Source organism: Erythrolamprus reginae, chromosome 7, assembly GCF_031021105.1.
Source record: "Erythrolamprus reginae isolate rEryReg1 chromosome 7, rEryReg1.hap1, whole genome shotgun sequence".
NCBI classification, from domain to species: Eukaryota; Metazoa; Chordata; class Lepidosauria; order Squamata; family Dipsadidae; genus Erythrolamprus; species Erythrolamprus reginae.
The window spans coordinates 16,076,282-16,220,460 of NC_091956.1; the positions used below are offsets into that span (position 1 = coordinate 16,076,282).

At 42.4% G+C, this 144,179-nt stretch overlaps 1 protein-coding gene across 1 annotated transcript; it reads right to left on the reverse strand.

The window, feature by feature from the left end:
- Nucleotides 1–237: 237 nt before the first annotated feature.
- On the reverse strand, nucleotides 238–69,835 carry NWD2 (NACHT and WD repeat domain containing 2). Its single transcript, XM_070756560.1, has 7 exons — nucleotides 69,685–69,835; nucleotides 46,822–46,910; nucleotides 35,823–35,939; nucleotides 27,126–27,329; nucleotides 11,166–11,310; nucleotides 6,170–6,759; nucleotides 238–4,170 (listed from the first exon to the last, which is right to left on the reverse strand). The coding sequence occupies exons 1-7, from the start codon at nucleotides 69,833–69,835 to the stop codon at nucleotides 238–240; spliced, it is 5,229 nt and encodes a 1,742-aa protein (XP_070612661.1).
- Between the last annotated feature and the right edge of the window lie 74,344 nt (nucleotides 69,836–144,179).

Here is a 144,179-nt window from a genome sequence, read left to right on the forward strand (position 1 = left end):
TCATTGCTGATTGAAAAGCTTTCTTCCCTACTCCATTTTTTAAAAAAACCGGCAGAATACATCAGATGATATTGCTGGAAAGACTGTTGATCAAGCCTCGCCTCCGAATATTTTCTCTTTGCCTTGTGAATTGTGTTAGTTTTCAAGTCGGCTCTTTTATAAGTGGGCTTTTAAATGTCCCCAGTACAAATGCGATATCCGCTGTGTGGAAGGGTAAGGGAACTCCACGTTCAATGTTCAGTGGCCAGCAGTGAACACTCTGCAGTCTATGGCGGAGCACACTTTGTCGTAGCAATAGTTGTGTTTTTTGGTGGGGGTGGCATCACTGGTCTCTGCATCCACCACAGTGATGGGACTGTCTCTCGCGAACACCTCCGTTGATTCTCTCCAGATGCAGTCTGCAATCGCCTTGAAGCTGTAATGGCGACACTTTGGCTTGATCACCTGAGTGGTGTTGTTGAAAAAATGCCGGCTGTTGGAAGTAGCGATTTTGATTTTCAGGGCGGCATCTACGCGATCCACCACGGTGTATGTGGCGATGCTTCCGTCGTCAAAGCCCACAATGATGTTCAGGTGCCTCTGGGAAAGAGTTAGGAAAGTGGGGGTTTTGTAGAGTGAGCAAGCCCCGATGTTTTTGCCGTCTGCCAACCTCATTACAATTAAAATAGACATGGCGCTGTTATCCTCGTCGTCTTCCCCGCTGCGGGAGCAAATGTACACTAGGTAGCGTCCGTCCTGAGACAGCTTCTGCCTCCAGATGATACCGGATGCATGGACCACTCGAAATTTGCCGCTGTGAAGATCCAGGATGTTGATGTTCTCATCCCCACAAGAGAGAATCCCCAGTTTTCCACTGGGCGATATTTCAAAATCCTCTAAAGTTTTCAAGAAACTATTAGGCAACTGCACACGTCTGGAAACAACTTCTTCAGTAAGACTGTAGATGTTCACTGTTTCAGCAGATGTTATAAAGACCACGATATCCGGGCAGTCTGGGATGAATTTGATATCCACAATGGCGATGCCATCGTCACAAGAAAACTTCTTGGTTATGCTACCAGTCCACAGGCTGACCACTAAGATTTTGTTCTTTGTCATCCCAACCACAAAAGTGTTTGCGGTGGTTATAAACGCGTTCTGCAAGGCCACAAGAATGTTGCACACACGGTGTCCGGTAGATAGCCTCCAAACCCTGGATGCATTTTGCTCACAGAGAGAGACCACAAACTGATCGTTGTGGGTTATCAACAATTGGCATATCCTTTGCCCGTTGATGCGGAAGAGATTTTCACCGGAACCCGTTTGCCACACATACTGGCTGCATTTGTCGTCAGAGGTAACCATCAATTTCCCGTTGGAAGTCAGGACACAGTTTTCAACCAGGCTTTCGTGCTTAAATATTGCTTCAATGAATCCCGTGCTGAAGTTCCATTTATGGATAGCTTCAGATCCATCCAGTGTGTATATCGCTTCCCCCTTAGAGGGCAAAACCAGTCTTTGGATCGGCTTGCCAGTTTTGTCAATGTTGGACATTGCAGTGATAATATCGATGTCCCATACCGAAAGGACCCCACTGATAGACAAAGAGAGCAGCATGTTGTGATGATTTGACTTCATCAACCGGACAATGTTTCCTGAGATTTCTTGTAAGGTCGCCATGCACTGCCCGGTATCTCTTCTCCAAACAAAAATGGCAGAGGTATTTTCAATAGACGCAACGATATAATCTCCATTTTTGGAGAATGCGGCCGAAACAAAGCGCTCGTTCCTTTTTGCTCTAAACTTTTCTCCCACTTTCCACATGCTCGTGTTCAGGAGATCGATCCCGAGAGACTTGCAGATTAAAATGGCGCTTTGGTCTTCAGCAAGTTCGAGGCTGACGAATTCGCCATCCCCCCGCCTGCAATCAAAGTCGTCCATTAATTGAGGGCAGGCAATTTCCTCCGTGTTCCAAATAGAAAGGGCCCCTTCGCTGTCCACCATGACCATCTCTTGAGCTGCATCTAAGACGAGAAGAAACTTGACAAACCCTCCTGAGAATTCAGAGGTCACTGTGGCTATCTTGTCGCCACTGCCCAAATGAAATATCGATGCCGTGTTCAGGTGTTGTCCACAGAAAGCGTACATCCCATCTCCTGAACACTGGACACAAGTGACTTCGTACCAACAGTGGAATTGATGAAGTGGCCATCCGTACAGTAAATCAATCACTGTGATGTCCTTACTAGCTTCCAACCATGACAGCGCATGGTTTACAGAAAGGGCAAATCCATTTATAAAACTTGAACTCACTCCAATCCCACTATGCTTTGATCCTTTAATTTCCACCTCGGAGAGAAGGCAAGAGTTTAGATTGTCATAAATCAAGAGTGTGTTCTTGGTGGTGGACACCACAAGGTATTTTTCATCGCTCGTCAGTTTCATGCCCAAAATAACTGACTGAGCAGTTGTAATTTGCCTTAAGAGTTGGCGAGTCTCGATTTCCCAAGTACTGATGGACCCATTTTCTAGAGCAACAATAACTACACTTGGATTGAAGGTAGGTAGGATTTCGGTCACTTGAGAACAGCTGGAGGACAGAGGTAGCCGTTCAGGACTATAAGTGACATCCATAGAAGAATGAAGTGGAACAATAGAGCAATACTTAGGGCCATCTTTGTCACACTCTAGAAGAAGCTGTCTCAGTTTGGGCAAGGAACTGACCACTGGGAGTAGCCTTTGTTGTAATTCAGCCGAGAGGGTACCTGGGTATTTTATCACTTTGTATTTAATGGCCCGTAGAGTGGTTGCTAGAAACTTCAGCTCTTTTTCCTGCGAGTAGTTGTAGGCCAGCTCCACATCCGAAAGGGCTTTGTCAAACTGTCCAATTTTGATCATGGTGTAAAGCCAGCTGAAGTTCATGATGACGCCATACAAAATGTCATCGGATTTCCCGCTCTTGGTCAGGTGGTGCAAAAGCTCCGTCATTTTCCGGTGGTTAATGAAAAAAATGTCGGGCTCCAAAGGGTTGCACTGGAAGACCCAAGGCTGATCAGGAGACTGCCTATCGAAATTCATGAGGTCCATCATGTGCCTCTCCTCATTGTTCATACTCCTGCTGTCACTGTCCAGATAGCTGTTCAGATATTGGGGTTCGCCGTAAAGAGATTTCCTTCGGCCTCCAGACCAAACCCCTAAAAAATACTCTGCAATGACACCGTGCATTTCATGCACATCTTCTTCATTGTGAAGATAAATCTTTTGGGCAATTAGTTGTAGGTGTCGATTAGCCCAAACTAAAAGGCTTACGTTTTTCACTTGCCTTTCTATTAGGTATCCCATTAACCCTTCTTTCAGCTTGGCTATGTAGATGTAAGGTACCCTCAATGGATTGAGGTTCCTGATGCATTGACTTAGTTCGAGCATGACGGTGTTATCGAGAGCTAAAATGTCTTCCAATTCCATTTCACTCAAACCGGTTTTGGACATTGTGACATAGCCAAGGGCCCGGGATAAAAGTTTCGGTCCACAGATGTTCTGCAGAGACCAGAACATCTGCTCTATGCCATCATGAACAGTGACGCAGAGGGAAGATTCGTCGACATCCTTGTGAGATCTCCAACTTCGAACTTCTCGGAAAGTTAAGTTTACAAACATCGGCAGAGTGCATTTAGAGAACGCTTCGTTGACGTAGATTTGTTGGCCTGACGTGACTTTCCTCTTCACTTGGAGCAACTGTTGCTTGAGGACTTGGCTGCACATCTTTCTGTCCCTTGCTGTCAACTCAATGTAGTTGTCTTCGTTGTGGATAAGGCTCTTCAGTTTTTGCAGGATGCCATGCTTGTTCGGCAGCGTGGACAAGATAATCCGCACGGAGCGAGGCAGGTGAACAGGAAGCCACCATAATTTCCTTGCATCCTCGTGATCAGCCAGCTGTTCCAGAGCATCAAAGATTAAAACCAAAGGTCGATGAAAGGAAGACTCATTCAAAAGGTTAATGAATAAATCTCGGAGATCGTGGGTCTTTTTTGGGTAGCTTTGCACCAGGCATCGATAGTTGATCACTAACTGTTCACAAATACTTTGAAGGAGAGCCCTCAGGTCGGTGCTCATCTCTGTAGATCCTATAAATCTTATAATCACCACAGGATCCGATTCCGGCCCCATCTCTTCCTTCAGCCAAGCATAAGCCTGCAAAGGTAGAAGTAGAAAGAGGTTAATTGTTCAAATTAGTAGACCTTATCCAGACACACAAGCAAGAAAAACAGTGTTCTGACCCAGCTGTCCAAACTCGACAAACCCTCTGAAGCGAATTTATTTATTTATTTTTATTTATTCTATTTTTATGCTGCTCTTCTCCTTAGACTCAGGGCGGCTTACAACATGTTAGCAATAGCATTTTTTAAACAGAACCAGCATATTGCCCCCACAATCCGGGTCCTCATTTTACCCGCCTCGGAAGGATGGAAGACTGAGTCAATCTTGAGCTGGTGATGAGATTTGAACAGCTGATCGACAGATCTACAGTCAGTTTCAGTGGCCTGCAGTACAGCACTCTACCTGCTGTGCCACCCCGGCTCATTTAAAAGATTGCTTTATAGGAGCGCTGACAGCCTTGGCAAAAAGTTTCTCTCTCAGGCTGACAAGTCCGTCTGGCAGGAAGATGAAGTCTCCCACACCTATTCATCTCTGCCCCCTGCCTTTTATCACCAGAGCTAGGGTGGGGCTTTGCTAGCAGTGGTGGCTCTTCCGTCCCAAGGATTGGCCCATAGGTTTCCACTGCTCTCCTCTCCTCTGCCTTTAGCACAGCTGCGCAACAGGCACTGGACCTCCTCTTCCTCATCAGCCACCTCCAGACCTGGAGGCTGTTGCCTCGCTATCTGAAGGCTGAAAATTATTATTATTATTATCATCACATTTATTTATTTATTTGTTTGTTTATTTGTTTGTTTGTTTGTTTATTTATTTATTTATTTGATTTGATTTGATTTGATTTGTATGCCGCCCCTCTCCGTAACTGCAACTGTTATAAATGTAAGTCAGTCATCAAGCATCCCGATGTAAATCACATCGCCATGGGAACTGTACAACGGTCATAAGTTTGAAACGTATTGTAACTTGGAATGGTCACTAAATGAACTGTCGTAAGTCAAGAAGCACCTGTAATTTTGTATATCATATGCTCATTTTGCACTTATTTTTCTACAAATGATTATGAAACACAATCTAAAAATGATTTAAAACATTTATCTTTCAGCCTATATAAAGAAGGTAATAAATGGGTCTGATTTGTCACCCATTAGTTTTCAAAAATGTAGACCTAAATCCATTCCTGCCATCAGTTCTGGAATGATGCATTGCAGCAAGCCAAGACTTTATCAAAATGGTCATTTGCAATCTGCTATAAAAAACATGCAAAGTTTGCATCGTAACACTGTGACACACCTTTTTTCACCTGTCCCAGACCAGATGACCAGACTGCTGAATCTGTGTTCTCTCTCTTTCTCTCTCTCTCTTTTTCTGTCTTTTCTTCTCTTTGTCTCTTTCTGTCTTTGTCCCTGTCTGTCTGTCTGTCTGTCTGTCTCTCTCTCTCTCTCTCATCTTTCTCTCTCTCTTACTCTCTCTCTGTTTCTACCTCTCTGTCTCTGTTTCTCTGTCGTTCTCTCTCTCTGTCCTTGCTGTCTTTCTCTGTATGTCTTTGTCTGTCTTTGTTTTTCTCTTTCTCTATTTCTTTTTCTCTCTGTCTCTATTTCTTTCTCTCTTTTTCTGTCTCTGTCTTTCTCTCCCACTCTCTCTCTGTTTCTCTTTCTCTCTGTTTCTCTTTCTCTCTCTCTTTATTTCTCTTTCTCTCTCTCCCTTTCTGTTTCGCTATCTATTTCTCCCTCTCTTTGTCTCTCTCTGTTTCCCTATCTGTTTCTCTCTCTTTCTCTCTCTCTCTCCATGTGTCAAAACTAATTCAAGAGATAGGCAAAAGTGCCTGTTTCAGCCTCTTTTTGCGAGCCTGAAATAAAGTTGTGCCTGTTTTAAGAGTCTCCACTTCAATGAGTCAAATGCCTTTTCTTTTCTCTAGCCATCTTCAAGAATAGGGCAACCAACAGGGGAAGCAATCTAGAGAAAGCTCTAATTACAGCTTGCCATGAATAGACAATAGATTTTTTTTAAAAAAAATCACAAGGGTGTTGGTTTTTACCTTCTTTGCCACCTCTGCTAATAAAAATGTTTTTCCGGTGCATGGCCCCCCATAGATGATAAGAGGATTAACGTGGCCCATTTTCTTAGGCAGGAGGTATTTACGCATGATAGTTCTGGCCTCACATCTATATTCATAGAAAGAAGCATAGGTTTTGCACAGAGAGCAATGTTGCAGGACTTCATCATAAAGCCAGTCCGTCTCTATGTCAAAATTCTGCTGGACTGTTGCTTGGATGATGTCTATCATATCTTCGTAGAACTGTTTGCCGAGACCTTCAATGTAATGGCTCTCCACTTCTTGGGTGTAACCATACTTGATGTCACAGTGGGTAACGGAAGTGTAGACCCTCAAATTCGAGGAAGCCACAATGGTAGGTACAAATTCGTCCCTGAGCCGGATTAATTTCTCAAGTGCTTCTGGATCCCTCGTGAACTTCCCACCTCCGCGAAGAACGTCCATGTATTTCTCCATCTCGGGAGATTTCACGAAACGTTCGATGTTGGCGATCTTCCGGATATAGCAAACACACTTCTTTAAAAAAGCCGGGGTTTGCTTTCCTAAGGCAAAATCGAATTCATCTTCGATAGCTGAGAGGAAGAGAGAGAGAGAGAAACATAAAATAAAATAAGAGAACATCAAGATGGTGGAGAATAAAGTGAAATCTGCTGTGTGGAATCCAAAATTACTAGGATGTAATAAAAGGTGTTTTCTTTCAAGAGGTAACTGGACTTTCTGGTTTTTGTTTGAAGATGTTTCACTTCTCATCCAAAAACTTCTTTAGCTCTGACCGGATAGTGGGGAATAGAGCAGAGTAGAGCAGAGCAGAACAGAACAGAATAGAATAGAATAAAGAATGAATAAAAATGAGAAGAAATGAATGGAAATGAATGGAATGGAATGGAATAGAATAGAAATGAACAGAAATGAATAGAATAGAATAAAGAATGAATAGAAATGGACAGAAATGAATACAATAGAATAGAACTAGAAATTATTACTTTTATAATTGGTTTGAAAGAAACAATAGAAAGAAGAGGATGTATAAATGAATATATTGATCCATAGTGAGAATATAGGATTTTATGAATACGATCGTAAAGGATATGTATATTTACTAATAGTTAAAAGTATGTATATGTAAGGATATGTAAAGATTTCTGATAGTATGTGTAAGGATATGTATATTTACTAATAGATACATGGATAAAAACTCTAAAGGAAATTTTACAATTTAACTTAATGACATATAAATGAAAATCTAATGTTATGACAACTTACTGTAGAATTGCTAAAGGGGTTTTTATGTATGCCGCCCCGAGTCTTCGGAGAGGGGTGGCATACAAATCTAATAAATTATTATAAATTATTATTATTATTTGTAAATATGTTGTTTTGTATCATTTATTTGTTTGTCCTTATTTTAATATTTATAATGTTTATCTTAAATAAAAATATTTTTTTTAAATAGAATAGAACAGAATTTTTATTGGCCAATTGTGATTGGACCCACAAAGAATTTGTCTCAGTGCATATGCTCTCAGTGTACATAAAAGAAAAGATACATTTGTCAAAAATCCTGAGGTAAAAGCACTTAATGATTGTCAATGAAGTTCCTGAGGTTGGATGGGGGAATTCTGGGAGTTGAAGTCCATTCAACGTAAAGCAGGGGTGGGCTGCTGGGTGTTTGCAGGGGTTCAGGAGAACCTCTAGCTAAAATTTTGTGTAGTTTGGAGAACCCCCAAATCCCACTCCTGGCTGGCCCCGCACCTCCCAGGACTCCCCATGTGGCCCATTTTGGGTGCAGGTAAGTGTAGGGCGTGCATGGAGGCTCAGTGACAGCAAAAAACAGGCCTACCGGAAGTTTGGGAAGGCCAGAAAAAATGGCCTCCAGAGCCTGGAGAAGCCATTTTTGCCCTCCTGGAGGCTCAAGGAAATCCTCTATGGTGCAGGAGGCGGATTAGACGACACCCATCACACCAGGAGGTGTTGTGGTTAGGTCTGACCCAGCTCCTGCCCCAAGGACTGTGGATGTGGGGGAGACATCCACATGCTGCAGGCCTGTTTTGCGCCCAGTGGAATCTGCTGATGAAGGCTCCTCTGACCAAGAAGACATGAGTGACAGGGAGGAGGAGAGTGTGGCAGACAGCTCAGAAGGAGATCAATTATCTAGCTCCTCCTTGGATTCAGAACAAGAATTAATAATACAGCCACGCATGCGGAGAGCGATGCATAGGCAACAACAACTGAGAGATTATTATCAAAGAAAATGAGGCCACCTGTGGTTGGGTGGGGCTGTGGTAATTTGTGAGGCTGCTATAAATAGCAGCCAGTGGGTTTGGCCATTGTGGAGGATTATCTGATCATTGTGTTTTGTGACTGCTTTATTGACTTTGACCTTTTGTGTGCTGATTTCCCCCCGCTTTGAAACTAAACCAGAGCAAAGTGTATTTCACTTTGTGAAAGAAGAAGGACTGTGAATTGCCTCACAGCTGCAAGCTAAGTATCACAGAACTGATAAGGGACTTGTACAAATTACCAGTTTGTTTGGAGACAAGTGCTCCTTGCTGTACCAAAAGAGGGCTTGGTTTAAGTGAATTTTCATTATAAAGAACATTGTTTTGAATTTTCAAATGTGTGTGTGTCTGAAATTTGTACCTGTGAATTTTTGGGAGGATTCTACCAGAGAGCCCGACAGAACAGGAGTGTATTGCTACTATCGCTGCTACCAGTGCACTGGGCGTGCAGCTTTGATTGTGTTGTATGCACATATAGCGCACATGTCCCCAGTGTGTTTTAGCTTCACTGCATGTGCAGAAAGCAAAAATGCGCTGAAATCTCATGAGGGGACTTGCACATGAGAGAGATTTCAGCAATTTTTTGCTTCTGCACATGGACGGAAGCAAAAAAAATCCCTAAAATCTCATGCGCGCATCTCGTGCAAGCAAAACTCACTTTAATCGAATGTCTGACTCGGACACCAAAAATTGAGGCTCTTATCAGAACCGAAGAAGCTTCTTGGGAGGAGAAGCGAAACGACTTCAAAGAAAACCCAGGGGGATGGCTTCTATTGTGGATGTAAGATGAGGACTACTTGTACAGGGCCTTTCCTAATCTTTTCATCGTTTCAGGAGTGGAGGGAAGAGACATGCTGTATTTTTCAGAGTATAAGATGCACCAGAGTATAAGACGCACCTTAGTTTTGGGGAAGGAAAATAGGGGGAAAAACCCTTAGTCTGGTCACTATTTTATCCCTTGGTTAGGACTGAAAAAAACCTTATTCAGAGGGAGTAGCAATGAGAAAAAGCCTTCAAAGACTTAGGTCTGGAAAAAACACATTCTTTGGAGAGAGTAGCAATGAAAAAGCCAGCAAGCTGTTAAGAGCTGGGAAGATTGTTAGCCCCTCATTAGGGATGGAAAAAAACCTTATTCTGAGCAAGGAGCAATGGAAAAAAACCTGCATTAGGGCTGGAGAAAACCTTATTTGGAGTGATTAGCAATGAAAATAAGCCTGAAAGCTGGTAAGAGCTGGGAAGATCATTAGCGTCTCATTAAGACTGAAAAAAAAAAGCTTTTTTTTTTTAAAAGCTACATTCAGAGTATAAGACGCCTCCAAATTTTCAGTCTCTTTTAGGCAGGAAAACGGTGAGTCTTATACTCTGAAAAATATGGTAATTTAGGAACAATAATGCCCGCGATGAAGAATTGCATACCACTCGTAGCTACGATCAGTGGAGGGATGCTCCTGGTTTAACAATTGGTTCGGTGATCGTCCATGCACAGTTTTACAAATACAGTGGTACCTCATCTTACGAACGCCTCTTCTAACGAACTTTTCAAGATACGAACCCGGTGTTTAAGATTTTTTTGCCTCTTCTTCCGAACTATTTTCACCTTACGAACCCAAGCCGCTGCTGCTGGGATGAAGGGGTTTCTTTCCCCCCCTTTTTTTGAAGAAATAAAAGGGAGGGGTGGCTTGGAGGGGGAAAGAGTTTGCAGAGAACAGCGTGCTTGCAGAGGCATTGAAAGGGTGTCTTTTGAAGAAAGAAAAGGGAGGGGCAGCTTGGAGAGGGAAAGAGTTTGCAGAGAACAGCGTGCTTGCAGAGGCACTGAAAGGGTGTGTTTTGAAGAAAGAAAAGGGAGGGGCGGCTTGGAGGGGGAAAGAGTTTGCAGAGAACAGCGTGCTTGCAGAGGCACTGAAAGGGTGTCTTTTGAAGAAAGAAAAGGGAGGGGCGGCTTGGAGGGAGAAAGACTGCAGAGAACAGCGTGATTGCAGAGGCACTGAAAGGGTGTCTTTTGAAGAAAGAAAAGGGAGGGGCGGCTTGGAGGGAGAAAGACTGCAGAGAACAGCGTGATTGCAGAGGCACTGAAAGGGTGTCTTTTGAAGAAAGAAAATAGAGAGGCGCCCCCCTTGCCTTTCTTCCTTCCCACTCACCCTTTAGCCTAGCCTTGCTTCTTCCACCCGCCCCCTTTAGCTGCTCCTCCCTGCCCTCTGTTCACCTCCCTTCTAAAGTTTGGGATTTTCCTGAAGGATTTGCATGCATTATTTGCTTTTACATTGATTCCTATGGGAAACATTGTTTCATCTTACGAACTTTTCACCTTACGAACCTCCTCCTGGAACCAATTAAGTTCGTATCATGAGGTACCACTGTACTAACCTTTTGTGTTACCACTTGGGAGTAACACAGCTGAGGCACAGCAATCCACTCTGCTGTGCCAATCAGCTAAGAAGATAAAGGTAAGTAAAGGTGGAGGGACGGGAGGCGGGCCAACCTGATAATTGGAGTGAACTGATTCGCTGATCATCAGAGCTACCAGTTTGCCCAAACTGGTCCGAACTGCTAGAATTCCACCCCTGGTTACGATTCAAATCAAATCTCTCTCTCTCTCTCTCTCTTTCTCTCTATTTTTTTGCACATACTTCCCTGATCAGGTGTAATCCTATCTCAGCATTTATCTGTCTACGCACTGTGTGCCTGGATTTCATGTTTACCAGAGGAAAGATATCCCTTTGCGTGACTGTGTTTCATTTTCCCCTTTTCATACAGTATCTTCACGGCCGTCTTAAACATCACCTTAATTTCTTCTGATATCTCCTGCCATTTGCTCTCACTGACAGGGTTGCAAGAGGCTTCCATCTTTATAGCAACAAAAAGACAAAAGAAAAAAAAGAAAGAAAAAAGAGTAAAGAAAGATCAGTGCCAGGGTTTAGACAATTGCAAAACGCAGGTTCAAAGGCACGCTAATAAAATTAACTTGGCAGGTTTATTATGTGTTTAATTTATTAAATGTTAAAACTCAGGAGAAGAGGATAAGCCTCTTCTTGACGCCAGAGTACGCAGAAATATCAAAAGGCATGAGTGGCTGAGCAGGAGGAGGTCTCTACATAAATAGATCTCTAGAGCATTTGGCCACGCCTTTTGGCTATATAAGGGTGAGCCTTGTGACACGTCAGTGCAGAAGTCAACTTTTGAATGTGCTAGATAGCTGAATGGAACGTTCTCTTGGATTATTTATATTTAATTACAGATTCAGATGTGGAATCTTTGTTTCCGGACTTCCTGCCAACTCAGAGTGAGTCATGTTAATTGAGAGATTTGTGATCAAAGAGAAATATTTGGGAAGTTTGATCTATTGCTTGAAACTCTAATGCAATGATTTTAAACCTTTTTTGAGCCACGGCACATTTTTTACATTTACAAAATCCTGGGGCACACCACCAACCAAAATGACACAAAATGACACTCTAACACAGTACATATTATACATATAGTTAATAATATACAGTGATCCCTCGGTTAGTGCGGGGGTTACATTCCAAGACCTCCCGCGCTAACCGATTTCCGCGTTATACTGGATGCGGAAGTAAAAATACCATCTGCGCATGCGCGCCCTTTGTTCCATGGCCGCACATGCGCAGAAGGTGGAGCGACGCAAGTTCGGAGGCTGGCAATGCAATGGTGATTTTTCCGGGCTCCTCGCCGCTACCCACAGGGCAGCGCTGGCGGCAATGGCAATGGCAACCCTCCCTCCTTCCCTCCTTCCCTTCTCTCCCTCCCTCCTTCCCTCCTTCCTTCCTCTCACCGGCTTTCTTGGGGCAGCGCTGGCGGCAATGGCAATGGCAACCCTCCCTCCTTCCCTTCTCTCCCTCCCTCCTTCCTTCCCTCCTTCCCTTCTCTCCCTCCCTCCTTCCCTCCCTCCTTCCCTCCTTCCCTTCTCTCCCTCCCTGGTCGAGATTTTGGCCAATCAGCAATCAGTATGACGTCATCGGGCGGGAAAAACCGTGGTGTAGGAAAAAAAACGCGGACTTATTTTTTAATTAATATTTTTTGAAAAACCGCGTTGCAGCGTTTCGCGCTAATCGAGAACGCGCAAATCGAGGGATCACTGTAGTTTCTAAATGTATTTAGACTCACTTAAAAATCGAGACCATGGGGAGGAGTAGCAGCTTCAACTACTCGCCGCGGCCACACAATGACAAGTGTGCAGCAGCCCGAGAGGGGACCTTCCTGAGGGTGGATGAGAGGCAGCCTGCTATTGGTTCATCACTAGTGGTTGGCATGAATCCTAGAAGGTGATTGGTAAGTGAGCGTTCCCTGTGCCTCCACTCTTCCTGTCGCTGATAGCTGGAGGGATTGTGAGGGGAATGTTTATGTTCGGATGGAGGCTGCTGGCGGTGGATAAATGGCCTCTGCTGGCCATATCTGGCACACGGGCCGTAGTTTGGGGAGCCAGGTTTAATTTTCCCACGGCACACCTGACCATGTCTCACGGCACACTAGTGTGCCGCGGCACACTGGTTGAAAAACACTGCTCTAATGAACAGCTGAGACGAACGGATTAATTTCTTGCTTTGCTGATGCCTTTTAAAAGATTTAAACTTCCTTGCTACTAAACTATTAGAATTACATACTTAAATCTTATCAAATCTGTCCGTGTGGACCTATTCCTTGGGGGGCTCATCGCTGGGACAGAACAACCTACTGCTTTCAGGGTGGAAATGAAATCTTTCAGGAACAATATGCACATCTCCGAAGGAAGGGACATTTAATTCAAGGGTGCATATAATTCAAGATAAGAGAGACTTTAAAGATAACTGCTCTCAAGATTGATCGATTAGAATAGAACTGGAAGGGACCTTGGAGGTCTTCTAGTCCAGCCCCCTGCTTAAGCAGGACACTCTTGTTGTGCTGGAAATTGCCAGCCCCCAACGACATTGAGAAACATCCAGTAGTTAGAGAGTTAATTCTGTCTAGTAAGATAGCTCCTCCTGTGTGATGTAACCTTTTGCTCACATCCTGTCTCTTCTTGGAGAAGAAGGGCGGTCCTTAATTAGGAGACATCTTTCCTCCGTACATCCTTAGCCAGAGGATGTGCTTTTTATGTCTCTTCAGACTTTTATTGTTTTTATACTTTTCTAATAAAAACTAATTGTTCATTTGAACATGCTTAGTCTGTACTTCAATATTCATCACCTCTGGAAGCTCCCGGCTCACTCCTCGCGGGCTGAGCGCCTTGTCTAAGGTAAGGGGGTCTCTCCATCCCGACAACTCTATATCACTGATAGTGAAACTTTTTTTGGTTCATGTGCCAAAAGGGTGAGTTGCGCATGCTAGCGCGTGCACCCACACCCACACCCATTCGCTCCCCATCCACACAAGCACACACCCTCAGCTATGCCCCCTTCACATGGGCACAACCCCCCTGTCCCCCTGCACAGGTGCACAGGCCTCACTGAAGCCTGGGACAGTAAAAAAAAATGGCCATATGGGCAAACTGGAAGTTTGGAAAAACTGACTTCTGGTTTGCCTGTTGTTTTATTTATTTATTTATTTTGTCCAATACACAATGAGGGTTTTAGTGGGTATATATTTATATACACATAGTAAAATACATGATGAAGGTTATAGAGGAGATACTCATAGTAAAATATATCTAAGAAATAATAGAAAAGAAGATATAGTAATAGAACATATCAATGAAAGAATAGAAGAAGAGATATAGGAATAGAAGAAAGGTATAGGAGATATAGGAGAGCAATAGGACAGGGGACAGAAGGCACTCTAGTGCACTTGTACTCGCCCCTTACTGACCTCTTAGGAATCTGGATAGGTCAGCCATAGATAATCTAAGGGTAAAGTGTTGGGGGTTTGGGGATGACACTATGGAGTCTGGTAATGAGTTCCACGCTTCAACAACTTGGTTACTGAAGTCATATTTTTTACAGTCAAGTTTGGAGCGGTTAATATTAAGTTTAAATCTGCTGTGTGCTCTTGTGTTGTTGTGGTTGAAGTTGATGTAGTCGCCGACAGGCAGGACGTTGCAGCATATGATCTTGTGAGCAATACTTAGATCTTGTTTAAGGCGTCTTAGTTCTAAACTTTCTAGGCCCAGGATTGAAAGTCTAGTCTTGTAGGGTATTCTATTTCGAGTGGAGGAGTGAAGGGCTCTTCTGGTGAAGTATCTTTGGACATTTTCAAGGGTGTTGATGTCTGAGATGCGATATGGGTTCCAAACAGATGAGCTGTATGCGAGGATGGGTCTGGCAAAAGTTTTGTAAGCTCTAGTAAGTAGTGTGAGACTGCCAGAGCAGAAGCTACCTAGGATTAGGTTTACAACTCTTGAAGCCTTCTTGGCTATATTGTTGCAGTGGGCTTTGGCACTTAAATCTTTTGTTTTTCACACTCCAGAGGCTTCAGGAAAGCTTCCCTGAAGCCTCCGGTGGGCAAAACGGCCTTCCCAAGGCCAAAAACCAGCTGGCCAGTGAGCGCCAGAGCTGACATAAGGCAACTCCTCATGTGCCCTCCGATATGGCTTTGCTGCCACCTGTGGCATGCGTACCATAGGTTCACCACCATTTCAGACAAGTGATTGTCTGGTCTTTTCTTAAAAACCTCTACTGACTGTGCAGTTTTCTTAAAAACCTCCAATAATTTCTGATGGCAAGCTGATATAAGTGACTAGTCCACTATAAGGAAAGTGAACAATACAGTGGTACCTCTACTTACGAATTTAATTTGTTCTGTGACCAGGTTCTTAAGTAGAAAAGTTTGTAAGAAGAAGCAATTTTTCCCATAGGAATCAATGTAAAAGCAAATAATGCGTGCGACTGGGGAAACCACAGGGAGGGTGGAGGCCCTGCTTCCTCCCAGGAGATTCCCAGAGAGGCCCCATGGAGGCTTCTCCCCACCTATTTCGGCCCTGTTTCCTCCCAGGAGATTCCTAGAGAGGCCCACGGAGGCTTCTCCCCGCCTTTTCCGGCCCTGTTTCCTCCTAGGAGATTCCTAGAGAGGCCCCACGGAGGCTTCTTTCTGCCTTTTGCGGTTACAGTTTCAGAGGATTGTGTTTGTAAGTGGAAAATGGTTCTTGAGAAGAGGCAAAAATATCTTGAACACCCAGTTCTTATCTAGAAAAGTTTGTAAGTAGAGGCGTTCTTAGGTAGAGATACCACCGTACGTACTTTTGTTGGCAGGGTGATGTCTCTGCTCCTAACTCTGTTACTCTGTAATCTGTGGTTAAAAAAAGACAGAATAGATAAGAGGTGCCCTTTAGCTTCTGATGCATGGCTTTGCCAAGACGGTTTCAGAATGCCATCTGTAAAAGACCATCCGGCACAAATTATCTGCTGTTCCAGAAAGAAATGCATCAGGTTCTTAATTACAGAAAAAATAGGTATGAGGTGGCAAAACTCACACTTTTTAAAAATTATTTACAATTACAGCGTCTGCCTTAAGGGAAAGCACTTGTGAATATTTCAGGTTCAGAGAACAGGATGTGAATGCAACCGATTCTTGTTTTGTTGGAGGAAAAAAACCAAAACCTGTTAGGAACAATATGCCCAAATCGGAAGGGAAGAATATTTTGTTTTAAGCGGTGTGTGCTTATTCAAAGTTGTTACTGTAGTGTAGGCGTGGGATGAAAAATGACATTAGAAAGTAAGGGTGGGTTTCAGTAAAATAGCCCACCAAGAATAACAGAAGATCATTACAAATGAGGGAACCCCTGAATTAGATGAAGACGTGGCCCATTGAGTTGAAGCTGAGGCTCAAAACAAGGCATTGAAGCAAGTGGGCAGGCCTCCCAAGGATAGCATCTGAGTTTTGAAAACTGGCCAGAAAGCTGAGGGACTTACCAGAGTGCCTCCACATTCAGATCGTGCAGAATGCAGCTGCGAGAGCAGTCATGGGCTTCCCCAGGTATGCCCGTGTTACACCAACACTCCGCAGTCTGCATTGGTTGCCGATCAATTTCCGGTTACAATTCAAAGTGTTGGTTATGACCTATAAAGCCCTTCATGGCATCGGACCAGAATATCTACGAGACTAAACTGGAGTGGTGCGATAGTCTAGAACAGTGTTTTTCAACCAGTGTGCCGCAAGGCATGGTCAGGTGTGCCACGAAGCTCAGCTTCCGAGACCAGAAGCTGAGCTTCATTCTTCGTGCCTCCTTTTTCACGCCTTCCTTCTTCGCAGCAGATGAGCTTTGGGGCCCTGCAGGAGAGCGCCAGCAGCAGCGGCATCGGACAGTAGCTGGGGGCGGTGGCTGTGAGTGGGAGCTCCAGGTCGGAGGCACCAGCACCGCCCCACCCAGCTGGAGCTTCCCTGGCGGGGGCGGTAACAAAAGTCCATTGGGGCCCAGCAGGAGGGCACCGGCAGCGGGACCGGGCAGTAGCCGGGGGATGACAGCGGCAAACAAGAGCTCCAGCTGGAGCTTCACTGGCAGGGGCGGCGTCAAGTGTCCTTTGAAAGAGAAAGAGAGAAAGAAAGAGAGACAGAGAAAGAGAGAGAAAGAGAGAGAAAGAGAGAAGGAAAGCAAGAGAGAGAGAGGGCAAGAGAGGGGGAAGGAGGGAGAGAGAAAGAGAGCAAAAAAGAGAGGAAGGAAGGAAGAGGGAAAGAAAGAGGGATGGAGAGAGAAAGAGGAAGGAAAGGAGAGGGAGGGAGAAACAGAGCGAAAGGGAGGAAGAATGATATTTTTTTTGTCCAAACTTCTTTTTAGCCCCCCCCCATGTTCCCCAAGATTTTGAAAATGTGAATAATGTGCCGTGGCTCAAGAAAGGTTGGGAAACACTGGTCTAGAAGCAGTGATGGGCTGCTGCCCCGACGAGGGGGTGGGAGTGGGGGATGGACAAAGTGGGGGTAGTAAGTTTATGTACTATTTATTGATTGTCCTTCCTCCTCTAGTACCTTAGCATGATCCTTAATTGCTTTTAAAATAGGAAATAATTAAATAGCATGTTTTTACCCATAATGCTTTAATCACTAGCTAGAACTGAACTTTTATAGCAATTAAAGAAGATTGAGCTACTTGCCTAATCTTTTATCATACTGAACCTTGTGGGTTCTGTACAAAACCTTAAAATGTGACTGTGCTCTTCAACAAATAATGCTGTCTATCATTTGTCCTTTTTGTGGCTATTCAAATAATGGGGCTTAATCAACTGAAAACGAGTCCAAGCACCTATTTGAAAATTTATCTTGGTCAGTAAGCCACTCCCAGTCACATGATTGTCAAGCCACTCCCATCTGGTCACATGACCATCAAGCTACACCCACAAAATAAGCCATGCCCACAGTGTGGTAGTAAACATTTTCATTGCCCAGAGGTGGCGCTCATGCCTCACAATCAGGAGACTATGAGTTTGATCCTAGGTAGAGGCAGATATTTCTCTCTCTGGGCATACTTAGAATATAGCTGCAGAACTAAACTCCACATTGGCAACAGGAAGGGCATCCAGCCATTAAAAGACTCTGCTAGCTCCATTCAGTTGCCCAGGCTCCACCCAACAAGGGATTTGTTCTGTCCCACTGATGAGCCCCCTAAGAAATAGGCTTTCTTCAAACTTGCTTAGCAACCTCAATTCTGGGCACCATTGCGGTAGTACCTTGAGGACTACCTGCATTAGAATATTTATTTATTTATTTACTTACTTACCTTTTTACTTACTTACTTACTTACTTACTTACTTACTTACTTACTTACTTACTTACCTACTTGCCTATTTACCTATTTACTTACTTACTTACCTTTTTACTTACTTACTTACCTACTTACCTACTTACCTACTTACCTATTTACTTACTTACTTACTTATTTACTTACTTACTTACCTATTTACTTACTTACTTACTTACCTACTTACCTATTTACTTACTTACTTACTTATTTACTTACTTACTTACCTATTTACTTACTTACTTACCTATTTACTTACTTACTTACTTACCTACTTACTTATTTACCTATTTACTTACTTACTTACCTTTTTACTTACTTACTTACTTACCTACTTACCTATTTACTTACTTACTTACTTACTTACTTACTTACTTACTTACTTACTTACTTACTTACTTACTTACTTATAGATTTATATGCCAGCCTTGTCCAAATAGATTCAGGATGGCATACAACAATAAAAAATGCAATAATAAAAATTTCCAGTTTTAAACCCCAATATAAACATTCATACACCATTTATTCATAGCTACTGATGCCAGAGCAGAATATACTACTCAACGGCCTCAGGTCTGCTGGCAAAGCTGTGTTTTTTAAGGCCTTTCGGAAGACCACGAGGGTGGGCCGGCGCAAATCTCCGGGGGGGAATTGGTTCCAGAGGACTGGAGTTGCCGCAGAGAAGGCCGCTCCCCTTGAACCCGCCAGCTGACATTGTTTGACTGACGGGACCCAGAGAAGGCCCACCCTGTGAGCTCTGATCGGTCGCTGGAATGTATGAGGCAGAAGTCGGTCCCACAAGTCATCTGGTGCGAAGCCATGTAGGGCTTTATAGGCCATAACCAACACCATAACCAATAAGACTATGAGTGTGTTGTGTGCAAATTCCATAGTTTATGGTACTTAAGAAGCAAAAGGTACATTTCTAGTCACTTCCCCATAAGAAAATCCAACTCTGAATCTAGGGGGTATACACTACTTTTCCTGCCCCATCTGTTACCTCTCTGAATACTGTCTCCATGGCAACCATCAGCAGGGAGGGACATGCTTTTGCATGGACTCTTAATGATGGAAAGTATCCATGACAACTCTCCCATGCTGTTATTGCCTCCTCATCTCTCTCTCACCCCTTCCCCAGGTCTGATAATTGAAAGATGTCTAAACATAAAACCAGAAACTTGGATGGGCAGGTGAAGGAATGAGTAGTTTAGCAATAGCGCTTAGACTTATATACCGCTTCATGGTGCTTTACAGCCCTCTCTAAGCAGTTTACGGAGTCAGCATTTTGCCCTCAGCAATCTAGATCCCCATTTTGCCCACCACAGAAGAATGGAAGGCGGAGTCAACTTTGAGCTGGTCAGAATCAAACTGCCGGTAGTGGGCAGAGTTAATCTGCAATACTGCATTCTAACAACGGAAGGAAGGGAGGGAGGGAGGGAGGACAATAGCATTTATTATTATTATTATTTTATTATTATTTATTGGATTTGTATGCTGCCCCTCTCCGCAGACTCGGGGCGGCTAACAATGATAAAAAAACAACATGTAACAATCCAATTTAATAAAACAACTAAAAACCCTTATCATAAAAACCAAACATACACACAAACATACCATACATAACTTGTAATGGCATGGGGGAAGGAATATCCTAACTCCCCCATGCCTGGCGACAAAGGTGGGTATTGAGTAATTTGCAAAAGACAAGGAGGGTGGGGGCCGTTCTAATCTCTGGGGGGAGTTGATTCCAGAGGGCCGGGGCCACCACAGAGAAGGCTCTTCCCCTGGGGCCCACCAAACAACATTGTTTGGTCGACGGGACCCCGAGAAGGCCAACTCTGTGGGATCTTATCGGCCGCTGGGATTCGTGTGGTAGAAGGCAGTTCCGGATGTATTCTGGCCCAATGCCATGTAGGGCTTTAAAGTTCATTACCAACACTTTGAATTGTGACTGGAAACCAATCGGCAGCCAGTGCAGGCTGCGGAGTGTTGCAGAAACATGGGCGAATCTAGGAAGCCCCACGATGGCTCTCGCGGCCGCTTTCTGCACGATCTGAAGTTTCCGAACACTTTTCAAAGGTAGCCCCATGCAGATAGTGTTGCAGTAATTTAGACTTATATACCACTTCAGAGTGGTTTAAATCCCTCTCTAAGTGGTTTACAGAGTCAGCACATTGCCCCCAACAATCTGAGTCCCCATTTGAAGCACCTCGAAAGGATGGAAGGCTGAGTCAACCTTGAGCCGGTGGTGAGATTTGAACTGCTGAACTACAGCTAGCAGTTAGCTGAGGTAGCCTGCAGTGCTGCACTCTAACCACTGCGCCATCCCGGCTAAGCAACGTATAGCCATCTTATTGAAGAGAAGGATTAGAGAGGACACGACGATGTTCTTCCAGTACTTGTGGAGCAGTTGACTCATTCTCCAAAGCACAGGTCAAGAAGTACCGTATTTTTCAGAGTATAAAATGTACCGGAGTATAAGACGCACCTTAGTTTTGGGGGAGGAAAATAGGGAAAAAAATAATCTGCCTATCAGATATTTATCTGGCTAGTCTTTAGTTTGGTCAGCTTCAGCACATTAGTTTCCTGCTTTTGAGCCCGCATGCTTGCTTTTTATCCCCTGGTTGGGGTTAAAAAACAGTTTCTAAAACACTTCATGTCTCTCTCTTCAGAGAGAAACAATGAGAAAAGCAGGCAAAGGAATGATCGCTTCACCAGCAAAGCAGAGGGGAAAGTTTCACTTGTTAACACCTTGTTAGGACTGGAAAAAAAGGTGGAAGATCGCTTCACAGTTAGGGCTGAAAAAAAGGCTCGGCTGATTATCAGAGGGAGTAGCAATGGAAGAAAGTCCTATCAATTATGGAAGCACTGGAGAGGAATGAAAGAGCCACATGTGGCTCCAGAGCTGCAGGTTGCTGACTCCTGGTCAAGAAGAAAGTTCAATAGAATTGGTTCTATTTCTGTCTGCATTATGGGCCCTCGCCTGCTTAGAAGTGGATTATCACAAACTATTTATTGCAGTACTCAGAGAGGGGCGGCATACAAATCTAATAAATTATTATTATTATTATTAATTAATTAATTAATTAATTAATTTATTTATTTATTTATTTATTAGATTTGTATGCCGCCCCTCTCCGAAGACTCGGGGCGGCTAACAACAATGAAAAGACAATGTAAACAAATTTAATATTAAAAATAATCTAAAAACCCCCCAATTTAAAGAACCACTCATACATACAAGCATACCATGTATAAATTCTATAAGCCTAGGGGGAAGTGAAATTTCAATTCCCCCATGCCTGATGACATAAGTGGGTTTTAAGGAGCTTGGAAAAGGCAAGGAGGGTGGGGGCAACTCTGATATCTGGTTCCAGAGGGTCGGGGCCGCCATAGAGAAGGCTCTTCTCCTGGGTCCCACCAAATGACATTGCTTAGTCGACGGGATCCGGAGAAGGCCAACTCTGTGGGACCTAACCGGTCGCTGGGATTCGTGCAGCAGAAGGCGGTCCCGGAGATGATGATATTATTATTTATTATTATTATTATTATTATTATTATTATTATTATTATTATTATTATTAAACAGTTGATTGGCATACACCTGCACAAACCAGTGCTGCTTTTGAACATTTAATATATTTTAGATACATTATGGCTCAGGACCAGACTACCTAAGGGACCTCCTACTGCCACATACATCCTAGAGACCAATAAGAGCACACAGAGTTGGCCTCCTCCAGGTTCCATCAGCTAAGCAATGCAAGTTGGTGGGACCGCAGGGAAGAGCCTTCTCTGTGGCTGCCCTGGCTCTATGGAACCAACTACCCCCCGATGTCCGTACTGCTCCAATCCTACTGGCCTTTTGTAAGGCCACTAAGACCTGGCTTTACCGGCAGGCCTGGGGGCCATGAATTGTATATCTTCCATGGCCAAACTATATGAATGGTGTGTATTTATTTATTTATTTATTTATTTATTTATTTATTTATTTGTTTGTTTATTTATTTATTTATTATTTATTTATATTTATTTATTTATTTATTTATTTATTTATATTTATATTTATTTATTTATTTATTTATTTATTTTGTCCAATGCACAATGAGGGTTTTAGTGGGTATATATCTATATACACATAGTAAAATACATGATGAAGGTTATAGAGGAGATACTCATAGTAAAATATATCTAAGAAATAATAGAAAAGAAGATATAGGAATAGAACATATCAATGAAAGAATAGAAGAAGAGATATAGGAATAGAAGAAAGGTACAGGAGATATAGGAGAGCAATAGGACAGGGGACGGAAGGCACTCTAGTGCACTTGTACTCGCCCCTTACTGACCTCTTAAGAATCTGGATAGGTCAACCGTAGATTATCTAAGGGTAAAGTGTTGGGGGTTTGGGGATGACACTATGGAGTCAGGTAATGAGTTCCAGGCTTCAACAACTCGGTTACTGAAGTCATATTTTTTACAGTCAAGTTTGGAGCGGTTAATATTAAGTTTAAATCTGAGATTATGACTGTTTTTTAATATACAAATGGGTTTTATTACAGGGTTTTAGTTTTAGATATGATATTCAACTTCTTTGTATTGCTCTGTATCTTTTTGTATTATACTGTTTTGTAAGCCGCCCTGAGTCCTTCGGGATTGGGCGGCATAGAAGTCGAATAAAATAAATAAATAAATAAGCAAGCAAGCAGGCAGGCAGGCAGGCAGGCAGGCAGGCAGGCAGGCAGGCAGGCAGGCAGGCAGGCAGGCAGGCAGGCAAGCAAGCAAGCAAGCAAGCAAGCAAGCAAGCAAGCAAGCAAGCAAACAAAACCATTGTACAAGAAAGAAAGGCAGAATCTGGGGGCGGAGTGAAAAGAGAGCTCAGCCTAGAATCCCTACATAGCCACAAGTGAACTAAGTCCAATTCCTCTTGAGTTCCTTTGACCCCTGTCTAACTCAAAGGTGCTAACCTTTGAGAAGATTCCTGTTCATAGATATGAATAGCAATTCAATGTGAGAGACTTCTCATAGTCACTCATACCCTTATCCCCTCGAGGTTCGACTACTGCAACGCTCTCTACATGGACTTACCTTTGAAAAGCATTCGGAGACTTCAGCTGGTGCAAAATGCAGCCACGTGAGCAATCATGGGCCTTCTGAGATATGCTCATATTTCTCCAGCGCTCCGCAAGCTGCATTGGCTGCCGATTGGTCTCTGAACGCAATTCAAAGTGTTGGTTATGACCTATAAAGCCCTATATGGCATTGGACCAAATTATCTATGGACTGTTTTCTGCCTCACTTATCCCAGTGGCTGGTTAGTTCCCACAGAGTTGGCCTTCTCCAGGTCCCGTCAGCTAGACAATGTTGCCTGGCAGGGCCTAGGAGAAGAGCCTTCCCTGTGGCAGCTCCGCCCCTATGGAATCAACTCCCTCCAGAGATTTGTACAGCCCCCACCCTCCCCGCTTTCCGCAAGGCTTTAAAGACCCATCTTTTAGTGGCTTGGGGCCACTGTTTAATATCTAGCCCCGGTCGATGAATGAATTTATATGTAAGATTGGGTGAATGTGAGCGACTGGTTTTAAGAAATTGGGACTTTAGGATGTTTTTAGATTTAGATTTCTAGATGTTTTGTATTTTTCTTGTTGTGAGTCACCCTGGGTCTGAGAAGAAGGGCGGCATAGAAGCCAAATAAACAAACAAACAAACAAACAAACAAACAAACATCACCTCGAGGTTCGACTACTGTAATGCTCTCTACATGGGGCTGCCTTTGAAAAGTGTTCGGAAACTTCAGATCGTGCAGAATGCAGTTGTGAGAGCAATCATGGGCTTCCCAAGGCATGCCCATGTTACACCAACACTCCGCAGTCTGCATTGGTTGCCGATCAGTTTCCGGTCACAATTCAAAGTGTTGGTTATGACCTATAAAGCCCTTCATGGCATCGGACCAGAATATCTCTGGGACCGCCTTCTGCCGCACGAATCCCAACGACCGGTTAGGTCCCACAGAGTTGGCCTTTTCCGGGTCCCATCGACTAAACAATGTCATTTGGCGGGACCCAGGAAAAGAGCCTTCTCTGTGGCGGCCCCAACCCTCTGGAACCAGCTCCCCCCAGATATCAGAGTTGCCCCCACCCTCCTTGCCTTTCGCAAGCTCCTTAAAACCCACCTCTGTTGTCATGCATGGGGGAATTGAAATTTTTTCCCCCTTCCCCCTAGGCTTATAGAATTTATACATGGTATGCTTGTTTGTATGATTGGTTTCTTAAATTGGGTTTTTTTAGATTACTTTTTAATATTAGATTTGTTACATTGTTTTCTTTATTGTTGTTAGCCGCCCCGAGTCTTCGGAGAGGGGGGGCATACAAATCTAATAAATAATAATAATAATAATAATAATAATAATAATAATAATAATAAAAATAAAAATAAACAAACAAGGTAGACAGACAGACAGACAGACAGACAGACAGACAGACAGACAGACAGACAGACAGACAATTAGATCAAATTAAATAGGAGCTTCCTGGGTGGACCTGATCTTTCATGCCTCAGAAGCATTGTCCTGATTATTTAATAGAAATAGAAAGGAAAAAAATAGAGAGAAAATGAGAGAAAAATAAATACGGGAAAGGCGGGTGAAAGTTAGGGTAGATTTAGCATGGAATCTATGCTTTGCATTTGAGCTACAAAAATGTAAGACCTTCATTTCACTTTTAAACAATCTTGATTTCCTGAAGCGTTCTCTGGGTTTCTACTTAGAGGAAGGGCACATGTGTAGTTTTATGTATCAAGATGCTCAACCTGTAGGCACTGTGGTCTCTAGGGGGACTGTATCATTTGAGTGACACTGACAGGGAGCGAAGAATAACACAGAGTGCTCACACATTTAACAACCTGGACAATGTAACTCACAAATTAGATTTCTATTTACTGTACTGGATGTCAGTCTGCCATGACTTCAACAAAGTATCTTCGGAACTTTGGTGAGTGTTGTGAGTGCTCCTTCTCCATCTCAGGTCATGTCAGATTCCGAGGAGGATGGCCATCTAGATATCCTGGGCCAGGGGGGTTGACAGATGAAGCAGAGAGCAAGAGTGAGAGAGAAAGTGACTTGAGTGACCTCGAGGAACCACTAGAGGGGGCTGATGTGACAATGGAAGAGTGGTCCCAGTCAGAGGATAAGGAAGACATGAGAGTGGAAAGTCAATGGATTGACCCTCACTATAGAAGATTATTATTATTATTTATTGGATTTGTATGCCGCCCCTCTCTGCAGGCAAGGGAAGTTACATAGTAAAAGGTATTAGCTTACAGCCTTAGCCTCTTTGAGGTGTGATGTCACTTCCAGGCAGTATAAAGGCAAAGGATTGTGGGAAATGGGGTGTGGAGATTCAACATCGTTCGATGGAAGAGATATGAAACTAGGGGATGTGCTTGAACGAAGCTTTAAAACCATGATTTCTGCCTTAATAACACTCATTCTCAGACGGATGCTTGTTGCCAGGAATCTGGTGAGCGTAAAACATATGCTTAAATGATAAAGGGACTTTGTTATCTATTGGAATGCTAATTAGACTGAGTCTTTTAAAACCTGCTTTCATTATGTGTGCTTATATCAATAAAAAGTTTGACTTATTCATAAAATAAAGGATTTTTGAGTCGGGGATTTCTCTCCGAGGGCTGTGCACAGAACAGTGAGAACAGCTGAGATTTTGAGGTCAGATAGTTTGTAGCTTTCTCAGAAAACTATAATTCTCAGAAGAAATGTCAGGCGCCAAAGACCAAGTCCACAAGCGGAGATCCAATTAAGCCGATTTACAGCTAAACAGCCTGCAAGCTTCTCAAGCAATGGCGAGCAACCAGTTGGGAGTTAAGTAAGTATCAATAGAATTCAAAGGGATGTTGGACTTACCATATTTTTTGGAGTATAAGAACGCACCTTTTTCCTCCCTAAAACGGGCTGATAATTTGGGTGCGTCTTATATTGTGAATATATAGCTTTTTTCAGCCCTAACTAGCTGCTAATGATCTTCCCAATTCTTACCTTGCAGGCTATTTCTTTGTTACTCTCTGCGAAGAATGTTTTCCAAGCCCTAAGTCTTTGCAGGTTTTTTTTCATTGCTCTAATTTGCTCTGAACCAGATGCTAACAATGTTCCCAGCTCTTTCCAGCTTGCAAGCTCTTTCATTGTTACTCTCTGTGAAGAATGTTTTCCAAGCCCTGTCTTTGCAGGTTTTTTTCCCCCATTGCTCTACTGGCTCCGAATGTTTCTTTCCAGGTGCTAATGATGCTCCCAGCTCTTACTGGCTTGCAAGCTCTTTCATTGTTACTCTTTCTGAATAAAGTTTTGTTAAAGCCCTAGCCGGGGGATAAAATAATGTGCTGAAGCTGACCAGACTAAGGACGCTAGCCAGACAAATATCTGGTAAACAGATTCCTATTTTCCTCCCCCCAAATTAAGGTATATCTTATCTTCTGGTGCGTCTTATACTCTGAAAAATATGGTCAACTTCTCATGGCTACATAGGGATTCTAGGCTAATCCCTCTTTTGACTCTGCCCTCAGATTCTAACGTCCCTTGCCCTGCAAATAGAGACATGTCCTAAATCAGGGGTGTCAAACTCAAGGCCTGGGGATTAGACATGACCTACGAGGTGCTTAGATCTGGCCCACGCGGCTGCCTTGGATACAGCAGAGGACCTCTGCCAGTGAAAACGGAGCTCATGAGAGTTGTGCGCGGCTCTTCTGAGCTCTCTTTTCACTGGAAGAAGGTTGCAAGAGGCCGTCCCAGCCGAAAACGGAGCTCAGGAGCCCATTTTTGCTGACAAGAGTACTCAGGCCACCACAGTCGCCCTCCAACACAAATGATGCCATGCTGGCCATGCCCACCCTGGCCACACCCACCCTGGCCAGGCCAAACATAATCCTGATGCAGCCCTCAATGAAATAAAATTTGACACTCCTGTCCTAAATCGACACCACGTGAAGAGTTATTTACCGTATTGGGATTGGTCTTCAGAATGTCAGCTTTCGGTTTGAGGTAATAAGTTGGGGGCACCGCGTTCTCATCCCGGCAGTAGCACTCTTCCAAAATCTTGGTTTCCAGCTTGGCCTCGATAGCGGCATCCAGAATCATTTCGAATTCTGAGGATTCCACTTCCCCGGGGATCCGGATGCTTCCGTATTTTTCTCCCAAAAGACCCTGTTATGCACACAACACAGAACAACGGTCAGGAACTATGATAACATTCGCCCACGTTTCTTCAACACTCTGTGGCTTGCATTGGCTGCCGATCAGTTTCCGGTCACAATTCAAAGTGTTGGTCATGACCTTTAAAGCCCTACATGGCAATGGACCAGATTACCTCCGGAACCGCCTGCTACCGCACGAATCCCAGCGACCGATAAGGTCCCACAGAGTTGGCCTTCTCCGGGTCCCGTCGACTAAACAATGTCATTTGGTGGGCCCCAGGGGAAGAGCCTTCTCTGTGGCGGCCCCGGCCCTCTGGAACCAACTCCCCCTGGGGATTAGAACTGCCCCCACCCTCCCTGTCTTTCGTAAACTACTCAAGACTCATTTATACCGCCAGGCATGGGGGAGTTGAGATAGCTCTTCCCCCTAGGCCATTACAAGTTATGCATGGTATGTTTGTGTGTATGTTTGGTTTTATAATAGGGGTTTTTAGTTGTTTTTTTATTATTGGATTGTACATGTTGTGTTTATTATTGTTGTTAGCCGCCCCGAGTCTGCGGAGAGGGGCGGCATACAAATCCAATAAATAATAATAATAATAATAATAATAATAATAATAATTATTATTATTATTATTATAACAACACCCATATATAAAAAAGCCAAATGCCACTCACTTATCACAAAATCTCCAGAACCGTAAAGCCTAGGAAATCTAGATCTTAAGTAGAGGTATCACTGTATATATTTTTAAAAAAACTATCATCCACATTCATCCTATCATTCTTTACTCATACGCTGGGATAGGTTAACATTTCAGTGGCCCCAGGCCTGTCGGCAGAAATTCAAGGCCTTACAGAAGACTGGGAGGGTGAGGGCAGTACAAATCTCCGGGGGGAAGTTGATTCCAGAGGGCCGGGGCCACCACAGAGAAGGTCCTGCCAGATGGCATTGCCTGACAGATGGGACCAGGAGGAGGCCAACTCTGTGGGACCTAACCGGCCACTGGGATACCTAAGGCAGAAGACAGTCCCATAGGTCCAATGCCATGTAGGGCTTTATAGGTCATAACCAACACTTTGAATTGCGTTCGGAGACCAATCGGCAGATAATGCAGCTCACAGAGTGCTTGATAAACATGGGAATATCTCGGCATGCCCATGACTGCTCATGCATAAGTCAAAGAGAATTAACTTTTTCTTTCCCAAGGGAATCGCGAAGCAGAAAGTAGCATATCTCCTTTGTTTGCAGTGATCTTAATATCCCCACCTAGCACATCCTAATTGAAAGCCATGTGTACATTAAGCACTAGGTACAATAACATATTCCCGGGCCTGGAAAACTAGCCTGCGAGATTCAACCAGCAGATGGCATTATTTCACCTAATAATATTGATTTTTTTTTTTTAAATCCACCTTATTTACAGTAACAGAAAATTAGAATATATGATTGTTTATACAGCAGGTGTGAGACGTAAACATGTTGAAACAGCTGTTTGGGCCAACAATTACATACCCTTATACATTCTCAATATGACTTATGGACGTGGGAAAAAAAATATTTCTTTTTTTTTCTTTTTAGAACTTTGTGAATTGTGAAGCCCATTTTTTTTCTTCCAGATGAAATCAAACACAGGGCACAAGACAAAAATATTAACTTGTCCAGGGCCGCATATTTGAGCAAGCATCTGAGCTAAAATTTGAAGGCATTACCTTTCGACCAGAGGTGAGTTCCGGGGTTTTTTTGCTACCAGTTTGCTCAGCGCTGTGCTGCGTGCATGCGCACACCTTACGCAGGTGCATATGTGCATTAGTTTAAAAAGCTTCTGCGTATGAGCAGAAGCAAAAAAAAAGAAAGAAAGATGGTGCTGATGTAGTCGCCGTCGAGAGAACAGGTTCAGGGGTGTGGCAACAGTAATGGGTTCTTCCCCCCATGTGGGAATGGCCCGGGAATGGCATGAGCGATAGATTTTGGTCTGGGAATAGCACGACGGACAGATTCCTGGTGAAAATTGACAGTTTTTTGCTTCTGCACATGCACGGAAGGAAGAATACCGGCAAAAGTAGCTGATATCTTGCTTGCGGTTGGGAGATTTTGGCTATTTTTGCTGTTTTTTGCTTCTGCGCATACACAAAAGCAAAAATATTTGCAAAAATAGCTGAAATCTCATAAGATTTGGCTTGCTGAACATGCACAGAAGTTGAATCATGTGTGGGGTGCCCCTCTGCATGTGTTGGTTTTTATAGAACTGGTCCAAACCAGTAGGAACCCAATAGGCTTTTGATGTGCCTATGAATTGCATTTCTCAAAATTACATTGAGCAACAACAAAGAATAGGCAATGATTATATTAGTTTTTACAAAAACTTTTTAACATTCACCTTTGAAAATATATATACAGTGATACCTCATCTTACGAACTTAATTGGTTCTGGGACGAGGTTTGTAAGGTGAAAAGTTTGTAAATGAAACAATGTTTCCCATAGGAATCAATTGAAAAGCGATTAATGCGCATAAGCCCAAAACTCACCCCTTTTGTCAGCCGAAGCGCCCGTGTTTGCACTGCTGGGATTCCCCTGAGGTTCCCCTCTATGGGAAACCCCACCTCTAGACTTCCGTGTTTTTGTGATGCTGCAGGGGAATCCCAGCAGTGCAAAAATGGGTACTTCGCTGGCAACGGAAATCCGGAGGTGGGGTTTCCCAGCGACGGGAGCCTCAGCGAAATTGCAGCATCGCAAAAACACGGAAGTCCTCAAAACCCTACCTCTGGACTTCCATGTTTTTGTGATGCTGCGATTTTGCTGAGGCTCGCCTCACTGGGAAACCCCACCTCTGGACTTCCATTGCCAGTGAAGCACTCGTTTTTGCGCTGCTGGGATTCCCCTGCAGCATCGCAAAAACACGGAAGTCCGGAGGTGGTGTTTCCCATGGAGGGGAGCCCCAGGGGAATCCCAGCAGTGCAAAAATGGGCGCTTCGCTGGCAACAGAAGTCCAGAGGTGGGGCATCCCAGTGGCGGCGGCTTGGGTTTGTAAGGTGAAAATAGTTTGGAAGAAGAGGCAAAAAAATCTTAAACTCCTGGTTTGTATCTCGAAAAGTTTGTATGATGAGGGGTTTGTAAGACAAGGTATCACTGTATATATAAAAATTTGTTAGCCAAATGTGGCAAGTGATTTAAGAGTTAGCTGTGAATAAATAGGACGATCTTGACCCCCCCCTCAAATTAATATTATTCAGTCTTACCTTTGGTGATTTATTTCATTCCCAAACATTTAAGTGGGAGGAATGCTTTATTAGAACAGTAATCTAGTGTGACATTTAGCACTTTATAAATAGAGCTGAGTGTTTTACAGAAATATGATTCTTCAGGTTTCGGGGTTTGAAGATTTTTCTTTCTTTTTTTTTTCTTTTTAACTTTTGGATGTAAAAAAACCCAGTTCAGTTATGTACTCAGTGGTGGAATTCAGCTGGTTCGGGCGAACCAGTAGTTATTTTTATTTATTTATTTATTTTTATTTATTTATTTATTTTTTCTAATATATAATGTAGGTTTGTGAGGATATAATCATGGTAATATATATCAATAGAAGAATAGAAAAACATTAGGAATAATGTTTAGGGGTAGTGATTTCTGACAGTCTCAAAATGGGTGAGCTGTGTGGCCGGGCAGTAGGAAAAGCAAGTAGGATGCTTGGCTGCATAGCTAGAGGCATAACAAGCAGGAAGAGGGAGATTGTGATCCCCTTATATAGAGCGCTGGTGAGACCACATTTGGAATACTGTGTTCAGTTCTGGAGACCTCACCTACAAAAAGATATTGACAAAATTGAACGGGTCCAAAGACGGGCTACAAGAATGGTGGAAGGTCTTAAGCATAAAACGTATCAGGAAAGACTTAATGAACTCAATCTGTATAGTCTGGAGGACAGAAGGAAAAGGGGGGACATGATCGAAACATTTAAATATGTTAAAGGGTTAAATAAGGTTCAGGAGGGAAGTGTTTTTAATAGGAAAGTGAACACAAGAACAAGGGGACACAATCTGAAGTTAGTTGGGGGAAAGATCAAAAGCAACGTGAGGAAATATTATTTCACTGAAAGAGTAGTAGATCCTTGGAACAAACTTCCAGCAGACGTGGTTGGTAAATCCACAGTAACTGAATTTAAACATGCCTGGGATAAACATATATCCATCCTAAGATAAAACACAGGAAATAGTATAAGGGCAGACTAGATGGACCATGGGGTCTTTTTCTGCCGTCAGTCTTCTATGTTTCTATGTTTCTAATATAGAAGAAATAATCATTGGGAATAATAGAGTTTATATTCATGAAGCTAGTAAAAACATAAAAGAGACATTAGGACAGGGGACGGAAGGCACGCTGGTGCACTTATGCATGGCCAGTTAAATTTCTGGGTGGCCCCTACCTTCCCCTCCTCTCAAAGGAGTCCCCATGTGCCCCATTTTGGGGTATAATTTTTTTAATTGCTTTTCACACCTTGCAGAGATTCCAATTTACATACCTCAAATTAAAATATAATACAATACAATATCAAATGCCAAATTCTTAATCAAATTAATCAAATTTTTCTAATTATTTATCCAATTATTTCTGTTATATATCATTCATCCTGTGCTACCGCCTTTCCAGGTGCTATCATCTGAATTTTAGATAATGTTCTTCGCTTTACTTTATATTTAAAGTGCTATCACTTTTCTAGTAGTATGCTCTTTCAATAATACACTATGAATTTTAAATAAAACCTTTATTGCACTGGCTGCCGATCAGTTTCCGGTCTCAATTCAAAGTGTTGGTTATGACCTATAAAGCCCTACATGGCATTGGACCAGAAAACCTCCAGGACCACCTTCTGCCACATGAATCCCAGCGACCGATTAGGTCCCACAGAGTTGGCCTTCTCCAGGTCCCGTTGACTAAACAATGTTGTCTGATGGGGCCCAGGGGAAGAGCCTTCTCTGTGGCAGCCCTGGCCCTCTGGAACCCCCCCCAGAGATTAGGACCGCCCCCACCCTCCTTGCCTTTTGTAAACTTCTGAAAACTCATCTATGTTGCCAGGCATGGGGAAATTAATATACCCCTTAGCTATTATAATTTACGTATGGTCTCTTTGAGCTGCATGACTATTTTATAAGGTTTTTTAAAATTGTTTTTTAACTATTAGATTTGTATATTGTGTATTGTCTTGTTGTGAGTTGCTCCGAGTCCTCGGAGAGGGGCGGCATACAAATCTAATAAATTATTATTATTATTATTCATTATTATTATTAAATTAACCCTTCCTGTATTATGGAACAGGGTGGTTGCAGAAAGGAAAGCCCGCACGATGTTTAATTAATTATTCAGCAGTGTTCTAGGACAATGGCAATAACTACAGATCCTTCCCTGTCTTGTCTGGCTGTACACTTTTTCTTAAAAATAAAAGGAATCTGTTGCTTTTAACCTCATCCAAAGTGTCACATCCAGCGAACAATCTAAAACACAGAAGAGGCAAGCTTAGCAATGACGGAAGATTCTCTGAATGTGATTCTCTGGGAATTCAGTCTGCGTTATACAATTGCAATGCTTTTAAAGTCTAAGATGTGATTAGAAAATTATTAGAGACGAGCTCCATTCAAATATGTTGGCAAAACCAGCAATTAGGAGCAAATGGAATGTCTGCATATAATAGAGAAACTGCCGACAGAAACACAGATAATCACATTTCTTCTATTAGGAGTAAAAGCATAGGGAACATTTTATGGTTGCAAATTTGAAAGAAAAAAAAGAAGAGAGAGACACTTTCAGTGAATTGACTGAGGAGCATATATTTTAATTGCCCTGGTTGTGATATTTCTGCTGGAAGTTGAAAAGACAAGATAGATTTTCAGCTTTGTGGAAAGGATTATTTTGTGGAACTGTCTGTCTGAAACATCTTGATTCTGTCTGGCTTGGTGCTTTTCTTGCTGATGTTTCATTGGCCAATTATGTAACATCATCAGTGCTCTGATGACCAGGCCAGCATTAAAAAAAATATATACCGTATTTTATAGAGTATAAGACGCAGCGGGGTATAAGACACACCTTAATTTTTGGGAGGAAAATAGGGAAAATAATCTGCTTACCAGGTATTCATCTGAGTAGCATCCTTAGTCTAGTTAGTTTCAGCACATTATTTTATCCCCTGGTTAGGTTTTTTTTTTTAAAAAAATCTTATTTGGAGAGAGTAACAATGAAAGAGCTTGCAAGACAGTAAGATTAGGGCTGGAAAGAAAATTCTAAACAAGTAGAGCAATGAAAAAAACTGCAAAGACTTAGGGCTTGTAAAACATTCTTCTCAAAGAGTAACAATGAAAGATTTTGCAAGCGGTAAGAGCTGGAAACATTGTTAGCACCTGGTTAGGGCTGGAAAGAAACATTTGGAGCAAGTAGAACAATAAAAAACCCTACAAAGACTGGGTTTGGCAAACATTATTCACAGAGAGTAATGATGAAAAACTTGCAAGCGGATAAGATCTGGAAACATTGTTAGCACCTGGTTAGGGCTGGAAAGTAACATTTGGGGCTAGTTAGAGCAATGAAAAACCTCTGCAACTCTGAAAAACATTCTTCGCAGACAGTAACAATGAAAGAACCTGCATGATAAGAGCTGGGAAGATAGTTAGCACCTAGTTAGGGCTGGGGGGAAAAAGCTTCGAAAAGAGCTGCATTCAACGTATAACACCTGAATTTTCAGCCTCTTTTATGGAGGAAAAAGGTGTGTCTTATACTCCAAAAAAATACGGTAGCATAGCATAGCATAGTATTGTACAGTACAGTACGCTATGCTATCATAACGTAATGTGACGTAACATAACATACCGCATTTTTCAGAGTACTTTTTCCCCCCAAAAGAGGTTGAAAACTTGTGTGCCTCTTATACACTGAATGTAGTCCCACCTAGCCACTCCCACTCTTTGGTCTCTGCCTGTCAGCAATTTACCTCCTTGCAGCAAACAGCAGTACAGCCTGATTAACACAAGCCACTGATTATCTGCCTCCCGACACTCAGCTGATTGATTGAAGTAGCCGGCAAGACCACGTGTTAAAATGAAAGTGAAACTAAAACTGCACAGAGGCAAATTGCTGCAGGGGGAGGCAAAGTCTGAAGCTGGCTTTTTGTTTTTTGCCTCAAGGACGTAAGTCATTAACCATAAATGCCTACAGAATGTTCAAATTATTAGACTTATTTTTTAAAGACTGCTTTGTTATTGTTCCAGACAATAATCTAGACTGGAGAACCAGTTCGGGGTGTGTGGTCCGCCAGCCATCACTGGCAGTTCGGCAAGCGGGGCAAATTTCTGCCACCGGTATGGGACAACTGGTTTGAACTGGCAGCAACCCCCCACTGATTTAGATGTATTTCTGGAATCTGCCCCCCCACAACAACTAAATCTCTTATGCGATTTTATGTTAAATATGCATCCTTAAGAAAAGACTGTTCGAGTAACATTTTGCAGAAGCTAGCTCACCCAGATAACCAAAGCAGCTAACCAGTCTGCCTCAGACCAGGATATCAGGAATCTTTGTCTTGAAGATAATTGAAGACATGTACAGCACAGATTCTTAGGAAAATATTTACTTCTTTCGTAGCAAACCTACACTAACTATTTACACTGTAGCTATCTCTCTAGCAGTTACTATACTAAGTACAGTAATACCTCATCTTATGAACTTAATTGGTTCCGGAAGTAGGTTTGTAAGGCGAAAGGTTCGTAAGATGAAACATTGTTTCCCATAGGAAACATAGTAAAAGCGATTAATGCGTGCAAAGGGGAGGGAAAATCACCGGGAAGCTTCTCGGCGTTCTCCTGAACCCGAACTTTTCGGGTTCGGATTGGGAGGCTGCCGAGAAGTGCCGCCGCCTGGTTGTCACCTTCTGAAACAGCCGGTGAGCTTCTCGGCGTTCTCCTTAACTCCGAACCCGGAAGTTCGGGTTCGGGTTCGGGTTCCGAAGGCTGCCAAGAAGCGCCCGGCTGTTTAAGAAGGTTACAGCCGGGCGCCACCGCCCGGTGGAGTGCCATTTTTACAATCGGCAGTGGCGTTTTTGGCCGATCTGGAGGCTGGAAAGGAGGTGGGGAATCCCAATAGGGAATTCCATGGGTGGAGCTTTGACGTCACGAAGACGTCCTTCCTGGAGGCCACGTTTCTATCTACTATTCTCAGTTACAACATTCAGCTACAATTCACACGCCACCCTAAACCATACTAATCTACAATACTACAATACCTTCATACCAAGCCACAAGCCATCACCTAAGCAAAGGTGCATTATGTTTATATATATTTGTCAGCCAATCAGATTACATTACAATTTGCATATTCACCATGACTAAGCAGTTTTACAATCCTTCTCTCTCTCTGCAATTTGGAATATTGCATCAGGTAAGTCCTGATTCTGACAAAGACCACCACTACATTAAAAACAAAACTAGATTTAATTAAGTAAAACTTTATTTTATACCCACAACAAAACATGGACCTGCTGACGTTTTCAGGCAGTCTTCTAAGAGCCTCATCCGTGTCTTTTGGAGGTCTGGACTGTCCCATTCTTCTGGCTCCACTCCCCAGTACAGATCAATGACCTGGAAAGCCAACAAATACAATTAGCAAAGTTATATCTGGTATTGCTCATGAATAATAATTCAGTCTGTAATTCAACATTTTTTAAAAAACAAACACCACACTAAAGGCAAGGACAAGCTTAAGGAATGAGCATTTTACTTCATGGGTTTATGGGCCGAGGTGAAATGCTACCAGTTTGGCCCGGTCTGGCTGAACTGGTAGCAGCGGCCACTGCTGGTTCAGAGAACAGGTAGTGGTAGCAGCATGAGGCTCCATCCACTGGCCCAGATGCTGCCATTTTCTTGTTTATAACCCCCTGCAAATGCACAAAAGGTAAAAAAAGCATGCACGAGAGCACTTCCGAATCGGTAGGGAAGGTAAGTAGATTTCACTGCTGCTATGGACAGTAGCAAAAGATAAATTCTGTCAACACTTAGGGCCACATCTGAAAAGCCAAATGGGAGTTTTATAGTTATTCAGACACATGGCTAATAGGAATACAGTGGTACCTCTACTTACGAACTTAATTCATTCCGTGACCAGGTTCTTAAGTAGAAATGTTTGTAAGAAGAAGCAATTTTTCCCATAGGAATCAAAGTAAAAGCAGATAATGTGTGCGATTGGGGAAACCACAGGGAGGGTGGAGACCCTGTTTCCTTCCAGGAGATTCCTAGAGAGGCCCCACAGAGGCTTCTCCCCACCTTTTTTGGCCCCGTTTCCTCCCAAGAGATTCCTAGAGAGGTCCCACGGAGGTTTCTCCCTGCCTTTTCTGATTTCAGAGACTCGGGTTTGTAAGTGGAAAATGGTCCTTGAGAAGAGGCAAAAAAATCGTGAACACCCGGTTCTTATCTAGAAATGTATGTAAGTAGAGCCAGTCTTAGGTAGAGGTACCACTGTACGTTTGTCAGAGCGTTTGCAGTGTGACTATTATTAGGAGAATACCCAGGAGCAAAAGACAACATGCAGAGCCTTAGACATTAGCGTTGGTTTATATACAACATATATATAATCTAGATAATCTATCATCTAGAGCGGTGGTGGCGGGCCTTTTTATCCTTGGCTCCTGAAAGCGCACAGGTCTGCATGATAGTGTGCTTGTGTATGCCTATACCCAAAATTCAATGCCCCCCAAGTGCCCAGTCCCCCTATGCATGGATGTGTGATCCTTCCCATGCACTGCCCTCCCAAGTGCTCCCCTGTGGATGTGTGCATGACCTCCCACATGCCCCATTTTGGGCCTAGTAAATGTCCCTGAAGCCTCCAGAGGCCTGAAATGGCCTGTTTTCTGATTTCCAGTGGGCTTGGTAGGCCCATTTCTCTATCTATTTACTATTACTGAACATCCAAAATATATTATTTAATTCTATGTATCTATGCCATATGTGTACATACATATTACACACAGGCACACAAAAATATACATTATCTACTATATAAACTGTATAGCTCTTCTAAAATTATACATATTCAACCTCATTTACTGCGATAGGAAAAACATATCCAGAGCCCAGAAGGGAAAAAAAAGAAAAAAATTCAAAATTTTTCTAGCAGTTCTGCAGACCTGACCGTACCCGTAGGAGCCCATCACTGAGCGCTAGCCATGTATTCGCCGTGCTATTTTTAACATGGTTCATATTTTCTTGTTTGGGTTGCCATAATACCGAGCCTTTAAAATAGCAGATGTTTAATTGTTCACATTTTCTTTTGTGCCTTCAAAGCCAGTCTGAATAATCTTAGATAATAATCTGAATAATGAGCCTCACATGGAGGGGGTGGGTGGGGGAAAGAAGAAAAAAAAGGAACAAGAAAAACCCAATATGTTTATTTAAAGAAATGAAGCAATACTGTGTGATTTCACATCATTTATAGCTCAAGTGGATGGAAGCAGGTTATAGAAAGTCCTTGACTTACGACTCTAACTCAGCCTGGAATTATGTGGTCTGTCAGCAGCCTGTGTGGCTGGTACCCAAATCAGACACTGCCAAACAATGTCAGTTGGTGTCCTTGGGGAAGAGCCTTCTCTGTGGTGGCTCCGACACTTTGGAACCAATTGCCTCCAAAGATCTGTGTTATCCCCACCCTACCGGTCTTCCAGAAAGCCGTCAAAACTTGGCTTTTCTGGCGGGCCTGGCACTATGAATAAGTATATGTATGACTTTTGGGGATTATAATGTATTTTCTATTGTTTTATCATACTTATTGTTCTTGTTTTATATTGTTGGTATTTATTGCCATTATTGTAAGCCGCCCAGAGTCCAATTGGAGTTGGGTGGCAGATAAATCCCATAGTTAAATAAAGAAATAAACTGTTGTAAGTCACAGCCTGCCTGTATTTTGGGGTTCCGGGCAGTAATGGGCTGCTGCTCCCATGGGGGGGAGACTCAGTGGGGGTAGTACTTTTATGCACTATTTATTGAATACTTAATAGTTTTTTATTGTCCTTCCTTCTCTAGTACCTTAGTATGATCCTTGATTACTTTTAAAATAGGAAATAATTAAATAGTACATTCTTACCCATAAACGCTATAATCATTTTAATCATTATCTAGAACTGAACTTTTATAGCAATTAAAGAAAATTGAGCTACTTGCCTAATCTGCTATCATACAGCCCATTTTTTTACTATCACACTGTGTGCGTGGCTTATTTTGTGGGTGTGGCTTGATGGTCATTTGATCTGGTAGGAGTGGCTTGCCAGCCATGTGACCAGGTGGGAGTGGCTTGACAATCATGTGACCGGGGGTGGCTTAAAGGTCACTTGACTGGGTGGGAGTGGCTTACCGACCAAGATAATTTTTCAAATAGCTGCTTGGACTCTTTTTCACTTGATTAAGTCACATTATTTGAATAGCCGCAAAAAGGACAAATGATAGACAGCATTATTTGTTGAGGAGCACAGGACCGTTTTAAGGTTTTGTAATGAACCCACAAGGTTCAGTAGGATAACAGATTAGGCAAGTAGCTCAATTTTCTTTAATTGCTATAAAAGTTCAGTTCGAGATCATGATTCAAATGATTAGAGAGTTTGTGGGTAACAACATGCCATTTAATTATTTTCTAGTTTAAAAGTAATCAAGGATCATACTAAGGTATTAGAGAAGTAAGGACAATAAAAAAATCCTATTAAGTATTAATAAATACAGTGATCCCCCGGGTATCGCGATCCCGATCATTGCGAACGGGCTAAATCGCGATTTTTCAACCCGGAAGTCAAAACACCATCTGCGCATGCACGCCCTTTTTTTATGGCCACACATGCGTAGATGGCGCCGGGCAGATCAGCTGCTGGGCGGCTTCCCTGGGTCTTCCCCCTCTTGCTGGTGGGAGGGCGAGCGGCGGGCATCAGCGAGGAGTTTCCCCACCGCCCACGCAAACTCCTCGCTGCCGCTCGCCCGCCCTTCGCCCGCCCATGCCGTTCGCTCGCACCGCTTCCCAGCTGAGTCCTGAAGCGAATTGGCGCCGCTTCCCAGATGAGTCCCCTTCTCAGGAACCCCAATCTTCGGCTCCTCGCTAGCGCTGCGGAAGTAAAAACACCATCTGCGCATGCGCAGATGGTGTTTTTACTTCCGCAGCGCTACTTCGCGAAAAACCGATCATTGCGAGGGGTCCTGGAACGGAACCCTCGCAATGATCGGGGGACCACTGTAGTGCATAACATTACTACCCCTGCAGCGTTTCCCCCCCAGGCGGAATCCCATTGGCAATGCCAAGAGGATTATACGATTTTAAAGAGAATTGAGCTACTTTCCTAGTCTGTTATCCTACTGAACCTTGTGGGTTCAGGACAAAACCTTAAAATGTGACTGTGCTACTCAACAAATAACGCTGTCTATCATTTGTCCTTTTTGTGGCTATTCAAATAATGGGACTTAATCAACTGAAAAAGAATCCAAGCCCCTATTTGAAAACTTATCCTTGTCGGTAAGCCACTCCCACCCAGTCACATGACCTTTAAGCCACCCCCCAGTCACATGATTGTCAAGTCACTCCCACCTGGTCACCTCCTACCCGGTCACAAGATCCTTCAAGCCACACCCACAAAATAAGCCAGGCCCACAGTGTGGCAGCAAAAAATTTTTTTGGCAGCCCATCACTGGTTCCTGGCTGTCTTTTTTTTTCAATTGCAGGGTTTTAAGAGACTAATTCAGATGTTTGGATGCAATGTGAGAGTAACCTAAAAGGATTTCATGTAGGAAGTAGGGCTACAAGTGAAAACATGAAAAATATAGGCTATGCACAGAGAGCTTAAGAGTGTTGAAGTGCCTGCATTGTATTATCATTTGTTTGATGTTCACAATGTCCTCTTCAATGAGTCATGAAGGGGAAACATTTAGGTTAGGAATAAGTTTGAAACACGTACACTGAGCCTTCTGTCACTTCCGTAATGTTTTAACAGTTTAATTCTATATATGTCCACTGAGGGGGAAAAAAAGCTCCTACTGAATGAAATGGAACTTGCTCCAAGATGTAACAGGCATCTAAAAGCTTGAAAAATAATATTAGCAACTGGTTGTGAGAGAAATGGAATCTTATTCTTGTAAAAAATAAGAGCAAAAGAGCAGCCATATTGCATGACATATTATATTATATCCAGGGGCGGATTCTACTTCCCGTCATTACCGGTGCATTTCCCGCAGAGCTCGGCAATCCCGGCATGCGCACCCGAGCGTTATTTTGCTTTTGCGCATGCGCAGGGAACAAAATCTCACAAGAGGACGCATTCACTCATGAGATTCCAGCAGATTTTTGCGCGGAAGCAAAAAATTACCAAACATTGCCAAAATCTTGCACACCTGTGCGTCCTCTCACTCGGGTGCGCGCGTCCACCCACCGTTCACCTGGAGCTGTGCGTGCAGCTCCATTTCCTCCCATCTAGGTAGGGACCCAATACTGATTATATCATCAAGATATAATTTTTACATGTCAGCTCTCTCTCCTTCTCTGTTCTCACAGAAAAAGGAAATAACAAAACATTTAATGCTGAAATTAGAAAAGGAGATATGCAGATATCAGAATATTATGTGAACATGCTAGGGAATTTCCATGCTGGGCAGTCCCCTGATAAAAATGCCAAAATGTTACATAATATGGGTGGACAATGAAGTGGGAGGAGATCATTGTTTGCCCAAAGCCTTCTTAGCTGACTGAATGGCTTGTTCAACCAAGCCATTGGCTGCTGGGTGTTATGGCGCTGTGATGGCATGGCAGACCTCTAGCTGTGCTAAGACTTGGAAAGTAGCAGAAGCAAACTGATGACTATTGTCTGTGACTAGGGTGTCAGGCAGGCCACGAGTGGCAAACAGGGTGTCCAGAACCTTAATGATAGCCTCAGAAGAAGTAGTGGATATGTGTGCCAACTCAACCCACTTTGAATAGATGTCCATGAGCACCAGAAACATCTGGTACACCAGTCCTACCTAGACTAGAAGGCTCTGCTCATGGTCACTCATGCCCTTTATCACCTCGTGGCTCGATTATTGCAACACACTCTACATGGGGCTACCTTGAAAAGTGTTCAGAGTCCAGAACATGGCCGCGCAAGCTGTTGTAGATGTACCTAGGTACACCCATTCACACCAACACTCCGTGTGCTGCACTGGCTTCCAATTGGTCTCTGGTCACAATTCAAGGTGTTGGTTATCACCTATACCTACATGGCTTAGGACCAGATTATTTATGGGACCATCTCCTGCTGCAGAGCTCCTGTTCTGTGCCAGGCATAATCAGACTGGAGATGTCTCCACTTTTTAAACAAACTTTATTTACAGCATATTTTTCCAAGTAACACATATAATTTCATCCCAAAGCAGTTTGTTAAATCTCTGTAGCATGGCATTTCAAACTGAAGCCTCTGAACAATTACTCCAGGAGCCGCACCAAAGGTTAAATCATTGCGGTCCCCTTTAAAATAAGTCCTCAATACATCAAATTAGCACTGGCAGCTTATCAAAGATCCAGGCATGTCAGCATTTCAGGTGAAGGGCCTTTTAGAGCAGAAGGCCAAAGTTTTCTGAGCAGATTTATCGGATAACACAGAAATCAACCGCCATTATGAACAGTTGCAATTCCACAAACATTTATTTATTTATTTATTATTTGGATTTGTATGCCACCCCTCTCCGAAGACTCAGGGCGGCTCACAACAAGTGGAACAAATCATAAATAATCTGACTAAATTTAAAATATTTAAAGATTTAAAAAACCCCATATACTAACAGACACACACACAAGCATACCATGTATAAATTAAACATGCCCAGGGGGAGATGTTTCAGTTCCCCCATGCCTGACGACAAAGGTGGGTTTTAAGGAGTTTACGGAAGGCAGGAAGAGTAGGGGCAATTCTAATCTCTGGGGGGAGTTGGTTCCAGAGGGCCGGTGCCGCCACAGAGAAGGCTCTTCCCCTGGGGCCCGCCAACCGACATTGTTTAGTTGACGGGACCCGGAGAAGGCCCACTCTGTGGGACCTAATCGGTCGCTGGGATTTACCCAGACTCCCACTCTTTTATGCCCCTTGTGACAAATCAGCAACTCTAGAGTTAAATAGTATAGATTACTTCCTTTTCCTGTACAATTTCTCCTGTCTACCCTGAAGTCTTCTAAATCTAGGATCTAACAATGGGTCATTGTCTCTAACATGCCCCTCCTCCTCTTCAGACTTGGAAATAGTCTACAATGACACCTCTGCCTCCTTTTTACCCTCATCTATCTCCTCTTCACCCTCTGCATCAGCTGGCAAGGACATGGGGCTAGTTTATCGAGCTGGGCCTGGTTCATCTTCTTCAACATCTTACCTTATCCAAGTCAATATAGGCTCACTTAAAACACCTCCCAGTGACCAATTAAATCCCACATAGTTGGCCTTCTCCGGGTCCCATTGACTAAGCAGTGTCGGTTGGCAGGCCTGCGGGAGAGGGCCTTCTCGGTGGCAGCCCTGGCTCTTTGGAACCAACTACTCTCCTGAGGTCTGCCCCCAACCTACTGGCTTTCTGGAAGGCCTTGAAAACCTGGCTTTGCCCCCAGGCCTGGGGGCCGTAAGAATTGACATCTTTTAACCCCAGCCGAAATAAGCTTTGATTGGTATGTGTGAGATGGTATGATTGTATGGATTAGATTTAAGGGTTTTACACTGTTATTGTTATGTTGGGCTCTCTGGTAGACTCCTCCCCAAAATTCACAGGTACAAATTTCAGACACACACATGCTTGAAAATTCAAAACAATGTTCTTTATAAGGAAAATTCACTTAACCTAAGCCCTCTTTTGGTATAGCAAAGAGCACTTGTCTCCAAACAAACTGGTAATTTGTACAAGTCCCTTATCAGTTCTGTGATACTTAGCTTGCAGCTGTGAGGTAATTCACAGTCCTTCTTCTTTCACAAAGTGAAACACACTTTGCTCTGGTTTAATTTCAAAGCGGGGGAAAAGCAGCACACAAAAGGTCAAAGTCAGTAAAGCAGTCAAGAAACACAACGATCAGATAATCCTCCACAATGGTCAAACCCACAGGCTGCTATTTATAGCAGCCTCACTAATCACCACAGCCCCACCCAACCACAGGTGGCCTCATTTTCTTTCATAATAATCTCTCAGTTGTTGCTGCCTATGCATCGCTCTCTGCATGCGTGGCTGTATCATTAACTCTTGTTCTGAATCCAAGGAGGAGCTAGATAATTGATCTCCTTCTGAGCTGTCTGCCACACTCTCCTCCTCCCTGTCACTCATGTCTTCTTGGTCAGAGGAGCCTTCATCAGCAGATTCCACCAGGGGCAAAACAGGCCTGTAGCACGTAGATGTCTCCCCCACATCCACAGTCCTTGGGGCAGGAGCTGGGCGAGAGCTAACCACAACAGTTATAAATTGATTTTATACTGTTTTATAGTTTTATTGTTGTGAGCCGTCCTGAGTCGTTCAGGATTGGGCGGCATACAAGTCAAATTAAATAAATAAATAAATGGTGCTTGCAATGGGCCAGCCAAATCAAGATGTTAAATATTTATTAAGCCCGCACAGTTATTGAAGTAGACCCAGAAGCAGGGTTAAGTTGAGAACGGTACCTTTATTCAGCTCAGAATAGGTAAGTGACTTTCAGCTAGTACCGTCTGCGATGCTTGGGAGAAACCGCTTCTTTTATACATTTGCGGTTCCCGCCAAAGCCAGAGCAGCGCGTGTCTGAGCCAATCAGGAGCGACTTCCTGATTCTAGCTCAGACAGCGCTTTAACAAGGAACAAACTATTTACAGAGATACAAGGTAGCCATTACAGGATACAACAGTTATGACTGACCTACTCAACTAGCAGCCACTAGCATGGTCTTAACTATGACGGCTTAACAAATATTTAACATGAGGCTTTGCTTTCTGAAACTAAAAAAAACCAACAACAACCCAGTTGACCTTTAAAAAAAGAAAAGAACTTACAAAAAAAGACAAGGCCTTTAACACAAGCTGGCAGATTGCTGTCCTACTTCTGATTTTTCATGTGCCAGGCGTAATCATATTGTGGGAATCCAACATTTTTGACCACTGAACTGAAGTGATTTGATGCCTGATTGAGTGTGCACGCCAATTGCTGCATAAAAATACATCCCAATTACTCCTCTCATCTCTCTTCTCCCCCACAGTGGTGTGTCAAATTATGCTAAAATGGCCTGTTTTGTACATAAGCTGTCAATATTGCTCCTCTTAAGCCTTGGATGAGATTGAAACCAGAAGTCTTCGTTGCTAAAATGACGATGATTTGATGCCTGTAGACAGATGGGCACGTGTAACTGGACTAAAAACCATAAAGACAACCTGATACTTGGTGAATAACCCAAATGTTCTGTCCCAGGCCTGTGCAGATTGAAAACCAAGGAGGATTCCAGGCACTGATATTTTAAATCAAGCTTTTTATATAGAAAGCAGCATTTATACAAGCAAAATTCATGCATGTGAGGTCATCTGGCCAGCTTCTCAGTGAGAGGAGTTAAAAGATATCAGTCCAGTGGCTAGGCTGCTGCTGTAGATCAAAGATAATTTGTGCATTCCTTTATAAGTTAAAGAGTCTCCAGTTTCACTGACTTACTTTTATGCCCCTTGTGACAAATCAGCAACTCTAGAGTTAAACAGTATAGATTACTTCCTTTTCCTGTACAATTTCTCCTGTCTACTCTAAAGTCTTCTAAATCTAGGATCTAACAATGGGTCATTGTCTCTCCATAGACAAAGCACTTTTACTCCAAGGATTTTAGCTGAGAAATAACAGTTGGCTAGTATAACATGGCTGGGACCCCAAACATCAGTGGACTCCATTACAAAACGTTGAAATTCCACCACAAATTTCCCATCGGCCATCCTTAAACACCTATGGGTAGTGTCAACAATTCCCTGGAGTTAATAAACTATAGACTACTTCCTTTTCCCCTGCAAGTATTCTTGTCTTCTAAAGCGGGCATCTAACAAAAGCTCATAGTCTTCCTCCTCCTCCTCTAAGTCAGACCCTACTGCCATTGGCATATCTGCCACCTCTGGTGGTCTTTCAGATCCATCCAGGTCTATTTCTCCCTCACTCTCACTCTCTGCCTCAGCTGGCAAAACTACTGGGTACCAAGATGGGCCTGGCTCATCCTCCTCAGAATCTATCATTGCCAGAGTTGGCCAAGGACCACACACAACACAGAATAATAGTAATATCACAGCACCCACAACTCCACAAATGGGCATCGCAAGAGCAGTAAGACACCACTGTTAAATTAAAGGGCGAATCCGATTTGAAGGTGAGAACAAAATGGTGGAGCAAGCCAGGCAAAAATGGATCAAACAATGGCGTGTAATTACCCTTGGCTGTGAAAGGGTAAAACAGCTGTTTTTGTTTTGTTTTGTGAGGCTATAGAAAGGCCACTGGTATGGCTTGTCAGCTGCTGGCCCCTTCTGTACCCAAATTAGAGGAGGAGGTGTGGGAGCAGAAATGGGCTACTGCCAGGACAGGGGGTGGGAACGCAGTAGGGTAGTAAAAATGGAGCTCCACCCCAATTTATCTTTAAACTGAGCTATTTCTTCTTCCCTGCTTTTTAAATAACTCGTCAAAAACCAATATTTACCTTGAGGTTTTGCTTTCTGAAACTCAAAAACCCCCAAAACCCAGTTGACCTCCGGAGGAATTGAAGACTAACAGATCTTTTTAGCAAAAACTTCAGGAGAGAAGGATTTAGGGGTAGTGATTTCTGACCATCTCAAAATGGGTGAACAGTGCGGTCAGGCAGTAGGGAAAGCAAGTAGAATGCTTGGCTGCACAGCTAGAGGTATAACAAGCAGGAAGAGGGAGATTGTGATCCTGCTGTATAGAGCGCTGGTGAGACCACATTTGGAATACTGTGTTCAGTTCTGGAGACCTCACCTACAAAAAGATACGGATCAAATTGAACGGGTCCAAAGACGGGCTACAAAAATGGTGGAAGGTCTTAAGCATAAAACTGATCAGGAAAGACTTCATGAACTCAATCTGTAAAGTCTGGAGGACAGAAGGGAAAGGGGGGGGGGACACACGATCGAAACAGGGTTAAATAAGGTCCAGGAGGGAAGTGTTTTCAATAGGAAAGCGAACACAAGAACAAGGGGGCACAATCTGAGGTTAATTGGGGGAAAGATCGGAAGCAACGTGAGAAAATATTATTTGACTGAAATAGTAGTAGATGCTTGGGACAAACTTCCAGCAGACGTGGTTGGTAAATCCACAGTAACTGAATTTAAACATGCCTGGGATAAACATAGATCCATCGTAAGATAAAATACAGGAAATAGTATAAGAGCAGACTAGATGGACCATGAGGTTTTTTTCTGCTGTCAATCTTCTATGTTTCTATTTCTGTTTATCAAGCTTACAAGCATCCTGGCTCAACATTTTGAACAGTAGGAAACGGTACCTGAAATTCCATCCCATAGTTTTCCCTGCAGAATTCCCGTAGCTTGGGATAAACATGTTCTCGTAAAGCGTTCCTTTCTGCAACCGTATCTGTAAGTGAGGAGGTGAAAAAATAAGAATGAACAACGTTGTCTTGCGATCATGTATTTATCGCTCGGTAGTTTTATGGAGAAGTGAACAGTTATTTTAAAAAATTGTGAATGCAAGCGTAAGGCAGAAACCTGGATTCTGTGCTCTAGGGAATAGCTTGTTGAACAGAAAACACTTACTGTGACATTTACCCAAATTTAGTTGAACACTTATGGCAATAATTCAGCATAATGTTTATACATGGCACAGATTTGGGATATGTGTGTGTGGGTTTTTTAGAGGCAGCAGTAACCCTGTAAAGGGATGCAGTGGCTCAGGGATAAGACGCTGAGCTTGTTAATCTAGAAAGGTCGGCAGTTTGGCGGTTTGAGTCCCTAGTGCCGCGTAAAGGAGTGAGCTCCCGTTAATAGTCCCATCTTCTGCCAACCTAGGAATTTGATGATGTCTCCAGTTGGGTCATGAAATATCTGCAAGAAAGCCACCAAGTTCAGCATCTCCTCTTCCTCCTCCTCCCCCTTCTTGCAAACTCCACTGAAAAAATATGATTTCAACAATTGAGTTATTGAAGCGTGGAACTCATTGCCGGACTCAATTGTGTCAACCCCTAACCCCCAACATTTCTCCCTTAGACTCTCCACGATTGACCTCTCCAGGTTCCTAAGAGGCCAGTAAGTGGCGTACCTAAGTGCACTGGTGTGCCTTTCGTCCCCTGTCCAATTGTCTGTCCTTTCTTTCACTTATCATATATATTTTCTTTCTTTCATATATCCTCTCCTCTAAGTTCACTTTACCCTTATATATATTACTACATGTCTATTTTTCTTCCTATGTATTTGTGTATTGGACAAATGAATGAATGAATGAATGAATGAATGAATGAATGAATGAATGAATGAATGAATGAATGAATAAATAATTGCAATGAGGATGTCCCCATCTGCAAGAAAGCCACCAAGTTCAGCAACTCCTCTTCCTCCTCTTCTTCCTTGCAAACTCCACTGACTTCTTGCACTGAGGATGTCCCCAGTTGGGTAATGAAACACAGTGGTACCTCTACTTATGAACTTAATAGACACTTATATCACAATTTCAGATCATTTAGATGCAACAGTAGAAAGGTTTGTAAGAAGAAGCATTCCCCCCCCCCCCCCATAGGAATCAATGTAAAAGCAAATAACGTGTGCAATTGGGGAAACCACAGGGAGGGTGGAGGCCCTGTTTCCTCCCAGGAGATTCCTAGAGAGGCCCCATGAAGGCTTCTCCAAACCTTTTCTGGCCCTGTTTCCTCCCAGGAGATTCCTAGAGAGGCCCGACAGAGGCTTCTCCCTGCCTTTTCTGGCCCTGTTTCCTCCCAGGAGATTCCTAGAGAGGCCCCACGGAGGCTTCTCCCCACCTTTTCCAGTTACAGTTTCGGAGGCTCGAGTTTGTCAGTGGAAAATGGTTCTTGAGAAGAGGCAAAAAAATCTTAAACACCTGATTCTTATCTGGAAAAGTTCGTAAGTAGAGGCGTTCGTAGGTAGAAGTACCACTGTATCTGCAAGAAAGCCACGAAGTTCAGCACCTTCTATTCCACCCCTCCCCCTCCTCCTCCTCCTTGCAAACTCCCCTGCCTTCTTGCACTCAGGATGTCCTCAGTTGGGCCATGAAATATGTACAAGAAAGTCACCATGCACAAACCCCCCCCACCAAGGATCCTCTAGTTCAACCCTAAGCTACAAATATTATTTTTTTCTATCGGAGATGTTCATCTTTGAGTGCTCAGAGTAAGATTGCTTTCTCCTCTAATATTCTCCAGTAACACCCATTGTTACTGCTTAGACTTTCATCTGGCCCTTTTCCAAATGTGGTGGAAAGGAAGCAATTGTATTTGTTGCTAGCTTCCTTCTTGGGGGGTCTCTATAGCTCCAGGATCTCGGAATTGAATAATACACTTTCTTCCACTGGGCTGATTGGCAAACGCACAGCATCTGTTGCTGCTCTAAGAAAGTTCTCTGGGGGAAGATGGGTCGCTTCAGTCTACCCAGTTTTAGTACCATCTCTAGGATTCTTTCTTTCCAATGCATGCTGTTTTAAGTGGGTTACATAACTACCAGCATAAGCAGAGATGGTCCTAAAAGTCACCAAGTTGAAATGAATCCATGCCTTAATAATAGAATAGAATAATGAAGAGTATAGAGTAGGGTAGAGTAGGGTAGAATAGAATGGAATAGAGTATAGAGTGGAGTACAGCGAAGTGGAGTGGAGTGGAGTAGAGTAGAGTAGAGTAGAGTACAGTAGAGTAGAGTAGAGTAGAGTAGAATAGAATAGAGAAGAGTATAGAGTATAGAGCGGAGTGGAGTGGAATGGAATAGAATAGAGAAGAGTATAGAATGGAGTAGAGTGGAGTGGAGTGGAATGGAATGGAATAGAATAGAATAGAATTAGAATAGAATAGAATAGAATAGAATAGAATAGAATAGAGAAGAGTATAGAATAGAGTAGAGTGGAGTGGAGTGGAATGGAATGGAATAGAATAGAATAGAATAGAGAAGAGTATAGAGTGGAGTGGAATGGAATGGAATGGAATAGAATAGAATTAGAATAGAATAGAATAGAGAAGAGTATATAGTGGAGTGGAATGGAATAGAATAGAATAGAATTAGAATAGAATACAATAGAATAGAATAGAATAGAGAAGAGTATAGAATGGAGTGGAGTGGAGTGGAATGGAATAGAATAGAATTAGAATAGAATAGAATAGAATAGAGAAGAGAAGAGTATAGAGTGGAGTGGAGCGGAATGAAACGGAACGGAACAGAATGGAACAGAACAGAACAGAATAGAATAGCTTGGCAATTGATTCATATTTATAAGGGTTGCAGTGTCAAAAGTTCATATGATGCTCTTTGCAACACTTCTGAAAAAAGCAAAGTCATTAGGGAAGGCAGAGGCACTTAACAGCCATGCTACTAAATTAACAACTGCAGTTATTCACTTAACAACCATGGCAAGAAAAGTTGCAAAATGGGGCAAAGCTCCCTTAGCAAAGGTCTCCCTTATCAACATAGATTTTGGGCTCTGCCTTGATTGTAATGCAAAGACTACCCATACACAAGAAGATGCTAGGAAATTTAGTTAGCCGAACAGACAAGACCTCAGGGAATTTTGGGTTGGGGGAAAAAAAGAAGGAATTTTTATATATCAATTGTGACATTTCTGGTCCTTGTCTATGAATATTTCCAAGACAATGGTTTTTCCTTTTGAAAATTTCTTTGGTGGCATTCTTTTAACCTTCGAGGCAAGTGCAATCGAGCGTCAAGTGCAGATTAAGTTTTAAAATTGCTCACACAGAATATTGCTGTTGATTGCAATTAAAGAGCTGGGAAAAAACAACAAAGTCTAAAAGGACCAGAATCACTGTAATCAAAATTAATTTTATAACAAGTACTCTTTGTATTCTGAATATATTTCCTGCGTGATTTCTGCAAAAATTCTAACTCTAATCAGAATGAGAAGGAGGAGGAGGAGGAAGAAGAAGAAGAAGAAGAGGAGGAGGAGGAGGAGGAAGAAGAAGAAGAGGAGGAGGAGGAGGAGGAAGAAGAAGAGGAAGAAGAAGCAGAAGAAGAGGAATAATAATAATAATAATAAGAAGAAGAAGAAGAAGAAGAAGAGGAGGAAGAAGAGGAAGAAGAGGAAGAGGAAGAAGCAGAAGAACAGGAAGAAGCAGAAGAAGAGGAAGAAGAAGAAGAAGAAGAAGAAGAAGAAAGAAAGAAAGAAAGAAAGAAAGAAAGAAAGAAAGAAGAAGCAACAGCAGCAGCAGCCTCTGGTGGGCCACAACAGTTACAGTTAAAATACAGTGAATGAATACGTTTCCTGAGTGATTGCTACCAAAATTATAACCATAATGAAAAACAATATTACAGTTAAAATGCAACGAATTAAAGCAGCTAGAGAGGTTTGTGAAATACAAAGATCTGAAAATTGAGCTGCAACGACACTGGCATAAGCCAGTGAAAGTGGTCCCAGTGGTCCTTGGCACGCTGGGCGCAGTGCCAAAGGATCTCAGAGGACATTTGAAAACCATCGGAATTGACAAAATCTCCATCTGTCAATTGCAAAAGGCCGCTTTGATGGGATTGGCACACATAATTCTCCACTACATCACACAGTCCTAGGTGCTTGGGAAGCGCCCAACTGCTAATGAAATACGAAATCCAGCATAGTGATCTTGTTTGCTGTGTTTTATTGTTGATATAAAAATAATAACAATAATAACAATAGTAATATCAACAACAACAATAATAATAATGATAATAATAATAATAATAATAATAATAATAATAATAATAATAATAATAATATTTATTTATTTATTTATTATTTATTACTTAGATTTGTATGCCGCCCCTCTCCGAAGACTCGGGGCGGCTCACAACACGTGGAAACAAAACATAAATAATCTGACAATTTAAAATATTAAAGATTTAAAAAAGACCCCATATACTAACAGACATACACACAAGCATACCATACATAAATTAGACATGCCCAGGGGAAGATGTTTCAGTTCCCCCATGCCTGACGGCAAAGGTGGGTTTTAAGGAGTTTACGGAAGGCAGGAAGAGTAGGGGCAGTTCTAATCTCCGGGGGGAGTTGGTTCCAGAGGGCCGGTGCCACCACAGAGAAGACTCTTCCCCTGGGGCCCGCCAACCGACATTGTTTAGTTGACGGGACCCGGAGAAGGCCCACTCTGTGGGACTTAATCGGTCGCTGGGATTCGTGCGGCAGGAGGCGGTCTCGGAGATATTCTGGTCCAATGCCATGAAGGGCTTTAAAGGTCATAACCAACACTTTGAATTGTGACCGGAAACTGATCGGCAGCCAATGCAGACTGCGGAGTGATGGTGAAACATGGGCATACCTAGGTAAGCCCATGATTGCTCTCGCAGCTGCATTCTGCACGATCTGAAGTTTCCGAACACTTTTCAAAGGTAGCCCCATGTAGAGAGCATTACAGTAGTCGAACCTCGAGGTGATGAGGGCATGAGTGACTATGAGCAATGAGTCCCGGTCCAGATAGGGCCGCAACTGGTGCACCAGGCGAACCTGGGCAAACGCCCCCCTCGCCACAGCTGAGAGATGTTTTTCTAATGTGAGCTGTGGATCGAGGAGGACGCCCAAGTTGCGGACCCTCTCTGAGGGGGTCAATAATTCCCCCCCCAGGGTGATGGATGAACAGATGGAGTTGTCCTTGGGAGGCAAAACCCACAGCCACCCCGTCTTATCCGGGTTGAACTTGAGTCTGTTGACACCCATCCAGGCCCCAACAGCCTCCAGGCACCGGCACATCACTTCCACCGCTTCGTTGACTGGGCATGGGGTGGAGATGTAAAGCTGGGTATAATAATAATAATTATTATTATTCTTATACCCATTATTATTATTATTATTATTAATAATAATAATAATAATAATAATAATAATAATAATAATATAAAAACAATACTGCAGACTTAACAATTGTTGGCAAGAAAAACAAAAGCTAACACAAAAACAAAATCTGCATAGTGGTTGTTAAAGTACCCGGAGTTAACACAACAGAAGAGAAAGAACTGATGGTGAGAAAAGCAAGATTTTCACCTGCCTGAACATATCTGACTCTAGGGGGCAGTGTTCAGCTCTGTTTCTTGGCCAAAGGAGCAAGCATTGTCTGAAGACACTTTTGTGGTCATGTGACCAGCATGACTATACATTGAGGTCAGTAATGGGCAGGCAAAATTTTTACTGCCACACTGTGGGTGTGGCTTATTTTGTGGGTGTGGCTTAATGGTCATGTGACTGGGTGTGAGTGGCTTGCTGGCCATGTGACCAGGTGGGAGTGGCTTGAACGATCATCATCGTTCAAGTGAACTGTTAAGTCCTTGACTTATAACCTTACCAGTGTCGCTCGCTGGGGTGACAATTTGCTTTGGGTTTCCCGCGCTCTCCTTCCTGGGTGGCCCCCAGTCTCAGGCTGGGTAGCTAGGCGAATGGTTGCTGCCCGAAGCATAAATGCTTCCAGCACCACTTCCACCCATGCCTTCTGCTTGTGCCTCAGCTGAGAGCTGGCCGCAGGAGGCTGGAGGGGAGCTGGGCAAGAGAGAAGGAAGCTCGTCTGAGGCCAGGAAGGCAGAAAGAGGAAAGAAGCAAGGAGCGCAGATGCAGCAGGGAAAAAAAGGAGAGCCGACCTGAGACCAGTAATCCAGGAAGTGACAGCTGGTGGAACTGCATTCTACCACGTCCTGCCTGCTCCCCACCCTTGATTGAGATGCATCTTCCCACCAAAGTGGGAATCACCCTGGTATTCCCAAACATGGGATGAAGCATTCTGTTTTCCTTTCGCCTCTTGTCCCCAAAAGGGGCCTTACCCAAGGCAGATAATTTTTTTACAGTCGACAAGCTACAAATATACATGTGTAACATATTTGCTGATAAATGAAAAGGAAGGGAGACTAGCATGACATGATTCTTGACAAATGTATATTTTATTTTATGTACGCTGAGAGCATATGTACCAAGACAAATTCCTTGTGTATCCAATCACACTTGGCCAATAAAAATTCTATTCTATTCTATTCTATCTTTCTACGGTTCTGCATACCTGACCATACCTGTAGGACCCCAGCACTGGTATGTATGTATGTATGTATGTATGTATGTATGTATGTATGTATGTATGTATGTATGTAAAGTAAAGTAGAATGATAAAGATCACTCTGAACACAAATGATACATCAGGGAAGAGTTTAACATTTCTCCCCCATCCCCAGATAAGTCCAGTTTCCAAAAATGATTGCATCTCCTTATGCTGTTGCATCTAAACGATCTGAAATTGTGGTATAAGCGTCTGTTCTTTCTACTCTGGACATATTTGTAAATATGCAGCTTGTTAAAAAAAAACCCATAACAAGGCTCCTGTGTTATTTGTTTTGGCCACAAGGACACCAGTTCAGCTGCTTCCAAACTATTTCAGGATATTTTCAAGGCGATGAAATAAACAACAAGATTAAAAAAAAAATAACGCTGCTGGCTCTAATCCAACTGTAATAATTACAGATCGAGATATAAACAACTTTGCAGCCAGCAGAGCATCCCAGCATTGGAAACGAAGGATGAAAGCATCTTGGACAGATGGCCAAGGTTCGGGTGGAAGATAGCTCCTGTTTCTTTGAGAAAAAGAACGAGAGGTTTATTTCTTTGGCACAACGTTAATTTAGGAGTTTGCTTAAGACCGTGGGATTTTCTATTTTAGCTTAATTTCCCTCCATTTGCAGCTCCAAAGGGGTGGAGAATCTTCTCCATGAATGCCATAGATCAGTGATGGCGAACCTTTTTTTCCTCAGGTGCCAAAAATACATGTGCGTGCGCTATTGTGCATGCGCGAGTGCCCACACCCATAATTGAATGCCTGGGGATGGTGAAAAGGCCTCTCCCGGAGGCCCTCTGGAGATCTGAAACAGCCCATTTCCCAAAATCTGGTGGGCCTGGTAGGCCCATTTTTCGCCCTTCCCAGGCTGCAGAGGCAAAAATGTCTCTCCCCCCATCCCCCTCGGAGATGCTCCAGAAGCTGAAAATGTCTTCCCAGAGCCTCCAGGAGAGCCGAAAATCAGCTGGCCAGCATGCAGATGCACATTGGAGCTGAGCGAGGGTAACAGCTCATGTGCCAGTAGATTTGGCTCTGCTGCCACCTGTGGCACCCATGCCATAGGTTCACCATCACTGCCATAGATGGACAACCTTTCATCTGTATTTATAGTTCACTTGATTTTGCTGAAAATCACTGAAATCTCATGTGCGCATGCATCCTCTTGTGAGATTTAGTTTCCTGCTCATGCGCAGGAGCCAAATCTCACTCGGATGTGCGCGCCCACCTGCCGATCAACTGGAGCTGCATGCACAGTTCCATTTTTGTTACTGGAACGCATTGTGGCCGTTACTGGTAAGCAATCCATTACTGTAGTCTACCTTGGGCAAGGACTTGTGGCCCAGTGGTCTCTACACCTTCATCAAACATAGGCTGTCATGTTGAAATTCGGGAGGTACAGTAGAGTCTCAGTTATCCGACATAAATAGGTGGGCTGATAGTCGAATAGTTGAAAATGTCAGATAATAGAATGCTGGTGAGACCACATTTGGAGTACTGTGTTCAGTTCTGGAGACCTCACCTACAAAAAGATATTGACAAAATTGAATGGGTCCAAAGACGGGCTACAAGAATGGTGGAAGGTCTTAAGCATAAAACGTATCAGGAAAGACTCAATGAACTAAATCTGTCTAGTCTGGAGGACAGAAGGAAAAGGGGCGACATGATCGAAACATTTAAATATGTTAAAGGGTTAAATAAGGTTCAGGAGGGAAGTGTTTTTAATAGGAAAGTGAACACAAGAACAAGGGGACACAATCTGAAGTTAGTTAGGGGAAAGATCAAAAGCAACATGAGAAAATATTATTTTACTGAAAGAGTAGTAGATCCTTGGAACAAACTTCCAGCAGACATGGTTGGTAAATCCACAGTAACTGAATTTAAACATGCCTGGGATAAACATATATCCATTGTAAGATAAATTACAGGAAATAGTATAAGGGCAGACTAGATGGACCATGAGGTCTTTTTCTGCCGTCAGTCTTCTATGTTTCTATGTTTCTAATCCAGACTCTATCTATGTGGCTTGCCAGCCCATTTCGCTCCTTGGCCCTCTCTCTTGCTCGCTTGCCCGTTTCCTTCCTCGGCTCTCTCGCTCACTCAGCCACTTCGCTCCTTGGTGCTCTCTCTGTCTCTCTCTCTCTCGCCTGCTTCCTTCATCGACTCTCTCGCTCACCTGCTTCCCTCCTCTAGTCTCTCACTCGCTTTGCCCGCTTTCTTCCTCGGCTCTCTTGCTTGCTTGCCCACTTGCCTCCTTGGCTCTCTCACTCACTCACCCACTTCCCTCCTCGGCTCTCTGGCTCGCTCGCCCACTTCCCTCCTCGGCTCTTTCTCTCTCTTGCTCATTTGCTTCCCTCCTGAGCTCTCTCTCTTGCTCGCTCACTTCTCTCTTCGGCTCTGTCTTTCTCTCGCTTCGCTCCTTGACTTTCACATTCACTCGCTGCTTCCCTCCCCCCAGCTTGCTTCCCCATCATGGCTGCCATGTTTGGGGGGTTTGTCTGGGGGTGCAGAAATGCCTACAGCCACACCCCCAAGCAACTGCAATGTCAGATAATCCGGAATGTTGGATTATCGAAGGACGGATAACCGAGACTCTACCGTACTTCTATATTAGGAGAAGGCTTGAAGATGTGGTTGTTCTGCATCTGGCATGATCCCTGAATATGTGGTTCTGTGGTGTCAGGTTATAGCTCCATGTTCCACAAAGACATGGCTCTGTTGCATGTTGTTGGAGCTCCATGTTTCATGAAGACCTGGTTCTGCTCCATCTGGTTATATTTCCGTGTTCCATAAAGCCCACCCAACGGGCAAACTGGAAGTTCAGAGAAATGGACTTCCGGTTTGCCCATTGTGCTGTTTTTTGCACTCCAGAGCCTTCAGGGAAGCTTCCTGAAGTCCTGGAGTGTGAAAAACAGCACTATGAGCAACCTGGATGTTCAGAAAATGGACTTCCAGTTTCCCCATTGGGCTGTTTTTTTGCACTCAGAATGGGTGTGGGCACATGCGTGTGTGCTAGCACAGGAATACACACACTTTTGGCACACAAACCAAAAAAGGTTCACCATCACTGGTATAGGTTCTCCTGCTTGAGCAGAGGTTTGGACTAGAAGATTCTTCATTCTCTCCTCTCCTCTCCTCTCCTCTCCTCTCCTCTCCTCTCCTCTCCTCTCCTCTCCTCTCCTCTCCTCTCCTCCCCTCCCCTCCCCATCCCCTCCCATCCCATCTCTTCCACCTTCTCTTCTCTTCTCTTCTACTCTACTCTACTCTACTCCTCTACTCTACTCTACTGTTATTAGCTATCAGATAGCATTAAAGAAATGGATAGGGATGTACCCAAAATTAACACAATGTCATTTCTGCCTAATAAAAAGATATATTATTTGTCTCCAATTGTGCATTTAATGGCATTTCTTTGTAAAAACTGCAGCTTTGAGAGACCTCACTGGAGTTGCCTGGTTGGCTTTTCTGGCAATAAGGGGGTAAACAAAGTCTGTGTTGATAACAGCAGCCTCCGCTGAATTGCTTTAATTGCCTTTCTGGTATGCCATAAGACATACAGCTCACACATGAAATAATGAAGTACGAGGTCAAACCCTTTGGTGTTTGTGCTTCCTGAACTTTAGGGATATCTCAGAAAGCATCCATCATTTGGGAAACATGGGCCACTAATTGCCCAGAAAATGCACTCTATGCTAGAGAAGACATCTTGTTGGCTTATTTTATTTATTTATTTATTTATTTATTTATTTATTTATTTATTTATTTATTTATTTATTTATTTATTTATTTATTTATTTATTTATTTATTTATTTATTTATTTATTTATTTATTTATTTATTTATTTATTTATTTATTTATTTATTTATTTATTTATTTATTTATTTATTTATTTATTTATTTATTTATTTAGTCCAATGCATAATACACATTGAAGAGAATAGATATGCAGTAATATAAATAAAGAAAAGAATAGAAGAAAAGATATAAAAGTATAGGTGAACATATTTGAAAGGAAGAAAAGATAAATGAGATAAGGAGAGAAAATTGGACAGGGGACGGAAGGCACACTGGTGCACTTATGCAGGCCCCTTACTGACCTCTAAGGAACCTGGAGAGGTCAACCGTGGATAGTCTAAGGGAAAAATGTTTGGGGTTAGGGGTTGACACTACTGAGTCAGGTAATGAGTTCCACGCTTCGACAACTCAGTTGCTGAAGTCATATTTTTTACAGTCAAGTTTGGAGTGGTTAATATTAAGTTTGAATCTGTTGCGTGCTCTTGTGTTGTTGCGATTGAAGCTGAAGTAGTCATTGACATGTAGAACATTGCAGCATATGGCTTGTAGCTATGAAATATGTAAATAATGTTTGCTGGAATTGTGCATGTCTAGTTTAATGATAAGTAGGACTAGGGATGACAGGAAAGTAGTCTTCCATATCTCAGGAGCTCCCACAAAGAAGAGGGAGTCAAGCTATTCTCCAAAGCACCTGAGGAGCACCTGAGGAGCTTTGCACCTCCAGAGCAAGAAGCGATGGATGGAAACTCAGAAGCAACCTAGAACTACGGAGAAATTTCCTGGCGGTTAGAACAATCAATCAGTGGAACAACTTGCCTCCAGAAGTTGGGAATGCTCCAACACTTGGACTTTTTAAGAAGAGATTGGACAACCGTTTGTATGAAATGGAATAGGGCAATGATGGTGAACCTATGGCATGGGTGCTACAGGTGGCACCCAGAGCCATATCTGCTAGCACATGAGCTGTTGCCCAAGCTCAGCTCCATCATGCATGTGTGTGCCGGACAGTTGATTTTTGGCTCCCACAGAGGATTTGGAAGGGCGGTTTTGAGGGATAGGTGAGGGCGTTTTACCCTCCCTTGTCTCCAAGAAAGCCTTTGGAGCCTGCGGAGGGCAAAACACAAGCCTACTGGGCCCACCAAATGTTGTGAAACAGGCCATTTCTGGCCTCCAGAGGACCTTCGGGTGGTGGGGGAAGCTGTTTTCACCCTCCTCAGGCATTGAATTATTGGTGTGGGCACTTGCACTTGTGCGATAGTGCTCGCGCACACTCTTTCAGCAACTGAAGAAAAAAAAGGTTTGCCATCACTGTTATACGGTTTCCTGCTTCAGCAGGAGGTTGGACTAGAAGAACTCCAAGGTCCCTTCCAACTCTTCTACTCTACTCTACTCTACTCTACTCTACTCTACTCTACTCTACTCTACTCTACTCTACTCCACTCCACTCCACTCCACTCCCTTCCCTTCCCTTTCCTCTTCTCTTCTCTACTCTCTTCTCTTCCCCTCCCTTCCCTTCCCTCCTCTCCTGTCTGTCTGTCTGTCTGTCTGTCTGTCTTTCTCTCTCTCTCTCTCTCATCTATCTATCTATCTATCTATCTATCTATCTATCTATCTATCTATCTATCTATCTATCTATCTATCTATCTATCTATCTATCTATCCTTTCCTTGAGAGGGTGAGCATAACTTACAGGATGCTTCGAATGGTCATCCTATTCATTTGGCCCCCTTCCCTTTTGGATTTAGCTTAAGCTTTTGGGACAGAATTGATTTGGCTGCCGTTGTTTCTGCTGCAGGAACTTCAACCTCAGAATCCAATTACGGGAAGTGGCCTTAAGGGATTGGGCAAGCAGCCAGGACTCTGTAGGAAACTGTAAAACTTTATATATCCCCAGCAATATTTACTCCCTGTCTGAGTCATGGCGGGATTTGAAGCAGGGCAGCATCAACATGTTGGGGGTCACATAACAGTTTCTTCAGTGGATGAGATGTGAGGCTGGGCAGGGTGGTGGGGTCCATGGGAGGATTAGGCTAAAACAGGAGAAGGTAAGATGGAGCTTTGTGGGTTGATGGGTCCAAGGGCTGCCTGGGATGTTTGTTTGTGCTAGAAGTGGGTCTGTCTGTTTGTTTGTTTGTCAGTCTGTCATCTATCATCTATCTATCTTATAAGTATGCTTATTTGTACTTGGACTATCATTAACTATTGTACCTTATGATTCTTAGAAAGAGAGAAGATTGATGGCAGAAAAAGACCTCCTGGTCCATCTAGTCTGCCTTTATACTATTTCCTGTATTTTATCTTAGGATGGATATATGTTTATCCCAGGCATGTTTAACCCTTTAACGTATTTAAATGTTTTGATCATGTCCCCCCTTTCCCTTCTGTTCTCCAGACTATACAGATTGAGTTCATGAAGTCTTTCCTGATAAATTTTATGCTTAAGACCTTCCACCATTTTTGTAGCCTGTCTTTGGACCTGTTCAATTTTTTCAATATTTTTTCTTGATGAACTTATCTTTTCTTTTATGTACACCAATATATTTTATGTACACCAGTGTATGCACCAATAAAAAAGTTCTATTCTATTCTGTTCTGTTCTGTTCAGTTCTACTCTACTCTACTCTACTCTAGTCTACTCCAGCCCAGTCCAGCGCAGCCCAGCGCAGCCCAGCGCAGCCCAGAACAACTCTAGTAGGGGTAGTGATTTCTGACAGTCTCAAAATGGGTGAACAGTGCAGTCAGGTGGTAGGGAAAGCAAGTAGGATGCTTGGCTGCATAGCTAGAGGTATAACAAGCAGGAAGAGGGAGATTGTGATCCCGCTGTATAGAGCACTGATGAGACCACATTTGGAATACTGTGTTCAGTTCTGGAGACCTCACCTACAAAAAAATATTGACAAAATTGAATGGGTCCAAAGATGGGCTACAAGAATGGTAGAAGGTCTTAAGCATAAAACGTATCAGGAAAGACTTAATGAACTCAATCTGTATAGTCTGGAGGACAGAAGAAAAAGGGGGGACATGATTGTAACATTTAAATATATTAAAGGGTTAAATAAGGTCCAGGAGGGAAGTGTTTTTAATAGGAAAGTGAACACAAGAACAAGGGGACACAATCTGAAGTTAGTTGGGGAAAAATCAAAAGCAACATGAGAAAATATTATTTTACTGAAAGAGTAGTAGATCCTTGGAACAAACTTCCAGCAGACGTGGTAGATAAATCCACAGTAACTGAATTTAAACATGCCTGGGATAAACATATATCCATCCTAAGATAAAATACAGGAAATAGTATAAGGGCAGACTAGATGGACCATGAGGTCTTTTTCTGCCATCAGACTTCTATGTTTCTATGTTTCTAACCCAGCCCAGCCCAGCCCACTCCCCTCCTCTCCCTTCCCCTCCCCTCCCCTCCATTCCATTCCATTCCATTCCATTGATAATGAATGGGTTTCTGTATACCAGGAAGTTGGTAATATCATTAGCCAATAGATGGATTTGTAGCGGTAAGGTTAAATACCGAGGAGGATTTAAAATAAGAAAAAAAATGTGTGATAAAAGTGAGAGGAGGACTTGAAAAGGTAAAAGAGATTAGAAATATAGGGCATTTAGAGACGAATGACTAAAAATAAAGTAGGTAAAAATAAAAATTCAGGAAAGGGAGAAGTATGGCCCAGAGCTAAAAATTCGAAAAGGTTGAATTTGAAGGATAAATATGATATGAGGTACAAAATATGTTTGGAAGATAGGCAATAGCGATTAAACCAGAAGGTGGAGATGGAGAAAAAAATTCAAAAAAAATAAATTCAAAATGATTTTTTTGGGGAGACACTATTAAATTTCAACATGACCTGTTGTCATCCTGAAACCAGAATGCTTGGAGGTTTTGGCCTGCCACATTATGCTATATTCTTTTGGAATGTTTCTTGCTGTGGGAAGAGGGGAGGAGTGGTTACATAAGGACTTAGAGGAAGACAAAATAAATTCCTTTTAGAGTTTCAAGGTCATCCTTTGTCAGCACCGAACCGGAAAAAGATGGGTGTGTACAGACCTGGTGGCAGAAGATTAATGGTCCATGTGACAAACTTGTGGGTCTGGGACAGGAGAATGAATTGTAACCTGGAAGTAGAAATCCTGGGGAAATCAGATCCAGGTTTCCCCATAGACATGTCAAGATGGCTCCAAGAATAAATTGGAACATTGAGGAAGTATTTGCCTTGGACTCTGATTTAAACTTAGATGTTAGTTGGAATGCTGACACCTGTATTTTAAAACTCTAATTTAAAATGACTCATATTTCTGATGGTTTTGATCACTGTTTGTGACCTTCTGACCAGCAAAATCAAATGTGAAAACCAGATTCACTTAACAACCATGTTACTAACTTAACCGCTCCAGTAATTCACTTAACAACGCTGGCAAGAAAGGTCTCAAAAGGGAACGAAACTCACTTCAACCAATGTTTCGCTTAGCAACAACAAATGTTGGGCTCAACTGTGTTGCTAAGTCAAGGATTTTAATCTGTCTTTTCATTATGGCTTATGCTATCTAGGCACTTCAGGTTTAAGGAAAGTACAGCGGTACCTCTACTTACAAACTTAATATGTTCCGTGACCAGGTTCTTAAGTAGAAAAGTTTGTAAGAAGAAGCAATTTTTCCCATAGGAATCAATATAAAAGCAAATAATGTGGGTGATTGGGGAAACCACAGGGTGGGTGTAGGCCCTGTTTCCTCCCAGGAGATTCCTAGAGAGGCCCCACAGAGGCTTCTCCCCGCCTTTTCCGGCCCTGTATCATCCCAGAAGATTCCTAGAGAGGCCCCATGGAGGCTTCTCCCCGCCTTTTCCGGTTACAGTTTCGGAGGCTCCAGTTTGTAAGTGGAAAATGGTTCTTGAGAAGAGGCAAAAAAATCTTGAACACCCGCTTCTTATCTAGAAAAGTTCGTAAGTAGAGGAGTTTGTAGGTAGAGGTACCACTGTACTTTGATTCCTCTGAGCTAATCCTTTCTGCAGTTTCCAATTAAGATCAAATGATAGCCTTTAATAAAATTGCTCCGTTGCACAATGCAAGGGAGTTAATCATTCTTCCAAAGACACAGCCAGAAATTATATTTTTGTGAAAACCTGTACATTTACCGCACAATGTTTAGCAAGCTGTGAACTTCATTCAATACCATCATTCCAGACACTTTTCTTACTAAGCTGAACCAGCTAGCAATACATGAACACACAAGTTGATCATAAGCTTCCTAATGGACAGGAACCATGTGTGTTTAGAACATGGGGTCTTTCAAATATTTTTAAACAGTAATTTAGATTTGTTGCAAATTGTTTTTCACTTTGTTGTGAGCCGCCCCGAGTCTGCGGAGAGGGGCGGCATACAAATCTAAATAATAAATAAATAAATAAATAAATAAACCAGCAGGTGAAGCTAAGCAGAATCACATCAGATACCTAGACAATTAGCACAGCCCCCCCAAAAACTGTGCGTTCTCTCCACTTCACTCTCTATACCAATGACTGCATCTCTAATGATCCATCTGTCAAACTACTGATTTCGCAGATGACACAACAATGATTGGACTCATTCAAGACAATGATGAATCCGCATACAGACGGGAGGTTGAACAACTAACCTTGTGGTGCGACCGGAACAATCTGGAACTGAACACACTCAAAACTGTAGAAATGGTGGTAGACATTAGGGGAAACTTACCCATACTTCCACGTCTTACATACTAGACAACACAGTATCAACAGTCGAGACCTTCAGATTTCTAGGTTCGACCATATCGCAAGTTCTAAAATGGATACCTAACATCAAAAACGTCATCCAAAATGCATAATGAAGAACGTTCTTTCTGCGCCCAACTCAAAAAGCTCATACTGCCCATGAAGCTGCTCATATAGTTCTACAGTGGAAATACTGAGTCTGTCACCTACACCTCTATAACTGTCTGGTTTGGTTCTGCAACCCAACAAGACAGGCACAGACTTCAGAGGGTAATCAGAACTGCAGAAAAAACAATTGCAACCAACTTGCCTTCCATAGATGACCTGTATATTGCACGAGTCAAAAAGAGGGCCATGAAAACATTTACTGACCCCTCATATCCTGGACATAAATTGTTTCAACTCCTACCCTCAAAATGAAGCTATAGAGCACTGCACACCAAAACAACTAGACACAAGAACATTTTTTTCCTGAATTGCCATCACTCTGCTAAACAAATAATTCCCTCAATACTGTCAAACTATTTACTAAGCCTCCATTACTATTCTCATTGTTCTCATCAGCCATCTCCTCCCACAAATGACTGTATGACTGTAACTTTGCTGCTTGTATCCTTACAATTTATATTGACTGATTCCTAACATGATTGGATTGCTTATTCATACCTGGACTATCATTAAGTATTGCATTTTAGGATTCTTGATGAACTTATATTTTCTTTATGTACACTGAGAGCATATGCACCAAGACAAATTCTTTGTATGTCCAATCACACTTGGCCAAAATTCTATTCTATCCTATTCCTATTCCTATTCCTATTCCTAGTGTAGTGTAGTCTAGTGTAGTCTAGTCTAGTGTAGTCTAGTGTAGTCTAGTCTAGTGTAGTCTAGTCTAGTCTAGTCTAAGTCTAGTCTAGTATAGTCTTAGCTTCTTGGCTGAATTTTTTCAAAATAGTATTTTCCATTTTCAATGTTACCTTGTTTCCAGGATTTATTTACATTTACGTTTCTAATTTGGGGTAGAATGTTGAATAAAATAAAATGTATGAAACATTATTTGAAATAAACTGTGAAAGGTGGCATACTTGGTGCAGGTCACTTTATGGAGATTTAACCATGCTGAGGAAAGAACAGTTAAGTAAATGTTACTATAGTTTGTATAGTAGTTTGATAAAAGTAAAGAATGATTAAGTTAATATTACTATAGTATGTATAGTAGTTTGATAAAAAATAATAAAAAACCCTAGATGGCTTCAGCAATAACTACAGGAAATCTGAAATATTGCATCAGAAGACAAACCTTTCTAGGCTCCATGGTTATTAGCACCTGGAAATTTTATCCTACTGTACCTCAATTGGATGCAAGTTTACTCCAGAATTAGAATGAAGCATGCAACTCTGAACTAGTTACGTATGCAGCAGCACCTGGCAATATCTTAAAGTGAGTTTTTCTAACAGGCGGATGGGTTTCAACTAAATTTTCTGCTAATTTACAGGCGCAGATGTTCATGTGAGCTTGCTGTTGACATTATAACATTGGCAACCAGCTCTTGTAGTGTGGCAATTCAAATGATTTTGGAGCAACCGTAGTTATGATATAGTTTATGACCACGATTTATCACTTATATCTTTATGTAAGGGAGCTTAGGCAGAGAAGACAAATCCCTTGTGTTTTCCAATCCCAATTAGCCAATAAAGAATTATTCTATTCTATTCCATTCCATTCCATTCTGTTCTATCCTATTCCCATCTCATCCATCCCATCCCATTATCCTATCCCATCCCATCCCTGAGTCTTCGGAGAGGGGCGGCATACAAATCTAATAATAATAATAATAATAATAATAATAATAATAATAATAATAATTATTATTATTATTATTATTATTATTATTATCCCATCCCATTATTCTCTCCTCTCCTCTCCTCTTTTATTTTATTTTATTTTATTTATTCTTTGTCCAATATACAATACATATAGAATGAAATAGACATTAAGTAGTATATATAGGGATAGTAAGTAAAAAAGAAGAGGAGTGGTTGAGAGGGAGAGAATATATAGGATATATGAGAAAAGGAAAGGTAATTGGACAGGGGACGTTAGGCACATCAGTGCACTTATGTACACCCCTTACTGGCCTCTTAGGAACCTGGAGAGGTCAATCGTGGAGAGTCTAAGGGAGAAATGTTGGGGGTTGGGAGTAGACACTATAGAGTCCGGTAATGAGTTCCACGCGTCGACGACTCGATTGTTAAAGTCATATTTTTTACAGTCAAGTTTGGAGCGGTTAATATTAAGTTTGAATCTGTTGCATGCTCTTGTGTTGTTGCGGTTGAAGGTGAAGTAGTCGTTGACCGGAAGGACATTGCAGCATATGATCTTGTGGGCAATACTTAAATCATGTTTTAGGCGCCGCAATTCTAAGCTTTCAAGACCTAGGATAGTTAGTCTGTTTTCGTAAGGTATTCTGTTTCGAGTGGAGGAGTGAAGGGCTGTTCTGGTGAAATATCTTTGGACGTTTTCGATAGTGTTGATGTCTGAAATGTGGTGTGCGTTCCAGACAGATGAGCTCTCCTCTCCTCTCCTCTCCTCTCCTATCCTATTTTACCTTATCCCATCCCATTATTCTGTTCTGTTCCATTCCATTCCGTTCCGTTCCATTCTGTTCTCTCCCATCCCGATCCCATCGTTTACAATATGCCATCTTATTTTCAGCACCATGGACAGTTCCCTTTGCAAGAACTTGCTTCAAACTGCCCTTTCTCTCTAAAAAAAATTCCAAACCCAGGTCTGAATCCGAGAGTGATAATTAGATATAAAAGGGGGAAATGAATTAAGACCGCTTGTGAAGAGGGTGTGAGGCTTCTCTCGTGGGTCGCCCTGTCTTTTGTGGAGCAATAATTCAGCAGACAATCCGGGGCTTCATCTTGGGCAATAAACAACTCAGGGAAAGACCTTCTGCCTCATTGCCTGGCTGCAAATAACGGCTTCCAATCTCCGAAGAGGTTTTGCCAGAGAAATTAGAAACATCTTTTTTTCCTCATCCTTACTGTTCTTCTTGTAAGTCGTGGGCTGCCTGCCAGCTTTCCCAGGACACTATGTACATCGACTTCAAGCTCCGAGCTTTAGAGGACTCAATCTTCTCTCCCGCTATATTTCAACCAAGGACTGGACACAGTAATAATAATAATAATAATATATATATTTTAAAAAACTCCAGACAGGTAGGGATGTCTTCTGTCATCAGGCAGACTGAAGAGCAATAGAATGTAATGAACTTTCCGCTCAAGGGCAAAGTAAATATAGGGCAAGCAACAGGGAGACACTGCTCACTGGAAAAAAGAACATGGTTGTATAGAACTGCAGAAAAAAAACCCATTGCTGCCAACCTAGACACAAGAACAGTTTTCCCCCCAAATGCCATCACTCTGCTAAACAAATTATTCCCTCAACACTGTCAAACTATTTACTAAGTCTGCACCACTATGTCTACTACTTTTTTCTCATCATTCCATTGGAGAGTTTGGGAATGTTTTTAACAGGTTTTGTGGTTTTATTAGTGGTGTTTTAGTTAAGTGTGCGTGTTGCCTACTGTCTGTTGTTATTAGTTGTATATGGCTTGCTGTTATGCCCTTTGTTAAAAGGGCATTATAATTAAACGTTTATTGTTATTATTCCTATAACCCATCTCCTCCCACTTATGACTGTATGACTGTAACTTGTTGCTTGTATTCTTAAGATTTTTATTAATATTGATTGTTTCCTCATTGCTTATTTGATCCATATGACAATCATTAAGTGTTGTATGTTGTATGATTCTTGACAAATGTATATTTTCTTTTATGTACACTGAAAGCAAATGCACCAGTGACAAATTCCTTGTGTGGCCAAACACACTTGGCCAATAAAGAATTCTGTTCTGTTCTGTTCTGTTCTCTTCTCTTCTGTCTTGTATGTGTACTTAGGCTTACAAAAGAGTTAAGAAGTCATTTAATCTGGTTTCTTTTTTAAAAAAAAGAAATGTATAATAGTTCCAATGTATAATATCTATAGAATAGAGACAAGTGCTCAATAAAACAGTATTCTTTTTTCAGAATTATTCCTATAAGCTCCTAATCACAGAACTCAAAGAGCTACTTCAAAGTCCTATTTTGGAAAATCTTCATTGACACACATAGCAAAGTGGAAGAGCAAGATAAAGTCTGCCGCTTTAAATATGATGTAACTCCCAAGGTGAAACTGGCTCCCTTTGCACAATAGCCTCATAATTCTCCAACTACCCTCATAATTCTCCAACTATTGTGCTGAAAAATCACAAAGTCACAAAGTCCCCACTTTCTAAAAAGGACCGAAATATAACATTTTACTGAATCTCTTAGGAAGGTGAAAGGCAAGGAGGTCAACCACTTTCTTTCTTTCTTTCTTTCTTTCTTTCTTTCTTTCTTTCTTTCTTTCTTTCTTTCTTTCTTTCTTTCCTTCCCTTCCTTCCTTCCCTTTTCCTTTTTCTCTTTTCCTTTCTTTCCATCTTTCCTTCCTTCCATCTTTCTCTCTTTCCTTCCTTTTCCTTCTCCTTTTCTCTTTTCCTTCCCTTCCTTCTTTCTTTCTTTCCTTCTCTGTTTCCTCTTTTCCTTCCTTTCCATCTTTCTTTTCCTTCCTTCCCTCCTTCCTCTGTTTCTTTCTTTCCTTTCTTCTCTCTGTCTCTTTTTCTTTTTCTCTTTTCCTTCCTTTCCATCCTCCCTTCCATCTTTCTTTCTTTCTTTCTCTCTCTTTCCTTCCGTCTTTCTCTCTATTTCTCTGTTTCTCTCTTTCTCTTTCTCTCCATCTTTCCCTTTCTTTCCATCTTTCCTTCCTTCCTTTTTCCTCCCTCTTTCTTTTTTCTCTTTCCCCTTCCTTCCAGCTTTTCTTCCTTCCCTCTTCCTTCCTCCCTTCACTCATGCACTCACTCCTTTGAATTAGGGAAAAAATAGCACCTTCTAGTCACCCCTCTCTTAGTTCCTGGAAAATGCAGCATTTTTCCCCCCAGAGCAAATAAGATGGACTGCAAGGCCTTACAGGCAGCCTGCTAGTGCTGATGCCTCCAGAGAAATCAACTTTTTCTTTTGTTAAACATCTTCTTGTAAAAAAAGGAAAGGAGAGAGCCGGGCAGGCTTTTGCAGACAAAACAGAACTCCTGAAATTCCCTTCTCCCCAGACTGGTGACCCTGCTTTATTTTAAAGCTGGGGTGGCTTTAGGATGGTGTACCCCCCCCACCCCACCCTTTACAGGCATAGTAGAAATTAAATAAAAATTAGAAACAAGAGCAAATGTGAGCCCCTGTTAGGAAGCTCTCTCCCAGCTTCCTTATCCGTGACCTTTTCTTGATGGCATCCTGATCCCGACAAGTCTAACTGGACTCCAGACCCCTCGGGTGGATCTGGGTGTCTTGGGAAGGTGGCCCAGTGCAAAACCAACCCCAAATCTCAGCTGCCCGCTCTTCTCCACTCTTGAGTGGCCAAAAACACAGCTCCAAGGAGATCCAAGCAAGCAAAGGAAGGAAGGAAGGAAGGAATTAAGGTGGAAAGAAGGAAAAGAGGAAAGGAGACAAGTGGAATAGGAGGGAGGGTGGGAAGTAAGGAAGGAGGGATGGATGGAGAGAGAAGGAAGGGAGGAAGAAAGAAGGGAGGAAGGATGGAAAAGAAGAAAGGAGACAAGTGAAATAAGAGGGAGGGAATGAGGAAGGGAAGGAAGACGGAAGGAAAAGAGGGAGGAGACAAATGAAATAGGAAAGAAGGAAGGAAGGGAGAGAGGACAGAATGGAAAGAGGGAGGGAGACAAGTAAATTAAGAGGGAGAAAGGAAGGAAAAGAAGGGTGAAAGAGAAGAAGGAATGGAGGGAGGGAGGAGGGAGAGGAGGAAAAGAAAGAAAGGAAGGAAGGAAGGGAAAGGGGGTGAGACAAGTGAAATGAGAGGGATGGATGAGTGGATGAGTGGAGGGAAGGAGGAAGGGAGGGAGAGGAGAGAAGGGAGGAGGAAGGAAGGAAGGAAAGAAGGATGGATAGAATGGAAAGAGGGAAGGAGACAAGTGAAATAAGAGGGAGAGAGGGAGGAAAGGAAGGGAGGAAGAGAGGAAGGAAGGGAGGGTGGGAGGGAGGGAGGGAGGAGGGAAAGGAATAGAAGGAATGAAGAAGAGAAAGAAGGAAGGGAAAGAGAGGGAAAGTGACATAAGTGGGAGGGAGCAATGGAGGGAGGAGAAAAGGAAGGAAGGAAGGAAGAAAGAATGCAAACAAGGAAGGAAGGAAGGAAAGAATGGAGAGAGGGAGGAGAGAAAGGAAAGAAGTATGGATGGAATGGAAAGAGGGAGGGAGACAAGTGAAATAAGAATGAGGGGGAGGAAGGGAAGGGAAGGGAGGGAAGGAAGATAGAAGGAAGGAAGGAAGGAAGGAATGGAGGGGGGAGAGAAAGGAAGGAAGGAAGGATGAATGGAATGGATGGAATGGAAAGAGGGAGGGAGGGAGGGAGGGAGACAAGTAAAATAAGGAAGAGAGGGTGAAAAGGAAAGGAAAGGGAAGCCTGCCCAGCCACCCCGCCCGCCCTTCGCCGCCTCACCTTCGGGGTTGGCGCTGATGAAGACCCGCACGCTTCTCCCGCTGGGCGCCAGGTGCAACGGCAGAGCCGAGAGGTTGCCGGAGAAAGCCGCTTTCCGCAGCGCCGAGTCCCGCGGAGCCGGCCCTTTGCCGGCCCCGCCAGCCGGCCACATCCTCCTCCTTCTCCGGCCCGGATTTGTCCTTTGGCAGAAGGGCGCCGCCGCTGCCCGCACCCGGCAGGTTTTCCCTCCCCGGCTTGCGGCTCCTCGGCCTGTCGCGACGCCCGGCCGCTTCTCACGGGCGCCCGGGGAGCAAAAGTTTCCGCCAACCGCGATGCTTCTAGTCCTCAAGGAGGCATCCCGGCGCCGGGCTGGGTTTCCAAGAGCTTCGGCTCCGGCCAACTTCGGTTCTTAAATGCAAGCCTCGGCAGGCGGCGTTCACCCCCCGCCGCCCCCGTTTACGCACGCTCCGGCCGGCGGGGGTGGGCGGGAGGCGGCGGGGAGGGGAGACCACGCGGAGATCCCAGCCGGCCAAGCATCCACTGGCTGGGCTTTTGCCAAGGAACCACCCACCTCCCACCGCGAAGGGATGTCCCCCCCCTCTCCTAGGAAGAAACTCGGGGTGGGGGGACAAGCCGCTTCGCCGAAGCAGCCTCGGCGTCTCTTGGAAGCCACTGGGAGGGTTCCCCCCTCCCCCCCCAGGGCGGAGGTTTCAAAACAAACCGAAACAACAACAACCCAAAAAGACTTGGAAAAGGAAAAGCTCGCGAACCTGTTTGTTAGTGAAGGAAAAGGAGGAGGAGGAGGAGGGGGAGAAGAAGGGAGAAGAGGAGGAGGAGGAGGAGAGGAGGAAGAGAAGGGAAAAGAAGAAGAGGAGGAGGAGAAAAGAAGTGGAATTATAATGATAATTAGAAGATGATGAAAAAGACAAAAAAGAAGAGGAGGAGGCGGAAGAAGTGGAAGAAGAAAAGAAGGAGAAGTAGGGAGGAGGAGGAGGAAGAAGAGAAGGTGAAGGAAGAGGAAGAGAAGGAGGAGGAGGAGGGGGAGAAGGGAGGGGGAGGAAGAAGAGTAGGGGGAGTTGAAGGAAGAAGGAGAAGAGGGGGGGAGGAGGAGGAGGAAGAAGAAGGAGAAGAAGAAGAAGAAGAAGAAGAAGAAGAAGAAGAAGAAGAAGAAGAAGAAGAAGAAGAAGAAGAAGAAAGAAGAAGAAGCTGGGAGAAGGAGGAGGAGAGGAAGGAAAGAGGATTTATTCACCAAAGCGATCTCTCCCCCTCCCCGAGGTGGAAGCAAAAGCGAGGAGCAGGAAGGGAGGAAGGGGGGGGGGATCAAGCCAAGGACCCAGCTTTGAAGAGCTCAGCCAGCCCGCCGTAGGGCGGGGGAAGGGGGGGTGCTTGCTCTGGCGGCCATTCCCTCCAGGGGGCGAGCTTGCTGCTGGCTGGAGCAAAGAGGCAGGCGGCGGGGGTCGTTTGGGGTGAGGTCATCCGTTCGGTCTCCGCAGGAGGGACCGAGCGAGCCTCGAAGCTGCCGCGGCATCTTTAGCCTGAGAGGAGCCGAGCGTCCGATCCCAGGGAAATGGGGGAGCTGGGGCGGGGGGCGCCTGAGCTCGCCTCCGTCTTTTCTGGTGGGGAACGGAAAGGCAGGCAACCCCAGCGGCTGCTACTTCGGTCAGTGTAAGCCTCAAGGCTGGGTGGAAGGAGGGAGGGAGGGAGGGAGAGAGAGAGAGAGAGAGAGAAGGTTAGGAAGGGCTGGTTTCCCACAAGGTAGCCACATGTAGAATCTTGGGGCTCGTAGGGACCTTGGAGATCTTCTAGTCCAGCCCCCCTTCCCAAGAAAGGAGTCTAGAACAGAGCAGAGCAGAACAGAATGATAGAATGAATGTAGAATGGGATGGAATAGAATGAGAAGAGGTGGAGGAAGAGGAGTGTAATGGAATAGACAATAACAGAACAGAATAATGGAATGAAGAATAGAATAGAATGGAATGGAATGGAGTGGAGAGGAGTGGAATGGAATGGAATGAGGAGGAAGAGGAGTGGAATGGAATAGACTAGACTAGAATAACAGAACAGAATAATGGAATGAAGAGTAGAGTAGAGTAGGGAAGAGGAAGAGGAAAACAAAGAGGAGTGGAGTAAACGGAATGGAACAGAACAGAACAGAACAGAATAGAATTCTTTATTGGCCAAGTACAATTGGAGAGACAAGGAATTTTTCTCTGGTGGGTGGACAAGCTCTCTGGTGGGTGTGCATACAAAGCACATAGTGGTAACTCATAAAGCATAAAAATAGACCATTCGATACAATCATAAATCATAAGGTACAAACAACAATTGAAAAACTGCAAAGTCTCCATTCCTTCCCCATTCTGGTGCCAGCCAGAGATGGCATTTGCCAATTCTCCGAACTACTCAAAAGTTCTGCTACCGGTTCTCCAGAACCTGTCAGAACCTGCTGGATTTCACCCCTGGTTTAAATGATGTGTTTGGTTTGTTCTTACTCTCTTTATGCTTGATTAGATTAGATTAGATTTATTGGATTTATATGCTTGAGTTTTTATCGTGTTGAGAGCTTCACCATTTTATGTGGCTTGGAGCATGTTGGTTTTATTTTTGACCCTTAACGACTTGCCCAACATCCTAGAATGAAGGGCAAGTTAAAAATAATCAGTATATATGATTATGTCACAAAAGGAATCAAATCGTTTCCAGTTGGCCTCAGGAGAGAAGGAGTCAAGGTTCTTTTATTATATAATATATAGTCTTTGACAACTATTTTTTTTTTTGGTAGAAGCAAGAAATAGAAGATAGACCTATGGATGTCCTCTTCACATTTATTAGTCTCCCTGCCCTAACGGACTTCTTAAACAATATTTTTAACTGTTATTTTTATGATTTGTTTAAAAAGTATTTTTTAAAAAATAAAAATGATTTTTTAAAAAACGTTCAGCCGCTAAGCCAAACATAGCAACGTAACTTCACCGGTATTATTTTTGCAACACAGTTCTTTTTTAAAAATTTATTTATTTATTTATTTTGTCCAATACATAATACACATTGAAGAGAAAGAAAAAAATAATAATAAGTAAAGAAAAGAATAGAAGAAAAGATATAAAAGTATAGGTGAACATATTTCAAAGGAAGAAAAGATAAATGAGATAAGGAGAGACAATTGGACGGGACGGAAGGCACACTGGTGCACTTATGCACGCCCCTTACTGACCTCTCAGGAACCTGGAGAGGTCAATTGTGGATAGTCTAAGGGAAAAATGTTTGGGGTTAGGAGTTGACACTACTGAGTCAGGTAATGAGTTCCACGCTTCGAAAACTCGGTTGCTGAAGTCATATTTTTTACAGTCAAGTTTGGAGCGGTTAATATTAAGTTTGAATCTGTTGCGTGCTCTTGTGTTGTTGCGGTTGAAGCTGAAGTAGTCATTGACAGGTAGAACGTTGCAGCATATGATCTTGTGGGCAATATTTAGATCGTGTTTTAGGCGACATAGTTCTAAGCTTTCTAGACCTAGGATTGATAGTCTGCTTTCGTAGGGTATTCTGTTTCGAGTGGAGGAGTGAAGGGCTCTTCTGGTGAAGTATCTTTGTACATTTTCAAGGGTGTTAATGTCCGAGATGAACTGTATTCAAGGATGGGTCTGGCAAAAGAGAAGACCCTCAGGTTATTCAATGTATAGCATTTAGCAATAGCATTTAGACTTCTATACCGCTTCACAGTGCTTTTACAACCCTCTCTAAGCGGTTTAAAGAATCAGCCTCTTGCCTCCAACAATCTGGGTCCTCATTTTACCCCCCTTGTAAGGATGGAAGGCTGAGTCAACCTTGAGCTGGTGGTGAGGTTTGAACTGCTGAACTACAGCTAGCAGTTAGCTTCTTTAAAATTCTTTTGTGTGTGTGTGTGTGTATGTTATGAACTGGTTGATCCTTATGAAAACAGTGGCTTCCTTCTCCAAACTGCAAAAAATAACAGGATGCAGAAGGCTGGGTTTTTGCGTAAGATTTGTGTGCTGTTCGTCTTAGCTGGAATTGATGCTCCTTATGCCATTCTAAAGGCTCAAATGGACTAGCCCTCCAGTGCCTGTTCTGAATGGAATATCACATTCCTATAGGACAGGGGTGTCAAACTTGACTTCACTAATTATTATTGTTATTGTTATCGTCATCATCATAATTATTTATTAGACTTGTATGCCACCCCTCTTCGAAGACTTGGGGCGGCTCACCTAACACAATACAAAAACAATATGTGTATAAATCTAATAATTAAAAGCTATAAACTAAAATCACATTACATTAAAAAGCAGTCAGTAACTCAATCACATTCACACATAACATTTAATGGTCAGAAAGAGGGGGGAGGAATGATCTAGCTGCCCCATGCCTGATGACATAGGTGGGTCTTAAGGGTCTTGTGAAAGGCGAGGAGGGTGGGGGCAGTGCGAATCTCCAAAGGGAGCTGATTCCAGAGGGCCGGGGCCGCCACAGAGAAGGCTCTTCCCCTAGGCCCTGCCAAGCGACATTGTCTGATCGATGGGACCTGGAGAAGGCCAACTCTGTGGGACCTGACTGGCTGCTGGGATTTGTGTGGCAGAAGACGGTCCTGTAAGTAATCTGGTCCAATGCCATGTAGGGCTTTATAAGCCATCACCAGCACTTTGAACTGTGTCCTTTGCTACCATGTGCAACGCTGGGTGTATGGGCAGAGCCAGTGATGGGCTGCTGGCCACTCTATAGAGTAGTAGCAAAATCGAGTATGTGTGCACAGCTGGGCATGACTGGTGGGCACACGCACACCTCTGTGCACGTATTAGAAGCCAAATCATGTGCAAGGACGTTCGCCCATGCGAGATTTTGGTGATTTTCACCGGTTTTTTACTTCCGCGTATGCAGAGAAGCAAAGAAATCAGCGAAAATCGCTGAACTCTCTTGCGCACGAGCATTCTCACGTGGAAGTTGGCTTCTATGCATGTGCAGGAAACGAAATCTTGTGCCTCCCCCCGCGCACATGGACCTGCCCATGTGCACACACCAGACATGTACTCATACTGCCGCCAGAATCACACCGGAGCCACACTGGCAGCCCTCCGTTGCTGCTGCCACCTGTTCGCTGTACCAATGTGAACTGGTAGCAACCCACCACTGCGCATCAGGGTTGGGTTTGACCTCTGGGGGCTGGGAGGGCTTGGTCGGGTGGAGGCTGTGTAGGCAGGGTGGGTGTGGCCAGTTCAATGTCACTCATGTCAGGGGCATGACTTTAAGACCCATCTCTGCCATCAGGCATGGGGGAACTGAGACATCTGCCCCGGACCTATACAGTTTATACATGGTATGTTTGTGTGTATGCTTGCTTTTAATAATGGGGTTTTTAGCGTTTTTTAAATTATTAGATTTGTTCTTACATTGTCTTTGTTATTGTTGTGAGCCGCCCTGAGTCTACGGAGAGGGGCGGCATAAATAAATAAGCAAGCAAGCAAGCAAGCAAGCAAGCAAGCAAGCAAGCAAGCAAGCAAGCAAGCAAGCAAGCAAGCAAGCAAGCAAGCAAGCAAGCAAGCAAGCAAGCAAGCAAGCAAGCAAGCAAACAAACAAACAAACAAACAAACAAACAAATAAATAAATAAAAAAAAATTTGTGGTGGCTCATAGGTGGGGCTGGGGAGAAACATGGCCCATAAGTGGGGCCAGGAAAAACAGAGCCCTAGTGGGCTGCACGCAATCCTCCCCGGCTCCATTGTCACTGGTAGAGGCACTGTGAGCCGGTCAATTGCTATTTCCAGGGTGGCCTCGCAGGCGAGATCTAAGCATAATTCTCTAGACAGCCACCTCCACCTGTCCTAAGGTTAGAAATGCTGCACTAGATGAAATAAGAGTGTTTGGATTATTAGATTTAGCTAACGACTTCCTTACACACACATAAGTACATAAGTGCACTGGTGTGCCTTTCGTCCCCTGTCCAATTGTCTTTCCTTTCTTTCACCTATCATATATATTCTCTTCCTTTCATATACCCTCTCCTCTAAGTTCACTTTTACCCTTATATATATTACCACGTCTATTTTCTTCCTATGTATTTGTGTATTGGACAAATGAATGAATAAATAAATAAAATAAATAAAAGAAGAGAAAAATAAGAATGCCGATACAAATTCTCAGGAAGCTGCAAACACCCCCCAGGTTAGCTTTGTCCTCTGTTCTGAGTGAACGTACACAATCTCCAATCACGACAATAGATTGCAACCAGCCTCTATTTTTTTTCCATTTTTCCAAATACCTCTTGAGGCAGTCTGGAGTTCAGTGACATTCAGGGAAATATTAGTCAGGTCAGTTGTTGGGAGGGTTTTTTTTGCTTTCCAGCAAACCAGCTTTACATTTAAAAATAAAATAAAATATGACACTGACCTCAGAAGGCAAGCGGGTTTGAGAGATTTCCACCAACACCGTGTGGGAGGCAGGCAAGCATAGCAGGGCTGTGGGGAAGGGAGTAGGCGGTTAGCATCCTTCCCCGCTACCCAGTAATGGGCATCCAAAATTTTTACTGCCCCACTCTGTGTTTGGCTTATTTTGTGGCTTGATGGTCATGTGACTGGGTAGGAGTGGCTTGCCAGCCATGTGACCAGGTGGGAGTGACTTGAACGATCATCATCATTCATCAGTTTCCGGTCACAATTAAAAGTGTTGGTTATGACCTAGAAAGCCCTTCATGGCATCGGACCATAATATCTACGGGACTGCCTTCTGCCGCACAAATCTCAGTGACCGGTTGGCCTTCTCCAGGTCCCATCGACGAAACAAGAGTGGAGGGCAATTCTAATCTCCGGGGGGAGTAGATTCCAGAGGGCTGGGGCCACCACAGAGAAGGCTCTTTCCCTAGGTCCCACCAGACGACATTGTTTAGTCGACAGGACCCAGAGAAGGCCAACTCTGTGGGACCTAATTGGCCACTGGGATTCATGCAGCAGAAGGCGGTCCCGTAGGTATTCTGGTCCAATGCCATGTAGGGCCTTACCCTTTGAACACTTACCAACACTTTGAATTGTGTCCGGAAACTAATCGGCAACTTAACAGTTCACTTGAACAATGATGATCGTTCAAGCCACTCCTATCTGATCACATGACCAGCAAGCCAATCCTATCTGGTCACATGGCCATAAAGCCACACCCACAAAATAAGCCACACCCCACAGTGTGGCAGTAAAAGATTTGGCTGCCTGTGACTGCTGCATGGTATAATCTAATGCCGATCCTGCCACTACCAGTGCACTGTGTATGTAGCTTTGCTTCTGTTGTGGGCATGTCTGCGCATCTCAGCAAGATTTTGCTTCTGTGCATGGTGCAAGTGTGTGGGGTTTTTTGGGTGATTTTTAGCTTCTGCGCATGCACATAAACAATCACAGAAATCTCACACACGGTGCATTCCCCTCGCAAGTTTTTGCTTCCTACGTATGCGCAGAAGCAAAATCTCACTGGGACACAAACTCGCACCCGAAGCAGAAATTAAGCTGCATGCGCGGCTCAGTTTTTGGTATGGCATCCTTATCCATACTGGTAGCAACCTGATATTGCCCAAAACGTGTTAAGAATAGAACAAATGGGACAGTGACACTCATCAACATTCCCCCGTGTGTGCTTTCAAAGCACTTTATGTTAACTTTCCAGTGAAATTGTTATGACAATTTGACATGGAAGCTGCAATGGAGAAGATGCTAGACTCGGCGAATGCTTTATAAGCCTTCAATCACTAAGCAAAGACCATCTGCTACAGGAAGCCATCATTTTCTTCTCGCCGAAGTGACCTTTTGTGCATTTAGTAGAAAGAGCAGCCACGGAAAACTTTTTTTTTTTCAGAGCAAACACTTTTTAAATATGGATGTTATTTGGAAGGAAACTAGGTTAAGATAGGGATTTGAATCTAAATTAGAAGCCTCGGCGTGGCAGCGATTATTTTTAAGAGCTGAATTCAAAAGATACAGCACATCCCAATAGGTCTATCATATCTACTTACCTAAGGGTCACCAACAGGATATCACTATTAAAGTATCAGAGGTGGTTAATATTTTGCAGAGGTGTCATAATCTATATACAGTGATACCTCGTCTTACAAACGCCTCGTCATACAAACTTTTCGAGATACAAACCACGGGTTTAAGATTTTTTGGCCTCTTCTTACAAACTATTTTCACCTTACAAACTCACCGCCACCACTGAGATGCCCCACCTCCGGACTTCCATTGCCAGCGAAGCACCCACTTTTGCACTGCTGGGATTCCCCTGAGGCTCCCCTCCATGGGAAACCCCACCTCCGGACTTCCATGTTTTTGTGATGCTGCAGGGGGATCCCAGCAGGGGAATCCCAGCAGCACAAAAATGGGCGCTTCTCTGGCAATGGAAGTCCAGAGGTGGGGTTTCCCAGCGAGGGGAGCCTCAGTGAAATCGCAGCATCGCAAAAACACAGGGGTCTGGAGGTGGGGTGTTGAGGACTTTGGTGTTGTTTACAATGCTGCGATTTCACTGATGCTCCCTTCACTGAAGAAGCCCACCTCCGGACTTCCGTTGCCAACAGAGCGCTCATTTTTGTGATGCTGGGATTCCCCTGCTGGGATTCCCCTGCAGCATCGCAAAAACACAGAAGTCCAGAGGTGGGGTTTCCCATGGAGGGGAGCCTCAGGAGAATCCCAGCAGTGCAAAAACAGGCACTTCGGCTGGCAAAAGGGGTAAATTTTGGGCTTGCACGCATTAATTGCTTTTCCATTGATTCCTATGGGAAACATTGTTTTGTCTTACAAACTTAAGAACCTTGTCCCGGAACCAATTAAGTTTGTAAGACAAGGTATCACTGTACATAAAAGCCAAATACCACTCACTCATCATGAAATCTCCAGAATTGTAAGGTCTACAATCTTGAAACTTGGCACATATGTTCCTCTTGGCTTCTAGGTGCTTGCTAAGAAAGTATTTTTGGGGGAATGACCATCAGATCATTAGTATTTCTTAATTAAAATGGTCTGATGTTAAGGAGTTAGATGTTCTACTCCCCCTCCCCACCTGAAAAGAACTCTGTTCCAACTACCAGTTGCCTTATATTAACACGGTAAACCAGGCATGGGCATGGCCAGCATGTGACTCATCCAGACTGAAGGCTGGGGGTTTAGACATTATACTCCCCCTCCCCACCTGAAAAGAACTCTGTTCCAACTGCCAGTTACCTTATATTAACACACTCCGATTCTAAGGAGTTACACTTTCTACATAAATTTTCAAGCTTTAACTGTCAAAGTAGCCCGATCACATAGTTTCATAGTGAAGCACAGGTATCCAGCTACTAGTTCTGAAAAGCAAATTCTTTGCATATAGAAGACCTCAAGCCTATCTCCCACAGGTCAGCAGAGCGAGATGGGTGCATGGCATTCTGAATCACCCATCTCCTATTATTCATGGTTCAGTTGTAGTAAGCACTTCTGAAAATTGGATTCATTGATTAATCCATGTCAAAGTAGCCATGGTTTAATCTGTTGTGCAAACCCAGCAGAATAAAGCAGTTTTCTACATCCTATTTCTGTAGGAAAAGGTTCACTGGAATTCAGGAAAGTTTAACTATTGCAATTACAATTCTTACTAATAATTATGTATTAAACAAACAAACAAATAAATAAATAAATAAATACTTTATATTGTCATTGTATATATATACACAGTAGACCCCTGCCAAGGACCAATCTCAATATACATAACAATCCGAAAGAACATGCTCAACCTACCACAATCATCGACATCGCAATCCCAGGAGGCAGCAGAATTGAGGAGAAGCAGCTAGAGAAATGAGTGAAATACGAAGAGCTAAAAATTGAGTTGCAACGACTCTGGCATAAGCTAGTGAAAGTGGTCCCAGTGGTACTTGGCACGCTGGGCGCAGTGGCAAAGGATCTCAGTTGATATTTGAAAACCATTGGAATTGACAAAATCTCCATCTGTCAGTTGCAAAAGGCCGCTTTACTGGGATCGGCAAACATAATTCGCTGCTACATCATGCAGTCCTAGGTGCATAGTGATCTCATTTGCTATGTTGTATTGACATAATAATAATAATAATAATAATAATAATAATAATAATAATAATTATTATTATTATTATTATTATTATTATTATTTATTAGATTTGTATGCCGCCCCACTCCGAGGACTCTGAGCGGCTCACAACAAGCAATACATCTATAAATCCAGTATTAAAAAACTATTTTAAAAACCCCTTATAAAAACAATCATACAATCCAGACAAACCATACATAAATCATAACATCTAGGGGTATGTCAATTTCCCCATGCCTGGTGACATAGATGTGTTTTCAGGAGTTTGGGGGGTGGGGGCAGTCCTAATCTCTGGGGGGAGTTGATTCCAGAAGGTTGGGGCCACCACAGAGAAGGCTCTTCCCCTGGGTCCTGCCAGACAACATTGTTTTGTCGACGGGACCCGGAGAAGGCCAACTCTGTGGGACCTAATCGATCGCTGGGATTCATGCGGCGGAAGGCAATCCCGGAGGTATTCTGGTCTGATGCCATGTAGGTCATAACCAACACTTTGAATTGTGACCGGAAACTGATCGGCAGCCACTGCAGGCCGCAGAGTGTTGATAAGACATGGGCATATCTAGGAAAGCCCATGATTGCTCTCACGGCTGAATTCTGCACATTTATTATACTTATTATTAGCATTTCTTGCTTTCTCTCTGCCTGTCCACAGTTTTACAGACAAAAATCAGACTGTGTTTGCACGCTGCTGGATTTATCCAAGTAAGCGTGACCCCCAAATGGTTGCTTCCTGCTTCTGCTGTTCTTTTCTCTTTTTTAATACCCCCCAACCATCCTTCCTTCCTTTGGGTTATGTAATTAGCATCGGAAGCTGAATTAATGGTTCTCGGCTCGGGATTAGTAATTCAACCTTTTGCCCTTCCAGAGTCTGACTCTTCCTATTGGAGAGATGTAAAAAAAGGAAAGGAAACAAGGGAAAAAAAACAACTATGCCACAAGTCGCTGGAAAGATTGCTTGGAGGCTTTAAGGGCTGCCAAAAAGGTGAATGTTTCAATGTCCAGAAAGTGGATCAGCGCATAGAACAAAGAAGGGTGGAAGTCAAACCCACAAATAGCTTTAGAGTTGCCTTTTGGCACTTTTTCCTGATCAAATGTTCAAGCCAGCGATGGTCAGGAGCAGAGAGCGTAAAGCCAAGGACAAGTACACAATTAATTCTTCACGTTCTCGGATCATGTATATTAATAACAAAAGACTTAAGTGCCAAAGCGCACACTGTAACAACATAGGAAAGAAGGCTTCAAGAGTTGTAAACCTAATCCTACGTTAATCTCTCATTACTCACCAGAGCTTACAAAACTTTCACCAGACCCATCCTCGAATACACCTCATCTGTTTGGAACCCATATCGCATCTCAGACATTAACACCCTTGAAAATGTACAAAGATACTTCACCAGAAGAGCCCTTCACTCCTCCACTCGAAACAGAATACCCTACGAGACTAGACTTTCAACCCTGGGTCTAGAAAGCCTAAAACTACAACGCCTTAAACTTGATCTAAGTATTGCCCACAAAATTATATGCTGCAACGTCCTGCCTGTCGGCGACTACTTCAGCTTCAACCACAACACAAGAGCTAACAAGAGATTTAAACTTAACATTAACTACTCCAAACTTGACTGTAAAAAATACGACTTCAGTAACTGAGTTGTCGAAGCGTGGAACTCATTGCCGGACTCTGTAGTATCATCGGCAAACCCCAAACACTTTACCCTTAGACTATCCATGGTTGACCTTTCCAGATTCCTAAGAGGTCAGTAAGGGGTGTGCATAAGTCCACTAGAGTGCCTTCCATCCCATATCCTATTGCTCTCCTATATCTCCTATACCATTCTTTTTTCCTATATTTATTCTATTCTTTCACTGAGATTTTGATGCTAGACATAATTCAGATCATGGCGAGCCTTGCAAGAAATGTCAACAACCCAAGAGCCAGGAAAGACTTATCAGGAAAGAATAGAATAGAATTCTTTATTGGCCAAGTGTGATTGGACACACAAAGAATTTGTCTTGGTGCATATGCTCTCAGTGTACATAAAAGAAAAAGATACATTTGTCAAGAATCATGTGGTACAACACTTAATGATTGTCATGGGGGTTAAATAAGCAATGAAGAAACAATATTAATAAAAATCTTAAGGATACAAGCAACAAGTTACAAGCAACAAAAGACTTAATGAACTCAATCTGTATAGTCTGGAGGACAGAAGGAAAAGGGGGGACATGATCGAAACATTTAAATATGTTAAAGGTTTAAATAAGGTTCAGGAGCAAAGTGTTTTTATTAGGAAAGTGAACACAAGAACAAGGGGGCACAATCTGAGGTTAGTTGGGGGAAAGATCAGAAGCAACATGAGAAAATATTATTTTACTGAAAGAGTAGTAGATGCTTCGACCAAACTTATAGCAGACATGGTTGGTAAATCCACGGTCACTGAATTTAAACATGTCTGGGATAAACATATATCAACCCTAGGATAAAATACAGGAAATAGTATCAGGGCATACTAGATGTACCATGAAGTCTTTTTCTGCTGTTAATCTTCTATGTTTCTAAGAGCCAATGTGCAAACACTTTAAATTTGGCAGTTTATAGAGGGAGGGATTCAATCTTGAACTTTCTAGTGTGAAGTTTGTGAAAGATGCTGCTGCTGCCCCAATGGAATTTTCCATTGGGGGAATCCAATTGCAGCAAGGATTCATCGAGAAAGATATTCTGCCCTTTCCCTTGGCATGAGAGTTTTAATTAAAACTGCCCCACTGCCCACGTCCCAAAGTTGGTACCTCTCAGGGGGAAAATAACAGCATTTGAATCATTTTAATCAAGATCACGGCATGAGCAAAGCACTTAATGTTCCACTCGTGGGCAACTTCCCTGTCGATAGCATTGAAAAAGACTCATTAAAACCATGTTTGCAAAATTGCAAGGTCACCCTGAATTTCACATCACCGTCCTTCAAACAAGGATATAGATTGGGGGGGAGAGGAGCCCTGTATTTTCAGTAAAGATAACGCAAGAGAAAAACACTTTACTGTACAGTGGTACCTCTACTTACGAACTTAATTCGTTCCGTGACCAGCTTCTTAAGTAGAAAAGTTTGTAAAAAGAAGCAATTTTTCCCATAAGAATCCATGTAAAAGCAAATAATGCGTTCGATTGGGGAAACCACAGGGAGTGTGGAGGTCTTGTTTCCTCCAAGGAGATTCCTAGAGAGGCCCCACTGAAGCTTCTCTCCATGTTTTCTGGCCCTTTTCCTCTCAGGAGATTCCTAGAGAGGCCCCATGGAGGGTTCACCCTGCCCTTTCCCGCCATGTTTCCTCCCAGGAGATTCCTAGAGAGGCCCCATGGAGGCTTCACCCTGCCTTTTCCCACCCTTTCTCCTTTCAGGAGATTCCTAGAGAGGCCCCACGGAGGCTTCACCCCACCTTTTCCCACCCTTTTTCCTCTCAGGAGATTCCTAGAGAGGCCCCATGGAGGCTTCACCCTGCCTTTTCCCGACATGTTTCCTCCCAGGAGATTCCTAGAGAGGCCCCACGGAGGCTTTTCCATGCCTTTTCCAGTTACAGTTTCGGAGGTTCCGGTTTGTAAGTGGAAAAGGGCTCTTGAGAAGAGGCAAAAACATCTTGAACACCCAGTGCTTATTTGGAAAAGTTCAAAAGTAGAGGCATGGCCCCCCACACCCATTTTGGCACATCAACCAAAAAAGGTTCACCATCACTGGTGTAGGATCTCCTGCTTGGGGTTGGACTAGATAACCTACAGGCTCCCTTCCAATTCTGTTATTCTATTCTGTTATGTGTACGTCATGGTCCATCTAGTCTGCCTTTATACTATTGTCTGCATTTTATCCTAGGATGGATATATGTTTATCCCAGGCGTCATTCAGTTAATGTGAATTTTCCAACCACGTCTGCTGGAAGTTTGTTCAAAGCATTCACTACTCTTTCAATAAAATAATATTTTCTCACATTGCTTCTGATCTTTCCCCCAACTAACCTCAGATTGTGCCCTCTTGTTCTTGTGTTCACTTATCCTTCCCTCCTGAACCTTATTTAACCGTTTAACATGTTTCGATCATATCCCCCCCTTTCCCTTCTGTCCTCCAGACTATACAGATTTCCTGATAAGCTTTATGCTTAAGACCTACCACCATTTTTGAAGCTCGTCTTTGGACCCGTTCAATTTTATCCATATCTTTTTGTAGGTGAGGTCTCCAGAACTGAACACAGTATTCCAAATGGGGTCTCACCAGCGCTCTATACAGTGGGATCACAATCTCCGTCTTCCTGCTTGTTATACCTCTAGCTATGCAGCCAAGCATTCTACTTGCTTTTCCTACCGCCTGACTGCACTGTTCACCCATTTTGAGACTGTCAGAAATCACTACCCCTAAATCCTTCTCTTCTGAAATTTTTGCTAACACAGAACTGCCAATACATTACTCAGATTGAGGATTTTGTTTCCCCAAGTGCATTATTTTACATTTGGAAACCTTAAACTGCAATTTCCATTGCCATTCTATTTACCTCCACTCAGTAGTGGAGGGTTAGAGTAAGTGGCATGGTAATGCAACCGTAGTATGAGGGAACAACTTGGCTAAATTCTTCCTTGTATCTCTCAGTGTTTTGATTGCAAGGTAATTCTAACCTTCCAGTTAGTGCACCAGCCAGAGACGCTCAGCTTTAGGAAACAAAATGAGTTTTTGGAAGCAATTTCCTCTAGCAAACAATGAACTGAAGAATGTATTTTGAAAGCAAGCAGGGGGAGGGGGGGCATTTCCAGTTTCCTAAAGTGCTAAAGAGGAGGGGGTTTTTTGTTTTTTGTTTTTGCATTAAAGCGTTGCTATCTCAGTAAATGCAACACTTTGTTTTATGGATGAAAATGTCAGGAATTGTTTGCTAAATTTCTTTGAGCAAAAGCCTGAATCAGGTTGGCAGAGCTTTGTAAAAATGGAGTGGTACTCCTTGCAGTCTCGCTTTCAATCTTACGCCCCAAGAAAGCAATTTGTTTTCCAAACCGGCAAGGCTCTAAACTTTGTCTTAAGCGTTCTCCAACAATTAGGCAACAGAGAGATTACCAATTTCCCCCTATTCTTTAGAATAGAATAGAATAGAATAGTAGAATAGAATAGGAATAGGAATAGAATTAAATGGAATGGAATGGAATATAGAATAGAATAGAAAAATAGAATAGAATAGGAATAGAATTAAATGGAATGGAATATAAAATAGAATAGAATAGAATAGGGAATGGGAATGGGAATGGGAATGGGAATGGGAATGGGAATAGGAATAGGAATAGGAATAGGAATAGAATAGAATTCTTCATTGGCCAAGTGTGATTGGACACACAAGGAATTTGTCTTTGGTGCAGATGCTCTCAGTGTACATAATAAAAGAAAAGATACATTTATCAATACAGTGTTCCCTCGATTTTTGCGGGTTCGAACTTCGCGAATAGCCTATGCCATGGTTTTTCAAAAAATATTAATTAAAAAATACTTGGTGGTTTTTTTCCTATACCACGGTTTTCCCCACCCAATGACGTCATATGTCATTGCCAAACTAATAATTTTTGCAAATAAATAACAAAAATAATAATTATTATTAATAAATAATTATGTTTATAAATATCAGGATCACTAAGTGTCTTATTCAATGGTGAGTACCAGTAATAATGGTGAGTAAATGGTTGTTAAGGGAACGGGAAATGGTAATTTAGGGGTTTAAAGTGTTAAGGGATGGCTTGTGATACTGTCCATAGCCAAAATGGTGTATTTACTTCCGCATCTCTACTTCGTGGAAATTCAACTTTCGCAGGTGGTCTCGGAACTCATCCCCCGCGGAAATCGAGGGAACACTGTAATCATGAGGTACAACACTTAATGATTGTCATATAGGAATAGGAATAGAATTAAATAGACTGGCCTGGCCTGGCCTGGACTGGACTGGACTAGACTAGACTAGACTAGACTAGAATAGAATAGAATAGAATAGAATAGAACAGAATAGAATAGAATAGAATAGAATTATTTATTAGCCAAATGTGATTGGACACACAGGGAATTTGTCTTTGCTGCATTATGTTCTTAGTGTACATAAAGAAAGTATAGATGGAAGCATAGGAGGGTTTCCCCTAAAACCTACCACCATTTCTATGCTTTTGAGTGTGTTTAGTTCAAGATTGTTATAACTGTACCACCAGGCTAGTTGTTCAACCCCCCCGTCTGTATGCAGATTCCTCATTGTCTCGAACGAGTCCGAACTCATATGTTTAACTGCAAATCAAGACATCCCTTGTCTGCTCACAGACTTCCTTTAATTTTGGGATTCTTCTGTGGGCATTCACAGCTCGCCCTCCCTGAAAAATCACAGAGGAAGCAAGAATTCAATTTATTTCTTTAGAGGATTAGGATCTCTTTTCTCTCGATGGGACGAGCGAGGACAGCCAGCAGGAAAAGCGGATAAGAAAGAAAGGGGGGAGGAGGAAGAGGAGGGAGGTACGAGAGCGTAATCTGATCAAATAATTGGGCGAAGATTTTAATGTAGATCTCCACTTCTCCCGTGGCCTTTTTCGACCCCGTCAAGGAGGGGCCTGGTGTATCTTTAACGATCCTGCAGAGAGCAAAGCCTTCCACAGCACAATTGGGGCAGTATCAGAGAAAAAGGGGAACGTGATGCAGAACGGAAGGATTACACTTGGTATTGTGTACTTTGGATCAAGATCTGGGCAAACATTTAACACGCAACTTGAACACACAGCTTAATTTAATCCCTTTCTCTATCCCCCCCCCCCAAAAAAAAATATCTCTGTCTTCAATAACCTCTTTTCTTTAGGCTTTGGATAATATGATTGTCTCTCCTATATCTCCTATATCTTCTCTTCTACACCTATATCTTTTTCTGCTATTCTCTCATAGTTATATTTCACTCCTTTAGTTTCTCCTCTATTCCCCCTTTAATGCATTCTACCTGATTATATCCTCTATAACCCTCATTGTGTATTATTGTGTAATGGGCAAAACAAATAAATAAATGTAAACCTAATCCTATGTAGCTTCTGTTCTGGCAATCTCACACTACTTACCAGAGCTTACAAAACTTTTGCCAGACCCATCCTCGAATACATCTCATCTGTTTGGAACCCATATCGCATCTCAGACATTAACACCCTTGAAAATGTCCAAAGATACTTCACCAGAAGAGCCCTTCACTCCTCCACTCGAAATAGAATAGCCTACGAGACTAGACTTTCAATCCTGGGCCTAGAAAGTTTAGAACTAAGACGCCTTAAACAAGATCTAAGTATTGCCCACAAGATCATATGCTGCAACGTCCTGCCTGTCGGTGACTACTTCAGCTTCAACCACAACAACACAAGAGCACACAACAGATTTAAACTTAATATTAACCGCTCCAAAATGACTGTAAAAAATATGACTTCAGTAACCGAGTTGTCGAAGCGTGGAACTCATTACCGGACTCCATAATGTCATCGCCAAACCCCCAACACTTTACCCTTAGATTATCTACGGTTGACCTATCCAGATTCCTAAGAGGTCAGTAAGGGGCAAGTACAAGTGCACTAGAGTGCCTTCCATCCCCTGTCCTATTGCTCTCCTATATCTCCTATACCTTTCTTCTATTCCTATATCTCTTCTTCTCTTCTTTCATTGATATGTTCTATTACTATATCTTCTTTACTATTATTACTTAGATATATTTTACTATGAGTATCTCCTCTATAACCTTCATCATGTATTTTACTATGTGTATATAGATATATACCCACTAAAACCCTCATTGTGTTTTGGACAAAATAAATAAATAAAATAAAAATAAAATAAAAATAAATAAATGATATCTGGGTATCATACATTTTAAGTACAAATAAACATAATGTCCTTTCATTTTCATTGTTCCATGTTGTTTAAACATATCTAACATTGCCGCCATTCAATTTGTAAACTTCTCTCTTATTATTATACAACTTGCGATATTAAAATAGTATATTGTTGTTCCCCTCTTATTTCTAATTCTAGTACAAATGATTTTTGGTTCGCACAGAGGCTCTGGGAGGGCGTTTTTTGCTTCCAGAGAGCCTCTGGAGGGGATGGGGGAAGATGTTTTTACCCTCCCCTGGCTCCAGGGAAGCCTTTGGAGCCTTGGGAGGGCAAAACACGACCCTACTGGGCCCACCAGAAGTTGGGAAACAGAGGGCCACAGAGCCTCTGGGAGGTGGGGGAAGCTGTTTTCTCTCTCTCCACGCATTGAATTATGGGTGGGGCACTTGCACATGTGTAATAGCAAGCACACATGCTCTTTTGTCACCTGAGGGAAAAAAGGTTTGCCATCATTACTCATAGTTGCTCATGCCCAGATCACCTCCAGGTTCAATTACTGCAACACTCTCTACATGGGACTACCTTTGAAGAGTGTTCGGAAACTCCAGATCGTGCAGAATGTGGCCTTGGGGCTACCTAGATTTGCCCACATCTCTCTAACACTCCACGGCCTGCACTGGCTGCTGATCAGTTTCCAGTCACAATTCAAAGTGTTGGTAAAGCCCTATATGGCATCGGACCAGAATACCTTTGGAACTGTCTTCTGCTGCACGAATCCCAGCGACCGATCAGGTCCCACAGAGTTGGCCTTCTCCGGGTCCCGTCGACTAAACAATGTTGTTTGGCGGGACCCAGGGGAAGAGCCTTCTCTGTGGCGGTCCTGACCCTCTGGAATCAAACCCCCCCCGAGATTAGAACCGCCCTCACCCCCCTTGCCTTTTGTAAGTTGCTAAAGAGCCACCTATGTCACCAGTCATGGGGAAATTGAGATATCCCCAGGGTTATATAATTTATCCATGTCATGACTGTGTTGTATGGTTTTAATGTTGGGTTTTAGATGCTTTTAATATTAGATTTGTTACACTGTTATTATTTTGTTGTGAGCCGCTCCGAGTCTATGGAGAGGGGCGGAATACAAATCTAATAAATTGCTATTGCTATTTTTATTGTCAGTGACCTAGATTGTTGGGGGCAAGAGGCTGATCTGTAAACTGCTTAGAGAGGGCTGTAAAGCACTATGAAACTGTATAGAAGTCTAAGTGCTATAGCTAGCCCTTCCTTCCTTCCTTCCTTCCTTCCTTCCTTCCTTCCTTCCTTCCTTCCTTCCTTCCTTCCTTCCTTCCTTCCTTCCTTCCTGGTTAGAATGCAGTATTGCAGGCTACGTCTGCCCTCTGCCAGGAGTTCGATTCTTACCGGCTCAAGGTTGACTCAGCCTTCCATCCTTCCGTGTTCAGTAAAATGAGGACCCAGATTGTGGGTAGGGGCAAGAAGCTGACTCTGTAAACCGCCTAGAGAGGGCTGTAAAGCACTGTGAAGCGGTATATAAGTCTAAGCACTATTGCTAACTGACATACTGTTTAAACATATCTAATACTGCCGCCACTCCATTTGTAAACCTCTCTCTTATTATTACACATCTTATCTAAGCGCTATTGTTAACTGTCACCTCTGCTTTAATGCACATCTGGCCTACAAAACTGAGATTTTGCTCTGGTTTTATTTAAAGCTCCCTAGTTCTTTAGTGTCTATAAAGATACAACACAGGACCATTTCATGGCTAAGATGTACAATCTAAGCAGGCCGATGGGGACTCATTTGTTTGGGGGAAGCAGTGACATTTGCAAGCAGCAAATGGTCATTTGTTCAGTATAATTGTGTGTGTGTGTTTTCTATTTTGGGCACATGCTGCTTCCTTTAAAGAAGAGACCCATAGACACTTCATGATTAATAGACCTGCTCCACAATGCTGCCAGCAGGGAGGCAATTTAAGTGTGTATGTGTGTGTTTGCCTGAATAATTGAAGCGAAGAAGTGAGGGAGATAGCAATTGCTTATCATCGATAAGGGAATGGTCTCAATCTGTCCCAGCTGGCTGGTCAAAAGGAAATTTGTCTTCATAAATGCTATGTGGCAGGATTCCAAAGAGAACAGCTCTAAAAGGCAGAGTCCAGCACCTGAGGATTGAGTTTGGAGGGTTTTTAGTGAAGTGCAACTATTGATTGATTGATTGATTGATTGATTGATTGATTTTGTCCAATACACAATGAGGGTTTTAGTGGGTATACACATAGTAAAATACATGATGAAGGTTATAGAGGATATACTCATAGTAAAATATATCTAAGAAAGAATAGAAGAGAAGATATAGGAACATATCAATGAACATATCAATGAAAGAAGGAAAAAGGGAAAGGAAAGAGAAGAGGAAAAATTAAAAATAAAAGAAAGAAGAGATAAATTCATATCTATAAATTTATCAGATGTCGTAAATAGTGTCAACTTATCTGCTGACCCAATTACTCTACAGCTTTTAACATCTCTGCTATCAGTATAGAAGAAAGTTTTGGGTTTCTAAACTTGAGTTAAAGTTTAAATTTTGTCATTTTGAATTTGTTCATCCTTTTATCAATGATTCATAATGTTATTTTATAAGTTCGTGGGATAGTTGTTTGGGTGAGGATAGGAGGATCATGGTGGAGTTGTATGTTGTCTTTTCACCAGCCAAATCCACCATTTATTTCATGCTTTATAGAACTCTGACTCCCCTTTGTCCTGTAGTTCAAGGGTCATTTTTGTCAGCTCAGCACGTTCTGAGCACGTTCCTTTTTTTTAATGAAGATGGGGTGTGATCCAATTTCCAAGTTTGGGCCAATGTTATTCTTGCAGTAGTTAAAATGTTTACCAGTAAATATCTGTTGTCTTTATTTAATCGCTGTCTAATTATTCCTAGGAGGAATAATTCTGGTTTTAAGAGAATTGGTTTCTGTATAATTTGATCAAGGTATCAAAATCTTTGATGAGACCGTGTCACCTGCATATCAAACTGAAGCAGAAATGGTTCTCCGTTAGTCTGCAATTTTTTTGTCTGGAAAGGGGATTCATCTCAAAGTGCATAGCTACCTAAAGGTCTATGGAGGTTCTCCATCATCCAAGTCATGGTGCTTTTTTGCAAGAATCAACAGGACTTTCTTATTTTTTCTTTCTTTCAAGACATTTTGCTTCTCATTCAAGAAGCTTCTTCTGCTCATCCAAGAATCCGAAGAAGCTTCTCGGAGTAAAAGCAAAACATGGTGGTGCTGTGGATATTGCCTATCTGGACTTAATCCCTGGATAGTTCTGTGGATTTCAAGCTGGATGAAGCGTAGACATCAGAGAGTTATTGTTAATGGCGAGTATTCTGAGCAGAGACAGTTTACAAGCGGTGTGCCACAAGGGTCTGTTCTGGGTCCTATTCTTTTTAATGTTTGTGAGTGACATAGGGGAAGGTTTGGTAGGGAAGGTTTGCCTATTTGCCGATGACTCTAAAGTGTGCAATAGGGTTGATATTCCTGGAGGGGTCTGTAATATGGTAAATGATTTAGCTTTACTAGATAAATGGTCAAAGCAATGGAAACTGCAGTTTAATGTTTCCAAATGTAAAATAATGCACTTGGGGAAAAGGAATCCTCAATCTGAGTATTGCATTGGCAGTTCTGTGTTAGCAAAAACTTCAGAAGAGAAGGATTTAGGGGTAGTGATTTCTGACAGTCTCAAAATGGGTGAGCAGTGTGGTCGGGCAGTAGGAAAAGCAAGTAGGATGCTTGGCTGCATAGCTAGAGGTATAACAAGCAGGAAGAGGGAGATTGTGATCCCCTTATATAGAGCGCTGGTGAGACCACATTTGGAATACTGTGTTCAGTTCTGGAGACCTTACCTATAAAAAGATATTGACAAAATTGAACGGGTCCAAAGACGGGCTACAAGAATGGCGGAAGGTCTTAAGCATAAAGCTTATCAGGAAAGACTTAATGAACTCAATCTGTATAGTCTGGAGGACAGAAGGAAAAGGGGGGACATGATCAAAACATTTAAATATGTTAAAGGGTTAAATAAGGTTCAGGAGGGAAGTGTTTTTAATAGGAAAGTGAACACAAGAACAAGGGGACACAATCTGAAGTTAGTTGGGGGAAAGATCAAAAGCAATATGAGAAAATATTACTTTACTGAAAGAGTAGTAGATCCTTGGAACAAACTTCCAGCAGACGTGGTTGGTAAATCCACAGTAACTGAATTTAAACATGCCTGGAATAAACATATATCCATTGTAAGATAAAATACAGGAAATAGTATAAGGACAGACTAGATGGACCATGAGGTCTTTTTCTGCCATCAGTCTTCTATGTTTCTATGTTTCTAACATCTTCAAAGAAAAATCAGAAAGTCCAGTTGCCTCTTGTAAAAGCACCTTCAGAAGTTTTCTGGAGCATTTCCTCTGCACCAAAGCTGAGTTTCAGCCTTCGAGACAGCTGTGTTTCAGAAACTGTCTCTTTATATATAGAAATGACATTCAAATTCTTTTTTGCACACCATACTTATTCTCTATATAACATTCTTCTTCTCTAAACCGCCAACCTGTGAGAGATTGGGAGGAAGCGGAGGAAGACACAGAAACAACTGTTGTTTCCAGACAGAAACAACAGATGCAGTTAGTAGTTTATCAGTTTAACAGCAGCTCAGAGGGCTACTAATAAGCCCAGAAAGAAGAGGACAGAAGTAGCAATCACAATAGCACTTAAGACTTAGAAATCTACTTACTTTCCCTCTAGTTTCAGAAGAGAATGACCCTGAGAAAGATTAGATTAGATTAGATTTATTGGATTTATATGCCGCCCCTCTCCGCAAACTCGGGGTGGCTCACAACAAGGTAAAAACAATACATAATAACAAATCCAATACCCACCAATCCAATTACAATTTTAAGCTAAAAAATTCATAAAAAACAACCCCAGAATATTAAAAAACAAGCACACAATCAATCTAGCACCGAAACAACATGGGCAAGGGGGAGATGTTTCAGTTCCCCCATGCCTGACGGCAGAGGTGGGTTTTAAGGAGTTTGCGAAAGGCAAGGAGGGTGGGGGCAATCCTGCTCTCAGGGGGGAGGTGGTTCCAGAGGGTCGGAGCCGCCACAGAGAAGGCTCTTCCCCTGGGTCCCACCAGACGACATTGTTTAGTCGACGGGACCTGGAGAAGGTCAACTCTGTGGGACTGAACCGGTCACTGGGATTCGTGCGGCAGAAGGCGGTCCCGGAGATATTCTGGTCCGGTGCCATGAAGGGCTTTATAGGTCATAACCAACACTTTGAATTGTGACCAGAAACTGATCAGCAACCAATGCAGACTGCGGAGTGTTGGAGTGATATGGGCATACTTAGAGAAGCCCATAATTGCTCTCGCAGCTGCATTCTGCACGATCTGAAGTTTCCGAACACTTTTCAAAGGTAGCCCCATGTAGAGAGCATTACAGTAGTCGAGCCTCGAGGTGACGAGGGCGTGAGTGACTGTGAGCAATGACTCCCGGTCCAAATAGGGACGCAACTGGTGCACCAGGCAAACCTGGGCAAATGCCCCCCTTGCCACAGCTGAAAGATGTTTGTCTAATGTGAGCTGTGAGGATTAATCTCTCAGTGTGAGGAAAGAACAAGACCGTCACTGGATTTGAGAACACAGTAATAAACCATTATTTAACATTCATTAATGGTGAATAATTATAAACTGTAATCTGAGATTCCTGAGGACAGCTATAAGTATGATAGCGATCCTCCTTGCTAGAATCTGCATACAGACGGGGGAGGTTGAACAACTAACCTTGTGGTAGACTGGAACAATCTAAAACTGAACACTCTCACAACCATTGAAATGATGGCAGACTTTAGGAGAAACCCTTCCATCTCTCACAATACTACACAACACAGTATCAACAGTAGAGACCTTCAAATTTCTAGGTTCTATCATATCTCAAGACTTAAAATGGTCGCCTAACATAAAAAACATCATCAAAAAAGCACAACAAAGAATGTTCTTTCTGCGCCAACTCAGAAAATTCAAACTGCCCAAGGAGCTGCTCATCCAGTTCTACAGAGGAATCATTGAGTCTGTCATCTGCACCTCTATAACTGTCTGGTTTGGTGCTGCAACCCAACAGGACCGACACAGACTTCAGAGGATAATCAAAACTGCAGAAAAAAACAATGGCTGCCAACCTGCCTTCCATTGAGGACCTGTATACTGCATGAGTCAAAAAGAGGGCGGTGAAAATATTGACTGACCCCTCGCATCCTGGACACAAATTGTTTCAACTCCTACCCTCAAAACGTCGCTACAGAGCACTGCACACCAAGGCAACTAGACACAAGAACAGTTTTTTCCCCAGATGCCATTACTCTACTAAACAAATAATTCCCTCAACACTTAAACTTTTTACTAAGTCTGCACTTCTATTTCTACTAGTTTTTTCTCATCGTTCCTATCACCCATTTCCTCCCACTCAAGACTGTATGACTGTAACTTGTTGCTTGTATCCTAAGATTTTTATTAATGTGGATTGTTTCTTCATTGCTTATTTGACCCCTATGACAATCATTAAGTGTTGTACCACATGATTCTTGACAAATCTATATTTCCTTCTATGTACACTGAGAGCATATGCACCAAAGACAAAGGCCAAAATTCTATTCTATTCTATTCTATTCTATTCTATATGATGGCCTTGAACTTATCAAAACAATGCTCCCTTGTGAAATCACCCCTCCCAAGTTCCCATAAACATCAGGCCTTCTACAGAAAATGTGGCAAGCCAATAATTTCTGACCAATTTATGCACCGGCTTGACACAAGCATCTTTTAATTTCTTCACTGCAGTCCTCATCTGCAGTGATCTTGGAGCCCAGGAAAATCAAACCTGTCACTACCTTCCATTTCTTCTCCAGCGATTTGCCAGGAATTGAGAGGGCCAGATGCCACGATCTTTGTTTTCTCGTTAGATACTTAGTTACATATTATAAAATACAACTACAGTGGTACCTCTACCTAAGAACGCCTCTACTTAAGAACTTTTCTAGATAAGAACTGGGTGTTCAAGATTTTTTTGCCTCTTCTTAAGAACCATTTTCTATTTAAGAATCCGAGCCTGGAAAAAATTCCCAGGAAATTTGAGAGCAGCATGAAGGCCCGGCCAGTTTCCTGCCATTCCCCCTGGGTTTTTCTCTCTGGCGCAGTGTATGGGAGGCAGCCTCGTGCCGGGTGTATGGGAGGTGCGTGCTCCTTCTCGCTGCCTCAGAGTCCCTCTTTTTTTTTTTAAGCCATGAAGTTTTGGATTTTTTTGATTCCCCTCCCCTCCCCTTCTTCCTTCAGCAGCGACTGTCCTCCTCCTCTTCTTCCTCCTCCTCCTCCCACCCAAATTCCGAGCTTTTATTTTTTCCTAATGGGTTTGCATTATTTGCTTTTACACTGATTCCTATGGGAAAAATTGCTTCGTCTTACAAACTTTTCTATTTAAGAACCTGGTCATGGAACGAATTAAGTTCTTAAGTAGAGGTACCACTGTATTAATAAATGGGGCCTCATTACCCTACTTTTGGTGTGTGTGTACTTTGTGCCAATTTGTCAATGGGCAAGAGTTAATATTCTGACTTGTGATCCCCTCCTAGGGAGTAAAAAAAAAAAAGAGAGACCGTGGGCTTGCAGTGATGTTATTTAAAATTCAAACCACTATGTCAGGCTCTTCATAGCATCTGTCGGCAATGCTCGAAATTATTCAGAAATCTGAGGAAACAGCTGGCCAGGGAGAAGGAGCAGTAAATAACCACACATAAAATAGATCCATTATTTCTCCCCCTCCGTGGGTGTCTTTCCTTCTTTTCTTTTCTTGTCTTTTCTTTTTTTGGGTAACTTGTTCACATTTAAGGATCTGGAGTGATAACAGCCGATAGCAACACTTCTATTTATAATTGTTGATCTAGTCGGGCGATCGCTTTCACTTGTGTGAGAATTGGGGTGATGAATTTTGTCATCTTAGCTTTGGTGAAATGGGTGGCGGGGGGCATGGTGGGCACATGTCTTATTCCTGTTCAGTATTCAATGACCCCGACATTAATTTGTGAGATCAGCCCAGAAAGGGAAAACTTGGCAAAGCAAAACTAGCTTTGCTCTTAATTAACATCCCCTTCTTTATTTATTGAAGGCTGCTAAATTGGTCTTCAGATATATTCAGCATCACAGTTCGGGCCAGAATTCACACTCTCTGGGAGTGTGTAGTGCAAGGGTGTTGTTGTAAGGAATATTCTTCTGGGTTCAGTTCCAAAGACCGTGGATTCATGGAAGTTGCTTGGAAATAGGGTTGCCAAAGCCCACCGCAACAACATTGCCAAAAAAGGCTTCAAGAGTTGTTAACCTAATCCTATGTAACTTCTGCTCCTGTAATCTTACACTACTAACCAGAGCATACAAAACATTCACCAGACCAATCCTTGAATACAGCTCATCTGTCTGGAACCCACACCGAATTTCGGACATAAACACTCTAGAAAATGTCCAGAGATACTTTACGAGAAGAGCCCTCCACTCCTCCACTCACAACCTATGCAACTAGACTTACAATCCTAGGGTTAGACATCTTAGAACTATGTAGCCTTAAACATGACCTAAACATAGCCCATAAAATCATCTGCTACAGTGTTCTTCCTGTCAATGACTACTTCAGCTTCAACCACAAAGACATGAGCGCACAACAGATACAAACCTAAAGTAAACCGCTCCAAACTTGACTGTAGAAAATACGACTTTAGTAACTGAGTAGTTGATGCATGGAACTCACTACCAGACTCTGTAGTTTCATCACCTAATCCCCAAAAATTTATCCTTAGACAATCCACTGTTGACCTCTCCCGATTCCTAAGAGGTCAGTAAAGGGCGTGCATAAGTGCACTAGCGTGCCTTCCGTCCCCTGTCCTAATGTTTCTCTTTTATTAGTATCATGTATATAAATATTATATCTTTGTATACCACCAATACGTGTGTGACAAAATAAATAAATAAAAATAAAATAATGGTGGACAGAGAGTGCATAGCATGAGCTCCTGAACAGAAAAGGTGGATCACATGCTTCCAGATGTTGGATGAAGTGGGAAAAAGGGAGACAGAAGGGCAGTGGTCAGGTGCACAGTACCGGTAGCAAAATTTTGATTTTTTTTTCTTTTTTTCCCTTCTGGGCTTTGGGTATGTTTTTCCTATCACAGTAAATGAGGTTGAGTGTGTATAATTTTAGAAGAGCTGTGCGTGCATGTATGTACATACACTATATCTACTATATAGATAATCAGGGGTGGGCTATTGCCCGGGCAGGGGGGAACACAGTGGAGTCGCAAAAATGGAGCTCTACCCCTGACCACCTGTTCTGTTGAGCTCTCTGGTAGAATCCTCCTTAAAATGCACAGATACAATTTCAGACACACACACGTTTGAAAATTCAAAACAATGTTCTTTATACCGAAAATGCAAATAAACGAAGCACTCTTTTTGTATAGCAAAGAGCACTTGTCTCCAAACAAACTGGTAATTTGTACAAGTCCCTTATCAGTTCTGTGATACTTAGCTTGCAGCTGTGAGGTAATTCACAGTCCTTCTTCTCTCACAAAGTGAAACACACTTTGCTCTGGTTTAGTTTCAAAGTGGGGAAAAATCAGCACAAAGGTCAAAGTCAGCAAAGCAGGCACGAAACACAACGATCAGATAATCCTCCACAATGGCCAAACCCACAGGCTGCTATTTATAGCAGCCTCACTAATTACCACAGCCCCACCCAACCACAGGTGGCCTCATTTTCTTTGATAATAATCTCTCAGTTGTTGCATTGCTCTCCACATGCGTGGCTGTATCATTAACTCTTGTTCCGAATCCAAGGAGGAACTAGATAATTGATCTCCTTCTGAGCTGTCTGCCACACTCTCCTCCTCCCTGTCACTCATGTCTTCTTGGTCAGAGGAGTCTTCATCATCAGATTCCACCGGGAGCAAAACAAGCCTGCAGCATGTGGATGTCTCCCCCACATCCACAGTCCTTGGGGCAGGAGCTGGGCCAGAGCTAACCACAACACCACCCAATTTGCACTGAAAGATGTTGAAAGAAAATGCATCAGCCACACCCACAGCGTGGTAATAAAAAGTTTGGTAGCCCATTATTCCAGAAGTGTTAATCCTTTAGCAAACAAGCTTCTTTGCTTGTTTAACTTATTATCCAAACATTGTATTAAAAACAAGGGGATGTACCAGCTCTCTGTTCCCAAGATCCAAAGAATTGGAAGAATTCCATAACACGTCAATAATGACTTAAATAATGCAGTACCAGTCAAGGTCTGAACTAATTAGAAAGCAGCTCAGTTTTCCTTGATCGTTTTCAATTCTAGCGAGGGACATTTGCATCAATTCATTGGGAAAGTTACTGTTGTTCGTGGAATTAAGTTTATATTTGCTCTGCTTATGATTCTGCCAATATTTTGGGGGGAGTTTTATGGCAACAGAATTTTTAATTAGTAAGGCTGTTTGCTCTGATCCAATACAGACATTCTGGTCTTCTTATATTTGGTATCCTCTGGCTCACTCAGAGTCACAGTCTACGTAAAATGCGGACTTTATTTAGTCTTAATAAATATCAAAGCAAAGGCAATCATTATCCTCCACCCTCCTAAATACACATTAGCCTATTTTCCTCAATAAAGTAGTTTTCAATGAGCTTTCCTAGAAAAAAGCCTTGAGATTAAAAACAAAAACACAACATTGAGACTTTGGAAAAAGTGCAGAGAAGAGCCAGTAACTATTTTGAAAGTTAAGACATAGTAGTTAAAGTGGAATAAAAAAATTGAAAATAATTGGTGGTAGACCCAGGAGACAAAACTAGGCTAAGTAGTAGCATTAGAGTTGTTTATATAGAAATGATACGAATGTAATAATTTTAGAAAAAGCACCGCTAGTTTAAGAATTTGAGCTAGGATAAGAAGCACCCAGGAAAGGAATAGAGGGAGGAAGTGGGAAGGTGTACGGAGAGTAGAAGGAGTGGAATAAAAGTAAAGGGGGAGAGAGAAGGAGTAAGAAAATAGAAGGAAGAGAAGGAGGGAGAGGGAGGGGAGTGTAAGGTGAAAGAAGAAAAACAGACTGATGAACAGGAGTTGACAATAGGTGCAAAATAAGATAGTGACTTTTGATTGATTGAATCAAAATGCACAAATAGGTATGTTATAGATCAACTTCAAGGTATGTGTGTATTGAGGTACAAATAATAATAATAATAACAACAACAACAATAACTACAACATTATAATATTATCATAGTTATGGGGAATTGAGACATCTCCCCCGGGCCTATACAATTTATGTATGGTGTGTTTGTGTGTTTTAATAAGAGGGTTTTTTAATGTTTTTAAATTATTGCCATGAATTGTTTTATTATTGTTGTGAGTCGCCCCGAGTCTACGGAGAGGGGCGGCATTCAAATCAAATCAAATCAAATAAAATAAAATCAAATCAAAAAATCAAAAAATCAAAAAATCAAAAAATCAAAAAATCAAAAAATCAAAAAATCAAAAAATCAAAAAATCAAAAAATCAAAAAATCAAAAAATCAAAAAATCAAAAAATCAAAAAATCAATAAAGTAATGTAATGTAATAATATAATATAATATAATTTATTTTATTTTATTATTTTATTAATTAGGAGAAGAAAATCCACTGCAGGCAGAGTTAAGAGAGTTATCAGTCTGGAGTCGTTACATTCCCACAAGTGATCCAAGTGCAGCCTCGTTTAAATTCTGTTGGCCTTTATCTAGTGCTAATTTACAGCTGACGGACTAGATTCTTGGGTCAAGGCTTGAACAGCAAATCAAGAACTCACTCTTCTGAATTAGAATTTAATGTGTGATCTTGATTCCTTGCCTCCGACCCTTAGACTAACTCAGGCGAGTTGTGTGATTGAAATATTCTTTCCAGACCCTCAGATGCAAAAGTATACCAGCTGCAGATTGCCGTACGTACATCAACAACACCGAGAATCAGTTCCAGATGAATGATAACTAAGACAGCTGGTAATTTCAACAGATGCTGCTATGAGGCTGTAGTGACACATTTCATAATCCTGTTGTGCACCATGTTGTCTCCCGAGAAGCGTTCGGATGCACATCTGTAAGGAGGTTCTCCATCTGGTTTTGCTTTGACAACCACGGGAATGCCAAGACACAGCGATGGCAACATTGATAGCCATTTTTTCTATTCTCTGCCATTGCTGACACGTACTGGAGTTATTTCAAATGATTGCTAGTCTTTAGTTTAGTTTATTTTAAATGGAACTACAGGGATAAGATGATAAACTACCATATTTTTCAGAGTATAAGACGCACCTTAGTTTTGGGGGAGGAAAATAGGGAGGGGAAGAATCTGCTTACCGGGTATTCATCAGGCTAGCATTCCTAAATTGGTCAGCTTCAGCACATTATTTTATCCCCTAGTTAGGGCTTTAAATAACTTCAATGAAAAAGCCTGCAAAGGCTTAGGACTGGAAAAACATTCTTTGGAGAGAGTAACAATGAAAGTGCCTGCAAGCTGGTAAGAGATCATTAGTACCTCATTAGGGCTGGGAAGATCATTAGCACCTCGTTACGGCTGGAACAAACCTTATTCGGAGCAAGTAGTAATTTTAAAAAGACTGCAAAGACTTAGGGCTGGAAAAACATTCTTCGGAAAGAGTAACAATGAAAGAGCCTGCAAGCTGGTAAGAGCTGTGAAGATCATTAGCATCTAGTTAAGGCTGGGGAAAAAAGCTTCAAAAAATTACACTCGGAGTATGAGACACACCCAAATTTTCAGCCTCAGGGAGGAAAAAGGTGCATCTTAAACTCCAAAAATGCAGTATATATATTCTGTATAAAGTGGTAGATTATTTGAGGGAGTCTCTATCTCTATCTCTCTCTCCCTCCCTCCCTCTTTCTCCCCCTTTCTCTCATGATTCATTATTTCTTTTGTTTAGTAGATTTATATCATCAACTTACCAACGAGTGACACAATCTAGAACTAAGGAGAAATTTCCTAAAGGTCAGAACAATTAATCAATGGAATGGCTTGCCTCTAGAAGTTGTGAAGGCTCCAACATTGGAGGCATCTAAGAAGAGATTGGACAGCCACTTGGCTGGAATGGTAGATGTTCTTCTACTGGAATGTAGGGTTGGACTAGAAGACCACCAAGGTTTTTTCCAACTCTGTTATTCTGTATTTTGCATCACCCTGCAAAGGGGACCTCTGCCTTTGCAGAAACAGGGAGGGAGCATGTGTAGTAGACCCAGGACATCCGCTTGCCTTCCATCACCCCTCTCAGCATTTCCACCAAGGGCAGGATGTTGGACTCAGAAGACAAGCATGCATGGGGGGCACTGTTCCCTCTAAGTTGAGCAGCTGCGCGGCCGCTCACAAGAAATCAAACTTTAGCGCATGACTTTCAAGTGCCGCGCAGTCTTGATGACTCACTTCAGCTGAGCTTTACATAGTCGTTTGTAGCCAGTCACTTCCCCCTCCCCGCACTGCACAGCCAGAGCTCTTCAATTTTTCCACCTCATTAACCTAAATACCATACAGTATTTTAATATTACAGATGCAGACTGATATATCACATTTTTAATTATGTGGGTAGATTGAATAAACATAACTTTGAGTTTCAAATAGCACTGATTTTGTTGTTGTCTTGGATGACATCTGTGAAAAAAATTCAGGTGCTCAGGCATGAAAATGTGCCACTCAGATACTATACTTTTCCGCCCACACCAAAAAAAAATTAGAGGGAACATTGATGGGGGGCTTCCAGGAAGGCCACATGGAAGGTTGACAAGCATGGCAGGGCTGCAGAGAAAAGAGTAGGCTGCTACCTCTCTTCCCCGCCAGTCCCAACATGCTTTCCTGCCTTCCATAGAACCTCTAAGCACCCCTCGTCACCCCCTGCCTCTTAGTGCCTCCCTAGGTTATCCCAATGCGCCCCAGAGTGGTACCACCCACTTTGGGAACCCATGATATAGCACTAGCATTTGGACTTATATACCGCTTCGTAGTGCTTTTACAGCCCTCTCTAAGCAGTTTACAGAATCAGCATATCGCTCCCAGCAATCTGAGTCCTTCTTTGACCCGCCTTTTGAAGGATGGGAGGCTGAGTCGACCTTGAGCCGGTGGTGAGATTTGAACTGCTGAACTACAGCTAGCAGGTTCTTATTTGTGCCAATTTCTTTCTTTATTCATGAAGGAGGTGACCAAATTTTAGGAGATTTATTGAGTCTATCAATCAGATGTCGCATGAGAAGCTCAAGTGGCCACTGTCCAAAATGAGTTTCCGACATCCCCAAACCATCAGTAGAACATCAAGGAACCTGCAGTAGTTCGACAAAAGAAGCCTGCTATTTTATATAGTACATGACCTAATCTATTTTGAATTGTGATCTAAGCATTACAGTAATCCAGAGATTTAAATAATCCATCAGCAGGATCTTATTATATGTACACTGCTAAAAAAATAAAATAAAGGGAACACTCGAATAACACATCCTAGATCTGCATGAATGAAATATTCTCATGGAATACTTTGTTCTGTACAAAGTTGAATGTGCTGTCAACAAAATGTAATTGATTGTCAATCAGTGTTGCTACCTAATTGGACAGTTTGATTTCACAGAAGTTTGATTTACTTGGAGTTATATTGTGTTGTTTAAGTGTTCTCTTTATTTTTTTGAGCAGTGTATTTTCCTTAGCTATCATTGGTTTTTGGCAGGTGAACAGGTCTGCATTGCACCAAAGAATAATATTAAAATCATGACCACTGTCGCCCTTTAGGAGAAATATTGGAAGCAAAGCCAGAAGGCAGAGTTCAGCGAGTTATTAGTCTAGAGTTGTTACGTTTCCACAGATGGTGTATGTCCAACTTCTCTTGAATTCCACTGATTCTTATTTACCACCAATTTAGCATTGAACATTAGTTGAATAGATTCTTATGTATAGGCTTGAGTAATAAAACTTCTGAACTGGCATTGACATGGGTTGCTGATTTTTTTGTATGTGGTTGATAAGAATCCTACCCTGCCACTTGACCTTAAATGTGCCATTAGTCTTTCTAGCCCTAATAGGAACGTAGCTCAAACCATGAAGGTTTGAGCTCCTGGAGGTCCTCTGGAGGCCAGAAACAGCCTGTTTCTCAACTTCTGGTAGGCCCAGTAGGCTCGTGTTTTGCCCTCCCCAGGCTCCAAAGGCTTTCCTGGAGCCAGGAGAGGATAAAAACGCCCTCCCTCACCCTCCCGGAGGCTCTCTGGAAGCCAAAAACACTCTCCCAGAGCCTCTGTGCAAGCCCAAAATAAGCTGGCCAGCACACACATGCACTTTGGAGCTGAGCTAGGGCAACAGCTTGCTTGCCAACAGATATGGCTCCGTGTGCCACCTGTGGCACCCGTACCATAGATTCCCCATCACTGAACTATATTATTTCAGATAAGTGGCTGTCCAGGCTCTTCTTAAAATCCTTCAATGATGGAGCAGCCACAATTTCTGGAGTCAAGCTGTTTAATTGGTTAATTGTTCTCACTATTGGGAAGTTTCTCCATAATTCCAGATTACTTCTCTCTTTGGTTAGTTTTCAACTATTGTTTCTTGTCCTGCCTTCAGATGGTTTGGAGAATAAGTGGACCCCCTCTTCTTTGTGGTAGCCCCTTAATTACTGGACTACTGCAGTCATGTCACTCCTAATTCTTCTTTTTTCTAGACTAGCCAGACCCAAATCCTGCAGTCGTTCTTTACTACTTACCAGAGCTTACAAAACGTTTGCCAGACCCATCCTAGAATACAGCTCATCTGTTTGGAACCCATACTGCATCTCAGTAACACCCTAAAAAATGTCCAGAGATACTTCACCAGAAGAGCCCTGCATTCCTCCTCCCATAATAGAATACCGTAGGAAACTAGACTTACAATCCTGGGCCTAGAAAGCTTAGAACTAAGACGCCTTAAACATGATCTAAGTATTGCCCACAAGATTATATGCTGCAATGTCCTGACTGTCAATGACTATTTCAGCTTCAACCACAACAATACAAGAGCACATAACATATTCAAGCTCAATATTAACCTCTTCAAACTTGACAGTAAAAAATATGACTTTAGTAATAAAGTTGTTGAAGCATGGAACTCACTACCAGACTCTGTAGTAGCATTATCATCATCATTATTATTATCATCATCATCAATTAGATTTGTATGCCGCCCCTCTCCGCAGACTCGGGGTGGCTCACAATCATCTCTTAACCCCCAACATTTTACCCTTAGACTGTCTATGGTTGACCTCTCCAGATTCCTAAGAGGCCAGTAAGGGGCGTGCATAAGTGCCTTCTGACCCCTGTCCTATTGTCTCTCCCATATCCCATATATCTATCTTCTATCCCTATATCTTTCTTCTATTCTCTTATTGATTTATTTTATCCTATATTCTCTCTTCTATTCTTTCTCTAATTCTATTTCCTCGAAGGTGTCCTCTATTACCTTCATTGTGTATTATTGTGTATTGGACAAAATAAAAAATAAAAAACGTTTTCATCTCTAGGCCCTTGATCATCTTAGTTGCTCTTCTCTGAACTTTTTCCAAAATCTTAACACCTTTTTTTGGTAGTATGGTGACCAATATTTGTTACAGTATTCCAGGTCTGGCCTTACTAGAGTTTTATAAAGCAGCGTTAATATGTCACATGATCTTCATTCTATGCCTCTATATATACACCCCAGGATTATATTAGCTTTTTTGACTGCAGTTGCACACTGTTGGCTTATATTCAAGAGCCGGGGTGCACAGTGGTTTGAGTGCAGCACTGCAAGCTACTTCACCTAACTGCTAGCTATAGTTCAGCAGTTCAAATCTCACCACCGGCTCAAGGTTGACTCAGCCTTTCGAGGTGGGTAAAATGAGGACCCAGATTGTTGAAGACAATATGCTGATTCTGTAAACCGCTTAGAGAGGGCTGTAAAAGCACTATGAAGCGGTATATAAGTCTAAATGCTTTTGCTATATACAAGTGATCATCCATTAAGACACCAAGGTCTCTGTCATAGTTACTGTTTTTGTGCCAGGTCTCACCTAATCTATGCTTATACCTTTGATTTTTTCCCCTGCCTAAATGTAAAACTTTGCTTTTTTCCCCAGGTTAAAATTCATTTTGTTGAATAGAGCCCATTGTTCAGGATTCTCAAGATCTTTTTGGATCCTTAGTGTGTCTTTCACAGTGTTGGCTATTCCTGCTAGTTTGGGGTCATCTGCAAATTTGATAGGTTCCCCTCCTACTCCCTCATCTAAGTATTTATGAAGATATTGAAGAGTACAGTGATACCTCTACTTACGAACTTAATTCATTCCATGACCAGGTTTTTAAGTAGAAAAGTTTGTAAGAAGAAGCATTTTTCCCCATAGGAATCAATGTAAAAGCAAATAATGTGTGCGATTGGGGAAACCACAGGGAGGGTGGAGGCTCTGTTTCCTCCCAGGAGATTCCTAGAAAGGCCCCACGGAGGCTTCTCCCTGCCTTTTCCAGCCCTGTTTCATCCCAGGAGATTCCGAGAGAGACCCCACAGAGGCTTCTCTTTGCCTTTTCTGGCCCTGTTTCCTCCCAGGAGATTCCTAGAGAGGCCTCACAGAGGCTTTTCCCCACCTTTTCCAGTTACAGTTTAGGAGGCTCGGGTTTGTAAGTGGAAAATGGTTCTTGAGAAGAGGCAAAACAATCTTGAACACCCTGTTCTTATCTAGAAAATTTGTAAGTAGAGGAATTCTAAGGTAGGGGTACCTCTGTACAGGGCTTAAGATGGAGCCTTGTAGTATCCCACTGCTTACTTCTATCTATATGAGTCCCTGGGATATTCCACACATAATGGAGGGCTTTGCAGAATGAAGTTACGCAGAACGATGTTCTAAAATCATTGTTGTTTTTCTTCAAATCTGCTGATGACCACATCACAAAGGAAGATTGGTTTTCTGTAAGACATGGTTTTTGTTTATGGACATCTCCATGGCCCCTCTTAAATTCCAGTTTTATTCTTAGAAAAACACATCCTTTACCCTTCCCTCACACACACACCCAGCTGAGTCCTTTTAGCTTTGATCTATCAGATTCAATTATCTCACTCAATATTTACATTTTAAAAGGCAGGACATTCCGTCACCCTGCAGGGGTCAAACCGAAGAGGCGCTCCTGTCTGTCATTCTGATTTTTTTTTTAATGTTAAGAGAAGCAAATACTGACTCATGCTTGAGATATGTATGTTGACGGTCATTTTCCGCATCATCTTTAATACTTGAAGCCATGCATCACATGGAGACTTGCAGACGGCCACAGAAATTTGCTCCAGAGATTAGAATGAATTGCAAAGAGAGTAAAACTCTGAACTGGACTTTGAGAGGAGTGGAGCAGAGGTGGATTCTTCTGGTTTGGACTGGTTCACCTGAACTAGTAGCAAGCTGGTGATGTCACAATGATGTCACAAGACTGGTTCCATTGATGCCAGGTCCAATTTGTTTTATTTTTGGGTGTGGATTTCCCCCCCCGGGTTTTCGTCTTCTCCTTATGCGCAGAAGCAGAATTTCCAGCACTGCACATTGGTTCGCCTGAACTGGTAGCAAGCGGCTGGTAATGTCATAATGATGTCATAAAACCGATTTTGTTGGTGCCAGTCCATGATGCTGCCATCTCTGAGCTACTGCAGACTAAGTTTTAGAACACATAGAAACATAAAAGACTGACGGCAGAAAAAGACCTCATGGTCCATCTAGTCTGCCCTTATATTATTTTTTGTATTTTATCTCAGGATGGATCTATGTTTATCCCAGGCATCTTTAAATTCAGTTATTGTGGATTTACCAACCATGTCTGCTGAAGTTTGTTCCAAGGATCTACTACTCTTTCAGTAAAATAATATTTTCTCATGTTGCTTTTGATCTTTCCCCCAACTAACTTCAGATTGTGTCCCCTTGTTCTTGTGTTCACTTTCCTATTAAAAACACTTCCCTCCTGAACCTTATTTAACCCTTTGACATATTTAAATGTTTCGATCATGTTCACCCTTTCCCTTCTGTCCTCCAGACTGTACAGATTGAGTTCATGAAGTCTTTCCTGAGAAGTTTTATGCTTACGACCTTCCACCATTTTTGTAGCCCATCTTTGGACCCATTCAATTTTGTTTTGATGTTCCTTGTGGATTCCTTGGTGCTCTCTGAGCTTGCAGATATTTTATTGCCAAGCTAGGTAACATCATCAGTGTTAGTAGGCAGTGGGGTTTGTTCTCATTTTGTATATTAATGGTTTGCCCTGTCGGTGTTGGTCACCCTGGGGGTCCTTGATTAGGTTGTGGTTTACTGTTGGCTTGTTTGGGAATTCTTTGACTGGGATATTGATTGCTTCTTGATTGATGACCTCCATGAAATTTTTCCAGATTCCTGAAAAAGTTGTCTTATTTGCCCTTCTGTTCTCTCTTCTCAAAGCCAAATATCCATATGTTGGTTGAGGCAGGCAGGATTCCCTTGAGTACCATTTGTTGGGGGTCAAGGGAAAGGGAGGGTTTTGCCTTCTCTTTCTCTCAAGATCCCCATGAACAATTGGGGGGGGGGGCTGTGTGACACAGAATGCTGGACTCGATGGGCTTTGGCCTGATTCAGCATGGCTCTTCTTATGTTCCTATGTTCTTAAATACCATATTTTTGGACTAAAAGATGCACTGGAATATAAGATGCACCAAGATTTCGAAGAGGACAGTAAGTTAAAAAAATATTTTGTAAGTCTCCCAAACCTTCTGCGGACCCCCATTTTTCAAAAAGGGGGCTCTATTTTCACCTGGGTTTCTTTGCAAAAAAACCACCCCAGGCTGTGCAGAGGTTTTGGGAGGCCTGCAGAGTGCTCCTGGGGGTTAGGGGAAGGCAAAATTTCCCCCATCTCTGTGAAAATGACCCATTTTTCACCTGCTTTCACAAAAATGGGGTGTTTTTGCCTTCTCCCAGCCCCTAACAGCACTCTGCAGGCCTCCCAAACCCTCTGCACATCCCGTTTTTGTGAAAAATGACCCAACTTTTGTGAAAATGGGATGCAGGGTGGGGGGGGCAGTGCTTCAGGAGGTCAAAACTGGCTGTATTTGGTGTATTAGATGCAACAATATTTCCAACCTCTTTTAAGGAGAGGAAAAGGTACATCTTATATGCTGAAAAATACGGTACAGTGGAACCCCGACATAAGAGCTGCTCGACTTAAGAGCTACTCGAGATAAGAGCTGGGAGAGGAGAGACATTTTTTTATTTTATTTTATTTATTACTTGGATTTGTATGCCGCCCCTCTCCGCGATACGAGCCGAGAAGAGCCGGGCTGGCTTACTTTCCTTCCTTCCCGCGCTGATGCAGAGCCACTCGAACAAAGCGTCGCGCCCCTCTGATGCTTTCGGCGGCTTCCGAAGCGACGCTGGGCTCTTTTGCCGCCAAAAGCATCAGGGGGGGCGTGACGCTTTGTTCGAGTGGCTCTGCATCAGCGCGGGAAGGAAGGAAAGTAAGCCAGCCCGGCTCTTCTCGGCTCGTATCCCGGCACTTGGTGAGTGGAGAGGCGGTCGCCTCCCCTGCCGCCCCACTCTGGGGGTCCTTGGCTTCTGCTGGGGGTGGGGGGATCCGAACGCTGTTTTGAATTTCACATTCCGAGTGGTCCAAATGCCAAAGGCGAACTTCCGCACCTCAGGAGTTAGCTCGCAAACGGCGCGGCTGTTTTAAAACATCGCTGCCGGCCTGGGGGGGGAGAGGGAAAGGGGGGAGAGGGGGGAGAGGGAGAGAGAGAAAGAGAGAGGGAAAGGGGGGAGAGGGGGGAGAGAAAGAGAGAGGTATAGAAAGAGAGAGAGGAGTGAGAGATGCTCAGTGAGCCTTTCTTTTGAAGTTGCCTTTCTTTCTTTCTTTCTTTCTTTCTTTCTCTCTCTTTCCTTTTTCTCTCTTGCTCTCTTGCTCTTTCATTCTTTTTTCCTTTCTCTTTCCTTTCTTTCTTTCTTTCTCTTTCTTTCTTTCTTTCTTTCTCTTCTCTTGCTTTCTTTCTTTCTCTTGCTTTCTCTCCTTCCTTCCCTCCTTCCATTTCTTTCATTCTCCCTCTCTATTTTTATTTCTCTTTCATTTTCTTTCTTTCTTTCTCTCTTGCTTTCTTTCTTTCTTGCTCTTTTTCTTTCTCTCTTTTACCTTCCCTTCCTCTATTTCTTGCTTTCCTTTTCCTTCCTCCCTTCTTTCCTCCCTCTACAGGATTGGGTGGCAGTGAAGTTACTCTCCCCTTTCATAAGTTTCCTTGCTTCCTTCCTCTGTTCCTGTCCCTTCACCCTTTCTTTCTTCCTTTCTTTCTTCCTTCCTTTCTTTCTTTCCTTCCTTCCTTTCCTCCCTCCATTTCTTGCTTTCCTTTTCCTTCCTCCCTTCTTTCCTCCCTCTACAGGATTGGGTGGCAGTGAAGTTGAATAAATAACTACAGTTTAATGAATAAAAATAAAAGTTTGCCATGTTGATTGTTTTGGGTAAAAAGAGGAAGGGAAGGAAAGCTCTCAGCTTATCATCTTATTAATAAGTAAAGTTACATTTATTCTTGCAATGTCTTTTTGCATAATTTAGACTAACTTTGTGAGTTTTTTGAGGGCTGGAACCAATTAAAATTATTTACATTAATTCCTATGGGGAAAAGTCATTCGAGATAAGAGCTGCTCGACTTAAGAGCGCAGGTCCGGAACGAATTAAACTCGTATCTCGAGGTACCACTGTATACCCATTTTTCCAATCCCTCTGCCCGACCTGAAGTTTCTACTTCTTCATAGTTATATTCTTTGTGCTTTTTTGCACTAGGTTCTGGTTTGTCTGAATGATTCTTAAAGTATTTCCAGAATTCGGCATGTACCCCTCAAATTGGCAAATGATTGATGGAACCTATAATGGAGGAAACACATCCTGTGATTTGCAATGATACTTTGATCGACGCAGCCTAAACTTGCGTTTGTCTTTTTGGCAGCCATCTCGCACTGCTAATTCATTCACGTTCAACTTTTGACTAGCTACAGTTCCCCCCCAAAAATCCCTTTCACAGGCAGGATTAGCGAGACTGGTAATTCACTCGCTATGCCTGTGCTTTTGATTTATTTTTCATAATTGAATACCTTTGCCTCTGTTTCAATTAAATTGGATTCTGCTCTTCAGAACTTTAAGCTTATTAGAATATTTATTTTATTTTATAATTTTCCGTTTCCTATGATATTAGGTAGATGACCCAATTAGCTGTCCTTTGCTAATCTGGGGGTATTCCTTCCCCCCTTGAAATCTATCTATTTATATGTTAATACCACTATATTAAGCATACAAATCTAAATAATAATAATAATAATAATAATAATAATAATAATAATAATAATAATTCAATATGTCAATATGTCAATATGTCAATATGTCAATATGTCAATATGTCAATATGTCAATATGTCAATATGTCAATATGTCAATATGTCAATATGTAATATGTCAATATGTCAATATGTCAGTATGTCAGTATGTCAGTATGTCAGTATGTCAGTATGTCATTATGTCAGTATGTCAGTATGTCAATATGGCAGTTCTGTGTTAGCAAAAACTTCAGAAGAGAAGGATTTAGGGGTAGTGATTTCTGACAGTCTCAAAATGGGTGAGCAGTGTGGTCGGGCAGTAGGAAAAGCAAGTAGGATGCTTGGCTGCATAGCTAGAGGTATAACAAGCAGGAAGAGGGAGATTGTGATCCCCTTATATAGAGCGCTGGTGAGACCACATTTGGAATATTGTGTTCAGTTCTGGAGGCCTCACCTATAAAAAGATATTGACAAAATTGAACGGGTCCAAAGACGGGCTACAAGAATGGCGGAAGGTCTTAAGCATAAAACATATCAGGAAAGACTTAATGAACTCAATCTGTATAGTCTGGAGGACAGAAGGAAAAGGGGGGACATGATCGAAACATTTAAATATGTTAAAGGGTTAAATAAGGTTCAGGAGGGAAGTGTTTTTAATAGGAAAGTGAACACAAGAACAAGGGGACACAATCTGAAGTTAGTTGGGGGAAAGATCAAAAGCAACGTGAGGAAATATTATTTCACTGAAAGAGTAGTAGATCCTTGGGACAAACTTCCAGCAGACGTGGTTGGTAAATCCACCGTAACTGAATTTAAACATGCCTGGGATAAACATATATCCATCCTAAGATAAAATACAGGAAATAGTATAAGGGCAGACTAGATGGACCATGAGGTCTTTTTCTGCCATCAGTCTTCTATGTTTCTATATGTCAATATATCAATATGTCAATATGTCAATATGTTAATATGTTAATATCACTATACCCCTATATAGTGTTAACAACATTATATAATGCCTTGGTAAGGCCACACTCGGAATACTGCATCCAGTTTTGGTCACCACAATGTAAAAAGGATGTTGAGACTCTAGAAAGAGGGCAGAGAAGAGCAACAAAGATGATTAGTGGATTGGAGGCTAAAACATATGAAGAACGGTTGCCGGAATTGGATATGTCTAGTTTAATGAAAAGAAGGACCAGGGCAGACATGATAGCAGTGTTCCAATATATATTTTTGCCACAAAGAAGAGGGAGTCAAGGTATTCTCCAAAGCACCAGAAGGCAGGACAAGAAGCAATGGGTGGAAACTAATCAAGGAGAGAAGCAACTTAGAACTAAGGAGAAAATTCCTGACAGTTAGAACGATTGATCAGTGGAATTGCTTGCCTCCAGAAGTTGTGAATGCTCCAACACTGGAAGTTTTTAAGAAGATGTTGGATAACCATTTGTCTGAAATAGTGTAGGGTCTCCTGCCCAAGCAGGAGGTTGGACTAGAAGACCTCCAAGGTCCCTCCCAACTCTGTTGTTATTATTGTTACTATTGTATAAAATTAATGTTTATGTATCTACCCTGTTTTCCCCAAAATAAAACATCCCCTGATAATAAGCCCAATCAATAAACCCTGGGCTTCTGAGTGCATGGCAATAAGGCCAAGCGCTTATTTCGGGGGTTCAAATATATATATGTAAGACATGGTCTTATTTTGGGGAAAATATGAGTATGTATGTTCTAGCACAGGGCTAGGCAAAGTTGGCTCTTCTATGACGTATGGACTTCAACTCCCAGAATTCCTGAGCTAGCATGATTGGTTCAGGAATTCTGGGAGTTGAAGTCCACAAGTCATAGAAGAGCCAACTTTGCCTAGCCCTGTTCTAGCATAACTCTGTTTTATTTTATTTTTTTAAAAAATATCTTTATTAGTTATTTACATTTAAAACAACAAAAAGAAAACATAAACACACACAGAGAAAGACAGAAAGAAAGAAAGAAAGATAGAAAGAAAGAAAGAAAGAAAGCTAAGGATATACAAACAAACAACATAACACAATAAAGCATACTGCTTTGTAATATAATTTACATTGGTATCAGAACTTCTAATGAATGACATAAATGTGTTTTGCTCCACCTTATTATTTACAGCCTATCCATATTTTCTTCCATTTCATTTCCTGATTTTGTTATATACTAATCTTCTTAAATTACCTTGTTTCTGTCTCTTTGTACTTCTTTCCTTGGGTTGTATTTAACTGTGGATTGATGGTTCTGTAAAAATCAATGGTTGCGTTCAGCAACAGTTTGTCTGTTTTTCCTCCCCTCCCCCCATTTTCTTTTGAATATAGTATTAAAGTTTTAGGTATTTAGGTATTTTATTTACCCAATCATACCACCTGTCCCAAGTACTATGGAATTCTCTGTTATCTCTATCCTATAGCTCCTGTGTTAATTTGCTCATCTCTGCCACCTAATGTACTTTAATTATCAGATTTAGTGTCAAAGGGGTGGGTGGGTTCCTGCGTCCAATTTTGAGCATATATAAGTCTAGCTGCCATTGTTAGGTATAGTATCAGATATCTGTCTTCTTTGGTGGTTTTGTGCATAACTCTGGAATGCCTCGAGCAATTTCAACCAAACCTGGTACACAGATGACTTACCCTCTGAAAATAAATATTGGAGGTGGGGGTAAGATACCCCTAACACCCCTCAATGAATGTGTGTGTTTGTGTGTCTCTGTGTGTGTCTGTTTATTTGTGTCTATGGGTTCTAGCATAATGCTAGAACACCTGGGCCATTAAGGAGACTGAGTGCTGTGTCCTAGCATGGCAATTGTTTGTGATGTCACTTCCTTTGCAGCTTCCTCTGGAAAGCCAGCCATGACGTTCACCCTCCAGTGAACCAATGGGGAAGTGCCTGATGTTCCTTTCCCTTGGCAGAAGGTGTCCCTGGTGAATTTGGTGCCAGGATCATAGAAAAGGTGGGAAAAGGGAAAGAGAAGTTCATGGGAGGGGGAAGGGGGGAGAAAGAGGGGTGCATGGGAGGGGAAAGGGAGAAGGCAGGAATGATTGACATGGGAGTAACGGGAAGAAAGGACCCTTTCAATGGTTCCCTGTCAAACAAAGTTTTGAAGTCTGTGCTTCTTTTCCCCCAATACAGGATTAGGATAAATAAATATCTGGGTAATGCTGTGTTATCAGCTAGTCATGAATAAAAATGTTAAAGAACACAGAGATAAACTACCATATTTTTGGAGTATAAGACCCACCTTTTTCCTACCTAAAAGAGGCTGAATATTTGAATGCATCTTATACTCTGAATGTAGCTTTTTTGAAGCTTTATTCCCAGCCCTAACAAGGTGCTAATGATCTTCCCAGCTCTTACCTTGCAGGTTTTTTTCATTGTTACTCTCTCTGAAGAATATTTTTCCAGCCCCAAGTCTTTGCAGGCTTTTTTTCCATTGCTCTACTTGCCCTGAATAAGTTTCTTTCCAGCCCTAACAAGGGGCTAACGGTCTTCCAGGCTCATACTGGCTTAATGGCTATTTCATTGTTACTCTTTCCGAAGAATGTTTTTCCAGCCCTAAGTCTTTGCAGGCTTTTTTCATTCCTCTACTTTCTCCGAATAAGTTTCTTTCCAGCCCTAATGAGGTGTTTATTAGCTTGCTATTTTATTGTTACACTCTCCAAATAAGGCTTCGTTCAGCCCTACCCAGGGGATTAAAATGCCGAAGCTAACCAGACTAAGGATGTTAGCCAGATGAATACCTGGTAGGCAGATCCCCCCCTATTTTCCTCCTAAAAAACTAAGTGCATCTTATACTCTGATGCATCTTATAGTCCAAAAATATGGTACATACAATACAGTATGACCCACACTCAATCCTTTGTCCAGTTTGATGAAGAAACATTGATAAGAATTCTTGGACTATGAATTTCAGTCTTCTGTTTATTTGGTTAACCTTCATGTCATCCAACCCACAAGAGATTATTTTGCTAATCAGAATTCATTAATTTCATTTCCCACCTTCTGAAAGAGGAAGTTGTTAGAAAGACATGTCAGAAATTGTTTGGCACAGTTTGTCTCCCAATAGTGCTGGAATCTTCTCCAACGAAGACAATTTATTCAATGACATCAGATTTCTCAACCCTTTTCTTTGCTTGACGTTCATCGATGGCTTTTTCATTATCTGGGCCTCTGGAAATGAATCTCTCAACAAATTCTATCATGATTTCCATCAGTTTTCATCCACTAATAAGTGATACTTACATACAGTAAAAAGCAGTAGCGGGTTGCTACCGGTATAGATCAGGACATAGATTGTACACATATGAGCCAGGGATGGTACTATGCATTGTGGCTGGCTCACAACCAGCTCCTCTGATCACTGCTTTTGGTCCATCAGATCAAAGAAGACCTGTCTGGCTTAACGATAAGTCAGACAGTGAAGGGAACGGAGAGGTTGATGTGGAAGGTGAGGCAGAGAGACCTGCAGACCTTGTAGAATTTCCAATCAGAGCCTCCTCTAAGTCAGACAAGGAAGGGGAGATGGATGATCCCATCCTAAATGTCAGGGTGCAAAGAATGCTGGGACACCAGGAGCAGCTGCATAGATGCAGATGGAGATTCTAAGGCACAGCTGTTAGAAATCAAGGAAGTTGCAGCACGGTTAAAAAGGGAAGGGCTGCAAAAGGAAATTATCGTTCAGATTTGAGAGAGAGGCAGAGATCATGACGCTTCTAGCTTTTACTTTGGACAGTTTTGGAATTCTGACACTCAAGCCAAGTGAGTAATTTGGCAGAAGCAAGCCAGAGAGACTGTTATTGCTGGCTTGAGGCATTAACCCTGACCCCTGGACCATAAACTAACATTCCTTTGCGGTGGCTGAGGTATAAGCCACTTTTGTACATAAAAAGAACTTTGCCTTTTTCAAGCTCCTGTGTGTGTGTGTGTGTGTGTGTGTGTGTGTGTGTGTGTGTGTTTGGACTCTGCCTCATTGGGTGGTCAGCCGGCCAAGCAGAACACTATGAATCGTGGTTATTTTTAGGTAAAACTGTATGGAAATGTTTGCACCAGAAATATGTTTGCACCATGTCCAATATTTTTAATTGTTTATTCAATAAAAAAACTTTTAAAAAGGTTCTGAAGAAGCAAAACAAAGGAATTTGCCTTCAAGCAAAACAAAGGAATTGCCTTTTGCAGAAAGTATATTTGGGACAACCATCCTCTGGGTGATTGAGAATCTCCACAGGTATGGGTTATTTTGGGGGGTTTTTTTAGTCTTGAAGCTTCCAGAAATGTTCTCCAGTTCTTTCTTCTGGATTTTGGCCAACGATTGTGGATATTTTAGTGTGCAACGCCATGTGTCCTTCCTTTCTAATGCTTCCCCAACCAATTATACCCTTCAGCTTCTGTATTTCAATTAGGAAGAAACATGTCATCAGGCCCCCGTTAAACTGATTAAATCAGCTTCACCTTTTTGTAATAAGATTTCAAGTTCATCTTGTTTATTTCCCCGACTCTGAGAATCAGTACATAAATAATGCAGACCATGGATTTTATGAGCCGGTCTTGGCCCTTTGTTTTCACTAATAGGATCCAGTCTTTCTTTCTTTCTTTCTTTCTTTCTTTCTTTCTTTCTTTCTTTCTTTCTTTCTTTCTTTCTTTCTTTCTTTCTTTCTTTCTTTCTTTCTTTCTTTCTTTCTTTCTTTCTTTCTTTCTTCCTTCCTTCCTTCCTTCCTTCCTTCCTTCCTTCCTTATTTACTTTCTTTCTTTCTTTCTTTCTTCCTTTCTTTTTTCCTTCCTTCCTTCTTTCCTTCCTCTCCCCTCCCTCACTATCTCACTTCCTCTCCCTCCTTTAAATTAAACAAAATAGCTCTTCCTTTCCTCTCCTTTCCTGTCCTCTCCTCTCCATTCCTTTCCTCTTCATTCCTCTCCTCTCTTCTCTTCTCCTCTTCTCTCCTCTCCTCTCCATTCCTCTCCTCTCCTCTCCTCCCCTCCCTTCCCCTCTCCTCTCCTTTCCTATCCTTACTCTCCCTCCTTTAAATTAAACAAAATAGCTCTTCTTTCTTTATTTCTTTATTTCTTTCTCTTTCCTGCCTTCCTTCTTTCTTTCTTTTTCTTTCCTTCCATCCTTCCTTCTTTCTTTTTCCTTCCTTCCTTCTTTCTTTCTTTCCTTCTTTCTTTCGTGCTGCAATGGGGAAGCCTTTAAGTCAAGCTGTTTCAGTTTTTGAGTTTCCGTCACCAAGATCGATGTTCCCTTGTGTTGGAGACAATCACACAATTCCAAATGTGTGCTGTGTGTATTGCATACTATCCTCAGGAGCTCATCCTCCAGGCTGCAGAATGTCATTATAAAGAGACAATAGGACGCTGTCAAAAAACAATGGTTATTGTGTGCTTAAGTAATCTATATATATAAAAGCCAAATACCATACACTCATCACAAAATCTGCAGAACTGTAAAGCCTACAAACCTAAAATTTGGCATGTTTGTTCCTCTTGGCTTCTAGGTGCTTGCTAAGAAAGGATTTTTCGAAATGACCATCAGATCATCAGTACTTCTTATACAACATTAATTAATTAACACACTCTGAGGCTAAGGAGTTAGACATTCTAGTTACCCTCCCCACCTGAAAAGAACTCTGTTCCAACTGCCAGCTGCCTTATATTAACATGCTCTGATGCTAAGGAGTTACACATTCTACATAAATTTTCAAGCTTTAGTTGTCAATGTATCAAGCCTGATCACATAGTTTTGTAGTGAAGCACGGGTATCCAGCTACTACTGCTATAATACATATTAATGTAAGAGACAGTCAGGCTGAACCATAGGTTGGGGTCAAACACATCATCAGTTTGAACTCTCTATGCTGCTGTAAGAGAACTAAGTTCATTCCTTCTTGAAGGTCTGATTTCACTTATTTGGTACCAATTCACCTCGATTTTTAGTCGATCCAATTTTTGTGACTAGGTAGCATGAAATAAACCGTTGAACTCTATCCTGTTTCCTGACTTTTTGCACCTAACAGTTAAGCCAACAATAGACAATGATGGACAGGCATCAGAATATTCAGTATTTTGTCCAGAATGGGCCAAGAAGCTAAGTATGCTTGGTTGGAGCATCTCTAAAAATTAGGAAGAAGAAACGGATCATAGTGTTGTGATTCAGCCTGAGGCTCCTCGGGGACTGGCTGGATCTCTGCCGGATCCATGCCCAGAGGAGGAGGACAGTGAACAGGAGGGGGAGGACCAGGCAGACGGGGGAGAGGAACGTCAGGAAGAGGAGGAGGGGGAGCAGCCTGAGACCCCCCCGGGGGGGGGGGGCTCTCCCCAGCTAGTAGCCTGGATTCATTGGATGAAGATGCACAGGCTATAATAGACATGAGGCAGAGACGTGCAACCCAAAGACGGGGCCAATTAGAAAGGTATTTCCATCCCTGAATTGGCAACAGCTGGGTTTGGGTGTGGTTCTCCCCAGCAGAGTTGAAAAGGCAGGCCCGCCCTTACAGTCTTGTGGAGAGTTATCAACTGGGAGTCCTGTGACCTTGCTTCGATTCTTGGCGTCTCTGATCTTGGCTTGTGGCCTGGAAGGCTGAAAGACTTGGGGGAGGCGTGGGTTTTATTATCTCCAGCATTGTTTTTGCCAGCAAGAATCCTGTTTTATTGCCTGGCCTTTGTGAAACCTCTGTGAAGCTTCATAGTGTTCCTGTCTGTAAGAACAGTTTTTGTTACCTGTGTTTGCTTTCAATTATATAAACTGCCTTTGCTTTTTACCAGTGTGTCTGGTGTGTCTGGATACTCTTTTTGGTTGGTGTTGGCATCTAGGGGGACCCAGACAGAACACATAGTAACTACCATTCATTTCATATTTTGGATAAGGGACTTTTAGAAATACGTGGCTCAACTTTCAAATAAGCTCTTTTAGAAGAAACATAGATTTCCCACCCCCAAAAGCCAGACTTCTCTATTTTATACTGCGCTACAAATAAACTCATCTAATGTTTCCCACATGAACAACCCACACACAATCCCCCTCCTTCTCTCTCTCACACACATTCACACATGTGCCTCTCACAAATCCTTAAAAGCCATCTTTAGAATAAACTGTTCTCTTCCACCCGCACTGAAGAATCAGTTCCTGTCTTCTTCCAATTTATTCTAAAGAAATACCCCTCAACCCTTTCTAAAATAATTCCCTACCCCAATGTAACTTTAAATTAATTTGCGTCTCCCTTCTATATCTCTTAATACGCCCATTTTATTTTTCCTGGTGGATGGGTTTGTAGGGTGCAGATGCCGCAAAGTTCCTTTGTTGAACAGGGCCTTCAGAGGTACTTAGGGCAACCCAGACGCATGGGGTCACTTACGAATTTGAATCCTATAAAGAAAACTTGGACACATTTCTCTCTGGGTGAAATGACACAGTTTTGGGCCGTGCACTTCCTTTTATTGGGGAGAATATGCAAATTGGGTAAGGTTATACGTATATGTCAAGTGGTATACAAACATCCAATAACATGACTCTAAAATATGACACAACTTCCGAGTCCTTCCTATCTACATATGGCACGTAACTAGTTTCTACTGAACAAATGTCTCTATGGCCAATTTCCTGGGTTCCTTTGTTGTGAATATGGTTATCTCCTGTTTACCACAAAGCAAGGTCTTTTATTGCTGCTTTCATCCTGTGTGCCCCAGGAAATGTAAATATGCATCCTTTTATCACACAGTTCTCATCCTGCTGACACATTCTTGTTATTCAATGGGGGCTGCCATGAACTGCTTTATGACCAGTCACTTCCTCAAGCAGAGTTCACCAGAAATGCAGACTTGTCCTTATGTGGTTTTTACGTTCAGTCCTATTCTGGCTATTGGAATAAAAGTGTATAAGACAGTTATGTTAGAAGTCCAGATGTTAAATCCTATCCTAACATGATATGGCAGCCACAGTAGGGACATACCATATTTTTTGGAGTATAAGATGCACTGGAGTATAAGATGTACCTTGGTTTTTGGGAAGGAAAATAGGGAAAATAATCTGCTTACCAGATATTCATCTGGCCAGCATCCTTAGTCTGGTCAGCTTCAGCACATTATTTTCTCCCCTGGTTAAGGGCTTAAAAAAACCTTTATTCTGAGACAGTAACAATGAAAGAGCTTCCAAGCCAGGAAGAGCTGGGAACATCATTAGCACCTGGAAAGAAATATTCAGAGCCAGTAGAGCAATGGAAAAAACCCTGCAAAGACTTAGGGCTTGGAAAACATTCATCACAGAAAGTAACAATGAAAGGACCTTGCAAGCTGGTAAGACCTGGGAACATTGTTAGCACCTGGCTAGGGCTGGAAAGAAACTTATTCAAAGAGCAAGTTAGAGCAATGAAAAAACCCTGCAAAGACTTAGGGCTTGAAAAACTTTATTCTTCTTCTCTGAGAGTAACAATGAAAGAGCCTGCAAGGTAAGAGCTGGAAAGATTGTTAGCAGCTAGGTAGGGCTGGGGGAAAAAAGCTACATTCACCCTAACGATCAGCCTCTTTTAGGGAGGAAAAGGGTGCATTGTATACACTGAAAAATACGGTAATAATAATAATAGAATAGGTAAAAATTACAGGGACTTTCTGCTTTGCTTCTGTAAGAATTGCTTTGCTAAGAATTGGAATTGCCTTTGCCATTTGCTTCTACCAGTGACCCCAATTCTCATCTTGTCTTTGTGTACAAGTCAGCACCTGGTGCCTTTACACCAGGAAAATACCTGTGTTGCTAAGCACCCGGCCCCTCTGTTGCTAAGCTCTTTCAACCCAATCTGGCGGTGAAGTGTGTTAGGGGAGAGAACCAAGGCCACCTCCATGGAGAAATTTCAGTACCTTCAGAAGAGATATGTGTAAAGGTGAACAGCCCACTGAACACAGAAGGGTCGTACTTACCTTTCGCTACTGGATCGGTCCTGGAGGCTGGCGTGGGTGCATGGGCGGCGGTGGGCACAAACAACCCCGCGCATGAGTAGAAGCAAAGAAATTGGTGAAAATCACAGAAATCTTGCGCAAGGATGCTCACACGCACAAGATTTTACCTATTTTCACAGATTTCTTTGGTTCCGCGCATGCTCAGGAGCATAGAAAGGCCGAAAATCGCTGAAAATCACTGATTCTTGCATGGGGGCGCACAGGGGCACAAAGGGGCATGGTGTGGATGTACAGATGTGCATGCATTGCCATTTCTCCTAACAGATTGACGATCCCAGGTGTACCAGGGGCAGCCCAATACTTCCGCTGAAGCACACCAGGAGCAGAAGGATTTCCATGTCGTGGTGTAGATCCTTTCCATGGAAGGCCACTGAGATTCCTGGATGGGCTGTTTTCCACACTCTGGGGCTTCTGGAAGCTTCCTTGAAGCCTCCAGAGTGCAAAAAACAGCACAGCAGGCAAACGGAAGTCCATTTCCCCCAACTTCTGGTTTGCCTTTTGGCTGTTTTCTTTTCACCATCTCAGGCTTCATTGAGGCCTGTGCAAACGTGAGAGGATGGGGGGTGGGGGATTGTATGCATGCACAGGGGCAATGTTGGGTTGTGTTTGCATGCATGGTGGGGAGGTAATGGGTATGGGCACATGCATGCATGCTACCACACACATACACACCCTTTTGGCACATGAACCCAAAAAGGTTCACCATCACTATCCTATAGCGTTGTTCTGAGGGGAGAAGTTGAAACAGTTTATATCCAGGATGTGAGGGGTCTGTAGATATTTTCACAGTTCTCTTTCTGTCTCATGCAGTACAGTATACAGGTCCTTCTGGTTAAAATGGTACTTTCTGCAATCCTAACTATTCGCTGAAGTCTGATCTTGTCCTGTTTGGTTGCTGAACCAAACTAAACCGTTAAGAATTTACGAGGGTTATCTGGAATGTAAGGTTATTATTATTATTATTATTATTATTATTATTATTATTATTATTGTTGTTGTTGTTGTTGTTGTTGTTGTTGTTGTTGTTGTTGTTTGTTGTTGTTGTTGTTGTTATTATTATTATTATTATTATTATTATTATTATTATTTCAGTACAACACAGCAAACGAGATCACTATGCTGGATTTCATATTTCAGCACCAGTCGGGCGCTTCCCAAGCACCTAGGACTGCGTGATGCAGCGGCGAATTATGTTTGCCAATCCCAGTAAAGCGGCCTTTTGCAATTGACAGATGGAGATTTTGTCAATTCCGATGGTTTTCAAATGTCAGCTGAGAACCTTTGGCATTGCGCCCAGCGTGCCAAGTACCACTGGGACCACTTTCACTGGCTTATGCCAGAATCGTTGCAGCTCGATTTTTAGATCTTCGTATTTCACTAATTTCTCTAGCTGCTTCTCCTTAATTCTGCTGTCTCCTGGGATTGCGATGTCCATGATCCATACTTTCTTTTTCTCCATGATCACAATGTCTGGTGTGTTATGCTTCCGAATTCGGTCAGTCTGAAGTTGGAAGTCCCACAGTAGTTTTGCTTGCTCCTTTTCGACCACTTTTTCGGGCTATTATTATTATTATTATTATTATTATTATTATTATTATTATTATTATTAATTAGATTTGTATGCCGCCCCTCTCCAAGGACTCGGAGCAGCTCAAAACAGCAAAAGCAATACAATAAAATACAAATCTAATGATAAGGAACTACCAGAGCTAAATCCCTAAGATTTAGAAATATGTATTCTTTTTGAGGAAATCTTAAGGCTACCCTTACTCTTTCTACAGACCCAATGAGCCTATACTTAATGGCTGTTGGAAGAACAGGAGGGGGAAAAAACAAACAAAATTGATGATACCAGGTTGGTTTGGAAGCCTTGGTTCTACAATGCTGCTTTTTCCTCCCCGAAATGCTAGTCATTTTTACTTTTCTCAACCAATCAGTGTATACCTTGTGCAGGGAGATAAGGAGGATGAGCTTGGATGAAGATAAGATGAACGCAAGTGAGATTATCTCCTTTTGGATTTTAAGCAGCTGATGTGTGCGAGTCAGTATAGGAAGCGAGTGTTAGTAAAAAAGAGAGATAAAATATCCCTGACTCTTTCTCTTTTTGCAGTTTCTTCACTTATGTAGACAGTATGACAAAGCTAGAAGTCTCAAGTAAAAAACTGGAAAGAATACATATTTAAATGTATGTATAGATATCTCTCTTCTCTTTATCCCTATTTCCAGCTAATAAATTTTCTGGCCTGCTAGTATCAGAATATCCAAACCTATGTATCTTGCTGTTTTGTGTATCTGTATTAATCTGATTCCTGTTTTAAACATTGAATAAAACTTTGACCAATTCTTGTTGTCCTCTCAAGACTGCATATCCTGAGATAGTTTAGTTTTGGTGGTGAAACCGTGGCCTCTTTCTAAGAATGATTGCAATATTTACTATTCTTCAACATCAGTGAGCCAATGACAGGGATCCAATTAAAAAAAAAAATCTCTACCGATTCTGTGACTGTGGTTTGGTGGGCAAGGCGGGGGAAGGATACTACAAAATTTTCATGTCCTCCCTACTCTAGGGGGGGAAGGATACTGCAAAATCTGCATTCCCTCCCCACTCCAGGGGGGAAGGATACTGCAAAATCCCCATTTCCTCCCAACTCCAGGGAGAAGGATACTGCAAAATCCCCACTCCCTCCCCATTCCTGGGGGAAATATATTGCAAAATCTCCATTCCTACCTCACTGCAGGGGAAGGATACTGCAAAATCCACATTTTCTCCCAACTCCAGGGGAAAGGATACTGCAAAATCCCCATTCATTCCCCACTCTGAGGCCAGCCAGATGTGGTATTTGCTGGTTCTCCAAACTACTAAAAATTTTCACTACCGACTCTCCAGAATTCAGAAACTGCTGAATTTCATCGCTGACCAATGAGTATTTTTTTTAGAATTGGATATTTAATTAAAAATTTGTGAATTGGCAAACTGCATGACATGTAGCAGGCAGCGCAGTTCATTTTAAAGAAGACTCAAAAGCTTTCCCCTTTTTTTCCCAGCGTCAGTAGTAGGAGAAATATTCATAGTTCTGTGTCAAACTGCAGGAAGACGAAAAAAACCCTACCAGGAGTGAAAACATGGCAGGTGCTGGGCTTTAGTTACAACAGGTAACTATAAAGACAGACCAATGGACAGACGGATAGATCGACAGACAGACAGACAGACAGACAGACAGACAGACAGACAGACAGACAGACAGACAGACAAGAAAAAGTGTCCAGAGGTCATCTGATAATATAGTCAGCAATGAGAATACTCTGTTTATGGCAACAAATTAAACTTAGGGGAGAAAGAATTCCTGTTATTCTACACACCCTCACATTTTGGACATAAATTGTTTCAACTTCTACCCTCAAAACAACCCTATAAGGCAGTGCGCACCAGAACAACTAAACACAAGGATAGTTTTCCTCTCGAATACCATCACTGCTAAACCACTAAATTCCCACAACACTTTCAAATTATTTACTAAGACTGTATTACTATTATTCCCTTATGACTATAACCTTGTTACTTGTATCTTTATGATTTAAATTGTTTTATTTAGTTTCCTATGACTATTAGTGTTGTATTATGATTTTTGATGAATGAATATTTAATGTATTTCTATGGATTTTATGGCTCTTGATGAATGTATTTTTATGTATATTGAGAGCATATGCACATTTGGCAATAAATAATTTTATCATCTGTCTTTCTGTCTGTCTGTCTATCATCTATCTATCTATCTATCTATCTATCATCTATCTATCTCTCTCTCTCTCTCTCTCTCTCTCTCTCTCTCTCTCTATCTATCTATCTATCTATCTATCTATCTATCTATCTATATCTCCCCCCTTTTTTCAAGCCACTGAAAAGATCATTTGCAGAAATCCCATTCATGATCCTTCAATTTCCATCAGTTTTTATTTTGCCAGGATCCCATTCAAAATTGCCATTTTTCTCCACTATTTAAAGCTACTCTCTTTTGTTATGTAAGCAGCAATTTGGTTTTTAGGGGATATTTTCATGAACCGATGGAAGGAAAATTATGAGGGAGCATCTGCGCATGTGGCCTGAGCAAAAATATTAAGAAAATGTTTTAGTACCTTATCTAGCATTTTTCCCTATATAGTAAAAGTAATCCCCATTTAACAACCAGAATTGCAACTGGCAACTCGTTTGTTAAGCAAAGTGGTTGTTAACTAAAAACATGACTTGGATTCTGATACTACTTCAGCTTCACCAGCGTTGTAAATGCAAACTGTCCCTAATGAGACAGGAGGTACTCTGTACATGAGGACAGGAAAACCTGTGTTGCCATCCTTCTGAAATTCACTGTTTAATTTCAAAGTGTAAGAGTTCGTGTCTGGGGTTATCAGCTAAGACCAATATCCATCCATCCTTCCTTCCTTCCTTCCTTCTTTCCTTCTTTCCTTCTTTCCTTCTTTCCTTCTTTCCTTCTTTCCTTCTTTCCTTCTTTCCTTCTTTCCTCCTTTTTGTTTCTTTCCTTCTTTCCTTCCTTCCTTCCTTCTTCCTTCCTTCTTTCCTTCTTTCCTTCTTTCCTTCCTTCCTTCTTTCCTTCTTTCCTTCTTTCCTTCTTTCCTTCTTTCCTTCTTTCCTTCTTTCCTTCTTTCCTTCTTTCCTTCTTTCCTTCTTTCCTTCTTTCCTTCCTTCCTTCTTTCCTTCCTTCTTTCCTTCCTTCTTTCCTTCCTTCCTTCTTTCCTTCTTTCCTTCCTTCTTTCCTTCTTCCCTTCTTTCCTTCCTTCCTTCCTTCCTTCTTTCCTTCCTCCATATTATTCTCCCTTTGCTTCTTTCCTTCATCTCATTCTCCCTTTGCTTCTTTTCTTCACCTCATTCTGCCTTCCCTCCCTTCCTTGATCCTTCCTTCCTCCATCTCATTCTCCCTTTCCTTGTTTCTTTCATGTCACTCTCCCTTCACTTCTTTACTTCATCTCATTCTGCCCTCCCTCCCTCCCCTCTCCCTCCCTCCCCCCTCCCTCCTTCCCTCCATGGAAGACAGAATACACACACATTTCTAGGCATTACCCTGGATGACATAATGCTTATCCTAGGGAAGACAAGATTTTCATGGACACTTAAGAGTACAATAGTTACAATGCTCTTAATGTTCCCCCACTTTGCCAGAGTGACTCTGGCTATGATTGCTACCAACCAGGACAGATTTTCATTGAGTAAATCTCCATGGTAACCACAGCAGCAAGGAAAGGGAGGAAGGACAAAAATATTCAAGTTATTCCCTAGAGCAAAGATCCTCAAACTGATCAAATTCCATTCATTCAGCCCGCAGAAGGAAGGCACAACCTCGAAGAATATAGACATCTATTTCTAAGCTTACTATTTTTTCTTCTTCTTCTGCTGGAGACGATTTCAGTAAATTAAAACTCTGGAGATTGAAATGTTGGGTTTAGGGACTATGATTTTTGTGGTAAACAGCTCTATTATCAGTAGAATCAGTCATTTAACAGTTTGGAAAGGAACTTGGAAGTCTTCTAGTCCAGCCTTCTGCTCAAGCAGGAAACCATAGACCAGTGATGGTAAACCTATGGCATGTGTGCCACAGGTGGCATGCAAATATTTACTACTACATGTTTTTATTCTCTTTAACTTTCAATTTGTATTGGACAAAATAAATAAATAAATAAATATATAAATAAATAAATAAATAAATTTCCCCTTCCCCTTAGGCTTATAGAATTTATACATGGTATGTTTGTATGTATGATTGGTTCTTTAAATTGGGGTTTTAAAGATTATTTTTAATATTCCTGAAGCCCTGGAATGGAAAAAACAGCACAATGGGCAAACTGCATTTTCCCAAACACCGGTTTCCCGTTTGGCCATTTTACACCTTCTAGGCTTCAGTGAGGCCTGTGTTCCATCATTGTCCTAGACCAGGGGTAGGCAAAGTTGGCTCTTCTATGACATGTGGACTTGTTTTATTGTTGTAAGATGCCCTGAGTCCTTTGCGATTGAGTGGCATACAAATCTATGGGTCCCCAGAGAGGAGCAGCACAGAAATCCAATAAATAAATCTAAATAAATAAATCTAAATAAATAAATCTAAATAAATAAATCTAAATAAATAAATCTAAATAAATAAATCTAAATAAATAAATCTAAATAAATAAATCTAAATAAATAAATCTAAATAAATACAGTGATCCCTCGAGTTTCGCGTCCTCGAGCATCGCGAAAGGGCTATATCGCGAGTTTTCAACCCGGAAGTAAACTCCACCATCTGCGCATGCGTGCCTTTTTTCTATGGCCACGCATGCGTAGATGGTGGAGTTTCCCGCCGGGCAGATAAGCTGCTGAGCGGCTTCCCTGGGTCTTCCCCCTCTTGCCCCGGTAAGACCCCAGCGGCGGCGCGAGCAACGGCGTGGGCGGGCAGGCGGCACGCGCGGGGACACCCCAGCTCCGCTTCCCAGCTGGGAAGCGGCCCCAGCAACGGCATGGGCGGGCAGGCGGTGCGCGCGCGCTTGGGGAAACCCCAGCTCTGCTTCCCAGCTGGGAAGCGGCCCCAGCAACAGCATGGGCGGGCGGGCGGTGCGCGCGCGCTTGGGGAAACCCCAGCTCCGTTTCCCAGCTGGGAAGCGGCCCCAGCAACAGCATGGGCGGGCGGGCGGTGCGCGCGCGCTTGGGGACATCCCAGCTCCGCTTCCCAGCTGGGAAGCGGCCCCAGCAACAGCGTGGGCGGGCGGGCGGTGCGCGCGCGCTTGGGGAAACCCCAGCTCCACTTCCCAGCTGGGAAGCGGCCCCAGCAATGCGCGCGCGCTTGGGGACATCCCAGCTCTGCTTCCCAGCTGGGAAGCGGCCCCAGCAACGGCGTGGGCGGGCGGGCGGCACGCGCGCGGGTAAACCCCAGGCGCGAGCAACGGGGTGGGCGGGCAAAGGGCGGGCGGCGGTGGAAGTAAAAACACCATCTGCGCATGCGCAGATGGTGTTTTTACTTCCGCACCGCTACTTCGCGAAAAATCGATCATCGCTTGGGGTCCTGGAACGGAACCCTCGCGATGATCGAGGGACCACTGTAAATCTAAATAAATAAATCTAAATAAATCTAAATAAATCTAAATAAATCTAAACAAATCTAAATAAATCTAAATAAATCTAAATAAATCTAAATAAATCTAAATAAATCTAAACAAACAAATAAAGTGATGGACATATGACTTAGGGTTGGGGGGAAGCAATTTTGGATTTTGATTTGGGTGCGGGAAATCTCGAGTCCTTCAGAGTCGGCTTTTCATCAGTCGTGCCAATATGACATTCTTAATAAACTTAACATGCTTTGAAGAAACTCCAGGCCTCTTGGTTTTAATTGCTTCGGGTCTGTTACTTGGAACTCTGTCAGTTCCACCAATTCAATGTTCTGTCAGGGATTGGTAAAAAGAATCCAAATACTGAATACACACTTGGACAAACTGAACTCGCAGAAGACCCTCACTCAGTCAAAGACCTTGGAGTACTCATTTCCAATGACTTAAGTGCCAGAGCCCACTGCAACAGCATTGCCAAAAAAAGGACTAAAAGTCACAAACTTAATTCTACGCAGCTTCTTCTCTTGAAGCACCCATCTACTAACCAGAGCATACAAAACATTTGTCAGACCAATTCTTGAATACAGCTCACTTGTAAGGAATCCACACTGCATAACAGACATTAATGCAATTGAAGGAGTCCAGAAACACTTCACAAGAAGAGTCCTCCACTCCTCCTCACACAACAAATTACCTTACTCCTCCAGACTTCAATTACTATGTTTAGAAAATTTACAGCTACGCCATCTCCGAACTGATTTAACTGTTGTTCATAAAATCATACATCACAACGTACTCCCTGTTAGCGACTACTTCACCTTTAACAACAACAACACAAGAGCATGCAATAGATACAAACTAAATGTAAATCGCTTCAAACTAGACTGCAGAAAATACGGTTTCAGCAATAGAGTGGTCAAAACCTGGAATTCACTTCCAGACTCTGTTGTTTCTTCCCCCAATCCCAAAACCTTCAACCTTAAATTATCTACAATAGACCTATCCCCTTTTCTAAGAGGTCTGTAAGGGGCATGCATAAGTGCACCTTTGTGCCTACCGTTCCTGTCCTAATATCTTTTTTATCTTTTCTATCTCTACTTTATGCTTAGATTATGTTAAACATACTACAATACAATACTATATTTGTATGACAAATTAATAAAATAAATAAATAAACAAAAAACCAAGTAAATAAATAAATAAATAAATAAATAAATAAATGAATAAATAAATTTATCCTTAGTTCTAATTTGCTTCTCTCCCTTGATGAATTTCCATCCGTTGCTTCTCGCCTTGCTTTCAGGTTCTTTGGAGAATAGGTTGACCAAGTCTTTATTATTATTATTATTATTATTATTATTATTATTATTATTATTATTAATTAGATTTGTATGCCGCCCCTCTCCGTAGTCTTCTTTGTGGCAGACCCTTAGATATTGGAACACTGCTATGATGTCACTTCTAAACTATTTTTTTATGACCAAGAGGACAGTGGACATTCAGCCTCTCCAGTGGTGGGATTCAAATAATTTAAGGACTGGTTGTCTGTCCTAATGACCAGATGGATGGGTGTGGCCATGGTGGGCATGTGGCAGGCAGCACTCAGCCTCCTGCACCCTCCTGGGAGCAAAAATGGCCCGTGACCCATTTTGGGCGTAGGAGGCCTTCCTGAAGCCTCCTGGGAGCAAAAACAGGTTGTGGGGGGGTATTGCTGCCCCTGTGGCCCATTTTGGGGCCTAGGAGGCCTCCCTGAAGCTTCCTGGTAGTGGAAATGGTGGCACCACATTCCCCACACCCAGTTTTGGGACTAGGAGGCCTCCCTGCACTTACCTGGGAGCCAAAATGGAGCACCTGGAGATTCTTGGAAAGGGCGGGGAGGGGCAGCCAGCAATTTAACTACCAATTCATCTGAACCAGCATGAACCGTCCAAATCCAGCTGCTGAGCTTCTCCTACTCACTTCTTCCATCATTTTCATCCAATCCTAATCATGTACCAAGCGTGCTTTTTTCCACTTTCTCTCTTTCAGTGTTATAACGAGCGTGTAAGGATTCGTGTATCTGCAAAGAGAATAAGAAGAAAACATCTCCCAGCGGGTCTGAGAACAATCTGCAAGAAATCACAACACTTGCAAAGTTTCCCTTATTATTATTATGGTTTTAACCTTCTGCTTTGGATAAACATCTCGGATGATGTTCCAAAGAAGGAAAATGCACAAAATACAGATTTTTTAGTTGGGCAATTTAGGATCCCTTCCTTGATTGATTCCTTGAAATGAAGGCATTACGTGACGGTCCAGCAGGGAGTCTTTGTCCTGAATAATGCATGGGCTTTTGTGAGTGATTAGATTGACCTCTTTGCCAAAAGGCTGCTGTATCTCCAGATGAATCACGGAGATGCCCACACTACTCAGCTTCCTGCTCATTGCTAGAGCTTAGCTCAGAGTTTGAGATGAAGCCCTACAAAGGTCATTTTTGGCACGGATTCTGAACAAGAACATTTTCCCCTGAATGCCATCACTCTGCTAAACAAATAATCCCCTCAACACTGTCAAACTAAGTCTGTACTACTATTGCTACTAGTTTTTTTCTCATTATTCCTATCACCCATTTCATCCCACTTATGACCGTATGACTGTAACTTGTTGCTTGTATCATTAAGATTTTTTAATTAATATTGATTGTTTCTTCATTGCTTATTTGACCCTTATGACAATCATTAAGTGTTATACCACATGATTCTTGACAAATATATATTTTCTTTTATGTACACTGAGAGCATAGCAGGGGTGGGCAGCAGGCAGGATGGGGTGGAACGCAGTTCCAACGGCAGAAATGAAGATGTGTGTGCAGCTCCAGCTGATCGGCAGCTGTCACTTCCTGGATTGCTGGTCTCGGCTCAGCTCTCCTTTCCCCCCCTGCTGCTGCTGCAGCATCTGCGCTCCTTGCTTTTTTCCTCTTTCCTCCTTCTTGGCCTCAGATGAGTTCCTCTCTCCTCCAGCCTCACATGGCCACCTCCCGCCTGAAGTGTAGAAAAGTTTGTAAGAAGAAGCATTTTTCCCATAGGAATCAATGTACAAGCAAATCATGTGTGCGATTGGGGAAACCACGGGAAGGGTGGAGGCCCTGTTTCCTCCCAGGAGATTCCTAGAGAGGCCCCATGGAGGCTTCTCCCTGCCTTTTCTGGTTACAGTTTTGGAGGCTTGGGTTTATAAGTGGAAAATGGTTCTTGAGAAGAGGCAAAAAAATCTTGAACATCCGGTTCTTATCTAGAAAAGTTCGTAAGTAGAGGCATTTGTAGGTAGAGGTACCACTGTATTTGCTTTTCTATTTTATATTATAAGCTAAGAAAAAATGGTAAAAAGGAGAGAAAAAAAATCTGAAGTGAAGAAAGAAGAGATCACAAGATTATGCTCTCCTTCACGAAGTAGTAAACCCGCCAGCAGAAATATCGCTGGATGTCAGCCTAAATCACTTGAACGTAGAGAAAAAAGGGAATTAACAGACACGACCGTGTTAGAAGAAGCTGCTTTGATCAATATGTATTTGTTGAGCACATCCATTCAAACTCTATTAATGGAATTGAAAGAAAACACATTTTGGAACACTTTCACTGCAAATCTAAGGAAAAGCCAGTCAGGGAAAGAACCAAAATCAGAGAATGTTATTTTTTTTTCACATTACAGAGCTTGCAAATCCACAAAGGAGAGAGTAGCAATTCTTTCTGATGGTGACTATAGCTTTGGTTGTCTTGACAGAAGTTGTCTGGCTTCTAGGTTCAGAGATTAAGAAGGGATAGATGTGACCAGAACTGTACTTTTCAAAATATAAGACCCAACTTACTTTTGGGGGAGGAAAATAAGAAAAAAACAATTCTGCCTCTGCCTACCAGCATCCATCCATCGGTAGTCATCTGGCTAGCATCTCCTCAGTGTATGAGAGAGTTGGGGGCTGTTTGGAAACGGAAACAGTATTTGCTGTGTGAGCAACAAAGAAGGAGGCAGCAAAGAGCATGGGCGTGGCTTATCTCTACTGCTCTGTACTAAAGCTGCATGCTGGGCTGATCTGATCTGAAACTAAAACTGAAACTCTTCTCCTCTGCTTGTGTTTTGTTTGTATTTACTACCACATTGGAAAACCTGATTGCTGAGAAGCCGAGAGGAGTTGCATAGTAAAAGGTACTAGCTCACAGCCTTAGCCTCTTTGGGGTGTGATGTCACTTCCAGGCAGCATAAAGGCAAAGGATTTTGGGTAATCGGGTGTGGGATTTCATTTTTTTTGAAAATATTTTTTATTTACATATATATAAGACAACAACTACAGACGGTACATTTACATAAAGAAAAAGAAAATAAAATACAGAAAAAACAAGCAAGAGATATATTTAGGAGAGACTGTTGACAGTGTTCTCTCTTCGTTTTGTTCTTAAGTTTTCGGCGATGTTTAACCCAGCGATTTAAGTTATTTGTTTGTTGTAATTGGGTTTTTATGTATTTAAATTACTTCCTTGTCATGCAGCACTATAAAGGTGAGTTCTGTTATTTAGCCAAATATAAAATTCTTCCCATATTTGGTAGTATTTCATTTTTTCTTTTCCTTTTAGCTCCATTGTGGGATTTCAATGCCATTCATGGAAGGGGTTGTAGAGTGGGGCTGTGCTTGAACAAGGGTTCAAAACCATGATTTCTGTCTCAAAAAAAGATATTCTCTGCTGGAGGATTTTTGCTTAGAAATTCGGTGAACTAACTCATATGTTTAAATGATAAATGGACTACTGATCCATGGAATGCTGTTTGGCACCATTCCTGGACTATGTTTAGCTTTAAAGAAAAAAACAACTCCTTTTTCCTTGCTGTTTTAAAATCTGCTTTTCGTTATGTGTATTTTTATCAATAAAGAGTTTGATTTTATCATAAAATAAGGGATTTTTGAGTTGGTGGGTTCGCTCCGAGGGTCGTGCACAGAACAAAGAGTAAGAATAAATTCCGAGAGGGGAAAAATTGTAGACTACAGGAACCAGGAGCACCATTCAGGTGACCCTGAGGACACAAACAAACCTCCAAGTGGCCTCAACAACTCTCTAAAAAGATGGAAATGACCAGCTGTCTGCAAGGAGGATAAATCCTTCCATTCCCCACTGTTCTGTCGAGCTCTCTGGTAGAATCCTCCCAAAAATTCACAGGTACAAATTTCAGACACACACACGTTTGAAAATTCAAAACAATGTTCTTTAGAATGAAAATTCACTTAAACTAAGCCCTCTTTTGGTATAGCAAAGAGCACTCGTCTCCAAAGAAGCTGGTAATTTATACAAGTCCCTTATCAGTTCTGTGATACTTAGCTTGCAGCTGCGAGGCAATTCACAGCCCTTCTTCTTTCACAAAGTGAAACACACTTTGCTCTGGTTTAACTTCAAAGCGGGGAAAAATCAGGAGACAAAAAGCCAAAGTCAGTAAAGCAGTCACGAAACACAATGATCAGATTGTCATGCTGTGGGTTGACAGCCTCCAAAGACATTCAGAAACATCCTGTAGTTAAATGGTTAACTTTTGGTTGTTAATGTAGCTCCTCCCTTTCTATGATGTAACCCTGCTTTCCTCACTTCCTTTCTTACACAGGAAGAGAAGGTAGCAGACATCTTCCTTCCTTAGTCTTTAAGATGTGAAGACATACTTTCTGCTGCTCCAGGCATTATAATCATTTTTTACTTTTCTAATAAAGTTAACTTCGTTATGAACGTCTCCTCATTTGCTCAAATCCATCGACCTCCGTGGTTAGCTCAATTCAGCTCACGCGGGCTGATTCTCTCATTGAGTCCTTTCCACGACACAGATAATCCTCCACAATGGCCAAACCCACAGGTTGCTATGAAACTTCAGAGAGGGGCAGCATACAAATCCAAATAATAAATAAATAAATAAATAAATAAATAAATAAATAAATAAATAAATAAATAAATAAATAAATAAATAAATAAATAAATAAATAAATAAATAAATAAATAAATAAATAAATAAATAAATAAATAAATAAATAATAGACACACTTTGCTCTGGTTTAGTTTCAAAGCGGGGAAAAATCAGCACACAAAAGGTCAAAGTCAGTAAAGCAGTCACGAAACACAACGATCAGATAATCCTCCACAATGGCCAAACCCACAGGCTGCTATTTATAGCAGCCTCACTAATTACCACAGCCCCACCCAACCACAGGTGGCCTCATTTTCTTTGATAATAATCTCTCAGTTGTTGTTGCCTATGCATCGCTCTCCGCATGCGTGGCTGTATCATTAAGTCTTGTTCTGAATCCAAGGAGGAGCTAGATAATTGATCTCCTTCTGAGCTGTCTGCCACACTCTCCTCCTCCCTGTCACTCATGTCTTCTTAGTCAGAGGAGCCTTCATCATCAGATTCCACTGGGGGCAAAACAGGCCTGCAGCATGTGGATGTCTCCCCCACATCCACAGTCCTTGGGGCAGGAGCTGGGCCAGAGCTAACCACGACACCCCACTATCCTGTCAGAGCTGAAGAAGCTTCTTGGATGAGAGGTGAAACGTCTTTAAAAGAAAAAACAAGAAAGTCCATTTACCGTCCGAAAAAAGCACCTTTGAGACAACGATGGCCTGGATGACTGAGAATCTCTAAAGATGGTAAATGAAACGTTATCACCTATTTTTCACCAACAAACCAAAGTGCTAGTTTCTGAGCAAGGATTCCAAATTAAAAATCGGAAGAACTGGAGGGCTGATGAGGTAAAACCGAAAAGAACTCACAGTTTATTTTCTATTCTGTGTGGGAGTTAAGAGGGAGGAACGAAAAGGGAGGAGAGGGAATCTAATATCCAATTTTATTCAAATAAAATTGAACGGGTCCAAAGACAGGCCACAGGATAAAACCTATCAAGAAAGACTTCATGAACTCAATCTGTATAGTCTGGAGGACAGAAGGGAAAGGAAGAACATGATCGAAACATTTAAATACGTCAAAGGGTTAAATAAGGTTCAGGAGGGAAGTGTTTTTAATAGGAAAGTGAACACAAGAATAAGGGGGCACAATCTGAGATTAGTTGGGGGAAAGATTAGAAGTAACTTGAGAAAATATGATTTTACTGAAAGAGTAATAGATGCTTGGAACAAACTTCCAGCAGACGTGATTGGTAAATCCACAGGAGCAGAATTTAAACATATCTGGGACAAACATCTATTCATCCTAAGATAAAATACAGGAAATAGTATAAGGGCAGACTAGATGGACCGGGAGGCCATTTTCTGCCACCAATCTTCTATGTTTCTATTTTTCCATCCATAATCACTAAGGAAAGGTCACCGGAATCCGAAACGGGTGAAGGGACCCTATGAACAAAGAGACAAAGGAGGAAGGATCCATGGTGGCTCATTTCAGATGGCTTTGATGTTCCCCAAAGCAGAAATCCTTCTACAATGGAACCACAATTAGCTACTTTGTTTTGTTGGATTAGCAACCCATTAAGGTTCATCAATAATTGATAAAAGGATGGGATGTAGTGCTTGCCATCTGACTTCTAGCGATATCAATTGTCAAGGCACACTATTGCCTGGGGGAAAGGAAAACTCGGGAGTTTTGATAAAGTGTTGGAGAGGTGATGGGCAGCAGTGCTGTAAAACTCCGCTGCTGTGGTATCCCTTCTCATCCTATTTGTCTGTTAAATAGAGAATGCTTTATTCCATGTTTTATTGCCTGTGTTTCTAGGATATTTCCTTAACAACCATGCTTAGAACTAGGATAGCGATGACACTTAGACTTATACACCGCGTCACAGTGCTTTGCAGCCTCTCTGAATGGTTTACAGAGTCAGATGTCAACACTCAGATAAACAGAGATTAACACCAAGCCTAATCGAGGGACTATCAAGTTTATTTACACCCATATCAACAGGATAATACCCTTGTATATAAGCAAGAAGCAAACCCTACTCCCTTCTAGCACTGTTGATGCTATCTAGTTGGGTAATGAAATGTTTTCAATGAAGCAAACAAAGTTCAGAGACTATCAAGGTTCCCACAGTACTTTTCTTCTTCCTCCTCCTCTTCCTCCTCCGCCTCACCCCTCCTCCTCCTCCATTTTGCATACCTCACTGCCTTCTAGCACTGATGCTATTACCTAGCTGGCTGATGAAACATCTTCAAGAAAACAATCAAGCTCAGAGAGCACCAAGGACCTGTTAATATATGAGCAGAGTAACCCTTGTTTACCAAGGTTGTGTACACACAGAGATGTTTAAATTGAGATTAGTTGTGAATAACTACTCATCCACATACAGATATACTAACTTGAATTATGTTCTGTCTGGGTCACTCCAGAAGCCAATACCAACCCAAAAAGAGAAGCCAGACACACTGGTAAAAGGCAAAGGCAGTTTTATAAAATTCAAGAAAAACACAGGTAACAGAAAATGTCCTTACAAACAGGAAAATGCTGTATCTTCAGATATATTCACGAAGGCCAAAAGTCCATGCAGAAATACAGAATTCTTGCTGCCAAGCCAAAGCTGTAGATAGCAGACCTATACCTCCCACGGATCTTCCAAAGCTGCTGGGCCACAAGCCAGGAACAGAGACGCCGAGAAACAAGACAGGATAACGCCACGCCAAGCTGATAACACCCCACATGGCTTCAAGGCCTTGCCTGCCTTTTAAACTCTGCTGATGAGGACCACACCCAAACCCAGCTGTTTCTCATTCAATGGTGAAAATATTTCTTTAATTGCTCCTTTCGTTGCTCTGAACGTTGCTGTCTCATGTCAATGACAGCTTGTGCGTCATCACCTAATGACTCCAAGCTACTGGCTGGGGAGAGCCCCCCCCCCGGGGCTCTCATGCTGTTCTCCTTCATCCCATTCCTGATTTTCCTCTCCCCCGTCCGACTGTTCAGCCCCCTCCTCTGCGCTGTCATCCTCCTCCGGGCATGGAGCCAGCAGAGACACAGCTGGTCCCTGAGCAGCCTCAGGCGGAATCACAACAAATTATAGTTTGCTTTGAGAAATATTCAGATAAACAGTCTAAAATCATACACATAATAATCAGAATAATAATCAAAATATTATTAAGTACATAGTCTTTCTTACCAATCTTTGTAATAATCAGTGAACAAAGATATCAAGCATAAACACATATGTAATACATGATTACAATACAGAGTGATTGCAGAGAAAATGCAGAGCAAACGTAGTGAGTAGCCATTAACAGTGAGTAGCCAGACAAAGAGAAACAGAGTGGGTGACTCAGAAAAAATAAGCTATGATCTCTAGCTCCCCCTTCTGGCAGTCTGCAACACCTCAGCTAAATAGACATAGCTCAGTTATAGCACACATTGTTGGTTTATACATATTGCCAACCCAACCATTATGTACAGAGTCCTAACAGAACCCCATACCTCTCCTTTTCCATTTCACAAACCCCACTCTCTTCCAGCACTGATGATGTTACCTAGTTGGGTAATGAAACGTTTGCAGGAAAGCAACCAAGCTTCAGGGGCTTCAACAGGGAAGGGTATGTTTCAGGACCATGGACAGCACAAAACAGGCTGGAATTCACCTAAGAGTTTGGAGCAGTTAATATTAACTTTGAATCTGTTGTGTGCTCTTGTGTTGTTGTGGTTGAAGCTGAAGTAGTCTTTGACAGGCAGGATGTTGCAGCATATGATCTTGTGGGCAATACTAAGATCATGTTTAAGGCGATGTAGCTGTAAAGTTTCTAGATTCAGGATTGTAAGTCTTGATTCCTGTTTCGTGTGGAGGAATGAAGGGCTCTTCTGGGGAAGTATTTTTGGACATTTTCGAGGGCGTTAATGTCCGAGATGCGGTATGGGTTCTGTTGTGATTCAGCCTGAGGCTCCTCAGGGACCAGCTGGATCTCTGCCGGATCCATGCCCAGAGGAGGAGGACAGTGAACAGGAGGGGGAGGACCAGGAAGACGGGGGAGAGGAACGTCAGGAAGAGGAGGAGGGAGAGCAGCCTGAGACCCCCGTGGGGGGCCTCTCCCCAGCTAGTAGCCTGGATTCATTGGATGAAGACGCACAGGCTATAATAGACATGAGGCAGCGACGAGCAGCTCAAAGAAGGGGCCAATTAGAAAGGTATTTCCATCCCTGAATTGGCAACAGCTGGGTTTGGGTGTGGTTCTCCTCAGCAGGGTTGAAAAGGCAGGCCCGCCCTTACAGTCTTGTGGAGAGTTATCAATTGGGAGTCCTGTGACCTTGCTTCGATTCTCGGCATCTCTGATCTTGGCTTGTGGCCTAGAAGTCTGGAAGACTTGTGGGAGGCGTGGGTTTTATTATCTCCAGTGTTGTTTTGCCAGCAAGAATCCTGTTTTATTGCCTGGCCTTCGTGAAACCTCTGTGAAGCTTCATAGTGTTCCTGTCTGTAAGAACAGTTTTTGTTACCTGTGTTTGCTTTGAATTATATAAACTGCCATTGCTTTTTACCAGTGTGTCTGGCTACTCTTTTTGGTTGGTGTTGGCGTCTGGGGGGACCCAGACAGAACAGGTTCCAAACAGATGAGCTGTATTTGAGGATGGGTCTAGCAAAAGTTTTGTAGGCTCTGGTAAGTAGTGTGAGATTGCCAGAGCAGAAGCTGCGTAGGATTAGGTTGTCATTAGGTTGTGGTTGTAAGTCGAGGACAACCTTCACTCGGCTTCTTCTCAGTTTTGCAGGTGGCTTTACCCTCCAGCTATTCCTCCCCTTAAATTCTGAATAATTTAGGGAAGAGCTCCCGAGGAGTGGTTAATGGCATCTCAGCAGCTTAGTGCCATTCAATGCTAACTGTGAGGCTCTGTTTACTTTCCGTTAGCACTAAACTACAAAACTTCCTGAGAACAACCAAGCACAGAAATTGGCTTGTGATGAAAATTTCATAGTTCCTCTGCTTTGAACTTGGTTCCAAGATTAACTCACTCAACCCCAGGCTCCTGCCCTGGGTGGGCCTATGCAGGGGAGAAAGTCGTTAGATGAATAGACATCTAACGACTGCATGGCTTTTGAAAACAGGATGCGGGATAGATTTCGTTCCTGCTGGTTAATTCTGGCTGGGATTAAAAGAAGGAAAGCAACTTCACATTCATCTTAATGGTGGAGGTACCAGGACGATGGCTCGTCTGTCTCTCTTAGAGACAAAAGCAAAAACAAGGAGGGAGAAAGCCGGGAAGCCATTAATGTGAAACACTGCTCAAAAGCGATACCCTGTGTGCGACGATTTTAAAACACAAAGGTGAACGTCAGGGTTCCAAATAGCATCCGAAATTAAATCACAGTCCAAGGCACAGCATTCCTCAAAGTTCCAATTTATTAGCAGAGCCATGTTAGCACATCTGTAAGGAACCCTAATTTATTTATTTATTTATTAGATTTGTATGCCGCCCCTCTCCAAAGACTCGGGGCAGCTAACAACAATGAAAAGACCATAAAAACAAATCTAATATTAAAAATAATCTAAAAGACCCCAATTTAAAGAACCACTCATACATACAAGCATACCATGTATAAATTCTATAAGCCTAGGGGGAAGGGAAAATTTCAATTCCCCCATGCCTGACGACAGAGGTGGGTTTTAAGGAGCTTGCGAAAGGCAAGGAGGGTGGGGGCAACTCTGATATCTGGGGGGAGCTGGTTCCAGAGGGTCGGGGCCGCCACAGAGAAGGCTCTTCTCCTGGGTCCCACCAAACGACATTGCTTAGTCGATGGGACCTGGAGAAGGCCAACTCTGTGGGACCTAATTGGTCGCTGGGATTCGTGCGGCAGAAGGCGGTCCCGGAGATATATAAGGCTACGGGGGTTTCTCCACTCAGTTTAAAGTTCAATCCCTTGTTCTCACATCTATAAGTTCATCATTGATCAGCCTCCTTCTGCCAACATGTCGGTTACCAGTAATGGGCAGCCAAAATTTTTAATGCCACACTGTGGGCGTGGCTTATTTTGTGGGTGTGGTTTGATGTGACTGGGTAGGAGTGGCTTGCTGGCCATGTGACCAGGTGGGAGTGGCTTAAATGATCATCATCGTTCAAGTGAACTGTTAAGTCCTCAACTTACAACCTCACCAGTGTCTCTCTCTCTAGGGTGACAATTTGCTTCACGTTTCCCATGCTCTCCTTCCTGGGTCACCCCCTGCCTCAGGCTGGGTAGCTAGGTGAATGGGTGCTGATCAGCTGTTGAGAAAAGAGGGGGGAGGAAATGGGCCCCCTGCAACTCCTGCCGCTGCTGGTCTCCCTGCCGCTTTCTGAGGAGGAGGAAGAGGATGGGAGAGGGGGACAGTCAGCTGGAGCTGTGTACACAGCTTCATTTCCGCTGGTGGAGCTGCATTCCACCCCGTCCTGCCTGCTGCCCACCCCTGTCCGTTACTCCCATCAACTTCCGGGCATGTGCAGATCAAAGGATGACCTTGAGAATCTAGAAGGAATTTGTTTATGGATACATCTCTACATCCCTCATGCAGCAGCCCTTCCCAAATTCCCACAACATGAATACTGTATATGGCTGCATAATATGTGGCAGGCCAAAGTCTCCAACTCAAATCATGGCTTTGGCCTGACAGTGAATTTATCTGCTGGTCCAGTGGATGTTTCCTTTTTGATTTAAGGAGAAGGCACTGGATATCTGAGCGTGCAAGTGTTTGGCTTACCGATGCAGAGTTAACACAATAATAACAATAACACAATGACAATAAATATAGTATAAATAGGAACAATAAATACAATTTGACAGTATAAATTACATTCTAACCCTAAAAAGCCATATATACTCTCACTCATTCCTGGTCCCAGGCACACCAGAAAAGACAGGTCTTGACGGCTTTGTGGAAGACCGGTAGGGTGGGGATAACACGGATCTCCAGAGGCAGTTGGTTCCAAAGCGTCAGAGCCACCACAAAGAAAGCCCTACCCTGAGGTCCCACCAACTGACATTATCTCAAGACCTAAAATGGTCACCTAACATCAAAAACATCATCAAAAAAGCACAACAAAGAATGTTCTTTCTGTGCCAGCCCAGGAAGCTCAAACTGTCCAAGGAGCTGCTGATACAGTTCTACAGAGGAATAATTGAGTCTGTCATCTGCACCTCTATAACCGTCTGGTTTGGTGCTGCAACCCAACAGGACCGACACAGACTCCAGAGGATAATCAGAACTGCAGAAAAAACAATCGCTGCCAACCTGCCTTCCATTAAGGACCTGTATACTGCACGAGTCAAAAAGAGGGCGGGGAAAATATTTACTGACCCCTCACATCCTGGACACAAATTGTTTCAACTCCTACCCTCAAAACATCGCTACAGAGCACTGCACACCAAGACAACTAGACACAAGAACAGTTTTTTTCCAAACTCCATCACTCTACTAAACAAATAATTCCCTCAACACTGTCAGACTTTCTACTAAATCTGCACTTCTATTCTACTAGTTTTTCTCATCATTCCTATCACCCATTTCCTCCCATGTTGACTGTATGACTGTAACTTGTTGCTTATATCCTAAGATTTTTATTAATATTGCTTATTCATTGCTTATTTGACCCCTATGACAATCATTAAGTGTTGTACCACATGATTCTTGACAAATGTATCTTTTTCTTTTATGTACGCTGAGAGCATATGCACCAAGACAAATTCCTTGTGTGTCCAATCACACTTGGCCAATAAAAAATCTATCTATCTATCTATCTATCTATCTATCTATCTATCTATCTATCTATCTATCTATCTATCTATCTATCTATCTATCTATCTGATCTATCTGATCTATCTATCTATCTATCTATCTATCTATCTATCTATCTATCTAATCTATCTAATCTATCTATCTATCTATCTATCTATCTATCTATCTATCTATCTATCTATCTATCTATCTATCTATTTGGCAGACAGGACCTGGAGAAGGCCAACTCTGTGGGCCCTTATTGGTCGTAGGGAAGTATGAGGTAGAAGACGGTTCCGTAAATAGTTTGGTCCTAAGCCATTTAGGGATTTAAAGGTGATAACCAACATCTTGAATTGCATTTGGAGGCCAACTGGCAACCAATGCAGTCTGCGAAGACTTGGAGTAATATGAGTGTATCTTGATACACCCACTACAGATCGCGCGGCTGCATTTTGAACCAGCTGGAGCCACACAAATAGAGCTGCCTGGATACAGTGGTACCTCTACTTAAGAACTTAATTCGTTCCGTGACCAGGTTCTTAAGTAGAACAGTTTGTAAGTAGAAGCAATTTTTCCCATAGGAATCAATGTAAAAGCAAATAATGCATGCAAACCCAGTAGGAAAGAAATAAAAGCTTGGAATTTGGGTGGGAGGAGGAGGAGGACGACAGTCGCTGCCGAAGGAAGAAGGTGAGGTGAGGGGAATTAAAAGAATCCAAAACTTTAAGGCTTTAAAAAAAAAAGAGGGACTCTGATGCAGCGAGGAGGAGCACGCCCCTCCCATACAACTGGCATGAGGCTGCCTCCCATACATTGCACCAGAGAGACAAACCCAGGGGGAATGGCACGAAATTGGCCAGGCCTTCATGCCGCTCTCAAATTTCCTGGGAAGTTTTTCCGGGCTCAGGTTCTTAAGTAGAAAATGGTTCTTAAGAAGAGGCAAAAAAATCTTGAACACCTGGTTCTTATCTAGAAAAATTCTTAAGTTGAGTAGAGGTACCACTTATTGGCTTCTTTCAATAAGCTTTTTATCACTTAAGTGCTAATATCTGTTGTGGGTTATTAAGAAAAAAAGGGGGGCTGCTTTCTGCCTTTAAAAATAGTAACAATATTTCTGCATTTCTTCCTTTGGGGAAATATAATATCCTGCCTTTCTAATAGGAAAGTGAACACAAGAACAAGGGGACGCAATCTGAAGTTAGTTGGGGGAAAGATCAAAAGCAACATGAGAAAATATTATTTTACTGAAAGAGTAGTAGATCCTTGGAACAAACTTCCAGCAGACGTGGTAGATAAATCCACAGTAACTGAATTTAAACATGCCTGGGATAAACATATATCCATCCTAAGATAAAATACAGAAAATAGTATAAGGGCAGACTAGATGGACCATGAGGTCTTTTTCTGCCGTCAGACTTCTATGTTTCTATGTTTCTAATATTTCTCAAAATATTTCATTCTTCTAGGAGGGGTGCGTGGCTTCCCACAATTCCATATAGAGACTATATAGCAATGAACAGCCAAGTTAGTAAGGACATGCTGAGTATTTTAGTCTCACCTCGACTGGATAATTGTATAATTATGTCTGGTGCCTGTAATTCTAGTGCTAAATTAATTTTCCATTCAGTATCCTTTAAAACCCCCAAACCATGCAGCATTCCCTACTTGCCGAGGGCCAAATTAGAGGCACAACTAAACATCTCATTAAAACTGGAGGGTATTTTTTAATTAGCAGGATCCCACTGGGTTGGGTGGGAATTGATACAAAATAATGCTTTTGAAGTCAGAATGTAGTTTAAGTGAATGGCTCACCACTGGTTTCCAGAAACAATTTCCTTGCAGACAAAATATATGGCCAGCGGTGGTTACCACTAGTAGGTTGCACCTGGGAGGGGCCACACCAGGGATGGGCAGCAGGCAGGACGGGGTGGAATGGAGTTTCACTCGTGGAAATGAAGCTGTGTGCCCAGCTCCAGCTGTCCACCCCCCCTCCCATCCTCTTCCTCCTCCTCGGAAGGGGGCAGGGAGACCAGCACTGGCAGGAGTTGCAGGGGGCCCATTTCTTTCCCCCTCTTTTCTCAACAGCTGATTGGCACCCATTCGCCTAGCTACCCAGCCTGAGGCGGGGGACGACCCAGGAAGGAGAGCGCAGGAAACACGAAGAAAATTGTCGCCCCAGAGAGCGACACTGGTGAGGTTGTAAGTCGAGGACTTAACAGTTCACTTGAACAATGGCCAGAAAGCCACTCCTACCAAGTCACATGACCATCAAGCCACACCCACAAAATAAACCACACCCACAGTATGGCAGTAAAAATTTTGGCTGCCCATTACTGGGCCACACTATACCATGGTAGCAAAAATGGAGATGTGCGCACATTTCCATGTCACCGATGCATGCATGTACACACCCATGTGAGATTTGGCTTCTGTACCTGTGCCGGAAGAAAAATATCATGTGAGGACGCTCGTGCTTGTGAGATTTCACCAATTTTTGGTGATTTTTTGTTCCGTGCATGCGCAGAAGCAAAGAAATCACCGAAAATCAGTGAAACCTCATGCGCAAGAGGATGGTCATGTGAGATTTTTCTTCCAGCGCATTAGCAGAAGCCAACTCTCATGCCGACGCACACATACTCAGCTATTAGATGCTTGTGCAACCGTGCCAGTCTCTGGGAACACACCAGTAGTGCCGGAGATGAGGAACCCTTGCCTGGTGGTTACCATACATTTTTGGGGAACTGCAAAAGTGAGCAACGGATGGAAACTGTTAGTACATGGTACATAGCGGTATTTGTGGTTGCCATGTATGTTAAACTACCAATTGTAGTGTGTATTTTTACAGTTGCAATATCTCTTTAAAAACTTTGGCTGGTTCGCCATAAGAGGGCGCCAGCACTCTTTCCTGTTGATGATGCTAGACAGCTCATTCACCTTTTTGCCTTTACCTTGTGGGGGAGTATATTTTGCTTCATGCAGCTATGTTGGTTTCTTGATTATTTCTGCTTTGTGCTTGTAAATATGTATATATGTAAATAATACTTGTTCAGCATACTAAGTCTGTGTCGTTACTGGCTGTATCACACATCCACACTTTTCTTTAAACTCTGCTCAGTGTATGTCGAAGGTCTCGTAGCCTAGTTGCACCGAGACATACCAACAGAAACTGACCAAGAAAAGATTCAACCTGGAAATAAGGAAGAACTTTCTGACAGTGAGAGCGATCAACCAGTAGAATGGCCTGCCAGTGGAGGTTGTGAACGCCCCAACTCTGGACATTTTCAAGAGGAGATTGGACTGCCATCTGGCTAGGGTGGTGTAGGTTTTTGTGCTTGAGCAGGGGGTTGGACTAGATGATCTGCAAGGTCCCTTTCTAATAATGAATGAATGAATGAATGAATGAAAGAAAGAAACTGCAGTTTAATGTTTCCA

Bases quoted from the DNA above. Each gene is read 5' to 3' on its own strand.
- NWD2 (XM_070756560.1), bottom strand. From the start codon at position 69,835: ATGTGGCCGGCTGGCGGGGCCGGCAAAGGGCCGGCTCCGCGGGACTCG. The intron at 27,330-35,822 runs GTGGGTATAAAA...TGTGCATAACAG, and splicing joins CAGCAGGTCCATGTTTTGTT to GGTCTTTTGGGAGAAAAATA. The intron at 6,760-11,165 runs GTAAACATGAAA...TCTTCCTCTCAG, and splicing joins AAAGGGATATCTTTCCTCTG to CTATCGAAGATGAATTCGAT.